At 35.5% G+C, this 144,179-nt stretch overlaps 2 protein-coding genes across 7 annotated transcripts; one reads left to right on the forward strand and one right to left on the reverse strand.

The window, feature by feature from the left end:
* Window positions 1-29,836: 29,836 nt before the first annotated feature.
* Window positions 29,837-120,307, forward strand: LOC145695137 (CWF19-like protein 2). Of its 6 annotated transcripts, none has more exons than XM_081772065.1 (13): window positions 29,837-30,168; window positions 39,062-39,177; window positions 41,730-41,915; window positions 47,466-47,702; window positions 50,248-50,460; window positions 51,544-52,122; window positions 55,301-55,573; window positions 63,226-63,291; window positions 83,266-83,475; window positions 87,446-87,562; window positions 91,298-91,453; window positions 111,699-111,881; window positions 119,688-120,307. In XM_081772065.1, exons 2-13 carry the CDS (start codon window positions 39,091-39,093, stop codon window positions 119,865-119,867), a joined length of 2,487 nt encoding a protein of 828 aa, XP_081628191.1. In that variant the 5' UTR covers window positions 29,837-30,168; window positions 39,062-39,090; the 3' UTR covers window positions 119,868-120,307. The 6 variants fall into 6 exon arrangements, with proteins under 6 accessions (XP_081628191.1, XP_081628192.1, XP_081628195.1 ...); XM_081772066.1 differs by having other exon boundaries at window positions 29,837-30,100; XM_081772069.1 differs by having other exon boundaries at window positions 30,162-30,180.
* On the reverse strand, window positions 64,164-80,901 carry LOC145695136 (uncharacterized). Its single transcript, XM_081772064.1, has 4 exons — window positions 80,887-80,901; window positions 75,840-75,972; window positions 71,700-71,822; window positions 64,164-67,350 (listed from the first exon to the last, which is right to left on the reverse strand). Exons 2-4 carry the CDS (start codon window positions 75,922-75,924, stop codon window positions 64,262-64,264), a joined length of 3,297 nt encoding a protein of 1,098 aa, XP_081628190.1. The 5' UTR covers window positions 75,925-75,972; window positions 80,887-80,901; the 3' UTR covers window positions 64,164-64,261.
* Window positions 120,308-144,179: the final 23,872 nt, after the last annotated feature.

The following is a 144,179-nucleotide window of genomic DNA, read 5'->3' on the forward strand; positions in this document are numbered from 1 at the left end:
TCCATGAACGTTAATATGAATGTCACGAAGCTTGGGACATATTTTAATTTCATTACAGTCATATTTAGAAAGAGCTACTAATTGGAATTTTCAAATTCTCTCTCCTGATGGTGATAGATAGCCTTCATCTAAGAAATGATTCCTTAATAACTTAATCATGTGAGGAATATCGGCAAAAAAGAATATATTTCTTTCGGTGTCGAAAGGATTGCGATATGACGTGTTACTCATTGTTATCCCTAACTCTTTCCAAAGACGCCTATTTGATCCTCCAAGATCTGATACTGCAGCAACCACAGGATACCCTATTTCTTCTAGAGCTTGGACAATTGTGTCAAATAATGTTTTTGTAAACCTAATATCAAAATCAAAATATATTGGTTGTTTCCATTTACCCACTAATTCTCGAACCATCACCACTAACACCTGTTTAGAAGGTTCATATACAGTATCAGTCCGTTTGTCATAACAAGCTTTTTGTAGAATGTTCATTTCATCAAACGAGATCACACACAATATTTCTGAAACAGATAGACCTTCACCTTTGGCCTTCAATATGCATATGACTTGCTTCAGAAGACCTGGTTCACATTTTATTGAACGAAACCAACGGCGAATGGTACTTACACTCGGCAGTGGAAAATGGCACTTTTCGCGCAAGAACATGTATGTTTTCTTTGACAAAGTCCAAAGAGACAAACACATTGTCATATCTTCTTGTTGCCACTTAGTTCTAGTTTTCTGATTGAGTAGGCAATCAATTTGGCTATCAGTGAATAACGTTTGTAAAATTCTTCGAACTTCACTCGCAACGAATCTGCGCTGCCTACTGGGATTTAATTTTTTTACGCAAATTCGAAATTTGAGCTTGATAAGCTCTGTTGCGGCTTTTTTCGGTTTGTTCTTGTTCTTGTTCCTCTCACAAAGTAAGAGGATGGAAGGTGTGGGAATGACCCATTTCACCTGCACAAATAAATAATTCTTCTTCACTTCACTTCACTTGACTTTTCCACTAATTTTAGATTTTCACTTACTAGCGTAGGGATTAAGAGAGGACCCCCTTTTATTATTATTATTTATAATATTTTTTAAATAAAAATAGTGTTAGTCAAAGACTATGTTATTGGTATAAAAGACAACTTTCTAGATGATCTCCTAGATTTTAGATATAAATTATGCATAATCCCTACTTTTTGCTTTTTTCTTAATAGTAGTAAGATTTTTTTTTCTTTATAATTTTATATTATTTTTCTTAAGGTATTTTACGAGAATCTTATATACTTCTAATTTCTTACTTTCTAATATAGATTTGATATTATAAGGACCATAGGGTAAGTATATTGAAAATAGTTTGAACATAGTCTCTCTAAATTCCTTAAAAAGATTACATTCTAAAATAATGTGATCAAGGGAGCCAGTCTCCCGCAAACACTGACATAATGGCGAATCCCATTTTTTCATCATATAAAGTTTTTCTGGAGTTAAGGCAGTACCCAGTCGGAGTCTTGTTATTTGTATGATGTCTATTCTATTCCATTCTTTTAGTTTTGGGATAAATGGCATATCATTAATAGATTTGATGGACCAATAATGTTTACCTGGGCCTAAACGATATGAGGTTTTTCTTCTTAGGTACAAGTTCTCAGCATGATTTTTTACTAAATTGAAGAAGTTATGATATGGTAATTTAATATTGGTAGTTTTTCCATTATAGCAGGAATCCTTAGCAAGTTTATCGACTTCATTATGCAAAATGATGCCTGTATGACCCATTGTCCAAATAAAAGTTACATGACCTTTGTTTTTATTGATTTTAGTAATGAGCGATTTCAAATTTAAGATTATCCAGGTAGTTTGTTTACACCATTTCGTGGATTCAAGACTTTTTAAAACACTCAGTGAGTCTGAACAAATACAAGCATTTTTTAATTTTTCTTTATATACTATTAATAATGTCTGTCTGATTGCGAAAGCCTCACCTTCAAAAATTGATGTATTAGACGGGAGCTTGTACTTTTGAGTAAAATCTTTCTGTGGTAAATATACAGCAGCGCCTACTGGAAGTCCTTTACTTTTGGAAGCATCAGTGAAGATAAATGTATATCCTGGTAGCTTATGTATATAGTTGAGCCATACCGAGTAAAATGCTGAAGGAATTGTAGATTTATATATGGTTGGAGGATATTTTGGAATAATAATTTTTGTTTGTTGAAGATTAGTGAAATAATTTACCGAAAAACATGGAAGTACTGGAAACTTTTGGATCGAAGATGATAAATTATGAAATTTTCTGTATGCCAAGTAAATCCAAGGTAGTTTTTTAAGGAAGTTTTCATTTATTTTATTTTTCTTCGTTTTTTTATTTGTTAACCTTGAGATTGCGGTGTCTAATTGCAATAGGCTGGTATTGATTATAGTTGTGGTGTTCGCTAATCGAGAAAGTATAAATTTTGTTGCCATATTTTCTAAGATCAAATCTATTGGAATAGTTTCAGATTCTTCTAAGAGTGCATTTCGAGGAGTATTTCTGGGCTGTGAAAAAATTATTCGTTGAGAATCATATTGGATTTTTATCATAGACAAAACATTCTTATATGGACGTGGAGACATAAATATGCCTCCATATAATAACTTTGCTTCAACGCATAGTTTATAAATTTTTTGTAAAACTATAGGATTGGTCCCCCAATTTTTATAACTTAGACTTTTAATTACATTAATTACATAATTAATATCAACTTTAATATTATTGATGTGCGACGTCCAATGAAGTCTAGAGTCCAAATTAAGTCCTAAATATTTAATACTAGATTTTTGTTTAATTTCTAAATTAGCTATATTAATACTGATATTTGGGATTTTTCTTTTCCTTGAAAATACAATGAGATTAGTTTTATTCCCATCTATGGTAAAACCATTATTATCGCACCATTCTATAATATCCCTCATGACTAATTCTAATGTTTTCAAGTCTTTTTGAATATTAGATGTAGTTATGTAAAAAATGATGTCGTCTGCATAAGCAAAGACCTTAACATGTTTTTTTATCAGATTAATTAACTCTAATATATAGATATTGAATAGTATAGGGCGAAGTTTACTACCCTGACTTACACCTTTAGATGTCTGTCTAGGAGCATTACAATATCTGCCTAATTTGATAGATATTTCTCTATTTATAAGTAAATTATGTATAATACGTACAAATTTTGAATGAATTTTAATTTTATACATGTAATTAATTAAATTTTCTAATATTACATTATCATATGCTCCCTTAATATCTAAACTTATGGCTATTACTGACTGTTTTTGTTGAAATGCTGTCCATACATCTATGATTAATGATCCTATTGCATCTAAAGTGGAGAAATTTTTACGAAAACCTACTAAGTTTGGAGGAAATATATTATTATATTCTATGTACCACATTAGCCTATTTAATAGTAGTTGTTCAAATAATTTTAATATACAGGAAGTTAAGGCTATAGGCCTGTAACTATCAGCCTGGCCTACGGGTTTTTTCGGTTTTTTTTATTGGCACTATCAATATTTTTTTCCATGGCTTTGGAATATGCGAAGATTCCCAGATTTTGTTAAACATATTCAAAAGGATTTTGATACCTGAAATATGTAGATTTCTAATATGTGAGTATCTCACTCCATCATGCCCAGGAGTTGTATCCCGTTTTTGTTGCTGAAGTGCAAGGAGAAATTCATCCATCGAGAAAGCTGACGTTATATTTATGTTATTCATATCTTGTCTGTTGTTTAAGAGGGCTTGTATTATTGATTTCCTATCAGGGTTTACATAAGATGGAGTTATTTTCCTATGAAACTCATCTATCCATGTATTATTATTTTCGTCAAATGAGATTATCGCTGATTGAACTGGATGAGTTTGTTTCTTAAGATATTTCCAAATATTTGGCCAAGATGTTGATGGTGAAAGTTTATTGCAAAATTCTTCCCAATGTTGTTTCCTGAAATTTAATAAATTTTGTTTCATTTTTGCTTTTATTTTTTGATACTTTGCAAAGTTCTCATTTGTTTTAGCCTTGAAATAATTTCTAAGATATAAATGACACAAATTTACCCATTTTTGACATTCCGAGTTCCACCAAAAAGGTTTTTTGTATATATTCCTTGTTTGTTTGCGTTTACTCTTTTTACTAGCCCAAGATAAAGGATTTTCCCCCGAAGAATCTGCAATATGATTGATTGTGTCTGTAAATTTATTGATACTCTTGTCTATAGATTGATTACTATAAGATGTCTGGTGATTGTTGAATAAAAATTCGGAATTGGAAGAATATAGGGACCAATTTAAAGAATGAGGTATATAATGAATTTTTTTCTTTTTGCAATCTATCAGGCACCAAATTGATATGTGATAATGGATTACTGTTATTACTTGTTAGTTGAGTAATAATAGGGAAATGATCACTACCCATAGGATTATAAAAAACACTCCAATTACAATTTAGATATAAATCTAAGCTGGTAATAGTTACATCAGGAGCACTATTGTTGTTTAATGTAAGCCGAGTGGGTGTACCATCATTTAAGTAAATTGATTTATTTTTGGCTAATGCCGTTTGAAGATTTCGTCCGGCAGAGTTTGTATGAGAACTCCCCCATAAGATTGAGTGAGTATTACAATCTGACGCTATTATGTATGGCTTTTAAACTTGTCTAAAAATATCATTCCAGACCTTGGTTGAAGGAATGACATTAGGAGGAGCGTATATATTAATAATTGAAATGTTTGATATTTTTATACCTATAATTTGTGTTTTTTGTGGTAATACTAACATGTTGAAATTTATATTCGAGTGTGGAATATCTGACTTAATACCAATGGCTACACCCCCATAACCATCATATCTTAAATTTTCATAAATAACATAACCTGGAATTTTTATAGGTGAGTTTGCCTTTGTCCATGATTCTTGGATAAGAATTAAGTGAGGATTATAAATGTTGATGAGTAATTGTAATAAGTGTAATTTCCCCTTTAGACTTTGTGCATTCCATTGTAACAAAGTTAAGACTTTATTTGACTTGATTGCCATTATGTAACCAAGAGAAGGATTTGTTCTATTATATTTCGAATGTGCTCTGGGGACTGGCTGATATTTTGTGCTAATAATGAAGTGTTGAGAATTTTTGATAGACCTTCTTTAATTTTATTTAATTTTTCTGTATTAGGAGTGGAATTACTCGATTGCTTAAAATAATTACTTGCACTGTGATATGAAGATTGATCTTTGCTTTTGTTTGAAAAAGCAAAAGATTGTTCTTTGTATTTTTCATTAGATGACGTGGGTAGCCCTCTTTTCTGAATTTGTGAAGTAATATGCGTCTTTGTTGTAGTTTTAGAAGTCGAAGGGTCTTGTCGACTAAAAACCATCCAAGGTGTGTCAGATTGTATTATCATGGAGTCTCCCTCCCCCTCATCCTCTTCTAATTCTTTACGTTTTTTAAACGATTTAAGTTGGGTATTGTTGTTTTGATTTTCTGAATTAAAAATTACATTATTTGACTGTGTAGAAGGTTGTGTTCCTTGTGTGCGAATTTATTGTTTGTTTTGTTGGTGAATGAATAATTGTGTTTTGTCAGTTGACTACTATTAGAATGATTTATTCCACTTACGGTACTTACAGATCTTTGTACCCCAACCGGTACATTTGAAGTTGTAATACTTTTATATGAAATGGTTGGTACTAACTTACTAGCCTCATTAAATGAGATACGGTTTGTAGCCATTAGGTGGATTATATTGCGTTGACGTTGATGTTCCCTACATTCTTTCGAGTCAGCCTCATGGGTTTCTTTACAGTGAAAACATTTTAATGATGATGTACAGGTCTGAATTTCATGTTTTTCCCCGCATTTTTTGCAACGTGTGTTACTAGATTTACAATTTTTTTTGGATGTGACCAAATAAGAGACATTTGGAGCATTGTCTTACTTGTGGTATATACGGTTCTATGTCTAATTTTTGGTAGTAAAGTTTGCAGTCTCTCGGTAGATATTGAGTATTGAATGTCAATACTACTGTTCCCGTTGGGACTCTCTTTTTGTCTTTATCATTTCTAAATATGCGCCTAACAGATGAAATTTCTATTGAACACTCTATATCTGTTAACAGTTCATCCGTGCTAATATCTGGATCTACATTTCTAATTATTCCCATAGATGACACAGCATGTGTCGGAATGAACGCTGACCCAGGCACGTAGCCAAGGGGGGGGTCCAGGGGGTCCGGACCCCCCCCTTCGAGACCACAAATGAAATAAAAAATAAGGAAGGACGAAACAAAATGAAATGAGAAAAAGAAGGACCAGCGTTAAAAAAAGCTATAGGAAGCTTTTGGTTACTTTTTCTTATGAGGAGATTTGTATTACTTGCAATACGTGGTGGCGAGGTAAGCATAATATCCTGGAAGAGCCAGATAATTTGAAATTTCTAGAAATGTTACTTAATTCTCAGAATTTCTGCTACTAGGCAGGAAGATTTCAAGCTTCCGAAAACATAGTGCCGTTGTGTAACAGCGTGGACATTTTTTATCATAATTTTTCGTCATCGCATCCTTGCAGTGTCAAACATGATATTTCAAAAACAATTTTCTACTGCTCCTTTACCTGTCATTTGGAACAGACACTGGTTGACGGAATAATAAAAACAAAAATTTATATGGAAAGAAAATTCTGTTAACATTTGATTCAACAGAGAAAGGAACGCAGATATTGTAAAATATTTTACAAGACATTATTAAGTATGTACTTTTTATAATAGTTGAGGTCATAATGAAAGGAAAATTGTTATATTTGAATAAACAGAGGAAGAACGTAAATACATTATAAAATCTTTTTCAATAAGTTTTTTATTATTATTATTATTTTAATCGAGATTTCTTCATAGTTTGTTCTTAAAATCCTTACCAACATATCCTCTTTTTATTGTCCTAACAAACCAATATATGTTGATAGTAAAGTAGTTTAGACTGATCGAGCTCCTGGGCCTTCAGAATTTCTTGTCACTTCCTCCCCCCCCCCCCCCCCGGTACGAAATCCTGGCTAAACGAACCAATATATGTTCCAGTAAAATAGTTTTCAATAGTCGAGTCCCTGGTGTGATGACCACAGTATTTCATGATTCGGACCCCCCCCTTCACGAAATCCTGGCTACGTGCCTGGCTGACCAATTATTATTCTTTATAATATCATGTGTTAAGAATGCATTTGCATTCTTGCCTGAATCAAAAGTTACCTTAATTAGATTTTTGCCAATTGTCTGGAAATTCATGATCCCATTAATTTCTGCTAGATATAATTTTCTGCTTATTCCCATTGGGTGCACTTTTCCCAACTCTTTATCATTTGATTTAAGAAATACAAAATATGGGGCAAGATGATGATTTTGGTACATGTTATTTTGTATTTCACCTTTTGTCTTAGTAGTTATTGATTTATTGTTATCATTTTCGTATGACACTTCCATTTTAGTTTCATTACTTGTACTGATATTGTCCTTATTAGAAGGATTACCTGTAGAACTAATTAAATCTATACCATTCACTTGATCATTAATTATCTGAAGACTTTCCGCCATTTGTAAATGAGCCTTAACCCTAATAAGAAATAAGCTAAAATATCTAAACCTAATGCCTTAACGCTATATTATATATACAACCCTACCCTACTTAATATTATTTGCTGGAAAATCTTACTACTATTAACTTATCTTAAAATTAAGACAGCTTGCTCATTTATTTTTCACTTAAAATAAGGGGGTCCATTTTTCCCTACAGATTCCATTTCTTTGTTTCTGGAATAATCCATGTCGTTTTAACTAACGTCACTGAACACTCACTAAAAGTATCACTTTACATTTTAGTTTTTAATTTTTCACTTTTTAGAACCCATATAAATTGACGTTCACTAATAAAAGTATGAAGTATGGCTGCTTATGCACAGTAATTCTATAATTATTTTTCACTAATAACGAAGCACTTCATCCGTTATAGTTGCCGCCATCTTAATCCTCAAACCTTTTTTTCGGTTTCTAATTGATTCTTTAAATTATTTAGCTGTACACGTAATTCTTCGTTTTCTTTTACTAAGTTATTTTGGAGAACATTATCATTATCACCAGGGTGGATTGATTTAAATCAGTCTGATTTAAATCAAGATTTAAATCACTTGATTTTTTAAATAAAAATCGTTGATTTAAATCGAATTCCGAAATAAATTAATTTAAAGTGAAAATAAGTAAAATCCCGTTTCTGTTTTGTTATTTCGATTATGGAAATTAATAATCAAAATACAATGAGACTCAAATGTACAGTATAGTATGAAAACAAATGTCATGCAGAGGATGATTAGGGAAAAATCCCGTTTGGAACAGGTAATGGAGCAACCCTGCTTTCTTCTTTTCGTAACATTGGGTTTGGGTTTTAAGATCGTTAACTATTTCAACGGGGAAATCACTATCGACATTTAAGTAGAAAATTCTTTTTTGTGCGTGTCTGTTTGTTTGTTCCTAGATGATGGGGCGTATTTAGAGGGGGCCTATCCCCCCTTTTTTTTAAGAACTAGCTTGCCGCATGAAATACATAAATTTCGCCTCAAGTTATGAGTTTTTAAAAATAGGCCCCTGCCAAATATAAGTAACTTTTGTGAAAAAAAAAGTATCATTTTGATAAAAGTTGCTGTGCTTTTTCTTTATGCTTAACCTTTTAAATTATATCACCTATTTTTAGGTGATATGGTAGAATCTTCATTATTCGATTAAAAAAGTACCAATAAGGTTTTTTACTTCGTTTTCTTAAAGACTGGAGGCATTCTAGAACACGTTACATATGCTTTCACGCCTTTCTGCGTTGAGGCATGGTGTGTGATGATGTCATAAATTTAAAAAGATGATATTTTTTGTTATGCGTATTATTATTATTATTTGGCGGGTTACATTTTGCATTCAGAAGACTGAAATTTTGCACACTCGTTCAGTGCACCCCTTAATAATTTTCAGATGTTTTCAGATCTCTGTGTGGAAACAGCGGGATGCAGAGGGACAAAAATGTTTAAAAAAGAATATTTTTAACAAAACATAGCTCTTTTCGTGATTTTCCCGCCTCAGATGGAGACATATGAATGGTACCGTTTCAAAGGCTGTTCTATTCTGAAGAAAATGATGTACGTACTATGCTCCTAGGATAAATAGGGATGTCTCAGGAAACTGTTATCTGAGATCCTGTTTTATAGGGAAATCTGGAGTATTTGGGGAATATTATTTTTCGCGGGCTTACTTTTGCACTACAAGATTGAAATTTTGTACATTTACTCAGTGTACCCCTCAGTAGTTTTCAGATTTGTTTCAGATCTCTGCCTTAAAACAGGGGGAGGGGTCCACTGAGGTAAAAATTAATATATATATATATATATATATATATATATATATATATATATTTAACAGAAAATTCCTTTTTTCGTGATTTACCAGCCCCAAATACATGATGGAGACATTTGAAGGGTACCGTTTGAAAATTTGTCTTATTCTGAAGAGAATAATGTACAAATCATGATCCTAGGATAAATAAGGATGTCTGAGGAAATTTTTATATTACATCCGGGTCATCTGGGACATTGTGGAAATGTTCTTAGCTCATTGTTAAATAATTTCCTCACCCTTACTACTCAAGATAGAAGCTTGAAATTGTGTACACACATTTAGTACACCCCTTAGTATTTCCCAGTTGATTTTGAGATCTGTGCGTTAACACAGGGAAATCCAGAGGGGATCAAAATTTAAAAAAAAAAGTTTAAAATATGCCGATTATTCTCAAAATTTCCCGCTTCAGGGACATGATAGAGAAATGCGAATGTTACCGTTTCAAAAGCTGTTCTATTCTTAAGAGAGTGATGTATGTACGAGGGTTGGCTGGTTTAAACCATTTGGCTGGTTTTGGTTTAAACAAACAAAAAAAAAAAAAAAAAAAAAAAAAAAAAAAAACGAAATCGAAAAATGTCCGTAAAAGTGTAACTATTCGTAAAATCTTGATGAACACACACATGTGGGTTATCACGTTTCACTCCCATATATTATTCGTATACTCCCATATTCAGACCTAAATTCCCCATTCTTTATTCAAAGAGATTATATTACAAAAGCAACCTTTTTATGTAACTTTATGAATGTTTCTTTTGTGATTTTTTTATAGTTTATTATTATTGTTATGAACCAAAGGAAAATTGTAAACATTGTTTCGTTTTAATAATGTTTACTATTGATAAAATACATCGAAATGACGTACTTCTTGGGGAAGGAGGGGGTCATACAAACCCACGAGAGGCAATTATTGAAATAACAAGAATCTTTGGTAACTATTTATGTATAAATGGTTCAGAGCCAAAGTGGACTCAAATAATTCGTATCTTTATTTACTTTTCCTACTGATATGCAAAGTAAGTCGTTATATTTCTTTAACTTGGACTAATAAAAGTCGTAATGAACTCTTGGACTAAATTAGTTCTTCTGTACTCTGTAGTACTTTGAAATTGTCCATATCTGTATAATGGATCCACTTGTGCAATTGTTTATCTTTTTCTCCTTCTGTATTAATGACTCTTGATTATATTAACAAATATGTAAAGATCAGTCAACGTATTTTTACCAGGAGTCCTTCGTGAGTGAGTCGGTAGATGTATCGCATTTTTGGCCAATTAGTCCGGTTTCGAGTTCAAATGGAGGACAATTTCTCTTGGATGTAAGCCGAAGCGGTTTGGATTCCGCTTTAAGCTTATGTGACCCCTTCCAGCATAACCCGGTTGTTGCATACTAACACTAAGGCGAAACAAGCTTACTTCTGTCCATATGTGATATAAATACATAGAGCAAATTATTTAAACCAAAAAAAAAAAAAAAAAAACTGGTTTAAACCAAAAAAGCCTGGATTTTGGTTTTTTCAATAAAAACCATGGTTTTTGCCAACCCTGGTATGTACCATGATCCTTGGATAAATAGGATGATACTGTAGCTGCTTGACTGAAAGTCTATAATTTACGTTTAAAAAGAGCCATAATTTAAAAGGGTTAAGAAACACTGTTTGGGATTGATATAGGTTAACGATTGGGGATAATTCAGAATTCAACCTCAATACTTTCATTTAAATAGCATAATTAGCATTTAATACTAATTCCTAATGCTTTTTCTTCAGTTCGCGACTTGCATTATACGAGGAGAAAGATTTGATTTAAATCAAAAAATCAACAAAAATGATTTTTTTTTAAAAAAAAATCATGATTTTTTTCCACCCTAATTATCACATACATTATCACTCAGTACACTTTTACACTTCTTCTTAGGAGATGATGGTGATTCTTGTAGTATGCTCGCTATTTGTCGTTTCCTCTCTCTTACTAACTGTCGATCACCTCGTTCTGATTTTTGGGGAGAAAAATTAGACGGTAAACTTATTTTGGGGACTGCATCTTGTTTAAGACGTTTTCTGGGAGGGAGGCCTAATAATTCATGTTCCAAGTCACGCTCATAATCATCACTACAAAAATGCGTAGAACAAATTCTACTATTTTCGGGCTTAAAACTGTCTTTTCGTTTGCACCTCACTATCCACACCGCAGAGACCGCAGAATCCTTTGGGAAACGATGAAAAAATATGTCTTTATTGCAACTTCTGCTGTTGTTCTTACAAGTTGAAACAGCACACTCAAACCACTGGCGGATCCAAGGGGGGGGCGAAGGGGGCGACCGCCCCCCCAAAGGTCTGGTTTTTATTCCAGCATTTATCGTTGTAAAATACAAATATGGTCTTTTCCCGACAGATTCAATCTGTGTCAAGCCTAGCAGAGTCTAATCAAAATGTGTGGTATTTGAAGTGTGAATAATTTTATCCCAAGTTCCTTGAGGTGGTCACTATAAGCCCCAAAGGAGCGAGAATATGATTCATTCATTGGACGAACAGCTTTAGGAAAGACGGTGACGGCTCACTCTTTGAACTAAAAAGCTATATTTTAAAATTGTGTCCTAGAATAAGGATATGTAAATGGAATTCGGGCCCTGAAACTTCAAGTATCTTTACCTTGAATAAAGAGAAATATAGAATCTTCAGCGCTCCTTACCGAAAAGCTCTCTGAATCTGAGACTTTTCGGTTGGTTGATTTATTGATATGTATTTACGTTGTTTGTCAAATGCGATGCTTTACAGAACGAGAACTAGAGTTTAAAGTTGGATCTTAACCTCTGTAGTACGTTCGATGCTTACTCACCGGGAATCAAACCACACAACCTCATGCATCAAAGATCAAAGATACGTTCGCTAGCTACTAGATCAACAAAGAGAGCCGTGACTTTTGAGGTTCAACACGAAAACATTCGGAAGGAACCAGGGATTCATTGTGACTTTTAATGGCATTTCTTCTTTCCTTGGGAAATAATACAAACTACAAACTGTTATATAAAAGACGAAGTCCTGAATGAATAACTGATCGCACAAGCCAAACCGCTCAAGCTAGAAACTTGGAATTCGGACAGTAGATAAGATTTGTGATGTAGAGTATTACTAAGGAAGGATTTCTTGGAAATTCGAAGAAAGGAAGGGAGTGGCCATCTCTCCGAATCCCTTAAGGATGGAGACTTGAAATTTGGTATTTGGATTTCACAATTTAAATAATTTGACACCCGTTTCAACGTTTTTTAATACTTTAGTAAAATTGGAGAAAAAGAGGTGAAAAGAAAAGGTTACGGGGATTGCAATTATTATAATAATATATCAATATCTAAGAATCTTTAAAAGCTAGAAACATGAAATTAGGTGTATAGACTTCTCACTCAAAATAATCCAATACGTATTTCAGCGTTTTTGATATTTTACCTAGAAGGAAAGAAAAGGGATGAAAATTATTATTATTATTATTATTATTATTATTATTATTATTATTATTATTATTAAATGCCCATATCTCGTGATCCCTTACAGTAGAGACATGAAAGTAGGTAGTTTAATTTTTCATTTAAAATAATTAAACATGTATTTGAGCGTTTTAGCCACTTAACGTAGAAGGGAAGAAAAAGAGGTGCGGGTAATTCACTAAAATGCCTTTCGAGGTGTTTGGATTTCGTAATAGAGTTTTAGCTCAATCCAATTCTACATTATTGAAATGATAGCTGAAATCTATATTTTATATGATAGTTCAATTCTATATTCTAAATGAGACGAAAGGAACAACGCAATATTGTGTCACAATAGCACGCAGGGGCATTTCTTATACATATCGTGCGAGGCCGTATGTAGAGCAAATTATCTGTGAGCGAAGCTCTACCTAGGCGAAGGTTAGTATAATATAATTTTATTGTTGTTGTAAGCATAGATTATATTATACTATGTTTCTAAGAACTGCATTTAAGAAATTACCTAATAGAGCAAATTTCCTAGTCCTAGCCTGGTCTAATGCTTTTTTTCTTTACATACTCAATTATACTACTGCAATAGTGGTGTATTCGGACAAAATACCGTATACAGAGCATCATCCGAAAGAACATTTTCAACACTAAAAAGGCTAAAGACATGGCTACGATCCCGGATGGATGCAGATCGACTTAGCGGCCTGGCACTACTATATACGCACCGAGACAAACGTAGATTACGTTCGTGTCATCGACAGATTTGCCAGGAACAAGAAAGGACGTAGATTTGAGTTTGTGTTGTAACTTTCACAGAGATGGATTGCAAGGTGACTAAGGCTGTGGTTTTGGCCCGTAATTATTTTCAATTCGTGAGTATTTCCCAAAAATCATGAGTATGAATCTATAACGTTGAACTCCTCCTATGTATCTGAATCGCAAACAAAAGCAAGAAAAATGAACGAACTCGAAAAAGTTTTTGAAATTGTATTTTTTTAAATATTTAACTGAAACAAAAGGGCACAACAACAATCGTAAAAAATGTGTACCAGTATATAGACTATATTATATTTTTAATAAACAATACATATGATATTTGTTTGTTTAACGTCCCACGGTTGTGCCAGAACGGCTAATGGAGACGTGGACCTACTGATTATAGTGGAATCCGAACCACTTTTTTCGTTCAACTGTAAACTCACCGGGAATCGAACCCGGGATCACTCGTACCAAAGGCAAGCAAGTTAGCCATTAGATCAAACCTTATTATATCTGAGATTAAAGAAAAACAACAAGTTTGTTTTTGTACTTTATTCTCCATTAATGATTTCGTTTAAAGGTGAGAATTTTTCAAAATTAAATTTGAATTTGATTTTTTCTCAAATATCTGATATTGTCAAATAATATCGCCAGTCGGAATGTTAAAGGAAATATAGTTTGTGTGCAGTAATGAACGAAAACATCACTTTGGTTTTACATTTCAGATCTTGTTTCGTTCACTTTTTTTTTTTTTTTTTTTTTTTTTTTTTTTACTATTTATCATTATAATGGCTTATATTGTGATTCTATATAATTGTAATTCATATTTTAATTCATGTGAAATTTATACACATTTCGTGCTAGATGACCTGACAATTTCTGTTGAGTTTGCGTAAGAGAAAGTTTAGCATTGATATTTTTGTTATTACATTATTTGCAATATTTTATTGAATAAATTGTGCATTTGCCTTCGTAGTGATTTATATGGTTAAGGAGTACCTTCAATATTTTATATTTATATAGGATTATATCCAAAATTCATTTCTTTATATGTTACTGCTGTAGTTTAACTTCAAGCCGTCGCTCTGAGTTACTGTTAGTAGTACAGTACAAGGTTTAAATGCATTGAAGATTAGTATTATGTATTAGGAAGTGTATCCATTTCATTTTCCTGTATTCGATTTGTGCCCTTAAGTATGCAGGCTAGTTCTTTTAAGGCAAAACCCCATAACATTCTTATTTCCGGAGAAAGCCACGAAATTCACGTTTCGGCAATCACTACCATGGGTAATAATCACGGAACCACTAAGCATCCTTGGAGTTCAGTTTGATTTTTTTTTTTTCAATTTTTAATTTGCTGAATTATATCTAACATAAACATAAATGAAAGCAATATGTAAAGATTGCTCCCCTATATTTTTGCCCAGTTGGAACAATGTGTGCCATATACTTTTAAACATCACTTTATAATTAATTATTGTAGTATTTTATACCAAGAAATTTACATAGAAATATCATCATGTCTTTTGTTATTTGTTGACATTTTGTATTATTCTTTATTCATGTATATTTTTGTTATCTATATTTGCGCAGACCGAGTCTCTTTTTTTTTTTCATCTGTTGTCCCACAATTGTTATTCAAAATATAAATGATTAGAGCAAATTGTACACTCTTTCGTTAAAATGAATCCCATCGTCAATACAGTATTTTCTTTTGTGCAAGTACTGTGCAAGACAGCGCATTGATACAGTTCGGTGACTAGTGAATCATGACACCGCCATGCCTCCGAAACGGAAGTGCGTATTTAATTTAAATCTAGAGACAGAATATACTTTCATTTAAGAAAACTTACAAATTCGGGTACCAAAATGGAAACTGGGAATCAGGTTTGCACCCCCCCCCCTCCAGTCCCGCATTCATAAGCATCCGATTCTTGCAAAAGAAAAATTCTGATCACCATGAGGGTACGATCATCTTTCAGGAAGCAAACCGCCCCCCCCAAACGATCCTTCTGGATCCGCTAGTGACTCAAACGGCATTTTCTTTAGATATTAGGCATGCCCTCACTCACTCAGCATTAACACACGAATATGTGATAATAATGGAAAAATACACACAACGAAACACAGCTCACAACACAATCACAAAACAAACTAATTTCTAGCAGAATTGCTTCTCAAATTCTTCTTTTCAGCCACACATGTTTCCCATTATTTTGTATTTGTGTGTGTGTGTGTGTGTTTGTCCCTTTAGTTGTCGCCATGTGACGTCATAGTTTGACCACTGGTTCCACGGAGAAAAAAGAAGCGTGTCTGACCCTAGCCTTATATAGAGTAGTCTTGATGTAAACTGTTGGAGGATTTTTTTTTTTTCATTCGCTCAGCTGCGTTACTGTCAGTCGGTGCCTTGAGCATTCAAAACCGGCGAAGTATCTGTAATGATTTCTGGTAATGATTGGTAATGATTTCTGTTTTGGGTTTATTTATTTCATAATTTTGAAGAAGGAAAGGGAAGGAAAAAAGGACAAGCCAAAACAAGGGACCGGACTAAAAATAAAACATAAAAAAACGCGAACAAAAAAAGAAACAAAAATAACTAAACTTAATATTTGCTTAACTCTACGTACTCTCATTTCTAGTCTTGTGAGATTTTGTGTTTTTGAGTTTGTTGAATGTGTGTTGTTTTGTATGTCGTATGTTTTGTGTTTTGGTGTTTCTTTTGGTCATCATCATCTTTCTTCTTTTCTTCAGGTTTCCACTCTGTATGTTTGATTTCTCTTATTTCTGCCTGCATTTCTCTCCTGTGTGTTCTATTTCACATTTGCACTGTTTAAACTGGCTTTTCACCTGTATATTTTACCTCTTTTCACTATCCTACATCAACACTACACTACACTCACTACAGACATTGACACTGACTGCTTCTGATGAAATCAGTAACCTTCACCAACTAATACTTACACTAAAAAACACACACACTACACTTATTTTTATCTACATTTTCAAAGTTTTAATTTTCTTGTGCTTCTATATAAGCGTTTCCTGATACTTTTGCTTTGATGTTTTAGTGTTCTCAGTTGCGTATCAATGCCAGTTTCCATCCCTTTGTGCTGGCTTAAGGTCCGGGGCCCACTCAGAGCACTTAGTGCAGGCCCTGGTCCGTTTTATCCTTCGGCTGGCACGCCCGGGATGGGCCGTCCTATTGGCGAGAGTTGCTCTATGTTTTCTTTCTGAGACACTATTCTCGCTTCCCCTCTACTCATGCACTCACGCAACATTCACTCTTGCACCGGAGTTCCTTTCCAAACCGAGAGGCTGGAAGTGCAGCACGCATTCTGGTCCTCGGCGAAAGCACGGTAATCCAGTGCTTGGGTTCCAGGAGTCTTTTCTCCGGTCCGAGGACTTCTTCACATTCTTTCACGTGCACTCATCCTTCTATTCTTCTTCTGTAAGTTTTTCTTCTTAGTTCAGAGTATTCATTTGTCAAATTTTCCAATATGTTGCAGTCCTCCTCTACTTCTATTATTTCTTTCAGCGGTTTTTCTCTTATTTGAGTTCTTACTTCTAAAATTTCTTCTAATAATGGACACCACATGACATGGTGCTCAGGAGTTCCTTCTTTTCCGCATTCACACATTGGGCTGCGTTTTAACTTGATTCTGTAGAGGTGTTGTTCGTATGGTCCACGGCTTGATAGGTAATGAACCAATCCATATGTTGGATTTAAGTGATTTATTTTTTGTCTGTCGACGATGCTATGAAAGATTCTATGTAATCGTTGCGCTCCACTGTATTCCTGCCATTATTTATCCTATAGTTGTATTATGTTGTCATTAATTTCTTTCTCATCTTTTAGATCCTTGTTAAAAGTTTCTCTAATTGTCCTTTTCTTTTCTTTTCTTAACCAGTAATTAGTTGCCCTTTGCAATAACACATAGTTCATTGGTTGGATGCCAAGGATTATACAGAGTGCGCTATGCGAAGTAGTGTTAAAAGCTCCAGACATTCTGATTAATAGGTTTCTTTGTGGTCTATTGATTTGGTTTTTGTAGGTCTTATTTCTTAATAGTTTATCAATCCAAACGCTGGATGCGTACGCCATGGTAGCTGGCAAAATAGTTTCTCGGTATAGTATTAGTATTTTTAATGGTAGCCTGTATCTGTTTCTTGCAATAGTGGTCAATTTATTCGCTACACTGTTTAACCTTTTTACTATATATTTCAGATGTTCATCAAATTTTAGTCGATCGTCTAGCATTATGCCAAGGTATTTTATGCTTTGCACTCGTTCTACTCCTACTCCATTTAATTTTATGGTCGGATTTCTTTGTAGTTTTGTGCCAAAAGTTAGATGTTTGGTTTTCTTTGATGATATCCTTAATTTACTCTCCATACGCCATTCTTCAAGTGTTTCTGTTTTTAACTTCTTCTTCTAATTCCCTTCGGCTGTTTCCTGATGTTATTATTACGACGTAATCGGCGAATGCCACTATTTTATCGACTTCTTGCTTTTTGTTTATTTTTTCCAAGCATGGTTGTAATTCTATGTCCCATAGTAGGGGTCCTAATATTGATCCTTGCGGGCATCCTTTCTCTGTTTTAATTACTATGTCGCCCTCTTTATTGTGTATTATTATTTTTCTGTTTTCTAGATAGTTTCTTATTAAATTCAGTAAATATTCTGACATCTAGAAGAGTATTTATGGCATCTTCTGGTGATTTTCCTACTCTGAATCCAAATTGTAGTTTGTCTTCAGTTACGTTTCTGTATTTTTGAATTCTGTTTAATATAACTCTCTCAAAAATTTTTGATATTTTTTTAATAAGCATATAGGTCTATATGAGTTTACTTCGGATGGATCTCTTTCTGGTCCTTTTGAGAGAATAATTAATTTTGATGCTTTCCACGGCTCTGGAATTCCTTGTTTCTTTATGTAGGTTGAAAAGCTTCGTTAAGTAGGGGACCCATAAATCTTTAGTCTTCTTGTATATTTCATTTTTGATGCCATCTATACTCGGAGATTTCTTGTTTTTAAGTTTTCTAAAGATCTTTTCTATTTCTTCGTTAGTGACTTTGTCCGATTATGGTACAGTTCCTGTATGTTGTTCACCCATTTTGTTTCTTAGTACTGTGTTTCTGTGTCGTTATTGTTTTCATCTCTGGGAAAAAAATTTGTTCGCTAAAACTTTTAGTTTCTTCTCTGTTTGAGGTGTATGATCCGTCTAATTTCTTGACTGTATTTAATACTAATGGGTTTATTTTTTGTGTTATGAGTTTGTGTGGTACACCCCATGGATCTATTTCAATATTTTTCTTGAGGTAAAGATCCCACTTCTTTTCTTAGCCTCTAATTTTGCTTCCTTATATTTATTCTTTGCGTTTCTATATTTTTCTAATCTTCTTTCCTTTAGTATTGGGTTATAAGTTGCTTGATAACTTTTCCGGGCTGACGTTGCAAGTCTTTTTAATCTTTGTAGTTTAGGTGTCCAAAAGTCTTCATATACTCTTCTTTCTTGACTTTCCGGAGTAGCCTCTTTTAAAGCTTTTTTTGTTGCTTGTTTAATTTCGTTGATTATTTTCGTCAAGTTTTTATCTTCATTTATTTGGGGTAGATTTAATTTGTTCTTGAAGGTAATCCAATTTGTCTTAGCTATATTGAACATTTTTTGTTCTTTTCTATTTTCTTTTTTTTTTTTTTTTCAATTTTCATATCAAATAGTATTATTTCGTGGTCGCTGAGAGTGAGTTTATCTCCAATTTGCCAATTTCAATCCTAATTGTTATTTCAAATGTTTCGCATGTCACATCAATATGAGAGCTGCCTCTATTCCCTACAAAAGTTGGTCTGTTTCCGGGGCACCCCATAAGATTGATTTTGCATTTGTATCGGCAAGGATTAATATTTCCATGTTATTCCTCTGCCATATTATCTCTCGAATTTTGTCTATGAAGTCACGTGTTTCTAAGCTGTATTGGAAATACGCATTTACTAGCCAGAATTTCATGTTTCCACACAACTTCAGCGTTGTTATCCAATTGTTACTATATTGGGTTAGTTTAAGTACTTCAATTTCTCTATTCATGAAAGCTATAACTTTTAGATTCCTGTCCTCCGTACATTATTTTTGAGCTTGCTGGAAAGGTTGTTAATTTCCCTTTTAGTAAGTATGGTTCTTGTATTGCTACGATATCAATCTTTTGGATTTCTGTTAGTCTTCTCAGTTCCATTGTGGCTATTTTACTTCCTTGTGCGTTATTCTGCATAATTTTCAAATACTTCTGATTTTTATCCATATCTCGCAAAATAGCGTTGGAGTCGAAACCATACACGCGTCATACAAATTCAACATTATGCTTTAAAATCCTGAATGAATTGTAATAAAGAATACCATAGCAACTACATGACAAATTCTTAAATTATTACGTCTCCCCTGTAAATTTTGCTAATTTTCATTACTCACACTAACCGCCACGCTCGTAAAGTCTAGCTTCAACAACCACCGCAGTACGACATCCGTTTGTTTTCAAAACTGGATCTGAAGTTCAAATACTTGCCCATTGACCCCGGATACTACAAGTAATCAGGGATTTATTTGTAGCCAGGGAAGCCTGGGAAGATATTTTCCACATTTCTTAGGCTATACAATCTGTTTTAAAGTACAATAATTCAACTCCATATTTTAGTAACAATTCTTTCCCTTTTTAGTATGTTTATTGTCGCAAGCTATGTTGGTCTTGTTTATAGAATTGTTTAACGAAGAAAAATCTTGCAGCTGATACCACTGATTTCTGAGTAGCACAGTAATAATAATAATAATAATAATAATAATAATAATAATAATAATAATAATAATAATAATAAACATTTTCAGTTATCAGTGAGCAGTCACTGCGGTTGTGAATTGGTAGTTTCTTCGTTGACAAGCACCTTAAAAAGAACATAAGGAAGTGGATATTAGACTATATTTCAATTGAAGGGTAAGAGGAAAAAAGAAGGAATATCACAAAACTACATTTTCGAGAAAACTGCGATTTAATATTGAATACCGCGTAAGAAGAATAGGGTTATGGACATTTTTACATCTACGTATGAATGGCATATGCAGTCAAATAGTACCAAGAGTCACCAACAGATAGGATAAAGCACCCGAAAAAGCACATACATGAACATTCCTTGTTTTTTCCCCTTACCCTTCAATTGAAAAACTGTAAATGTTCTAGAAGCGTTGAAAGACAAAGGCGGCATGTCCATGAAACATTACGTTAGTTTGAAGAAACTGGTCAGTTTTTTGGAGTCTCACTGGCAAAACTCTTAGACAATTCTCTTGAAAAGTACCAGAAAATAAGACTGCAAGGGTCTATCACAGCGCTGTCCAAATGGCGGCCCGCCAAACCATTTTCTGCGGCCCACAAAGCTTTCACGATTCACAATTTTTATTACTGATAATATTTTCATTTATATTTATTCATTCGTTTAACGTGTCCACTATTCTAACGAAATAACGCATCCATTTAGCGTTTCTGTACAACAAATAGGGCGCGGGAATCCACGGCAACAGCTTTCCCTAAAAACTGAGAGTTTGTTCGGAAAAGAGTGTCGATGTTTGATAGTACTTATTTGTGTAAAAGTGCATTTACGACCATGAAAATTGTGAAAAATCGTTTCAGAAACTGCCTTGGAGATTCTCTTTTACACCTCCTGCGGCTCGCAACATTAGGAAGGAATGTAGATATCCCAGCCCTTGTAAACGCTGCTAGTCATCCTCATTTGTCACAGATTGAATAGGTAATATTTCAAATATCTTTTTAATATTTTTCTTTTGTAGTGTAATAATAATAATAATAATAATAATAATAATAATAATAATAATAATAATAATAATACTAATAATAATAATAATAATAATAATAATAATAATAATTATTATTATTATTATTATTATTATTATTATTATTATTATTATTATTATTATTATTATTATTAGCTGCGGCCCTGCACTTTACTAGTAAAGACGGTTATGGCCCTTAGGCTCATTATAATTGGACACCACTGGTCTAGCAGATAACATACGCTCGAAACGTTCAGTGGGGCCGAGGTTTTGCCACAATCCAATTGGCGAGAAGAATTGTCTGCAACAATGTTAAACGGCGACAAAGAAGTAGTGCAAATTTCAAAAATAAAATAAAAAATAAAAATAATAAAATTTAAAATAAAAGAATTAAAATTTTCCTCTGATGATTCAGACAAAATTCTGCAGGAATTTCTAGAGCATAAGCTGAAACCTAATATTGGCCCAAATCTACAAAATCTTAACATGGAAGTCAGTGTTCTTCCAGTTTCTTCTGCAGAGTGTGAGAGAGGCTTTTCCAGCTTAAACTTCTAGCATACTGATACTAGAAACCATTTATCTGTAAAAACCCTCGAATTTATTATTTTCATAAACGTTAATGGACCAGATATTACCTCGTTCAATGCAGAAAAGTATGCCATCAGCTGGATAAAAAATGGACATCATGACATCATGCTACTACCAACAAACCAACTTGGAAAAAGACGGGATCCGATATAAAACAACCTCATATTGCTACACTATTCTACGTATTGCTAAAGTGAGGTACGGTGTGAAAGTATTGTTAATTTCTAAAGACAGTGTTAGATAACATGCCGTAAGTCATGGTTCAGCTTAACCCTTTCTTCGTACGATTCTGGATTCATTTTAATGCCAGTATGTTTTGTTGGCCAAAAGTTTACTTTCAGCAGAACATTGATAGGTGCACATATCCCTGAATCTAATTTTATTAAGTACAAGAGCAAAATGGTACTAAAACTTATTTATGATAATGAGCAATGACATTTAGTAGCGTCTTTCCCCTTCTATTTAATAAAATTAGGCTCAAGTATATGTGCACCTATCACTGTTCTGCCCAAAGTAAACTCTTACCTTTTGTTGTATTTATTGTTCGGGCGGGGAATTTGGTCTTTAAGGACTAAATTAGAACAGACTAAAGAATTACTTGTCATAGCAAAACCGTTTTGCGTAGGAGTGTGACACTTGTTATGACAAGGTGTGGAGATCACAATGCAACTATAGGGCTTTTACTGGATGCTCCACACTTGTCCTCAGCAGTACGACAAAAAGTAGTGCGGTAACTAACGCATTCAATCTAATCTACCTAACCAAGTCTTATCTAACGTACCTATCCGTATTTACCATAAAATTGGTTTTAAAAAACTTTAAAAGATGATGAACTTGGGGTCTCCTGTCAAACTATTACCATAATTTCAAAGTAGGTAGGTTTAAAAATAAATTTGTCCCAACCCCACTTAAAAGTTGTTCTGTTATATGGAATACAATCTTGCATAAATATTCCCCCTTTCTACAAAATCCACAAATAAATCACTGCAAGTAATAGGATGACGTATAAAAGACGTCCATATGTATCTTAAACAATGTCATATTTGTTACCTTATTTAACGCACCTAATTATGTCATATTGTAACGCTTCCCCATAATGCTGTGAAAATTTTGTTCCTGTAAGAGTCGTATGTGTGGTCCTATGTATGTCCGGCGTGGGATTTTCTTGGGATCTCCTTTTCCACCCGGGACATCCGTGGGAATCTTTTAAGACGTCCAATGCAGGACGCTCATGGGATAGCTTATTGTCTCTATATTCCCGGGAACTATATGGAATAATTGGGATTAAAATGGGACGTCGTGTGCTATATGGATTTATACCTCGTATTGGTTTGACACTAGTAACATTAAATTTGTAAACATAAAATACTGGTTTCTTGCACTGTGCAGAAACGCTCTGACAGTGAAAATTAATATTCCAGATAATACTCTCGTATGTACAAATTCATTTTGACCATAAAATTATCACTTTTATGCCGGGATATTCTTAACGAGTCCCGAAGATCGGCTAGGTTTCTGAAGAAAATCTGCTGTAAATATGGGCGGTAAATCAAGTAGCTAGGGGGAAAGCAGTATATTGTCATTGCTTCGATTAATATCCAGTGTTTTCAGTTTCTTCTTTAAAATAGTTTTTGATAGCATAAATAACACCAAAAGACACTCATTGTGATTCTGTTCTCCGTACGCCATATGAAGAATATTTTTCAAAAACTTCGTTCAGAAAACAGATTTATATCTAAGCAACATTGTACTCTCTTAAAGCTAGCCTAAACTACACTTGGTGTAAAAAGGGTAAAAATATTTAGTGAAAAATTTGATGGTGGAGCTACAAAATCAACTAGCATGTTTTCTAAATGGTTTAATATAATCTATTAAATTCCAAATGCCCGCAGAAAGTTAAGAAAGAAACGCTGTTAATATAGGTATTCATGCACAAGTCTGAAATGAATCAGTACGCAGTTTCGCTTCACATATTTTCATAGTTTCGGTCACTAGTTTCTGACTGCCACCTATCAACAAGTATATAAAACACGATTCAATACCTCTATAATCCTGTAAAACTTGTTTCAAATTCATTCGAGACTCTTGTTTAAGTATTTTGAACAATATTCTTTTGAACGCGAAAATTTTAACTGTCGAATGGTCTTGTTCAAGTTCTTTTTTTGACTGCGTATAAAAACATAACAAAAACGAAATTTCTTTGACTGTGTATGAAAAGAACTATCACGTTCTTTATTATCTATTACAATATTATATACTAAAAACTACAATTTGTAATGTGGTCAAAGTGTACAACAGTGGAGTACTCTTTTTATTCCAGAAGCATGTGGTATATAGTGCCTCCGTTATATTGCATTTTCCGCCTAAAGAGATTGGTTCTATTGTACGTTCTCACTTCGTTCCCGGTTTCATCCAGGAAGATACTTCTTTATATGTATCGATTCACAGTTCGGTTTCGCGCGTGGTACTGTGTACTTGAGTGATTACATAATCGCGAGTGAAGTGCTGAGTGTTATTAATTGACGTGTTTCCTTAATCTGTTCTACTTGTGACAGTGATTCATATAATTCATATTACGCTTTATATGGTATAGGGAAGTGTTAATCATGGCTGCACAATCAGGAAAAGACCCTCCTCCTGCACATTCCATGGTCACGTACCCTCCCACAGACAATACATTTGCTGATTCTGCAATCCCTATAGCGTCAGAGGTTACCGTTTAAATTATACCACCGGTGAATCTTTTCCAAAACCATCACTTTCCTGATTTCGTAGTGCACGTGACATCTGATCCTTCTTCTAATACCAATCCAAATATTGGGCGCAAACACCCCTTAAATCTTGGTAGACTACTATTTCACGATAAGGTTCCAGGAATAAAATCTTTTCAACCTACGGGACGAAATCTTATTAAAGTGCTTTTTTATACCGGAGAGCAAGCTAATGACTTTCTGACTCACCCGATTCTACGAGAAAATGGATGGAAAGCATACATACCAACATACGCCACTCATTCCGTTGGCGTGATCACAGGGGTGGACACTGACATAACGGATGCTGAACTTAAAACAGATATAAAAAGCAGAGCAGAAATAACGCATATCCGCCGCATTCATCGCCGGCAAAATAATGAGTTCATCCTCACTACCACAGTGGTACTTTTGCCTCTCAAAATTTGTCAGAGGAATGCTCGCTCTACTATGCGAAATTCCGAATAGCAACGTATATCCCCCCAGCCAGTGCTGGGGGGGGGGTTGTTTCCGTCTGGGACATCGAAAAGTTGGGTGTCGCTCCAAACAATCAATATGCGCTAAATGTGGAGATTTACATGATACTGACACTTGCATCAAGCTACTTTGCTGCATCAATTGTCACGGACCACACGCAGCCACTGAACGCAATTGCCCGGCCCGGAAACGACATGAGCGAATTAATCAACTCATGGTATTGGAAAAATTATCTTATAATGAAGCGCAAAAACGAGTGCCTCCTTTGCAGCGCTTATCTCCTAACCCTTACTAGGCTGTACCTACCTCTAATTTCTACTCCCCATTCCTTGCACTACCTCAGCCGCTCACGCCAGAGCGCCACCCAATTACTTCCTCTTCCACGAAAGTGAACACCCTTTCTTACCACTATTCTCCCAAACCCCAACGACCTCCCTCGTAAAGAACAAGAGCTCCATGATGAACATCGCCAAGTTCTTCCTCCAAAACGACGACGCCCAACCGGACATGATTCTATCCAATCGGCTCCACAGAAACCATCGTTTATTCCAACCTCGACTAATTACTCTTCCTCAGAAGAACGTGCATTAATAGGTTCTCCAGGATCCTCTCCGGTTAGACGGACGCGTACGTTCAGAGGATATAACTTGTACACCGGCTCTTCGAAGACAGTCTGGAATCAAGAACTTGATACTAGTCATGTCAAGAAACAGGAACTACTACAGGAATTGCATCAGTTAACTCCCAAACTTCAGTCCGACTCCCAGCCACTTACCGCATTAGATTTACAGGCGCTAATACTACTATTATTCGCTTTCTGGAACATATACAAGAATGACTCAGTTGCAGCAGTTAAGAATACTCCAATGGAATATCCAACAATTTCGTGGCAAGGAGGTGTTTTTATCGCAACTATGCCGCTTCTTTACTCCGGCTATCATACTGTTACAACAAACCTGGACTCGCCTTGAAGACAACTTAAGAATTCCTGGATACCGAGTTTATCACCGTCCTCGGGATGACAGCTACGGTGGGATCGCCTTGGGTATCCGCACCTCTTTACCGGCTCGTGTTATCTCAACACTTCCACCAACCGGCTCAACAAAAATATAAGTTCTCGGAGTGCTGGACTCCTTTTATCAACATCTACTCCCCACCAGACAGCCCTCCTACAACTAATTACTGGCAACAATTAGTTACTTCAATCCAAGGTCCCTGTGCTATTGGGGGTGATCCGAACTGTAAAAGTGTAAAATGGGGCAATCGTTACACCAACGTAGCTGCCCGGAACTTTCTCCCTGCAATGGACCATACAACTCACCTCATTGCAAATGATGGGACTGCTATTTGCCTCCCGAACCTCAATGGTTATCCCAGTGCGTCTGACATCACCATCCTCAGTTCTGCTCTGTATGCAAACCATAGTTGGAGTGTCTATGTATATACAGGTGGCAGCGATCACATTCCTATCATAACTACACTTGAAGGAGTTACTTTTCCGAGAACGCTCAAGACTCACCTCTCGTCATCTGCCCCAACCGTTTTTCGCATTCCTCAATCATACAATCGTACAACATACCAGAGTGCGACCGACGAACTTTTCCGGTATTTTTCTGCACAAGTCACTCCTATCAATTTCATACATATTATAGAAACAGCATCCTCAGAAGCCTCCACATCTACTTCTCAAATTCCTGGCCAGACTCGACTTCAAGCATCCCGTTCCCATTTTCCTTGGTGGAACAGGCGTTGCCAACAACTAAATGATAGTAAACAGAAGCAAGAGGCGTTTTTTACAGAGAAGAGTCAACAAACATATGTACTCTATCGCCAGTCCCAGGCAATGTATAAACGATGCATCCAGCAATGTCGCAAACAACATTGGCAACAATTTTGTGCCACGTTCCACCCACAGGCTACTTCGTCTTCTATCTGAACATTTATACGGAATCAAATTACAGGATCTCTTCCACGAGCAGTTCCCACTGAAAGTCTCCCGCCTTGGATTGACGAATTTCATCGCCTTCTCACACTTCCAGAACCACTGAATGACAGAAGAACTATACAACCTCTTCTCGATCCGGAGTGTGTTTTACCAATCTACAAGAATATCACCATCCAAGAACTGAATCTGGTGTTAACTGCTCGGCGATCCACAGCTCCTGGGAGAGATCAGATTAGATATCAACACTTGTACGACCTATCTCCATATGGTCGATCCCTACTTCTTCAAATCTACTCTCAGATATGGAGGACAGGACACATTCCATCTTCATGGAAAGACTTAGTGGCAGTCCCTATACTTAAACTACACAAACCTATCGGGTTGGCTCAGAGCTATGGTCCGATTACTCTTATTTCATGCGTCGTGAAAGTTTTTGAGAAGATCATCCTCTCTAAATTGAACTGGCACTTGGAATACTTTTTAATCTTCCCACCCACATTAACTGGTTACCGAAAAGGCATGTCATCTTTGGACTCGGTTGCTGCTCTTCTTCTCGATATCTGGAACACATTTCAACATCGACAGTATTTGATAACTGTTAAACTGGATCTGGAACATACATATGACTCCATCATTCTCGATCGCCTCATCACTCATATGGCACAACTCCAACTTCCGAAACCTTTTCTCCGTTATACTCATAATTGGTTGGTACAGCGTCGCATCTGCATCAAATACCATAACAAATATTCTTCTTACCGTTCAACATCCTTGGGTAATCCTCAAGGCTCTAGTCTCTGTCCAACTCTATTTAACATATACACACTATCTCTCCATCAACGACTTAGAAAACTGGTTCGTATTCAACAATAAAATGATGACATGTTGTTATATGTTAGAACTTGTAACATAGTGGACGAGCTACGCATTTTGCACGACGCTCTCCTAGAACTTCATTCCTGGACCTCTGAAACGGCATGTCAGTCAACTGGGCGAAATCTTCTTGCACTCTCTTCACCCGAAAATGTTTTCAACCTCTAATCCATCTCACGATAAATAACACTCCTTTACCAGTTACACCTACTTTACAATATCTTGGTTTCCATCTCGGTTCTAAACTAAATTGGAAGCATCATCTCAAAACAATAGCACTTAAAACCCAACCTTATTTTAAGTTGCTGTCTTGCATCAGCCAGAAGGGGTGGGGAACAGATATCCCCTGCAACAAGTCAGTACTTAATATGTGGACGCAAAACTTCACTGTGGCGGAATATTACTCTCTCCACTCCACAAACGGATCAGCGAACATCACATCCGTCATCAAGCCACAACAAAGCGAATTATATTCCGACAACCAAAGACGGCACCTTCCTCAGCACTTTTAGAAGCTGGAATAATTCCTTTCCCAGTGAAAGCATATTTTGTGGCTAAAAAATTCCTCCTTCAACGCACATGCTGCACCTCCTCCCTTTGATTACCGAAATTACAATTCCTATACAATAACAACCTCCATACCCGACTTCCTTATTATAAACAGCCACCTTGGATTTATCGAGCATTCGTTAGTATTCATAACTGGCTCAATCAATTGCATCGAGGACCAAAACCACCACATTCAATCTCATCACTCAAATACCATTTTAATTTACACGGATGCTTCTAAACAGCATACCGAACATGGATCTGTAGTTGGAGCAGGAATTTATATACCAGCGCTTAATTACGCAGAGACTCACAGACTTCCACCGAATACATCAATCTATTTAGCAGAAAGCTGGGCAATTCGCACGGCATTGAAAGTCGCCCTACAACGAAAACTACCTATCGTGGGCATTTGTAATGATAGCCTTAGTGCGTTACAAGGAATATGTAGAACCCCATGGACATCTGCCAATACATGGTTGCACATCAATATTCGTCAACAGCTTCGAATATTACATAACAATCATCAAGTGGTTACGTTAATTCATACGCCATCTCACTGTGACATCCCCGGGAAAGAAGTGAGCAATATCCTGAGCAGATATGCAACCCAACATGGCACACCGATTGATCTCCGGCTTCCAGCATCTTCTTTCGCCGAGATGCTGCTCCAGAAACGGCAAACCGAATGGCGAACCTACCAACAACAACAACGATCAAGACCAGGGATTTATTATTGGCAGCTAGAACCGATTCCCACCACAAGAAAATGAAGGCCCCTCATAATTGGACAAGAAAACATCATTGTTTATATTCTCGCCTTCGTCTTCATACAGCTCAGACTCCCATCCAGCAATATAAACAGCAGCAGCGCAACTCACGTTTGTGTTATTGTGGAAAAATGAAGGTTCTATTGACCACCTGACCTTTCAGTGCTCTCTAACGCCTGGTTACCGTCCGATACTCAACACAGTCATTCATTCTGTTTATTTCACTAGCCCTGTTACAGTGTCTTTCTTACTAGCTAACAAAAACCACCTCGTTCTTTATCATCTGCTACAATATTACATAGTGAACAACTATGACAATAGATCAAAGTGATCAACAGTGCAGTGCTCTTGTTATTCATAGCAGCTTGTAATATATAGTATCTTCGACATAGTTAGTGTTCCACATGAAGTGATTGTTTCGATTGTGTTTACTTATCTTGTTCCCGAATTCATCCTGGACCATTCATCTCTACAAGTATAGATCCCCATTTTACCGTCTGTATTGCTCAGGAGATGAGTTCCTGGAGCATCAAAACATTGAGAGAGAGAGGGAGAGAGAAAGAGATGTATCGATTCCTTTCACGATTGAGTTGCTCATTAGTCACATGCCTGGAGGATCAAAACCATGAGAGAATGTAAGAAAAACAAACAATATCGTAGCGGATTGCGTTTCTGTATATTATTTTTGAATTAAGAAAATTTCGTACGTTTATTAGTAAATATCATATTATTATACTTGGTTCTGGTGTACATTTGAATTATAAGATAATAATTTTGCTCTATATGTTTCATTATATGATTAATTGTAATATAGTCTGTTCCTAATACGCACGAAATTGAGCTAGAGAATACGTTTATCATGTGTGGCAGTGTATGTTTCCAGGCTAGATTTTACTTCAGGCAACCCTGTCAGAGATTAGACATCTTATAAAGTCATCCAGTTGTAATTTAGTTGCTAGTAGACAATTAAATGTAAAGTATGTTCTCGCTGGTCAAGTTTCGACACACCACATTTTGCAATATTTGCAGGTAAAATTCAATACTTGGGTAAATTGTAATTGCGGGGGGGGGGGGGATGACAAACCATGAAGGTAAATACCAACGATGTTATGAAATTTCTGTTATATATATTTTAGGTCAATGTCCCGTTAAAGGGTTCCAGTAATTTCTAGCACACGAAATTTGCAATTTCTCCACTTCTCTCTTTTGATTTTCGTTTGATTACATAATATAACGTTATATTAGGTTAGGTTAGTTTTGGACACCCTAAACGGAACATTTGGTAAATACGAGCTCCATAACAGAGTACCATGTTTTTGTCTAAATTGTAATGAAGTTGAGAACAAGAAGTCAATTAGAATTTATCCCAATACTCTACATTTAAAGATATGTTTGTAAGGAACTAATTGTGCATGCGAAGGATTAACTTGTAATAAGCCATATCTTATATTTGCAAAGGAACAGTTACTAAGTGTAAAATCATTACCAATATTTTATGTTGTTTAAAATGAATACGTTTAGTTTTGGCGCGTCAGCGATGGTAGGTGTGCGCACAAGCTGGGGTAGTGGAAAGAAGTGGGTGCTGGCAATGACATGAGTTTCAATAGCAATGGCCATGGTTTCATACCAGTAACGCTCCGCTTAGGATCATAAAAACAACTTCTGTACACTGTGCACAAATATGCTGTTGGTGGATAATAGCATCAGATAGAATTATCTTCCTTATGCACTCTCTTATTTTATCCGTCAGAAAGCACTTGTAATGATTTTACAATAGTAACCGTACAATTGTAAACCTAAATTACAGCTATTCTGTCGCCTGCAGAAATTGTTCCTTATAAACATGCCTATTCACGCAAAGTATTGAATTTTACCTGTAAATCTTCCGAAATATGGTGTCCCAAAATTACACCTGTACCGATTAAAATAAGTGATTGTATATAAAAGGTGACTGTAGTAGATATTAGTTTACACCGATGGTGTATCTGTGGAGTATCTCGGGTTAACTGCCGCAGATGTCGGCCCCGAAATGCAAAATTTACGGCGAAATGAAAAGAATCAGACGAAATGGTCATGACGGTAACAATAAAAGGTAATGAAGGTCTTTAGTACACGGAAGAAGTTGTGTATTTGATTTTGCAATAGGATTGTAAAAGTAATTAAAAGAATATCGGGACGTTACACATGACAGGTATAATAGGGTAGAAGTACGAATTGGAGAGTGTTTTGTACCACATAATACTCGATAACAAAGACCTGATTGAGGGAAGTGCTATGTCAAGGCAGTGTGCAAAGTGATAATGCATGCTTTGCGACACATAATGAATATGTTTTGTATTGTTTGAAGTGTTTAACCATTATCCTCATTTATGTGTATACCCACTGTCGTGATCCCTACGGAAGCACCTTACTGCTACGTTTCTGCCGTGAGTCGATTAGTTAGCATTTATGCCTTTTAGTGGTCGCGTAGCACAAGTTGGTTCGATCTTAATACACTGTATTTCTCATGCCATATATCCAAACACTGTATTCATACAAAGCCCTAATGAAGACAATCTGCACCTATTAATGCAGCTCCTCTGTTGGGAAACATTTTCTAAGACAGTAAGAGTACACGTGATGCTGAAATAAATTTATATTTCATGAATGTAAGTGTTCCCCCTCTGAATTTCTTGTATGCAGAAATGAAGTACTTTCTTATGCGCTTCGTTAATAGGGAGCAATGCCCCTGAAGCACTGAAACACACAACAAGGAAAAATGGTATCATTCACGAATTTTTAATAGCAGTTTCAATTCTGCATCCTCCATTGCAGTGAGAAGGTTAGAATTCGTTGTTTTAGTAATTTCTTAGTAGTGTGTAGTTTCCAACACTTACCTGTTCGAACATAATTTTTGCGCAGTAATATTGTATAGATTCATACGGATGAAGAGAAGAGCAAAGGAAATAACACTGATCCACCGGCTTCGTTCTGCCTTGACTTAAATAGAAGGTGCAGATAAAGAATAGTTCATCAAATTCAAATAAATTATTTTTACACTTTTCCGCGCAGGTCAAGTTTAGGCATATCATTCGCAGTAATTACTGGATAATTATAATTATTTCAGTAATTTTCTTCTTACTGTCATTCAAAAAAATTTGCACTGGGCGACGTAACGATATCTCACTTAGCATAGATAAATTTCAACGGTTTCACCAGCAAAAATTACCATTTTTTCACGATTTGCGTATAAATACGGCACTATAACATATACCATAAAAGCTATAGTGCGAAAACCACAAACCAATCTGTGCTTGGTGTCCACTGCACAAATACTATATAAAGCGAGTAATGGTAGGGCGAAGCTGGAGGCCCTGCGCTACGTTGCGTCCAAAGAACCGGGAGCGTCAGCGACGGCATATATACGCGTGTAAGCAAAAGTAGTGAAGAACGTGTGGGTTTTCGCCGTGATACAAGTTGCTGTAACACGCAATGATTTAACACTAGTAACGCTCTACAGAAATACTGTACCGCTAGGAAATAGTATCTTTCACATACGTTCACTAATTTTATCTATGGGAATGATTTTGCACTAGTAACTGTATACTTGTGAACATAAAATACAGGTGTATTATTTAATTCTGCCAGCTGCGGCATTTTGTTCCCTATAAGTAAGTTTTTCATACAGAGTATTGATTTAATCTGTTATTTTGCAAAATGTAATGAATTATACCTGACCATCACCCACTTTTCGCACTTTAAATGATTCCCTAAGGTGTGCTCGACTGTTATTATCGTTGCACATGTTCAGATAATTGTGTGTAGATTGATAATGTGCATGCAAACTGATGTGCCCTGGAAATGATGTGATTACGTGTTACACTATTACCTGCTTTCCTATTACTTGCCGTTATAAGTGTTTTAACATAATATTTACTCATAATACCTTCGAAATTGTTAGCGTTGGAGTTGCATTCATAAATACAGATTCACATTACAAAAGTTTTCCGTTACGGGTATAAGTACACGAGCGTACGTATGCCATAAGAACAGCAATACATAAAATACGATCACCTTTTGCAAGGTGGCCACTAAAAGTGAGAATGCTGTCTGAGTTAGGGCAGAAGGCTAACAGAGGGTCCCGCACGCTAGCGCAGGAGTGCGTCCGCATGAGTAAGCCCGGGAGCGATGGAGACTATGCGCGTAATCAAATATGGTAATATATATATATATCGCATGAGTTAGAGCACTTCTAATTGTTTTAAACTTGTAAACATAAAATGCAGGTTTCGTACATTGTGCAGAAATACTTCACCGGCGGAAATTAATACGTTACAGAATCCTTTTTGATATGCACTCATTTATTTTAAACCTATTCTAGCCGTTGTAATTGTTTAACACTTGTAACATTACAGTTCTAAACATTAAATACTGATTTCCTACATTGTGAAAAGTTCCTCTGACAGTGGAATCTAACATCTTACAGAATCCTCTTTCATATGCACTCACTCATTTTAACCGTAAAATTACTATTTTTGTGACGGACTATTCTTAATCAGTACTAGATAGAATTCGCTGTTTTAGTAGCTACCTAGCACAAGTTGGTTTGTTTTTCCAGTGTAGTTTTTGTGATATACAAGGTGGCCCGAAAGTAGGTATACAGTACCGTCCTGATCAGCTCATTGCATTTTAAATCATTTCTTATTGTTATTCATCAGGTAGATTTAGTTTCTTTATTATTTGTTCTTAGTGTGTTTTTACTTAACATCTTAAGTTCGGAAGAGCCGAAGCAAATAAACCCATAAACTAGAATGTTATACTTGATCAATGCAGGGGTGTCACTCTGTATATTAGGGCGTTATATTTATACACAAATTGTGAGAGTTTTGTTTTTTCAACACTTACTTGTGGTGGCCTCGTTGAACTTTTTTTTACGCGAAGTGAAGTATTGTTATGTCACGCAGCGCAAATCTTTAGAGGATAATAAGAAGGAAGTGAGTGCAACAATTATTCGAGTCGTGTGCCCTCCTAAGATGGAATCACCGGGCCCCGATGGAGTAATACACTGTGGGGTACTATCGAGTGTTGCAAGAATCAATCGGCACCTTTCTCTTCCCTATTACATAACATACATCCTAGGAGTCACTAAATCTGTCGGTTTGAAAGACAGACACATTATGTTCTATTATCAGTTTACCTAATATTGCCTCAGTGCACACCTTCGTATAGTTTAAGATTAAAATTCGTTTATCTCCGTAATTTGTTACAGTACAGTGATTACCTTTATCTTTTCCGTTTGTCTGATGCTTTAATTTCTGTAGTAAATTTCTCCTGCAGAACTTAACTCGTAAATTATTGCCGGATAGGAACAGTAGAAACATGTATACATTCTTAGCTCATTTGAACATCAACAGGGTCAAGATTTAGATAATATTAGCCAAAAGCCAGGTTTGATACCACTTCTGGTCCAGACTCACCTTTTACTTATCTATGACTATATTTTCATTGAATTCTCGGTGTAGATTGAAAATAGGTTTATTACTCATACCGTGCCTTTTTGTCAAAATCGACTCGTAGTACTTTCAACAATTGCATTTTATAAATTACGTTGCCTTCATTAGTGCAGGATTACTTTTGAAGCGCTTATGTGTTCTGGGAATAAACACAGTATTTTCTCGGCTTAATTATATTCAAACCGCCTGAATCATCTGTTATTTCTTTCACTAGGGTGCTTTCCGAGGGTATCTGTATCTTTAATCACTGGTAAGAGGTTGCGCTGAGCGTGGGCTAGGACAATATGCGCCGAAGGTTCTGGGCATAACCACTAAAAGTTGTGGTGCAACGTTGAAGACGTTACTAGTTCACATTGCGCTATTGTGTCTTTATTGCGGATTCATTTTTGGTGACTGATTTCTTCACTATGAGCTTACACGTATATCTTTTTGCACCAATTAACTACTTAGGAATAATCTTTCTTGGTGATATAACAGATTGTAAATTTTCTAACTATTGGCGAACCTACTCTTCGTCATTACCAAATTCTCTAGTACAGGGGATATAGGATTAAGTAAAGTATGTTGATTCCCTCATTTCTGATTATCTAATCCAAGCGTCATATGTGTTCATTAATACCGTACAGAAAAATCGGTTGTAGGTACTTACGGAATCTTTTAACACTAACCTCCATGTTCCCTAAACGCAGATATTTGCAATATTTCAAGGAAAACTCGTTCCTCTTTATCGGACAGCGAGGTTGCATATTTTACATGATCGTAAGAAACAATATGTAAATAATATATAGAAACATGTAAAATACACAATAATCAATGTCCGATGAACAGGAATAAGTTTTGAACTCATAGAACCTAATAGTTAAAAGGAACAAGTTTTTCTTGAAATATTGCAACTGGTTAATATCTTTCCTCACAGAACATGAAGGTGAGTGTTAAAAATAAATAAAATAAATAATGAAAATCGGTTAATTTTTGTGATGTTTCCGATCATGTCTCATATGATGCATATGTAATCCAACCGTAATTTTATATATTAGCAGTTTGTGCCTCCTGAATGCTTGGGCACGGAGCTCAAAAGTGACAGTGTGTACCTAATTTGGAAACGGGCATGATAGCGCACCGATTTAGACTTTGGATCCAGTTGAATTTTCTTCAATTCACACCTATAATTGATATCATGTAAAGTCGACTGAATCACCTACTTCTCATATGAATTAATTTAACTATCATTGCTGTTGATTAATAGACATTGGAAAGTCCATGTGGTCAGATTGAGCAGCAATCTAAACAGTATAAGTGTGCGTCTGGTCAGGAAGAGGACTGGATAATGGTTACCGCACGGACAGTATAAACACTAGTTCGATTGCGGTCCTTTCTATAATTTGTCTGTTTTCTCAGTACATTGTGTCGTCCACACACGGCCAAATATCATAGCTAGACGTGCAATTTTTTATATTGCCAGTGTGAGACGTATTTACCAATTCATTTCTACACGTACACTCTGCAAAATATTACATCACACTTGTAAAATGTTCCATACACTTGCTTTTGCATTTCACATTGACAAAACATTGCATTATTAAACTTTGCACCTACAGATAATACAACACAATTTTCTTGTGGACCTGTAGTAAAACCAATGTAGGTGTACTTTTCAAATTCGTTAGCTGTTTTGAATTAACACAGAAGGCTGTTTCGCGTATGTTTAACTAAACACGATTCTTTCCCCCGTTTGCAGAAAGAATTCACCCGATTCTGGTCAGGCGCGTCTGTTAGGGTCGTGTGTAAACGTTTATGTTTTTTCGCTGGGCCGAAAATCAGCTTAAACTAAGCCACTTTCGGTGTTGATGGGTTTTCGCTAGCCCAAAAAATGCTGCCAAAACTTAGTCATTTTAGGCGATTGTGTTGTAGCCTGTATGACGCAACGTTTAATCTTTCAATGATCAGGAAGTAGTGTAAGAGCAAGGGTTGTGGCATTAGCTTGACTTTAATCAAGAAATGTAATTGGCAAGTTTAAAGTAGGCCTATGATATTAATGTACTGCACACGTTTTCCCAAAAAGCAAAAGAATTCTTTTATAACTTCTGAAAAGTGAGATTATGTACTTTTTTTTTTCTCAGGAGAGTTCCACAGGAAGAGAGTAACCTTAGGAATGTGCCCAATTTTTAGATATCACTGAAGAAAATTTCAAAAAACACCCAGTTATACGAATGAATCACAATAATTCATACAAAGTCAGACTGTTCTTATTTGAATCATGTATTCTATAGCATTTATTGGGGGCACGGTGGCTCAGTGGTAGAGCGTTCACCTCCGGTGCTTGTTGTCTCTGGTTCGATCCCAGCTCGCGCCGTGTGGGCTTTGTGGTGGACAAACACAGTGCTCGTGGGTTTTCTAGGGGGGTCTTCCGTTTCCCCCTTCTTTCTTCATTCCACCATTTCATTCATTTCTCATCTTCACCGTCTCCCTTAGCCTAACCGGCATAACCGTGGGACGTAAAACTCAAGATTTCATTTCATTTTCTATAGCATTTATCAGCAAATATTACATTGTACCACGTTTAGAAGGGGACACAGTGAATCAATTGACACTTTTTCTTGCTCTCTGGGGTTGCAGTTATGATACGAAATTATGATGGACAGACTATTTCCTTGCAGACTGAAGCGCAGCAAAGCCAGTTAAAGATGAAAGTAAAATAAGATAATTCTTACGTATATTGCTTGCCAAAAGCAAGAAATCACAATATATTTCAAACGCTTATCTGTACTCATCATCAAGACAAAAGTAAATAAGCGTTAAAAAGAAAAGGTAAAAATATACTGACGGACTACATAATGTGTCCATTAGGAAAATTAAAAGAGGTAACTTAATAATGAAGTTTCGTTTAACTAGTTTGCCATGTTGTGATGGTTAGTACTTTTTTTCATTTCAGAACAAAACCAATTTCACAAGGTCCATTCATTCGGAACATATAATGACGATTGAACAACTCTATGAACCAGTGTATACCATCTGAAACGTAAATCACCGGTATCGTTGTTAAGATTTTCTTAAAGAAGAATTATTCAAATACCGTCTTCCTTATATGCGAGACTTTGTAACATGATCTATGGGTGTTAAATGGTTAGGGGATCGGAAACGAATAAAAAAAACTCTTGGCTCTTTGTATATATTCTCTAATCTAGGATGTCCGTTGTATATTTTGCTTTCGAAAAATGGTTGGCGTGAGAGCTATCATATTTTCACTTTAGAAATATTCTTAGATTTGTTTCTTTCGGAGCATCTCTTCCATGTAATATTATTTTACGAATTATTTCATTAACAGCTACTTCAGTTCAAGATACCGATTCACTCCAAACAGTTATGTTTCTTGAGCATTCCCAAATGATATTTAATGAGTCTTTATATTATTGAATAATTTTAATGAATAAATTAAATTCATTACTAAAGAAGTAAACATTGTAATTATTAACTTAAATTCTGGAATAGGTCTAAATATTCATTAATGTCGAAAGTTTCAGCGGATACTTCCATCTTCGTCAGCGGCTTATTATTTATTTGTTTATTTTATGTTATTTTATTTTCTTTTGCGTAAACACATAGTGCTGGTGTAGTTACATTTATGGGTTCCATTTGTAAAATTAAATAGTAAAAAAACATTACGTCAGTGAATAGCTTTTATATTAAATACACAAATGATATGTTACTCACTTATAGTTCAATATAACAGGTGTATTCTACTTGAAACTATTCAATGTGAGATTTCTTAAACCGTGGTCCTCTTGATGCGATAATCTATTCGATAAGTTGGATTCAGTTGAATCCATTTATAATTTTGTCAAGAATATACAAGTGTACTGCGTCTTCTTTAATAGAATTGTAAGAAACAATACTAAGCTAAACCGCTGACGATAGGAATTTCCAATGAAAGTTCCAGCATTAATAAATATTTTGACGCATCCTGAGTTGATGTTAACAGTTCAAGTTAATTTAGTTGAAATTTTACATTGGTCCTCTCTTTTCACGGAAAAGGCTGGGAAATTTCAGAATTAAGATTTTCTACACAATCTCTAGATTATTGTTTTATATTTATTTTTTTTACAGTTAGTCCAAAGCCTCTATTAGTGTAAAGAATGTCGTATATCAACTTCGAAAGTGCGTGGATGAAGGATGCTGAAAGAAAAGCAATCCGAGAAGAAAGAAACAAGATACTAGAAAAGGTAAGCAATAGTATGGTGGTTCCTTGTGTATTTTTTTCTTTTCTGATACAGTGAAATATTAATGTTAGGCTGTCATGGGGTAATTACGATCATGGCCTATAAGTTCTGTGTATTTCAGTTGTATAGCTCAATTCGTATAACATGTTGTCTAGAATAACACTTACACAAGGCAAGCATTTTTTTTTTTTTTTTAATAATTATTTTAGTAGTTAATATAAGCAATATAAAACTGCTTCCATCCACCGCTCGAGAATTTCATAACACTTTGCCTGGAGTTAATTTTTAAGCTAACTATTTTTTTAAAGTGTTTTTAGTAATATATGTGGTTCTACCATGTTCCAAATCACTATAAAAAAATAATTACTTTAGTTATCACAGTAAATGATACGGTTTACCAGGAGTACTATAATTGCTCTATTTTGCTATGCTGTGGAGCAATTCTGGCAGGACTCTCTTTTAACGAGAATATAAAATTTGAAAAACATGCATCGAAACAATGCTTATTAGAACTCTGTTTAAGGTCTGTTGAATATAGACAACTTTGTAAACATCTGTGACGTGGATACCTACATTACAGCTCAAGAAAAAGATAGTTACTTTTGTGTATATGTGATATTTTCAAGCATTTTTGTTATTATATAATTAAAGTTCTTATCTTTCGTGAGGGAGATTGGATTTAATCTCCGGTGAAAATGCATGTGCTCAAATTCCATGGTAAATTGTAGATCTGCTCTTACACAACCTGTATACTTACCAAGAAAGAAAACAAGTTTGGGATAGTTTCACAAGAATAAAATTCAGTACTGGAGTATCGTGTTTGACACAACCAGAAATGTTATATCAGAATTTCGGTATGAAGCATTATGACTGAGATCTATGTGTCACTCTGAAATAATAGGGAAAGAAAGAAATTAAACCTCTTTCTGTGTTAACCTCATGTCCGCATCAGATAACGAATAACCAGAAAAGGATAATTAGTGCTTCAGTATGGGACTAATGTGGAACGAGAACGATCTGAATGGTTTTCATGATCAAGACTTCTTTTAGGACTACGAGGCTAATATCTAGGATAGTGACTTAAATATCCAAGTTGCTTCGTTGCTGGTTATCTTTGGATGGACAGACTAGAACAAGTTAGTTTTACAATGAGATTTTGTTGATTCAAATTGAAGTTTTATCCTCTATCTTGGTAGAATTGGAAATTAGTAAAACCTTGCTTTTTTTTAACTCCTTAACGGCTCATTGGGGACCAGGGCCTTTAGGCTGATGTGTAGTAAGCACACCGACTCCTCTTGCTGTAAATGCAGGCTGTCTACATCTGAGTTGACTATTTCTTTCAGTTAGCTCCCCAATCGTCCTCATGACGCTGGATGGACACCGCAATTCCAACACCATTTGATAAGTACGAACAGTCACCCATCTTTTCTGTGACCATACCCGGGTCTACTTGACTTCGGTAATCTTACGAGAATCGGTATTCCAGTGCAGCAAGGGCTTTGACATTTTGTTGTTGAGAAATTATAATCATGATAGTAAATGAAGAAGGCTTTTGATGAGTATTAATTTTCTTTTCGTAATGTTGGTGACGTTGAACCACTAATGATTGAGTGCCATGTGTTTCCTAAATCTCCATTAGACCACCTTGATTGCCTGGTTAAGTTTAACTTAAAGACCCAATGTTTCTCCTATATAACTTAATTCTGTTACCATACTTCACAAGTAATCGATTATTTTCTTTATTCAGCAATATCTCTTATACTTTTACTTACATTTACGATTCTTGTCTCTGTGAATATACAAATACAATATTTCTTAAGACTCCCACCTGAAACTTGCTCCATAACTCCAGCAGCACTGTTTTATGTACATCAACTGAACAGCATTGTTTTTCTTCATTGAGATGTATCCACTTCAATATTGTCTTGCTAAATCAATATTGTTTCCACTACTTCTAAACACCTCACCAAATACATTAACATCCCACCGAACCCTTGTAATGTAATTTTAGAATTTGCAGGATGATATAAAAATGACTTCGGCGAATGAAAAAATACAAGAAATGTTATATATATATATATATATATATATATAATGTTGGATCTATTAATTTTGTAACCGAGTATCCGCAACGATTTACGGATAAAGCAATCTTAAAACAATGCCTCCAGTCCCTTTTAAGAATCATTACACAGACTACAAACTTTGTTTTTCAAATTCATTACAACTTGTGTGTATCAAGCAAAATATGGTTGTATGTACATGGAATGGCATAGGAATAACAAAAAGAAAAGTGTATGCTAAAATACGAGCACACATAGACATAAGAGAGTCAAATCACAGTTATACCTATATGTCAGTAGTTCTATTTTTTTCAATTCATTGTAAGTTCATTTACGTGAAGACTATATTAGACTTTATGGTTAAAATACACTTATCTTCTTTGCCTGAAAGGTACTTAATACATTTTTACCAGCTAAAATTTCTCATGCTTTATTAATACCAAAACACTGAAAATTCATGAAATTTAGTGTAATTAATTGTGTCTTCTGTAGGCCAAGGAAAGCTTCGAACGAAGACAGAAACGAGAAGAGGCGGCAAAACTTCGAGGAGATGACAAGTGGATGCTACCATCAGTAGAAGCTCGAATAGAAGGATCTCATAAAAAAAAGAAGAAGGATAAGAAAAAGAAAAAGAAACACAAAAAGAAAAAGAAATCATCGTCATCATCATCGAGTTCTGTAAGTTGAAGAATAATGTAGGTTTGTAATTTGTAATTGTATGTTAATTTTATTATATCCTGTGTGTAGTTGTGAATTGTGTTGTATGTTATGTACAAAATCAAACCACAGATCAAAATAAGAAAGTGAAAAAAACAAACAATCGGTCGAGAAACTTTTCTTTTGAGCGTTATGGGTTGCCCTGAACGGAAGAAAAATAATTTTGAAACACTCGAGCTCAAAAAATTAAATTTAGATAATATAATTCAGGAAATTGTAGTATATTACTTCAAAATGAAAATGATCTGTCATTTTGCTATTGAAAAATCATTTTGTAGTTGTCCAAAGCATGGGTCGTGTTCACAGCAAATGAAGGAAAGGATGTGGAAGGCCGATATGGTAAGTTATCTTCATTTTGATTCTTCCTAAGTAATTTAGTGTAAGCTGTTTTAGAATCTTACCGTACCTTCGGAACGAATTTAAGTTGGATTTCCAGCACTGACTCACTACAAAAAATCGTTATGTAGGATCCCCATGATTCTAAGGTATGAGTGTTTATTTCAGTTTGCGTATAATTCCGTAAATCGGTTTATCTAGATCTCATAGTTTCTGAAAAATACTTTTCCCTCGTTTTGGCAATTCATTAAGTTTTTTCTTCCTTCAGTTTATTTATTTATTTATTTATTTATTTATTTATTATTATTATTATTATTATTATTATTATTATTATTATTATTATTATTATTATTATTATTATTATTATTATTATTATTTTCATCTTGCTTGTTTTGATAAGTTGTCTATAGTTTCATTTTGAATCTGACTTTTGAAAAACAGGCTGAAAATATGGTTTCGGGGTGCGAATAAGAACAATGATTTTGGAGTTCAGTTCTGTGAAACTGAAAAAAATTTCGGATAAGTCGGCCTATTGAACAAGACAGTATCATGGTGTTTTATTGTTTCACATATTGAAAAACATCGTATGTTATTTCGATTGAATTATGACAAGTAGAGTAAATCTTTTTCTTCTCGTTTCGTTATTATAATATGACGAGAATTCTCATATTATACAATTCTTATGAACAGTATATACTTGTAATTTTGTTGGAATACTTTGATTGAAAATAAAAAAATAAAAAAAAACTAATAAAAGAATACGCACTTGTAGTATGAATTACTTCTGGGCTAAATAACAACATACAAATTGTCTTCTAACGGAATACTCCACACTTCTTTTTTAATACAGTATTCTATAGAAAATAGTTATCTTTGATATACATGGATCATATCATTAATAAACACGGTTAAAATTAAATGGACTTCTCTCAAATGTGCTTCGGTTTCAATTTCAGGATAAATATTGCAAACAGAACAAAATGGGAAATCGTGCATCATCTATCATTGGCTAATGGATTGATAAATCAGTTTGAGAAACGCATTTTTATCTTTCTTCGTTGTGATGTCAATGTGTTGATTTGCAAAACAAAAATAATTAATTTTTTTTATTCCATGCATTGAACTCAATATATATCCAAATTTTAAAATTACCAAAGAAGAGGAAATAGACAATAACAATAATTTTCATGATTTGCACTCCTACAGAGAAGATGATAAAATCTACACTCAGGTTTCAGGAAGGATTCTTCAAACATCCAATACACCCATTCTTCATCGGCTTATTGGAAAAACCAAGGCAAACATTTAGACTTTTTATCTTTATTTATTTATTTCTTCATTATTATTTTTTTTTCGTAAGGAAGGGTTTAAAAGGAGATTATTATAAAAGTGACTTGAACGAATGAATATATATATATATATATTAGGGTGGTCCGAAAAAATCAACTTACGAATTTTAATCTCGGTCATTCTTTCCTTTATTCCTATGACATCAACAAACAAAACTGCAAAATATTAAGGCTCTACCATATGTTTAAGTACTCGCTCAAAGTTGATAGTTTTTAATGTACCTAGGTAATATTCGTTACAACGTAATAAAATTATATCATATTCCATATTCACTTTCATACTGCATCTGTTCGTTATTAAATCACATCTAAAAATGTTTTTGTTCATAATTTAATATTTTTTTAGTGTAGCCTTCTTAAAGTCTTTGATTTTCTTACGGTGTAGAGCAACAACACGAACCAAATATTGTTTCTGGGCCTCATCTTTCGTTATAGAACTGTTGTAAGCTTGAATAAGGGCAACAGCTCTTTCAGCACAATCATTTACAAGAGCCAGGTTTCCAACACTTGTATTCATTTTTTGGTATACTTCATTTGTTATCTAAGACAAAGGATCTTTTTGAAGGAAAGATTTTGCCTGTTCTTCACCATCGTTCAGAAGTACATTGAAGAATATGGTGGAGCGCCTTGTAGCATAGGATTCCAGCTAAGCTGCCGTCGTGAAATTGTTCCCATCTGCTCTTCTCATATCTTTCTTCTTTTCAGGTTTGACTACCATATTGTTGGCTATCGCTTGCTTTGTTGAATCTGACACGCGGGGATCAAAAAGTGAAAGGGGAATTAGGTATTCAGACAGATACCATAAATGCCTTTTCATCGCCGCAAATGCTGCATTCATAAATTTTTCGTTATGATCAGGCACGTAGCCACGAGACCAGAAATTTACATTATAAGTAAATATTCCATTCAATCAATTGCGAATTATTGTATTCTTTTTTGCAAAAATACCATTATTTCACAGAGAAAAAGCATCACTTTGTTAATAAGTAATGGCCTCCAACACAAAATACTAGCCAAAACTAGCTAAATGAACGTTACCCACACCTAGCGGACACCCATGTATTCAGATGCATAGAGCGCAACGTAAGGAATCGTCGTTTCAATTTATAATCCATTCAGATCTTTTTCCCTTGCACGAATATATTCGTGGTTTTAAGTTAAGCGGTTAAATATTGTGCAAGATTGAGCGACCTCTAAATATAGTCCTACATTGGTGATTTTTTCCTCATGAATGCATGTGACTGGTAGAAATAAAATAACAAGTGACCCATTAGTGAATTCAAAACTTTAGTTTTTTCATATGTTTTTGGACCACCCTAATATATATATATATATATATATATATATATATATATATATATATATATATATATATATATATATACACTACCGGCCAAAAGTATTGCATCACCCACGGAAATGCTGTAAATACGTACAAGGTGTACCGATTTTCATGAAAATATGTTGGAATGTTATACATAAATTATCGTTAAGTCATTCTGAAACGTTTCTAGATTTGTCACCAGTAAAATAACTTCTCGCGATCAAAAATTAGTTCAAAATGTGGCGAGACCTCACTCTCACAGCAAAAATAAAAGTTCTTGACAAGTAGGAAGATAATATGCTTTTAGCTGGTATAATTGTTAACATGAATATTTGTTTACATACAACATTAAATGTCATTGTAAGTACGAAACCAGCTGCAATTGTGCCTAGTTTTCTTTTCTGTTGGCCTTTCAGGGACCAGTGGTCATCAAGAGTTGTCAGCTAAAATATACTAAATAAGTGATTGTTTGTCCGACTCATATGAACAGTATGGCTCAAGTTCGTGAACTTAGTAAATAACAAGGTGCTGTTATTGTGGAATTGTACACGTTAAAGTTTTCTACGTGACAGATCGCTAGAAGAGTGAACATACATCAATCTACAGTTGTTCACACTATTCAACGTTTCAACGAAACTCTGTCAAATGTTAATCGTCGATGACCTGAAAGACCACGAATAACGTCAAAGAAGGAAGATCAGTTTATTGTGGTCACAAGCAAACGTCAACGAACACTAACTGGCCCAGAAATTCGAGAAAAACTTAATGCTACCCGAGAAACAGTCGTATCTGTTAAAACACTGAAACTCCGACTTCGAAAATAGGTTCATCAAGGGGATGCATTGCAACAACAACAAAAAACTTACTTTTGAGTAAACAAAACAAACGTAAACGATTGCAATGGGCTAAAGAATATAAGAATTGGTCAGTACAACAGTAGTATAAAGTGCTCTTTAGTGACGAAAGTAAATTCGACATTTTTGGAACTAAACGCAGAATGTTTGTTCGTCCACTTCGTGGAGAACGCATGCTCGAACAATGCATTAATCCAAGTGTCAAACATGGTGGTGGGTCTGTCATGGTATGGGTTATATCGCGGGTGAAAATGTTGGTGATTTAGTGACAATTGAGAGAACAATGAAAAAAGATTATCATCACATTATGGAGAGACAGTGGCAAAAGGCTTGTCGGTCAGGGATTTTTTTTCAACAAAACAATGATCCCAAACACACATTTCATTTGTGTAAGTCGTACTTAGAAAATAAAGAAAGAAAGACGAAAAGAATTGATAAACATGCGATGGCCACCGGAAAGCCCAGACTTAAATCTGATAGAGTTATTGTGGGATGAGTTAGACAGAAACGTTCGAAAACGTCGACCAGTTAATAAAACACAGTTGTGGGTACATTTACAAACGTGTTGGAATGGACTTAAAGCCCAAACATCACGGAGATTACTCGCGAGGATGCCTAGGTTGTGTGCTGCTGTATTAAGAGCTATTGGTGGATATTTTGATAAATCACAAATTTGAATGATTTCGTTTCACATTCTGACTCTTTTGTTTTGGTTTTGTGTTACCCTTTGTTGTTTTGTTTTGCAAATATAAAATTGTTCTATTTGTGTTTATAATTATGTGCATTCATTTCGTTTTCTACTGATATCGGTGGTGATGCAATACTTTTGGCCGGTAGTGTATATAAAAGAAAAAATGTACGATGTTCGATCTATTATTTTTGTGACCGAGTATTTATTAGTTTTTGTCTCCGAAACCTTTTAAATTGTGCAGAAATTTGAGTGTCCGAGATTGGTGTGGGCATAATCTGCACAGTCAGATTTTTGGCCTGTAATAAAAGGCATGAAAAAAGTTATTCATTTGAGTAGCGTTCAATAGGTACTATCTGATCAGTTTCTGAATCTGTGTTATTTTTTAAACTATTCGCTAATCGAATGTATGGAAGACTCTTAATACTTACTAGTTTTAATAATTCTTAAGGTAATATATACTAACAAATATCTTCTCTGAATGAAAATGACTATATTTATTTGCTTAGAGCAGTCATTTCCAGCTATCCGATGTATGATGTAGACAAGGTTTTACGACCCGGGGGAGAGAAAGAGAGAGAGAGAACAAGTGGAGCATATGACGGGAAGTGACGGTGTAGGGGAATGGAATAGTACAAGTGTTGACAGTGTACGATTAGTCATGGATCCACAAGTTCATAGATCCAAATCAGCGACTGCGACTCGATGTTCTTGTTTGCCCGTCGCCACTGGCGTTTATTAACACCAGACTTCCTGTCTGCTCCTTGTTATCTCGGTGTGGTTTGCTGAGAATCGGAGGAGAAAACGGTGCCATCACAGAGCATCCAGCTGGAAATGATTGGTTTAGAACAAACATGAAGTTATTTGCAAAATTTATTGTAAATTAATATTTTTGTTAAAGGATGATGGTAAATTCTAAATTACTGGAATAAACTCAATCTGATATAATTGTTCCCATAGGAAAGTGATGAACAGAACGAGTGGGTAGAAAAGGAGGTACCTGTATCCTCTCCCAAGCGACCAGAAGTTAAAACTGAAGAGAAGGAAAAGTCAAAGGAAGAATCGAAAGCAACCAGAGACGAATGGATGTCGCTTCCTGGACTTTTCCCATGTGTTACTTCTCAGGATCTCAGGAAAAGTCGAAAGACAGCTGAAGAAAGAGAAGCAGAGGAAAAGAAGAAGTTCATGTTAGACAACGTATGTGCATTGAGTCAGTTTTTTGTCCCTGTAGTTTTCCGATCTTAGGTAGTGTACCTACTGGTATAATTAGTTAAGAAATTTCAAGGTAGTTAGAGATACTTATCTACTAATGAATGCTATAGAATATATATTGAATATAATATTACTTTGTGTATACAGTCTGGTGAAATATATACATAATTTCAGCGTGTTCTGCCGCTGTCATCAATAACTTGTAGGATAGTTCCACATGAAGGAAAATCCTAACAATGACTGTAATTCAGCAGATTTCAAAGAAGTTGCTAATTATATCTAATTCATAGGATATCAATGGATTCCATTTTAGACTGTTTTAACTACCTTTAAGAGAAATAGCAAGCATTCACCTCTGGATTCTGATAAAATTTGAAGTTTATATGATTTTCATGTGCTCTGCAACCTTAATAATACTTCTAGTAGTATTTTCTTCCTTATATAATAATCTGAGAGAGATTCTTAAAAATTTGAAGGAAACAGGATCATCCGAAAAACAATTTAAGTCTTAGTATCACTTCTTAACTATACTTATTCACTCGTAAATTTCCTTTCTTAAATACTAAAATTTCAACTGTGAGCATCACTGTTCATATTTAGAAATATTCCTTTATCTATGATATAGACGATGTATCCCCCTTGCTGACAATTTGTGAATTTTATTTATCAAAAAGAAACCACAATAATTACTCACCACCTAACTTGTTGACACAAAACGTGAAAGTATTTACTACGTTAAAGTTTTCGTATTGTTTACGCAATACGAAATATGTATAATAAGATATTTTTCCTTTGGTAAATAAAACTACATTTGCGCAAGGTACGTGAAGAAAAATATTCTTATTGTGAAAGAGCGTACTTTTTCATGTAGATCTTTACTTTATAGTAAATATAAACTGTTAATCTTAATATTTACGTATAGAGACTCTAAATCTTGTATTGTGCATCCATTTTGAATTACATTCGTAATCCCTCTCAAATTTCATCAGGATACAGAAGTAAGTGCTTGCTGTTTTTCATGTGATATGTGTCTTATAATGTCCGTTAGCAAATGTATCTGTAAGAGAGAAAAATATTTATGTTTTTCTAAAGTTGTTACCACCTCAATTTGATTACTCATATGCAGAAACTTGTAGATATAGAACAAATTAACTATTATTTCTCTTTGAGTTGGTCACTTGTATAAGACGGGAAAAAAATACGAATAGTGAAATACTGCAGACTCTTTTTAAGAATGTTGCACTAATGTATTTCTAAGAACATTGCACTCATGTGAGTTCATAAATGACGTCAATATAATTATTTCATAGCATTGGCCCAGAAATATTCTTTTGCTACGTCTTCTTTTGTTCAATTGAAATGGCGAAAGAAAGATTGTGTTCAGTTACAACTTCTATAAAAATGAGAAACAAACTGGATCCGGGGAACATTATATATGTTAGGAAATCAACACTTGTGTGAAATTAAGTTATTCAGTTCACGTGGGAGTGGTTTTTGACGGCGTTACATGTTCAGCACCAGCACCATATGGAAGCTTTCAAAACTAGTACCATCTTAAGCAATTTGTAGAATGAAAAAAGGTAGTACTTTTTTGTTGTTACATTCAAAAATAGTTTACTTCTATCATTTCATGTCTGTGTAAGTAAAATAAGTAAATAATATTTTCCATTTACGTTGCCCCGAAAATTCGATGCAGAAATTATAAATTACATTTCAAATTTTAATTTGTTTCGAAAATTGGGCTACGCAAAAAATAAAACCGTAAATAAAAAAAAAGGATGATTCATAAGGAACAGCTTCATATCAAAAAGTTAAAAGTCTGTTCTTCCTGTTATGACATGTAGATCAGAATCAAGGACACTAACAAAATCAGATATTCACCGTCTGCAGACTACATAATGAGGCATGGAGAGATGTATAATAGGGATCACCTGCAAAAGTAGGCAAAGAATCACTTGAATCAGGAAGATGATAAGAGTGACGGATATTATCATGAAAGTAAAGCCACTAGATTGATAGTAGGTTGAACATACTGCAAGAAGAAATGATTATTGATGGACAAATGCAATTATTGTCTTGATACAAAAATACAAGAAATGACCTAGGAAACGTCCTTACACAAGGTAGTGTGACGAAATCAATAAGCACTGCAGAGTAACCTTGAAAGAGAATTGCCTAACATAGATAATTGTACAGAATATTTGGAGAGAGTTTCACCCAATAGTAGATTGAGAGTTGTTGACTGATGATAAGCGGGTAATATGAGTAAATGTATTAGGTAGTAGTAGGATCAGTGGTGCCTACCCCGCCATTATCTCATAGAGGAGATTAAATTATCAGAATAAAGTGACCATTTCTAAGGTAAATGAAATAAAATCGTCCCCTATATTTTTCTTTCACATTGCACACATAATCTTTGAAAAAAAGTATTATTAATCAGTAAAGCATCTTTTGTTAGTATGTGTGAGTTGTAATATTTCGTCTATATGATAAAATTTTTAATGTTTTATGAATATATATTCATTAACAGCCAGGTCAAACTGACCGAGAACTGAATCCGTATTGGAAAGATGGTGGAACTGGCTTACCAGAAGAGAACCATGAAGAAAAAGAATTATCCTTGCCAACGAGAGCTGTTGGTGATAAAGGTGCGGATTGGTTACGGAGGGCTCTTCGTCGAGCCAAAGAACAAGCAGAAGAAGAAGGACGAAGTTTAGAGGCAGTAGCAGCTGAACGATGGGGTGTAAGTTCATCTTCTAATCTCTTGAATTTAGAAAATAAAAATGAAATCTGTGTCATCGTTTATTTTCCTGTAATCAATTCTGTGTGGAATAGCTTAAGTCCAAAGGTATTGAGTTAAACACTTCTACAATAAACAAATATTGGTTAGTACATATATTATACAGATAATTATTTAAATATCCTGTATTACGGCTAATCACAACAATCAGATAATCTTTGTTGAGTTCGAGCTTTTTTCTAGTTTTTATTAGCTGCCAACCTTTTACTGTCCACCAGATTGAATTATAGCTGAGAAACGGCAGGGAACTTTGTGTACCCCATAAGTATAAAAAGAAATAATAAGAATATGCCTTCCTGTTTGTGAAATTTGTGTTTTGTAGCAAACTGTTTTTATGTTATACAAAGAATGAAAAATTGCCCGACTGAAACGGGATTCAAACCCTATCCAATTATTTTGACTACGTTAACTATTGTACTACCCAGTCCACTTCTTGAACAACCATACATTCTTAATGTCGGTGCTCAGCCACTCCGACCACATGGACTGTACTACAACTCCTGTTGTGTTTAAATAACCCAGTAATTTCGCATCTGTAGATGAACTGGATTTTTATAAATTACATATTTCCTTAATTTATTAAATTTATTTTATTTTATTTAGTTTTTACTTTTCAACAATGAAAGTACGTGTATAGTATTTTATTAAATTTTCTTATGCACTTTAAACTCCAAAGTTATTGTGGAATAAGTTGCGTAATAGTCAAGAAGGGTACAAAAGTACACCGAGAAAATTTACGCACGCAGTATCCTTCCGCTCACGTATTGTATGGTGCAATCAGAATTTTAGCTCACGACTTAATGTTTGCACTTATAATCTAGTTATTGAATACATATATTTTTTTTATTTTTCTTAGTGCCAAACTCGAATAAAACAGTGATATATATGCAGTATATGTATTATATTTTGGATATTTTTTAGATATAAATAATTGAACATTTCCGGGACCTGTTTTAAGGTAATTATAGTGGGTTATTTTAATTTTATGTAGAAATTGAAATGTACTGTTTGACACTTTTTTTTCAGTCTCTTGATAAACTTCAGAGTTTGATTGAAGAAGCTGAGGGGCGAAGTAAGAACAGAAGTGATGAAAGGTACAGATCAAGGAACTACGATAGATTTCAAAAACCTGGGAGTTCTCGCAACAGAAGTGACGAGCAGAAGCCGTATGATAAATGGAGCGAGCGCAGAAGTGACGACTCCCGAAGTAGTAGTAAGGATGAAAGAGATAGAAGTAGACAATTTCATAGCTCGAGATATAGTGATCGTGATAGTTATAATGATCATAAACATTCATCATCTTCATCGTCGAAGTTTCAGAGACCTGTTGATGATGATGATAGAAGAGAGACTTCAAGTCGTTACATAAGAAGTGGTGAGCAGAAAAATTGGAGGAAGAAGGAGTTCGTTAGTTCTACTAGTAAAAGCGAAACCGTGAATACAGATAAACAAGTAACAGAAACACGTAAAAGAAGAAGTAGTAGTAGTAGCAGCAGTAGTAGCGATAGTGTCGAACATGGAAAACAAGAAGTGACGCTTCTTTCTGATAAAGAGATGAATGAGTTAGGTGCAAAACTCGTTAAAGCGGAAATTCTTGGCAATGAGGTAAGTTACGTTTTGTTACTAATGATTGTTGATTTTAAGTTTTGATCACTCTTATCATAGTTTTGCCCTATATATATATATATATTGTTTATGAGAGTTTAGTCTCTTGAAGTCAGGTTGTTTATAATTTCACTGGGTTGTACACATGATAATACTGAAGTTCTGCTATGCAAATAAAATACATATTTGGTCTATACATATCGATGAAAGAGAAAACAACCTATTTTTAACACATACCAAATCCTCCGAAGATGTGAATTCTATAACGTACAAAGAGTGAAAAAGTGACTTACTGAACCGTGACTCGAACCCGGGATCTCCAGCATATCGTGCCGATGCGTTAACCAGTATGCTTCCCAGAACGGCCACTCACTCTCCCACTCTCGAGGTTGGTGCTTTCCACTCGGACACGTGGGTTGTACCACAGACCACTGCTGTGCTTGGACAATCCCTGTATCCATATATTGAGCGCCTATGATGGTTGTAATTTCATTTATATATATATCAATGAAAGAAAAAACAACTGATTTTTAACCGGAACGCGAACCCAAGACCCGGTCCAGTCAGTCACTTTTTCACTCTTTGTAAATTATATTTGGTCTAATTACTTAGATTAGCGGATTAAGTTCTGGTTTATAGCTTTCACCATTTAAACTCCAGACATACCATTCATCAGTGACGGCTCCTATCCTAAAACTGAAGGCGTTACCAAAGGCCATTCCCAGCAAAAGAGGGAGACCTTGCAAAGAACTATGTGTTAACTCGCATGTCTCTTGTTTTTCAGAACAAATACTTCAAATTTTTCCGAGACTTGATGTATTAATTTATAAGTATTCTATTTAATATTCTGTTTTCCTTCACTGTCGATTTTTGGGAAACTATTTATAACCCGGGCCACTGAGGACACGAGACCTTACAGCTGGTTTCTTCTTTATATTACTGAAGAAGAAAAGTACTTGATCACAATTTGGTAAAAAGTGTTTTGTAGGGTTCAAAAACACTTTTTTAATGTCCTTTCAGTTCTATTATCGAATTATGATCAAGAATACTTTTTCGTCAAATATGCAAAAAAGAAATCAGCTTTAAGTCACCTATCCACTGGCTCGGATGATGAAAACCGTAATTTTTGAAATACCAACAGTAACAACTTTTTTTTTTTTTTGAGCATTCCAGTATCAAGATATTATTTTTAAATGTCTTATGTGCTTTCGATTACTAATCAAGTCAAAATGTTCGCTTCACAGCAGTCAGTAGGATAGTTTAAGCGGTAATACTAACAAGTTACAGATTGATTGAAATTCATGTCAATTTCAAATTTATTATAGAGTGTATAACATTTTTATCACGACATGTAGAATTCTATTGTTTTATACGAATTTAGTACTGGATTTTGAATTGTTTGATTTGATTTTGAGTTCGAATGGTAGGCGAGGCCCAAACATCAATGAAGCCAAAAGTGTCTGAGGCTAAGGGAGACGTGATGATGAGATGGACAATAATGATGGATTGAAGAAAGTGTGAGGAAACAGGAGGACCCCGACGAAACCTACGCACACGATGTTTGTCTCACGCCAGGGATTCGAACTTTTAAAACGAAATAAGAACTCCCTCCCTTCTCTTTAATGATATAGTAAAGTGCATTTTTTTAAAAAAAGAAAAAGAAAACAACAATAAATACATGTTCTACTTGGAAAGTTATTATTAATTAAAATTGAGAATAAAGTTACAGTGTATTCGTTATTGATATGAACGGTTTAAATATTATGGAAAGGGCGTCAAAATCTAATTGCGGAAAATACAAAATATAACATTTCTGTTTCCTACCCAACAAACATTTTTACCCGTCACAATACGTTACGGGTTAAAATTCGTTATTAGTTTTGAACATTTCGTTCACATTACTTTGGTTTTACAATTTCAAACTATCAAAATTATTCATTACTGTATATCATAAAAATGCATAGACTTTACCAAAAAACATGAAAAAGGAATATTTATTTTCACGTTGTTTTAGTGATTTTATTATTATTATTATTATTAACAATGAGTACATACTACATGACATGATAATTAGCTACTACAAGATTTTGATGTAGTAAATACGTGTTGTAGAAAACAATTTACTAAAGATTAATGGCAAGAAAACAACATTTTTGACATGCACAAACAAAACGCAGTATTGTGTCAGTAAATGCGTGGTCACTGGTGTACAGATAGAGAAAATAAATATTATTAAAAATCTAGATATTACATTTGATAGTGAAAGTTTTGTTACCACATAAATTCTATTGTACAAGAATACCAGTAGGTTTTATTTGTAAACAGTGACCTGTATTTCAAAAAGAGAAAACATATGTATATTTATATAAATTATTTGTAAGACCAAAACTAGAATTTGCGTTGGTAATTTGAAACAGTGTTTCTAAAACTTTGACAAAGAAGATAGAATCTGTCCAAAAATGTTTTATTTGACTGCTATGTTTTAAATGGAAATGAGCTACTATTCAGATAGCTATTAATATTGGAATGATTACTGGAGTTTGGAGTGTCTTACGAGTAGAAGAAAAGGTTTTGCAAAATATACATGCAGAAGATACTAGATAATGTATAAATCAATGAATACTGTTTACGAAACGTAGGTTTTTAAGTACTAAATCATATCATAAGGAATAGCACGATTTTAGTTCCTTTATATTGAATATATGAAATCTTAAAAACATTGACAGATGCTTTAAGTGTATAAATTTAAACTTAGTGTATAAGCAAGTGAACATTTGTGAGATCTAAGTAATTGTTTTTAACCAATAACTTTAGCTACATTAAGCTAAAATGTAATTTTAAGACTGTTCCCAGCTTCTTTTTGATTTGTTTTAAATAGAGAGAGAGCTTGACAGTTTTAACAGCGTTGACAAAGTCTACTTAATTGACTTTTATCTACATTAGGTTATATTACTTTTTTCCGTTTTATTATTATTATTAATTATTCATTGTATGTCATACAGTTATACCGTGTAAGCTTATGGAAAATGGGCCTCCACTGGGAATCTAACTCGATATCACGGACACGAAAGTCATATTCTTTAAGTCGGGAACCTGTATTAGCTTTTTATAAACTAAACTGGAGAACTTTTGTATGTACATCTGTTAAATTTTAGAAGTAAAGAAAAATTATTTTCAGAGTTTGGCTAAAGAATTGAAGCAGAAGCTCGAGAATGCGCGCAAAGCGAGAGAAGAACACAATGCCAAGAAACAGAAAGAGAATGAAGGGAAGACGGAAGAGGTTGTTCTTCTTACCCACACTGATAGCAGAGGAATGACAAGACCAGTGGAATCATTTAATCAGGGACAGTCGTCAGGTGGAAAGAGGAGAAAAGAGAAAGTTCAGACTCACGAAGGTGGCAAAAGGGTGCGGTACTTTCCTGACGATGACAAGTATTCCCTTTCAGAAATGGTAGGTGCACATTATTTTATAATCGTGTGTTTTTATAAGCAGCAAAAATCTATTTGTGTCGAACAACAATAGAATCCAATTTAAACGGCAAGGTCTTAGTGCATGATAAATTATCCTTAACAAGTGTTGACACATTTCTCAGAAAATGCTAAGTCTCAATTTGAAGTAAGTTTAATTACAGACTTAATGAAGTTGTGTTCACAATGTAAGTGTTTTTGTGTTTATAATTATCTCTAGTTCGAAAACCAGATATACTAACAGATAGAGTGGTTGGTCAGGGGTCATCTCCTTCCTCCAATTTTATCCAGCTGTGTCTTTTATCATCATAAGCAGAACTATAAATCAGAACACAATGAAATATGTACAGTACTGTAGATATGTGGATAATGTATTTGTCCTGTTTAATGAAGACACATAGCTACAGTTTCTTTAATTCAGTGCATTCTAGGATCAGGATGGGAGTAGAAGAAGAATGAAGTAACACTTTAGATTGTTAATTTACTCAGAGAACAAAGTAAATCATCAAGGTACACAGTACATTCTTTGTTGGTAGATAAAGATAAAGGCTTGATTCTTTTTCTTTTTCGTCGAGCTCGTATGTGTTTTTGATGGGTTGTATTTAAAGGACGAGATTTCTTACTTACTTAAGATCGAGTTGAGTTGAGTTGAGTTTAGTTTAGCGTCCCTTTCAGCAGCAAGGTTATATGAGACGTGGATCTACTGATTAACGTGGAACCCAAACCTCATGAACTTCCGCCGGGATTCGAACCCGGGTTTCCCATGCCAAAGAACCGTACGCTAACAGCTCGAGATGGATAAAATGGGTGCTTATAGTAAGAGAATGAGAGGACACTGACGTCATTTTTGAACAATAAATATCTTAATCTGTAAGAAAAATTAAAAAAAAAAAAGTTTTAAAAACATTTAGGATAGATATGTTTAACTTCCCGAGAATTACACATTGAAGGAGTTTTTAATTATTACAACGTAAATGTAAGAAATACTAAATAGCATTTAACGAAATGTGAAAGCTGTGAAATCGTTGAAAAGCGAAAAATGTAAAATCGTTGAATCAATATAAGTGATGAAGTATATAAAGGAATTATACCCATGTTAATTCGTTCATGGATAATAGAAAAAGGAAAAAAACATTTCCAGACCCAAACTGAAAATTAAGAAGAAAGGGGAAAAAAAGAAGAAGAAAAAACCTCATTAGCCCCAGGACCTGCCAAAAGGCAGAATAATAATAATAATAATAATAATAATAATAATAATAATAATAATAATATAAAAATGATTTTTCTGGTTAGATTGAAGGAACATACAATAGATATAATAAATAGATAAAAGTCTTGTGTAAGGCTTATCAAAACATTTGAACATTAAGGATGCAAAAATTTATAGAAGACGTGTTTGGAACGACAAATAGAGAAGCTTTGTAATCAGAGCAGTAAACCTCTGTCAGTTAAATTTGGAATGTGGACTGTATATGGATAGGAAGAAGAAAGCAATGGTTGTTGGCTAGTAACGATATTAACAGGTTAGTTTAAATTGCTAACTCCAATCATTGATTTTATATTGATACCACGAAATGCTTACAGAGGTTGTAACAATTTCCTGTATTTTATATCCAGTACTCTAATTTTTATGTTTTAAATTCTGTTTAACCTCTGTATGCATTATTTTAATCACTTTCTCATCTCTAATGAAAAAATAGAAATTTGTCCAAAGTACAATGGCTTAACATGGTCGATAAGAATAAGAACTACAAATGGACATGCTATTCTAATCTTTTTGGATTTTACTATTCTATAATCTTGAGAACATCACCAAAAGCTATGCGGGGATTCATTCCGTGAGGATAAAATGACAAGTTCGTTTTCCTTCCGTCATTGTTAACTTCATAGTCGGCTTCAATATTTTGAATATGCCATAAAACTGTCTTACAACTTATCCATTGTACTTGTGATATTTCGCTGTCTGTTTGCGTAAGGCTAATAGAAGCATGCAATGATTTGCTGCTAAAACTTGTCCCAATTAGAAATAGAAGATTAATTACTATTTATAAAATTAATTATAAGGATAGTCCCTAAATGAGCCTTGCCATTGGTGCAGATGATGTAACTACAACATAATAAGAAATGTTTTGCAGCCCCGAATCAACCAGTTTTATTGTTAAATATTTTGGTTTTTATTTATTTATTGATTTTCTTGAATCTGGAACTAAACATTATTTTCGTCTCTCCCAAACTATTACGTCTATTAGTAATTATTATTTACAGTTCAGTTTACACGAATCATATAGATAACGTTATATATTTTATTTATTTATTTATTTAAATGTAACACTTCGAGCAAGAAACCCAGAAATAATGTCTGACAGTCGATGCGTTAATAATGTACACCATACAAGTCTTTGTGGGATGTAGAATCCAGGGATTTTAATGTAATTTACTATTTGCCTATAATCTCTAAGGTGTTATTTAGTTAATGAAGAGTGAGATGCAGTATATTCATTTTCACAAAAAAATATTTAACAGATACGGTAAAGTTGAGTCCTAGAATTCATCATGGCGCCAGCTCTAACGTTATTTAGAAACTCTTGCTTTTTAATATTTCTTGCTGTTTACTTCTTTCCTTCTTCCAGTGAAGTATCAGCAAAAGCATTCTTAACAAAACATTCTTTTACTTATGTTGGTAATTCATTGTTGTTGCCTAATTTCTGGTAGGTAATTTGTTTTTCCATGTAGGTTTCGGAATTCCTTTATTTCTAACGACATGTAAATACTATGTACATAAATTAATTACCAGAATTCGGATATAACACAAACACAAATAAAAGTCAACTACGAGCTCTGTTGCTTATTTTCTCTGTCATCAGATAACGAGAGAAAGAAGTATAATTGGAAGAAGAAATTATTAAAGGACATAATGGTAACGGATGAATGTCAGGTCGAGCTCCATATTTATATATGAATATCAAGCAATAGAATGCTAAGAAAATTATCGAATACTGGTACACAAATTTTACTTGTAACGAATTGAGCACTTCATGTATGAGGGACACGTGGAACACTTTGACAGAGAAAATAATATTTCACACGTATGAATATCAACAAATGATTAATCCTATGGTTGCAGAAAAACGTCAAAGATGCCAGCCTATGCAACCGGTATTAGTATCTTTACTTTTCGGTGGATTAGTATCGTTAAAAATCACTGTTCAGTGAAAATAGGATCTTACTAGGGAGACACTACAACTCGCGCAGGTTGCTACTGATTGTGAGTCCAGTTCACTTGTTTCGTTAATGTTGATCTATATTCTATACAACTTTCCTTCGTGTAATTGTCTGCAAACTTTACTTGTTGATAAAAATATTTTAAGGCAGCGACAACGATATAGTGCAGTATGCTAAAAGATATGTTGAGACAGCACTATGACAGCTGCTAGCTTTGAAATGCATTCATCTCTTATCCTTTCCTAATAGGTACAAGCTTAGTCATAGTAATTTCCTATATTTTGCGCCTCGTGCAACTTTCTGAATATATGACGTCCGATATATATATATATATATATATATATATATATATATATATATATGGTGTCCCATAAGTCCGTTTACATAGGCCATCTCGGTAACTATTGAAGATACGAAAAAATGATAAGAGAGTAATGTTGTCAGGGTGTTTCAGATAAAACGTCCAGTGCTTATAAATCCGAAACGACTGAGAATAAAAAGATGAAACAAAAACTGAGATAGGAAAATGTCATAGGGCGCATCACATGGTGTTGTTGTGGTGACCCCCAGGGCCCTCCTTCAAGGGGGGCCAGGGGCCAACTTCAAATTTTCAAATAGGAACATGTATTGAATCATACCTCATTCAATAGTACTTGAAAAACGAAACAACTTTTGTAGGAAACAATTTTCGATTTGGGCCACCGTTTTTAAATGGCCGCAAAAAGTGGGTCCTATATCAGACAAAACGTCCAGTGCTTATAAATCCGAAATGGCTGAGAATAAAGAGATGAAACAAAAACTGAGATAGGAAAATGTCATAGGGCGAATCACATGGTGTTGTCGTGGTGACCCACAGGGCCCTCCTTCAAGGGGGCCCAGGGGCCAACTTCAAATTTTCAAATGGGAACATGTATTGAATCATACCTCATTCAATAGTCCCTGAAATACGAAACAACTTTTGTAGGAAACAATTTTCGATTTGGGGCACCGTTTTCAAAATTGCCGCAAAAAGTCCTGTATCAGTTTGAAGTTGGCACCTGGGCCCCCTTCACTGAGTTTCCTGAGGGTCACCACAACAACACCACTTGATATGCTTTATCATCGCTTCTATCTCAGTTTTTGTTTCATCTCTCTATTCTCAGTCGTTTCTGATTTAGGCCTATAATCACTGGACGTTTTATCTGATACAGGACCCACTTTTTGCGGCCATTTTGAAAACGGTGGCCCAAATCGAAAATTGTTTCCTACAAAAGTTGTTTCGTATTTCAGGGACTATTGAATGAGGTATGATTCAATACATGTTCCCATTTGAAAATTTGAAGTTGGCCCCTGGGCCCCCTTGAAGGAGGGCCCTGGGGGTCTCCACAACAACAGCATGTGATGTGCCCTATGACATTTTCCTATCTCAGTTTTTGTTTCATCTTTTTATTCTCAGCCGTTTCGGATTTATAAGCACTGGACGTTTTATCTGAAACACCCTGTATATATATATATATATATGGTGTCAAGGGGGGCGCGGTGGCTCAGTGGTAGAGCGTTCACCTCTGGTCCTTGGGGTCCCGGGTTCGATCCCAGCCCCCGCCAAGTGAACTTTGTGGTGGACAAACACCGTGCTCGTGGGTTTTCTCGGGGTTCTCCCGTTTCCTCCCACTTTCTTCATTCCACCATTTAACTCATCTCTCATCATCACCGTCTCCTTTAGCCTAACCGGCATAACCGTGGGACGTAAAACTCAAAGATTTCATTTCATTTTCATATATATGGTGTCCTATAAGTCCGTTTACATAGGCCATCTCGGTAACTATTGAAGGTACGAAAAAATGATAAGAGAGTAATGTTGTCAGAAAATATGTGTTTTCAATCTAAAAGGTTGGAATTTTCCGAATCGGACCAACCGTTTGGGTTCTACACTGGTATAGCGCCCAATGGTAAAGAAAAATGCAACGTTGTCATATCTTTGTTGAACAACAATGAAGGAAAGAGTGTGTACTTTGAAGTATCGTGGACCAGAGAAAATAGAAGGGACGACCACAATGAAGGATATGAAGAAGGATCAGACGCGACTTCAACACAAGGCAGTGGCGTCACCATCAGAAGGGAGGGGCAGGTACGAAAAAAAAAAAAGTTGAATTTATTCACGGCAAACTGATACTAATGACTAAGTGATGTCAACGATACAAGACAAGAGTGCAATTGAATAAAATTAGAAAAAAACTAAATTCAATTCACTTTCTTTTTCGTACCTGCCCCCCCCCCCCCCCCCTCTGATGGTAACGTCACTGCCTTGGATTGACATCGCGTGTGATCCTTCTTCATATCCTAAATTGCGGTCGCCTCTTCTATTCTCCTTGGTTCAGAATACTTCAAAGTACACACTCTTTTCTTCATTGTTGTCCAACAAAGATATGGCAACGTAGCATTTTTCTTTACCATTGGGCGCTATACCAGTGAAGAGCCCAAAGGGTTGGTCCAATTCGGAAAATTCCAACATTTTAGATTGAAAACACATACTTTCCAATAATATTTCTCTCATCATTTTTTCGTATCTTCAATAGTTACCGAGATGACCTATGTAAACGGACTTATGGGACACCCTGTATATATATATATATATATATATATATATATATATATATATATATATATATAAAAGAGCCATTTAGTTGTTGCAAAGAAAATAGGAAAAAAATTATTATTGATTCTAAAAAATACATACCTTGACTATTTTCCAGCATAATCATCATGGAGCTTCAAGTGGCAAGCTTTCGTAGACGCTCTGTGTAGAAATCTGCTGCTTGAGACTTCAGCCAGTCAAGAACTGATGTCTTGAAAACTTCATTGTTATTAAAAATTGCGAAGCAAGACATCATTTTAGGTGAAGAAACAAATAAGAAAGAAAAAAAACCCACTAGAGACAAAATTAAGATATATGAGGGATGATTAAAAAGTTTCTATCGGAATTTTTGAATTGTCTCAACAGTGTTTGTCATGAATCAAAATAATTCCAGATCCTAACATTCCTCTTTGCCAGTTTTGGGTGGACATCACAGATAACACAGCAATACACATTTGCTGTGATATCAGCTGCATTCTACTTTAGAAATCAAATCACAGACCTCACCTCCCATTTGGCGGGATTTTCTATGATGACAGTCATTTCAGCTTACTGCTACTCGCAACCCCATACTGATAATTAATCTCTGTGTTGTAGGCATAGAATACTAGAGCATTAGAGCATGCTCTCCCGTACGCATAGCTTCGCCAGTGTTGCATTTTCCATGTTGAAACAAAACGGCCCTTTTTTGACAGAGAGAGATGTGTAATGTACGCAATAATAAGTAGAGTACAGTTCATATAATGTTAATATGTTTTGATCAAAAAGTTATCATATATATATATATATATATATATATATATATATATATATATATATATATATATATATATAGAGAGAGAGAGAGAGAGAGAGAGAGAGAGAGAGTCTAAGGCAGGTGATAACAAATTGCCAAACAACTTCAGTTTGAACAACATTGACCATCTTATTAATGATACTGTGGAATAGGCATAATGGGTTAAACGTTCATATTCAAAAGTTAGTAACTCAAACTTGGTCTTATCGTTCACTAGCGTTTCTCCTTCACAAAAGTTACTACATTAATCAAATGTCGTTTTGGAAGACTTCTTCACAAAACTGAAATGTCATTTTTTTAAAAACACCTACAGTTAAATTGAGATAAAATGTAAACAACTGAAGAATTCATAGCAAGAAGGGACATGTCGAAAGTGAGTATTTTGCAGGAAATGAAAATAACATCTCTGTCCTCTGACATTGATGTTGTACAATATTGTGTTGGTGAGATTTCTGGAAATCAAGGTAGAAATGAATGTTTGTTGTAAATTTTGAACATGTCATGTTTTTGTTATCAGTCTTTTAGTTTTGGTGCCATTATTCATAATAATCTCTTAATCAAGTTGATTCGAAATGTTCAAAAAATATTTTCATGCATTAAATTTTGAGTAGCTGATACTAGTAACTATAATATACATATGTAGTGTCAAGTACAGATGCTTAAAAAAAAAAATCCCTTTTAATAGGTTGTATTCACACTCATAGGTAGTGTGTTTTTTGTATAAACCTTAGATTTTAAAGTGACGAAGTATTACGCCCGTATTTAGTACAGTGGTATCAGAGGACAAGGATAGAAAGCGTTTGATCTTTTCATATATATATATAATGTGATTTTACATTCGAAATAAGTACATTTTGAGAAAGGAGCCTTCAACTTAATCACTCGAGATTGTAGCACTTTATAATGTAGTGTACATTAAGTATTATACATTACTTCTGTGTATTCTTATGTCGTACGTGTTGGTCATTGATGTTTTGCTAAATATGTTTTTCTTGTTTCACAGTTCCAACGTGAGAAATTAAGTACTGCTGAGGACCAGAACGAAATGTTTGCTCGGTTGGTAGGAAAGGTAAGAACATAATCTGTAGTGTTTTTTCATTAGTAATTAAATTATTTGAAAAAATAATATTCTTGATTCTTCCTCTTATCGATTATACTATCTATGAAGCACTATATGCAATGTAAATTTCTGAATGTGAACTTTGAGGCTGTTGATTGTACTTATGGAATTCATTATCAAATTATTGTATATTTTGCAACAGTTAAACAGCCTGAAAATGTGAATTATAATACTTTATCGTTTACATTCTTGTATAAATCGTTTTAGAATTTTGGTAGCACTTTAAACTGTACTGTTTGACATGGTGTGTTTCCAAATTTTGAAATGAAGAAGAAGAATGTCACGCACAATATTACAGATAAAATCATTGTAGAACGTTTGAACCGTGAGATGAAAATCTTTACTGCTCCGACAAACCTTATGGTGCGTATAAGATAGTTTCGCGCCTCAAAACGAAATGTGGAGAGTTTTATTTCTCTTTTTTTTCTTTTTTTCTTTTTTTAAATTGAAGTAATCATACTTAGCGTGAATTATGGTGATATGTAAAAACAACATTAAATCTAAAGAAAGTATAGTGATTCCCAGTAATGATTTCAGAACATTTCTCTGGGGAAGACTTTCAATACACTAGGAGTTTAAAGTAGCCCTGCGTCAATACCATTAACCAACGTTGAGCACGATCGGAAATGTGCACAAGGGAGCGGGGGATTTTTTCCGAGGTCGTCCCTGAAATTATCACTGGTGATACTAACTGACAAAAGGAACCAAAAAATGTTACAAACATAACTCCAAAATTTTAAATAGTTGTTACTTAAAATACAATATTAACGAAAACTATGTTTTCGTTATTTAGAGACGTAATCTACATATTTTGAAACAATTTATTGATTCAAAGCTATAATTATATACAGAGAAACTATGCACACAAACATTATAATTTAAATAACTACTTTTTGTCACTACTACTCGAATTTTTATGTCAAATTTGTTTTCTGCTAACTTCTGGAGTGTTAGTAGATGTACAACAAGAACAAAAAATACTTCGAAAAGATTTTCGTTGATTTCTTGAATCTCTACTAGCTGTTGACGTATTCGTTTCATCGGTGGTTGTGTCTTGTTCTAGATGCAAATGTTCATTTTTATTCATTTCTTCCGTTTTTCGTAGGTCGAAAGGAATTTCTGTTCTGTCAATGTTGTGTCCAGTGGCATCAGACACTTTGCCACGGGATATCGTTTTCTGCTTGTTTGATAACTTCTCTATAGCAGGTAATTTATTAGGCGTGTAGCAATATCCTTCTCCACCGCCACTGTGGCTATAGGTGGAATAAGGTTCTCTTTGTGATCGAAGCAATTTAGATTGATCTGCTTCTTTGTACACATTATGTATTTCAACCGAATCTAATGAGCAACTTTTTATTGCTGGTGAAGAGCGTAAAGTACGTTGAGTGTTACTAGTGTGGGGCATATTTTTGCCCAATTCGTTCTTAATTGCTGGTGAAGAGCGTAAAGTACGTTGAGTGTTACTAGTGTGGGGCATGTTTTTGCCCAATTCGTTCTTAATTGCTGGTGAAGAGCGTAAAGTACGTTGAGTGTTACTAGTGTGAGACATATTTTTGCCCAATTCGTTCTTGATAACGTCTCGACTGCATGTATCCTGGAGAGCAGGCAGACTTTGAGCCACAGATGTATCTTTATCAGAGAATTTTGATATCTCTTTCCTTTCTCGATACTTCTGTTGAGAATCTTGATCTACCAAGGGTAAAAACGTAGCAGAATTCTTGACTGTAGACAAAGGTCGTTTGACATCAGAAGAACACATTATTTTAGTTGAATTTTTGGGCAGTATGGGTGGCAATGTTGTTTCAGTGTCCTGATGCAAATCTGTTGGATCCGTACAAGCCTGCCTTGTGGATTTGGAGAAGTCGGTCTGTTTTTTGTTCCTGTTTTGCAAATTAGTCCGTTGTGAAGACATAGATAACGCTCCAGAACTATTAATAGTAGTCTGTGTATGTCTTTTACTGCATGATTTCACTGATGTTAATATCTCTTCTAGAGGTTCGATTGTCGTTTTCGTAACATTTATATTGTTATAACGTTCACTCAAAACTGGATAGTCGCGATATAATTGTTGTCTTGAATTATCAATATAGTTTGTCCATTTTCTCAACTGACATAATCTTTCTTTTGCGTTGAGTGGTGTAGTGAAGTTTCTTATACCCAGTGTAGTACTTGCTGCTGTAATAGAAGAATTTGAGTTTTCAGGAATATTAAGTTTCTTTGTATTTTCGTTTTCTTGAAACGCTTCAGTAGAGTTTCGTACTATTTTTCGAGATTTCTGTGGCTGAAAGCACACTTTATTCTCAGGCAGGGAAAATCGTGATATTTTGTCATATGCTTTGTCTTTAACCTTCCTCTCTTTCTGAATAATATCCTCAGAAGATGACTGCAACAACGTACTCCCACTGTCTTCTGTAGAATTATAAATAGTGTCACTAGAAGAGCTCGATTTTCCTGAAGGATCATTTCTTGAGTTAGTGTTCGTCAACTCGTCTTGCGTAACCCTATGTAACATGGATGTCTGTGTTGTAATTCTGCCTGGTAATAAGTGAGCGAAACGACTTGATCGTAAAATCATATTAACATTTATTCTCTGGTCGTCTGTTGTACTTGAAGAATGCATGTCAAGACATAATTTTCTTCGTGGCAGGTTGTTGGCTCTTTTTTCTTCCATATTTGTATGTTCAACAATATGATCACTGGAGCTTGAGTTGTAAGAGTTATCTGTGGTACTTCTGATAAAGTGAATAATAGTTTCTTGCGATGAAGCAGCCTTACTTGTGTTATTACTATTATCCTTAGCAGAATGTCTAAGATTTATTTTCTCGTCTTGTTCGGACGAGTACTCATTGTTACTTTTCTCTGTCTGTTGATGATGTACGTCTTCAGCTGAAATTTGTGTTTTGTTACCATTGTTTTGCATTAGGAATGTGTTGATGTACTTTGCATGTTGATCAAGAGGTAACCATTCAATTGTTTCTGGTTCATACTGATTGCTCTCAGCGTTTACTGTAGTTTTCGTGCTAACACTTTGATTTCTTCCGAGACGTTTAGTATACTCATCCACATCAGATAACGTTTTCGGTTTGCAAATCTTCGTTCCTTTACTAAGGGAAGATTTTGTTTGATCTATTTCTATTGAAGTCAAAGATTGAGGTCTTTTGTTCGAAGTAGTACTTGATTTTTTCTTTAACTTTGTGACTTCGCTACATTCCGAAACAGTTGATCCTTTCGGACTGAAGCTATTTCTGGAGAAAGAAGCGTTCATTGTTTCACAAGAACTCCCTGCTAAAGAAGCCAAGTTTTCCTTATCATTCTTAAAGTCACTGATATTTGGTAAAAAATCAGAAGATTCAGTGAGCTTTACCTTGCTGCCATTATGAAATGATGTAGAGATGGAAGCACTCGGTTCTCTAAACATATTTGAATTCCCTCGTGTATGATTACCTTCTTTTTCAGATTTACTTTCAGACGGAGTACTACAATTTGCTAATAATTTTGTCAAATCAGTAAGTTCATCCGTTCTATGAATAGGTGTTCCATTTGGTTCCTCAGTCTTGTGGGACTTCTTACGTTTCGTGTCAGAGCCCACACAACTTTCAGAATGTGATCTTCCTGGCAATCCACATGCCTTGGCGAAAGAATCAAGTCCGGACAACAGATCTATTTTACCAGATGTTAATGGCCCAATTGAACGCTTTGGAACAAACCAGGGACTGTTTGTTTCGTTTCCGCTTTCATCAGATACCATTCTGCTTCTGTAGCTTTTAGTAGCTGAGGTAACAATTGGTAATGTCTTTGGATTTTCATTATTGTCTAATGAATGTTGTTGTGTAGTAGGTTTGGAGTCCGCTGTGTCTTTTGTTGGTAGATTTTGAATTGCAGATGATGATGCTTGTAAGATTGCGTCTTTACTAGATGATATTAGCGTTGTAGAAACACCTGACGGACTCCAACCGGCCATTTCTTTCTCCAGCAGGTCAATGATAATTGCACCATCTTTAGCAATATCTGCAAAGAGCAATACAGAAATTGTGATATAGAGTTCACTCAAACCATGCCATGAGAAGTATCGTTATTAAGATAAAACTGAGCACTCATTTAACCGAGAACATCAGGTACTACAACGTATTAAATACATATCGGGTGTTCTAAAAATGGCGCCCACGGACTACAGAGCGCTACTCTACAAGTCAAAATAAAGCAAAAAATATGTTTAATTGTATACTTTTCGAGTCCTCGTCTATAGACACGAATTACGTTATGTGGCAACATCGCAAATAAAGAACCATAGAGTTCAGCTATCAATCTATGAAATAGTTACATCGATTGTTTTTCAGATAGCAGTTGAAGTCAATACATATTGACACCTATTAGCGTAACAATCGATGGATTCGTAGACCAATGCTAATGGTTCTAAGTTAATATGCGACGTTGCCACATAGTGAAACTTTGTTAGTGGGCACCATTTTTAGAGCACCCGATATATATATTCGTATAATCTTATTAAGGAAATTGAATATAAAAAAGGGAGCACGGTAGTTCAGTTGTTGAGAACTCTCTTCTTGTACAAGAGATCTTTGGTTCAAACCTAGGTCATGTAATTGTGTGGTAAACAGCATCGTTTCCGTGCTCTTCCTCGGGTTTTCCCGTTCCCTCCCTCATTCTCATCCACTACTCCTTTCATAACATCCATTTCATTAATTATCCGTCTCCTTGAGCCTAAAGGGCATAACCATGGGATCAGGTTTTCTACTGACGTAGGAAACGTGGAATTAGCCTCAAATTTACTTTTACCTAGAAAACCTGAAATTTAACCAGAAACCTTGATTTTTCTTGAAGTTACCATTTGCACTTCATATGTCCAACTGCGAAGCGATATTTCGAAAAAGTATGAATTTTAAAACACTTCTTAAATTTGAAGCCGAAGATTTGTATTTTTTATTTTCTTTATGTTTGAGCATAAATGGCTTAAATCTGTTATGCCTAATTTTGCCCATAATTTTTCACCACCAAACAATAGATACGGAAAGCAAAATTGTATTCTTTACTTCACAGCCACACAATCGTTATATATATATATATATATATATATATATATATAACCCTCTTGAATTAACTTTTGCCTGTTTTGATGCTCTGCACAATGTCTGTTTGGCAGTGGCCTTCCAAATTCCTTAATTGGAAGTTTTTCCTCAGCGGAAAGCTGGGAAAATTACTTTTTTTAAAATTATTTACGGAATTCATGACGTAGAATTCATTCAGAACTTGCAGGTCACGGAATTAGAACACACACAACGCAAGTAAATCTAATAACTGAAAACCCAAACCCGTGATTCGAAACACACTCGAGAGGTACATGAATCAGGACTGCCATATTATATATATATATATATATACGAGTGTGCGAAAGGAAAACTACAGTCCATCCACATGAGGCTAAACAATGTTTATCGATGTCATACGTTCTGGAAAGTAAACTTTGGAACCCGCTAAATGTGGGTTCAGCATGTAATAGGAACCAAAAGTCAAAGAACGTCAATACAAACAGCATTGCTAAGTACTCCCAAATGCATTGTGGCCAATTCATTACAGTTTCATATAGAAAGTTAAATCTTTCAGTTTAACGTCACACGATTATGCCCGTGATGCTAAGGGAGACGGATGCTTTAGGCAAGTGAATGGTGATGTACCAATCGGAAAACGACCATTAGGAAGACCTAGGCGCAGATGGGAGGACAATATTAAGATGGATCTCGCAGAGATTGGAATAGAAAGTAGAAACTGGATATGCAGTTAGCTAAGGATAGAAGTCAGTGGAGAGCTTTTGTGAACGCGGCATTGAACCTCCGGGTTCCATAGGCCATAGAGTGAGTTAAGTTAGTTAGAATGGTGATGGAATAATTGATGGAATGAGAATGTGGCAGGAAATGGGAGTATTCTGAGAAAACTCACGGACACGATGTTGTCCACTACAAACTTACTTGGCCGGGCATCGAAATAGTGATCCCACGCGCCAAAGGTAAGCACTACCATTGAGCCACCATGTTCCCATATGGAAAGCTATCAAAAGTATATGATACATTTATTTTGTGGAAGATATACATATATACCAAAATACTATCTACAGATGGGGAGATGTTTTACAATTTTTAGCATAAACTACTGGTGTCGTTAGCTTTTTAAATCTGGGGGGTCGGATGAATCAAAATAAAAATCCTCTTTCGACAAAAGTTATATATACAAAGTTGTCTTAGCTTAGCTTCTCTAAATACATTTGACTAAAATCTGGGAGAACGCGTCCCCACGACCCCCTCGCTAACGATGCCCGTACACGTCTGTTTGGATAATATTTTGGAAAGCAGAAATGCGATTTTTCTTTACATCAACTCAGGTTCTAAGGATTACTAGAATTTCTGCAATTCTTGTCAGAAGCAAAAGCACCCAGGTTTGTTGTTCAGTGAATTTCGATGTTTTCAGAAATGAAGGAATCATATTAATAATTCTTCAAACATGATACTATATATTGACTTATTATTATTATTAAATGGTTCTCAAATAACTGTACAAGAAGTCTTTATTATCTATATAAACTAATAATTAAATCGTAAATGCGTGTTTACTTTCATTTGTTTTCTGCACTACTACATATTTTCTTTCTTATTTTGTAATTCTACGATCACTTTTTTTTTTTAAATTGTATTATTATATTGGTTTGCTTCAGCACAATTCCATAATTTAAATATAATTATGAATAAATAAAAATGAATGCCACTTGTTAATTGGTAGTGAAATAATATTCAGAAATCTTATTTAGCGCGAAAAATCTTTCGTTCACTGAAAACCGTCCCGCGTTGCACGAGCACTGCAACGACCAGGTTCTTTAACTCCTCAGATAGGGAAAAAGCGACTTACCATTCGTTCCGATGTCCGTGTTGAAGAAATCTGGTCACTGTATGCTGGCTGCAACGCAACATAAATTAGAGATTCTCTGATAGGTTGTTTTCTGCTTTTTAAAACGGATTAATGGATTTTACAGTTATAGAAGTAATATATATATATATATATATATAAGGTATGTAAAGGAGTAATAGAAAGTAAAATTCTTCACTTCTTTACTACTACTGCTAATATTTATTTTCTTCAAAATCTTTGGTCGTTGTGCAACGCTGCAACACTAACATTAGCCGCCACTGCCATAAATTCTTGTCTGGAAAGTCATGTTGAAGTATTGTAGATCTTGCAATGGTTATAACAATAAATGAGTTCTTGAGAATAGTCAAATTGTAATAGTCAACTCTCAAGAACTCATTTATTGTTATAACCACTGCAAGATCTACAATACTTCAACATGACTTTCCAGACAAGAATTTATGGCAGTGGCGGCTAATGTCAGTGTTGCAGCGTTGCGCAACGACCAAAGATTTTGAAGAAAATAAATATTAGCAGTAGTAGTAATTGACTACTCTGTGTATAACAAAATTTCACTGTAACAAACTGAATTCGAAGGTCCCCCAAATTTCGATATACTGGTGTTTTACTGTAGACAGGAAGGAATGCTTGGTATACACAGAATACAGATATCTAATGTTACGGATTTCGGAAATTACATCCCGAAAGGGTGCAATCGAATTTAGTATGGCAAACCCAAAGGAGGGTGTTTTTTAACAACTGTTGAACACAAAGATTCAAAATAATGGAGGGTAGATTTCTCATAACACGAAATACGAATATTTTACTCATTTGCCTGAATTTGGGAAATATATACTGAAAGGATGGAGAAGAGGAAATTTACTTTTGAATATAGTGTTCCTACGTTCTGGAAAGTCAGGGTAAATCAGGGGAAAGAATATATTCAGAAATAATTAGGGAAAAGGAGTTGAAATTCAATAATGGTTGGAGAAACAGGATAAAATTTTCACAGAGGTCAAAACTTCCAAAGATGAAATCTGTAAGAGTGCTAAAGAGTGCGGGAATCGATCCATAATCGCAGAAACTAACTAAATATATACTAGGTATTTTCATGTTATGCCTATAGTCAAATTGCGATTAACTATAGGCAATACTTACACAAATTAACTCTTAACAGATTACCATGTTACCTTTTATATACTATTTTTTTCTCAAGATGCTTTTATGCAGAAGGAGCATTAGTACTGATGTCACCTAATGCAGTAATTTAATATGTTCACTTTATTTCTCTTGGATCTTCTCTTGTACAGCAAGCTTTAGAAGTCATAACCTGTTTAAAAGCTTTCTAAAAAAAACAATGTGCTGTATATGCGTCACATTTTAACGTTTCTTTAGTTTTTATATGTTAAGCAAAATTTTTCCGAATTGAGGAGCAGAAAGGAACTTACCATTGCCTCCTGTGTAAGATTCTTCTGTTGAGGATGATGATCGCATATGTGATGGCCGGCGAGATGATTTCCTTTTGGTTTTTCTTTTCGTCTGAGTGACCCTTTTCGGTTTGGTGTTGGAATCTACAAAAGAAAACAGAACACTTGTTCTGATTTATTTTAACTTTTATCGTATCTAGAAGGGGGGGGGGGGATTAACATTATTGTGTCAGCAATAGCTATCAGTGCTAACACTCACTTTGGTGAACAAAGTTGTGGATTCGATCGCAAACAATGTAATGTTTTAATGAAAAGTTATACAAATGGACTTCCCACACTTCTTACATTTTCTCTCATTTTATTATTCTATTAATTATTTCATCTTCCTTACACTTAATTTTAACAAGGATGGAACGTTAATCTAAATATCTATTTCCGTACACCATAGTTAAGAAATCATAATAATGAAAAAGTAGTTATTGAATGGAAAAATGCGAGCTTGTATCAAAAAAGAAATGGTTTTTGTTATTTTATTTCATTGAAATCTACAGAAACAAGTGAGAATATACGAGGGGTAATCAGAAAGTAAGGTTATAAAGCCTGCAGTGAAAGGTATATGCATTATTTCATACAACCAATACAGCCAACAGGTAGTACATGCAGTAGGTTATTTTTCGACATAGTCTCCGTATCGGTTGAGGCACTTGACGCGTCGTAAGATACGTTTGAAGATTCTCTCCTTGTAAAAATCTTGTCCTTGCGTATTCAGCCACTTGTCACGAAGTGTTTGATCTTCTAGTCTGAAGCGAAGCGACGACTTCCGAATGACAATCCCCATTCTGCCATCAGATGCCGTAGCATGATTCTCCTGTTGTCTTGAATAAACTCCTCCACACGAGCTGTGTTCAAATCTGTTGATGCCGTGCTGGGCCGGCCACTGCGCTCTTCGTCAGTGACGTTTTCTCTACCAGCCACAAACTTCGACACCATTCGCAACGTGTTGACAAGATATTACAGTCTCTCCGTAAATCTCTGCCACTGCCGGTGAATTTCAGCCGCAGTTACATGTTTGCCATAGAAATCGAATAACTATGCGAACTTCTTCGAGAGACCAGGTTTCCAAACGAGTCGCCGTTTGTGTTTACCTACAACTAGCGCCGTAAGTAACGGGTGGCTGAAACTTTGCACAGTTGCCAACTCTGTGTATTAAAATTACTGCACACACCTTATTCCTTTATAACAGACGAAACTCCAGAAATATCGACCTTGTAACGTTAGTTTCTGATTCTCCCTAGTACTATAGTTATTGAGGAACAGGAAAGTAAAGTCGGAGCATAAAAATGTGACATGAAAAATGGTATGGATAGGAATAACAGTTGTCGAAGGCTAGAAATGAAGAATGTTTCTACTGAACGACAGTTTTCAGGAGATTAGTGAAATACAAATATGCAAGGTGGAAGCCTATGTTCCTTAACTTGCAGGACATAAAAGTGAGATATGAAAGTTACACAAATTAACTCTTAACAGATTACCATGTTACCTTTTATATACTATTTTTTTCTCAGATATGCTTTTATGCAGAAGGAACTGATTTAGTACTGATGTCACCTAATGCAGTAATTTAATATGTACACTTTATTTCTCTTGGATCTTCTCTTGTACAGCATTCTGTTGATTTATTTAATTTTTTCTAACGTTAACTCATATGACTAAAACAGAACTTCCCTTTGCATCTCGATTAAATTGAAAGATACATACAACCATACTTATTAAAAAGCATCCACTCAATCTTGGATTTAAAAAAAAAAAAAAAAAAGTTCCTTATATGGCAGATAATACTTGCAAAGAAGGAGGTACTGTCGACGCTTAAGCGGCTACAACCTCAAATATAAGAGGCTGCATATAAAGCTGAAAATACGAATTTTTTTATCACAATATTGCGAGCGGTGATAATATTCAATAAGAAAAAGCAGAAAGGCTATTACTCACCGCAAAAAATATGTAGCAGAATTTTCTTCTACATGCAACAGGTAGCGCTTTCGGAAACTGCAACTTCCTTCTTCAGCCTGTGTTAGACTTCAAAAAGGATAAAAAAAAACATGAAGGAAGGTTAAAAAATGGTTAAATGGTAAAAAACAAATCATCTGTCAAACATTAAAACAAACGGGAATAAAAACTCACTGACATTGTACACTGCTGTTCACTGTTTTCTGTTCTTGCTTTCCAAATGGTGAAAGTATGTAGTGAAAAACAGCAAGAACAGAAAACAGGAACAGCAGTGTACAATGTCAGTGAGTTTTTATTCCCGTTTGTTTTAATGTTTGACAGATGATTTGTTTTTTACCATTTAACCATTTTTTAACCTTCCTTCATGTTTTTTTTATCCTTTTTGAAGTCTACCACAGGCTGAAGAAGGAAGTTGCAGTTTCCGAACGCGTTACCTGTTGCATGTAGAAGAAAATTCTGCTACATATTTTTGCAGTGAGTAATAGCCTTTCAGCTTTTTCTTACGATTTTTTTTTCTTCCTGATACTAGAAATATTATTTTTTCTGACTTTTACCAATTTCGAGATTTATGTGCTGTGTGTTTATCAGATTGCTTTTAGGTGGCTTTGGATATGAAATGAACATCACTCAGGTACAAGTGTGTGATTTAAACACAAACTCTTCACAAAGCACACCTGTTAGAGGACAATTTTAAAAGTCTTTATCAACATGTATATTATGTGGTACTTCGTCGTATAATTTAGCGTAGTATGTGAATCACATCGCCCAGTAGAATCGAACTGTAACCATTAACGAAAAATTTATTGTGCTGACCAGTTAATTATTCGGTAAATACGGAGCTCAATTATATACTTTAAAAACATTTAGAATAACAGACTTTGTAAGTTTTCTTCATTATTATTACTAGACAACATTGATCAATGCAAAGAAATGTTAGAGGTTGCTGTCACCTCATTTCAGACCTATTCTTAAATACAATTTTAAAATTTGTAGTAGCATTATAATAAATATTAACTTGAATTACATATAGTGTATACAAGCAGTAGATTTATAGGAAGTAAATGTTTCAACACATAGAATATTTATATCGCGCTAGTGCATACCTCTTTTACCAATAATGGTTTGTCTCTACTTTTTTATAAATGGTACAATGGTAACATACTTCTTTGATTTAAGGTTATGAGGCTTTCTTTGCCAACATGCATTGCTTCTTTGTAACCATATATCCTATTTTGTTTATGTTGAAACCCAATTTGTTTTCTTAATATTTTAACGAAGTGACTATTTAGACTATGTAATTGGTTTGAGTGCAGTTCTTACGCTGGTGGTTACTGTCCATTTCTTCGATGTAGAATTAACTTTTTTATTATTATTATTTTTTACTTTCCTTACACAGTAATTAATGCCTGTAGTGCACGTTCGAATCTCACTATAATACCTGGTTACACATCAAACTATCCTGGACAGTTCTGAGATGAACTTGGATGATAACAAATTAGACAATGAACGCAAAAGACACAACATATTAATGTTGCTACTAACTTTTATTATTTTTAAAATTAAGTTCTCACTAGTGACGTGGGTGCGAACTTATCCATTTGTTGCATCTTTCAGAGAATTCCTGAACGATTCAGCAACTTATTTTGTAGACTTTTTCGACAATACAAATTACTCACATGAAAAGTTCCAAAATTGAAAAATTGAAACTTTCCTCTTGATAAACCGGTTTTTCTTGTGCGAAAAAGTCTGCAGAGATTTCTTGAAAATACTGGCGATTTAGCGAATCTTCGTGGACATGAACTAAGTTTAGGAAATTTCTTAAAGATGCAAGGTGCCACTTTTAAATGGTATCACAGAGGCGCCAATTACTTTCTTGTTCCCATTAATGACTTGTAAGTCAGTAATTATAAAGGGATTTTGTTTCTGTTTCTTTTTGTAAGTAGCAAAAACTATTAACAAGGTAGCTTTTTACTCTTGATTTTACTTCTTTATATTGAAGAACTTTTGAAAGAAAACATTTTAAGAGACACTTTGTATTGTTAACTTTATGGTTTATTTTTGAAATCAGAACTAAAATCTATACTTTAACGAAATCCCCATTGGAATATTAGTTGATGATAAAATTACAGTAAAATATGTTTTGCTATATCTTACCAGAAGAAATAATGTACGTCTCAGACGACGACGACTTTCTCGTAGTGGATGAAAGTAGCTCGTAAGTTTTCTCACTCGTTTCCATTTTGAACAGCGTCTGTCTCTTTCGAAGCAGCCTGCACTGTTTAAGAACCTGTATTGTAATTGATGATAAGCGAAATTAGTATTGTTTACCTTCTGAACCAGGAGTGATCAACTCGCAGTAACCACGTTCAACCTTTTATATGTGGAGAGTTTTTAATGTGTTGTTCCAACTTAACTAGCTCTCCATATTTAATTAGATAAAGAAGTAATTTTACCAGTTAATATTGAGTAATTCTGCTTAGCAATATTCGACGTGATTCTTAAAACTAAACTAATGTGGCAACTGGGAGACGGTGGCTCACTGGTAGAGCGTTCATGCCTGGTGCGTGGGGTTCCTAGTTCGATCCCAGCTCACGCCAATTGGGCTTTGTGGTGAACAAACACCGTGTTCGTGGGGTTTTCTCAGGGTTCTCTCGTTTACTTCCACTTTATTCATTCCACCATTGCATTCACTTTTCATCATCGCATCGCCGTCTAGTTGATTAGTTTAGCCAGCATTACCGTGGAACGTAAAACTGAAAGATTTCATTTTGAAAGCTAATATGCCAACATTGCACGTTCCACGTATGAATTGTTCGCGTCACACTCATGCTTTGAGTTGGCCACTCCTGCTTTGAACTGAAGCGTAGTCCATAGTACAAAGTACATTTGTGTGTATAACCAACATATTTTTATTATAGCCTTAAATAAACCATTTGTGTATGTCGTATTTGGCACATAGATTGCGATATGAAACTTATTAGAATTATTGCCATTGTAAAATTGTTGTTTCTGGTTTAAAATATTGAATATTCATATTTAAAGATGTTTATACATAAAATAATTTCACAATTTTTTATTTAGGATTTGTGTTCTTCGCGACTAAAATTGAGTTTAATTCATATAAAAGTAAATAAATAAAGTTAGAAATTATTCTTAGAATTCAGTTCCTGTTATACAGTTGTCATTGAAAATGCTCATTCAATCCATTTTCTCTGTATACAGTTTTCAGGTGACACAGAGAGGACTTTTTCTGTAAAGTAAACTCTACTCTAAAGTTATTGATAAAAGAACATGCAGGCATGAGTGTTTATTCACGTTTGATGGCAGTTGTGTTAGCATTATTTACAAGAGTGAAAAAGAAAACGAAAGAAAAAAGAAAGAAAGAAAGTTCCGCACAATTTTACAGATGAAAAGTATTGACAATGCTTTTGGATGAAACAACTTTCGTTACCGATTGAATTTATGATGGAAGAAAGGAAGAAAAAAACATGGGAAAAGAAACTTGATATACACTTCTTTTTAAATCTGTCCTCACAAGAGTAGTAGGATGTTTTAATACTTTGACTTGAATAATCAGCGAAGTTACTCTTTAATTTGCTTCCGCTTATTTATAAGAATACAGGACTTTCGAGATAGCTGACGTGCCAGATTGTTTAAATACGACTATGTATCTACTTTGACAATGCCAATGGCATTCTTAACATCATTGGCGTGAAAATGTACTTGCATACGTAAAATATAGAAGACTTTGCAAAGAGAAAATCAATGAAGTAGAATGTAATTATTTCCTTGTTCGTCGTGATGCTTGTAGAGATTAGTTTTTCTCAGCTTAATAATGAGAGTAATGTAATTGGTCTAAGAAGGAAATTGTTTCGCAGAAATAGAAGCATGTATGTTAGCCTATGAAATCAAGTAATAAATGCCAAACATCATAAGATATTTATCGTAAAGGATGAAACAGTCAGAGGAGATAAATGTTGACTGCCATCTACAAACTGAAACCGTACATCATATCATCACTGGTTGCCCTATGGTAGCTCAAACAGAATGCGAAGAAGACATGATTAAGTTGGAAAAGTAAAACTCAACATCTAGCAAAGAAATTTAGTCTAAGAAGAGAAATAAAACAGTACTTGTATATACAAATTAGTAATGATACTAAAGAGCAAAAGACACAATCTACTGTTTTAGATCGTGTACTGACAGATCAAACTGCCAATCGTAATAGACCAGATATAATGGCAATCAGAAGGACCAGAAGAGAAGTTTAGCTTATAGGTATAACTGTATCGAACACAATGAATATGGATAAAGTCCGCAGGGAAAAATTGGAAAAATAAAATCGATTGGCACACATCATAAAAGAACAACTGAGATATGATCAATTATTAATAATGCCGATAGTTATCTACAGGAACTATCCACAAAATACTGCTAGGAATACCATTCCGTGTGTGAGGTCCAACACCAAAGAAGGAAAGAGTTCGTTCCTTAGGATGAATAAGAAAATACTATTTTAATCCGTGCTTGGGATCCAAACTATTTAGAGGTGATGAACCATCATTTCGTAAGGCATTTTTATGAATTTATATTAATATTAATACTTAAGTGCACTCATAGTGGGATATCACAGCCACTGATATGAAAAAGTCAAAGTTGGCGCAAAATAAATTTATCCTTGCTGTATATGATATTCTAATCTACATCGTTGAACCTGGAATTTACTTCCGCCCCAAACCTTGTAAATTGACGAAATTGTTCTAACTGTAAGCAACTTAAGAAAACCAAAACTTAACAGAAACATATGGAAACAAAATCACACTCCTAATAAACAAGCATAAGTTACGTGAAGAATAGTAAGATTTCTCTCCAGAATCCGTCGTGAGAGGCGATACCCGACCAAGTAAGTTTTTGATTGATAACATCGTGTCCACGGGTTTTTTCGGGGTACTCCCGTTTCCTCTCGCGTTCTCATTCCATCAATTATTCACTTGCCTTAATCATCCGTCTCTGTTGGCCTAACGGGCATAATCGTGGGACATTAAACTTAAAAAATTCATTTCATTTCCGACATGAGAGCCTAGAAATTGGCTTTAGGTCGCGTGGAGCCAAATGAACGGGAATAAACAAAGCCAGGAGAAGGATTTTGTAGGGACCTCTGACAAATTCGGTGAGAATTTCAACCTTTAAAAGAAATCACAATTGGTTTAGGAAAACTTCAAAAATAAATTTTCCGCGACCTCCCCTTTCCCCGTCGAGAGCAACCCTGCCAGAAGAAGAAGAAATAATATTAATTATGTCATTTGCAAAACTACTTCAATGATTATTTTGTAATCAAATATCAGTGTATAAGTCCAATGATATCGTTCTTAGCATATGATCTTAAAATGTCGTGAAGCAATGTAATGAAAACTCCACTCCACTACAGTCATCTTTCACATGTTTGTTCCCATATTTTCTGCACATCCACGTGTTTCACTAATTCAGTATTGATTTTCGAATTTACTTTTGGAATTTTAAAATAGAAATATTCTTGGAAAAGATTCGTGAAAATACTAAGAGATTCGTCATTGAAGAAGCATGAGGACCATTATTTAGTTCATTATTGTGGTTAACATATGACATACTATTCAAAATCTTTCTAATATAAATCATGTGGAATGAAAATGTTGTCACTATGAAAGTAATTGGTTCACAAGTGTGTGAGATCCTCCAATACACATAGGAAATACAATTTGATATTGTTTTCTCTCTCTTCAGTAACAGGGAGAAATAGAATATCAGTATACTTAAAGTTATTTAGTTAGACTTTTCATTTTATTAAGTGTAGAAGACAAATCGTAAGGTTGCAAAAGCTTAACAATAGTACCATTCAAACTTGGACCGTAGGAGCACCAGTTTGACTACAGATCGTGTCGTGGGATGATAACATCAAATGTATAAATTTTCGTGCAGTTTTACTATACGGATCCATAGTATAAGTAGTAGTAGTAGTAGTAGTAGTAGTAGTAGTAGTAGTAGGAACGGGTTAGAAGCCCCGCAGGGATTGGTTGGGTTCTGTTCTTGACGTGAAATGGGCAAATTAAAAGGTTTTTTTTTTTTTTTTTTTTTTTTTTGTACATTTTACAATCTATGGATCCGTATAGTAAAACCGCACCATAATTTTTTAGGCTACTTACATTTCAACCCAGGCCAAGTAAGTTTGTTGTAGGCAATATCGTGCTCGTGGGTTTTCACGGAGTTTTCCCGTTTCTTCCCACATTCTTAATAAACCTAATCACCCGTCTCCTTTAGCCTAAAGGACATAAGCTTGTGACGCTAAATTAAGATTACATTTCTTTCATTTAATTTTTGTATTCCAACCCATTCTATCGTTCTCAGTTTGATTTCTTTATTGATTTGTGATTGATACGTTCGTTGTCAGCAACAAGGGTATTTAAGGCAAGATCTACAGTTTTGAAGTATTATCTAAACCATAGTAGTGAGTTCTAGGTTCTTCCTCCAGAAATCAAACTCGGTACCATGTATCAAAGACCTCTAGACTAGAGAGAGTAGCTTGATTTCTTCATTGTTTATTTTAGTTTACCATCTATATTTTGTTCGTTGCTAGAAATATGAAATGCTAATCAGAAATATTCGTTTATTCATTAATTCGTTGGTAGTGAAATTGTAAGTAGCCTTATAATCTGAAAATATACATGGCAGCAATGATATCTAACGCATTATTATTATTATTATTATTATTATTATTATTATTATTATTATTATTATTATTATTATTATTATTTCAATTAGAGTTGATGGATTTTCACAGTAAACTAAAGGGAGCGGGGAAGAAAGATTGAGAGAGAGATTCTGTTGTAGTAACCAACAATGGGTCCCAATGGACAAAGGTTATATCAAGATTTTCTTTCCTAAAAATTTGCATATTGCTTTCTTATAAAATATACAAATAAAGAAAGGACAAGTAATTAACAAACAAACTACAGACATATAAGTCTGTGATAACCAACCATACTAGTGGTAGAGCCAACTTATTTCTTTTGCCGAAAATTATTTTTTAGAAATCATTTTAAATAGTTTGTATTTAAAAAATATATCGAGCTCTAAATATTAAAAATTATTGATGAAAATAATGGTGTATTATTCGCTTTATAATTAAAAATATTAATTTTTTTCACTGAGCAAAATTTTAACTTACCACACTTTTCAATTGTCGCCGTGGTTCTGAAGTTTTGAGAAACAATGACATTCGACAATGAAATTACAAAAATAAATTCCTTGTTATATACATTCCGTTTTGTGTAAAATCAAAAACATTGCTTTGCATTTCTTTGCAATAATTCAGAAGTAATAATTTTATTTAAGAGAAAACTATATTTATAAAAATAAAGAAATAAAATAAATGAAGTGTTTCTACAATTCATGTTGAGAACCTGTCCATGGTTAATTACTATTGAACTCTAGATTTATTTTCTGGCGTGCTTTTATCTATTACTATTTAATTTTTTTCACTTGTGGTATCTTATGTTTTACTGTTTCGTAACTTCATCTGAAACAAAGATTCCAGTGGGAGCTCGTGTATTTTGAATCCCGCATTAAACTGTAGGTCCATGTCACATGTAGCCTCGGTGCTGAAAGAATCACTAAACTCTAATGTAACAACAACAGTAAAAAAAAAAAAAAAACTAAAAGATAATCATGTGACGTAATCTGACAAATTTTCAAATAAACAATATTTTCCTCAACATTTTCCTGTCAGTTGAGATAAAAGAAATGATGTGTATTATATTATATGATACTTTTGTCATGAATGTGTATCTTATAATAATACTGATAAAAGAAAACAGCAAAGAGTTCCTTGAAATGATACATCTTCTGCCGATATGACTTAACTGTGTTGAATACGCCATCTTCGTTTTATTATTCCATAGATTTATATAAAGAATTATTTATGACTTAACAGTGTTGAATATATACGTCATCTTCGTTTTTTTATCCCATAGATTTATATAAAGAATTATTTATGACTTAACAGTATTGAATATGTACGCCATCTTCGTTTTTTTATCCCATAGTTTTATATAAAGAATTATTTATGACTTAACAATGTTTAATATGTACGCCATCTTCGTTTTTTCCATAGATTTATATAAAAAATTATTTATGACTTAACAGTGTTGAATATATACGCCATCTTCGTTTTTTTATCCCATAGATGTATATAAAGAATTATTTATGACTTAACAGTGTTGAATATGTACGCCCTCTTCTTCGTTTTTTCCATAGATTTATATAAAGAATTATTTATGACTTAACAGTGTTGAATATATACGCCATCTTCGTTCTTTTATCTCATGGATTTATATAAAGCATTATATATTTATCGGGTTCGTGTCCTGGCCCAGTCGGTCACTTTTTTCACTCTTTGAATGTTATATAATTCGCACCTGGTGAGGATCTAGTGTGTTCAAAAAAAATTAAGTTGTTTCCTCCTTTCGTTAGTATATATGAAATTACAACCGTCATAAAGTGCTCGCTATATGGACACGGGAATTGTCGAATCGCAGCAGGGGTCTGTGCTACAACCCACATGGTCCGAGATGAGAGTACAGATCTCGAGAGTGAGAAAGTGAGTAGCTGTTCTTGGAACCGAACTGAGTAGCGTAGTGCTTAACGCATCGGCACGGTATACCGGAGGTCCCGGCCCAATCGGTCACTTTTTCACTCTTTGAGTGTTACATAATTCCTGAGAATCTGGTGTGTAAAAAAAATCTGTTGTTTCCTCCTTTCATTAGTATATATGAAATTATTTTTCTGTTTTACGCCACTTTCGCTTTTTATCATTGCTTTACATAAAGAAATACTTTTCTGTATTTGTTGAAATGAATTGGGATGTTAGTGGCTTAATTTTACTGATTTCTTCTTCAAATTTATTTCAATCCATCTTACTTCATGATAATTAAATGTTGTAGTATACAGTTTTAATGTTTAACAACTTAATTTAAGCAATATTAAATTCATATATATTGCAAATTCATTTTGCAAAAGCAACATACATTTAGTTAGACTTGAAGAAAAAAATCTAAAAAATCACATCATTAAAATTTCAGTTTATTTCAAAGAAAACAGAAAAATAATGAGTTCCTGTGGAAATTTTCGGGCTAAAAAACACAGATGGCAGAAGTACTCAACATCGTTAACAATATTAAACTTATTTGAACAAGAAAGAGAAAATTGGCTGTCTAAATGGTAAAATTCTAAATTTAATCTAAAGTGGCTCTAACACACCTCTAAGAGAAAAGGTATGATCAGGAAAATATAGTATACTGAGACTATGTACCCTCCAAAATTAAATCAAAGTTCGAGGTTGAAGGCATTCCTATATTCAAAAACCGAAACTATATGTATTTAACTCATTTGTAAATTTTGTAACACCTCTTAGCTGAATCTGAAAGAAAGATGGGATCATTTTCTGGTCACTCCTATTGTAATAGTCCAAATTCGAGTGTGGAAGAGAATGAAATGATGAGTTACAAAAGAGATAATACTATATCATGTATGTTCTTTCCTTTTTTAGGGAATGAGCCAGGCAAACAGAGACTACGATATGGATGATTTCTTCGAGGAAAGAGCTCGATTAAAAGATTCCGGGCGCAAAGAGGAAGAGCGACAAAGGGAGAAAGCTATAAGGGAAGGGAAGAAGATGAACAGAGCTTTGGAGGACTGTCGTTGGTGTTTTGACAGTAAATTAATGCAGAAACATTTGATAGTGGCAATAGGAACTAAGGTATAATAACTCACGATTAAGTTTATAGAACTATTCATAAGTTTATAAATATACTAATGCGCTCAGCTGTGTAACAGTTATTTTACTTACGTGAAATTCTGATTCCTGAAAATTTCTCGCACTTTTCCAAATGTCTTGGCTCCTTGTTCACGGAGAATAAAAATGGGAGTAAAAGGGTTTTACTCAGTTGACTCCCTGTTTTTATCCTCCTTGAACAAGGCTCCAGGGGAGATTGAAAGCTTGGAAAGTCAAGAAATTTTCAGGAATCAGAATTTCAAGTAAGAGAAATGATTTATAAAACTAATTTTAAGTCAGCTTAGCATACTTGTGGAGTAAATTCATTGTTACAGTTCATAAGAAAATACAAGTGATAGAGGAATGGATATGTTTTTATATCTGTACGTGTAAATGTGCTGAAATCTCCATTCAGACCAAGCAAATTCCAAAGAAGCTGAATAAAGGGAACTATTTCATTTTAACCAAAATCCACAAAAGTTTATACTGTTAATGTTTAATCTTATTTTCATTTGTAATGTGTCGGGAACATATCGTGATAGTTAGATGACTCCCGAAAACCAAATTAAATACATGACACTTCGCTTATGTTCGCGTGATCCAAAGTACATAAAAACAGCAAATGTTTTTTTACAACCAAACATCTCAGAACAAAAATATTTCCGTAATTTTCTTGGTAAGTAGTATACTTTCTCAGATACGAATATTTATAGGAATGTGCTTATCATCATCAAGATTTCCAGGAAGTCCTCTTTATGTGCCCAGTATATACATTTCAAATTTGACAATTCGTTTTGAATTAAATCCAACGTCTAAAGTAATTTCTTTTAAAGGTCGTAAAAATTATTCTCTTTGCACTCACTCTTACAACCAGAAGTGAAATACCTTCCTTAAACTGGTCACATTTACAAAAATGGTTTGGTGTTTCGGAGAATGAGAGAGAGAAATAATCAGAACTTATCCATAATGGAATTAAACGCAATAATGGCTCTTTATTATCTAATTTAAAAAAAAAAAATGTCAGACTTGTCATTCAGATACGTCAGTTAGATTTTTACGAAGTTTCAGAGACAATTGGGCTGTATCATCAGATGAACAAAATATTGATAGGAAAGTTAAAGTTAAAATATTGATCAAAACATATATTGACAATAGGATACATAGCCCACTAATTTAAAATATTCTATAGACGAAACTGTCAGAAAAGTGGGGAAAAAAGTCTTTATTTTTGAGGACAATAAACCATAACCTTGCACCAGTCAGTGTTTAATACGTTAAAGAAAATAATACTAAAGGACAGTGTTCAAATCAATTTGTATATAAATAATGCCAACTTTGAAAGAGAAAATGACATGGTGTGACTGGTAGACAGGTCATCTCTGGTGCGACATGTCCCTGAATCAATCTCACGCCATGTATGTGAATTGTAGTGAACAACCTCGTGTGTGTGTTTTCTGAGGGTTCGCTCGTTTCTTCCGATACTTACATTCCAATCCTTCCACAGTCATCCACTTCCATTAATCTTTGGTAGTATAAAGGGCATAACCATGGAACGTTAAAAAGCCAGATTACAAATATGTGAGTCTTCTTTTTTCTCCATCCTTACGGTATAGCTCTCATTGTCAATACCACTTCACAAATTATATCTTTTCCCCTTTCGTTCAAAAGTCCTACTCAAATTATATGAAGCTTAAATGTTCCAATGTATCAATCCTCATTTAGTTGACTTCCTAAATTATTCTTTGCTATCGACGATTTATACAAAAGTAAACGCAATTGTTGGTTAACATGAAATGTCTACCAGTCATATTCGTTTATCGTGGAGTTTTATATACACTATTTATCTGATCTAGATCATGAACAGTAGCTCTCTTTTTCACCTCACTTCTGACACACTATATAACCTCATTTATACTTTATAAATAAGTCGAATTAAGTCATAATACTGAAATAATCATAATTTCTAGAAACACAGAATATATAAGATTGATTTTTATGAAAAGACATGTTTATTTACATAATTTTCAGCTACTGGGTTAAGGAATAATTCATGAGCGTTGTTTTTCTTCTTTTCAAATTTAGTTGAAATAAGCAAACTACAACAAATTAATCAATAATTACTCTCCGATGTTGTTTACGGCTTCCTCCATCGTTTAATAAGTTTTTTGATGCTCACATCTCCCGGTCTTGACTCAAACAATTCGTCCAACTAAGTTCTCAGTTCCACGTCATTATTGAACAATACACAGCGCAAAACGTTCGCAAAAGATGAAAATCTGACGGCACCAAGCCTGGAGAATATGGAGGATGAGGTAGACTTCCCATATGAGTTCTTGAATCAGGCTTTGGTCATATTGGCAATGTGATAATGGCCGTTGTCGTGTTGCAGAAGAACATCATTTTTTCTATTTGGTCTTTTGTGCTGAATTGTTTCGTTGAGTCGGAGCAGTTGTTAAACATATAGTTCCGCATTGAGTGCTGGTTTCTGCGTGCATTAAAATAAAAAGCAAAAATAAATAAATAAATAAACTCGAGTCCCTCTCAACCACATCTCATACGTTCATTCGGTTAACATCGGGATTGCTGGGGCCACATGTTGAGAGTGACATAGCCATGAAAATGTCGACCAGCCTTTCTTAAGTGGTATGGATTGTATGTATGGGATGGTGCGAAATCCAGCTGAAAGGTATACAGTTTTTCACGCAACACAGCAGTGTCCCAGGGCTTCAGAACTCGTTCAACACCTCAGTGCTAGCAACGGCTTTGACTCCTGCACCTTGACGAAAGAAATTTGGTGGGATCACGTTGCCTTCACCGCTTACGATCTCCAGAACCATCAGTGAAGCTGGAAATTTCGTGTACAAGGCGGTCTCGACCTCCTCATGGCTTTTACACAGCAAGTGACCATTTTTGCTGTTTATTCTCTGATCCTAGACAAAGTTTTTCTCATCGGAGAAAAATCAGAGTATTCCGGACTCCTCCGGATGTTTTAACTTGTTCAGGAGGCGCTTGCTCTGGTCAATCAGTTCACCCTGGTTCTGGTTCTCTCGAACAAGAACTATCTTCCGGGCATCACGTAGGACTTGTAACGAAGGTTCTCATGAACGATGCGTTGGATAGTGCCTCGTCAACCTGAAGCCCTCTGACGTGTGCCCTCATAGACTTCCCAGGATCTTCATTGATGGCAGCCTGGACAAAACGGATGAATTCCTGATAATACCCGAGCGCCGACAATGTCATTTCATGTGGGAAACAGTAGCCAGATCAGCCCAGACAGCCCCGAATGACCGGGGAAATTTAGGAATGCATCTCTGAATCGGTGTGGTCCCAAGATGATGATGACAACATGCCGTTTCATTTCCTGAGGAGGCTAGAAATCAAAAGCAGAAATATGTAACTATGACATACGGAATGTGTGACTATGACCTATGTTACTTATAATAATATGTGTTCTCAAGTACCTGCTACAGCCTTATATATATATATATATGTATATATATGTATATATATATATATTAAACATATTTTAGTCCGTCATCACTATGAAGGTATCGTGGATTGAAATAAACTAGTAAAGCAAATTGTTTCCAAGGTAAGGATATTTTAATGTTTGAAAAGACTTTGCTGAGCCATTTAGAACTGATATGAAAGCTAGATCAAATTTCACTCCTCAGTTATGCCGAGTTGTGCTAATTTGTGAGCCCATTTTCTATCTACAGTTTAAATTTCTTCGTCATATATATTTTTTATTCCAGAGAAAGTGAGATGGGAATGGTTATAAACATTAATTTCAGGTGTATTTCCTATCTGAAATTAGTCATGAATAAATCAGGATATAAGGTAGGAATATTGTTTTGCAATATATTTCATGGATCTTAAAGACTCAGTATGCCAATACGCAGTAAACTGAAATGTATTATAATGTACAAGGACTTACTTTTATTGTTTATTATAGAGTTACCTTTGCCTTCCACCTCATAAATCGTTGACAGATGGTCATTGCCTTATTATTCCCATGTATCATGTTCCATGTGGCACACAGTTGGATGAAGATGTTTGGAACGAAATTCAGGTAATTAAATCTTTTTCTCCCTTGATTTTTTGTGATGTTGGCAATTATGACTATTATGTACGAGGATATTTCCAAACTTTTTCGGTGTGACCGGATACTGAAATAACGCTCCACTAGTATTAGCCGTTCATGGAAGAAATAATATATCAGTTTCAACTATCTAACTGCGTCAATTCTTTAGAGGCAGTGGTATGAATCAACTGCTTAGCGTTGAGTTCGCACACTGCATAATAATACTCTGTTGTTGACACGGGTGCAGTGCCAGATCTGGGCTGTAGGGCGAGTACTGAATCTTCTCAAAGCCACAGTCTTTCACTGCAATCTTGGTAACAGCAGCCGTGTGAACTGGAGTATTGTCATGCAGTAAGCGAGCTTAACGCACAGCAACTGATCTGAATGACTACCTCAACGAACTGACGCAGCTAGATAGTTGAAATTAATATGTTATTTCTTCCATAGATGGCACTATATGCCATGAACGGCTTATTAGCAGTGACGCGGTATTTCAGTGTCAAGTCGGTAGGATTTTGAAATACCCTCGTAATTTTCGGAATAAAGAAAGCTACAGAATGCTGCTATATAGTGTATATTTTGCATACCAGTCATTTCCAGTTCTCTGGTGTATGAGTAGTTCATACACTTTTTGATTAAAGAATCGACAAAGGTAACAAGTAGAGCAAAGGAACAGTGAGGACGAAAGTAAGGGAGTGGAATGAACACGTATTGGCAGTGTATGAGTAGTTATGGATCCACAAGTATTGTATATGTAAAACTATCAATGTTGTTTGCTTGTCACAATAACTTGGTAACTGTCAACTGCCACTTTATCAACGCCAGGTTTTCTCTCTGCTACTTGTTCTCGTCGTGTAGTTGACCGAGAATAGGAGCAACAATTTGTGACTTTACAAGACATCCACTTGGAAATGACTGGTGTTGACATGTAGTCATTCCGTAATACAGAAGTATCGTGCAGTAATTCCATTAACCTCATAAACCTGGAAAAATTTTTAAAAAAGCCTACGTCGAAGTGAATGCATTTATTTGCTTTTAAGATTTGGGCTCCATTTTATATAACATTTAACAATATTGTATACTTCAAACTTGTGTTTCTATTCCTTCAGAAAAAAGTAGAAAAAATTGGAAATTTTATTGAAAGATTCTTTCAACAACAAATGCAGTACTTCAAGTCAAGATTGGACTTGATTGATTGCCCAACATATATCTACATCTCTCTCTCTCTCTCTCTCTCTCTCTCTCTATATATATATATATATATATAATATATCCAAAATAGAAATTAAAGTAGGAACAAAGCATTGAAAGAATACAATAAAGAAGCTTTACTTTTAAACAGCTGCAAAGAATTCTTGCAGGTCATGATAGAAAAATTAATTGCAGTTTCTTCTGCATTAAAACCTCATTAAGTCTTCATCTTCCCTAGAGCCACAACTTACAGTTGCGAGAATTTAAAAAAAAAAAAAAAAAAAAATGCAGGTGATAATATCAGTTAATACAAAGAACTTAGACAGTACGATAAAAGAATGATCAGCTAATAACTGATGACGTCTAGTTGATGTATAATAGCATACTCAAAGAGCATTGCCTTACACTGCAGTGTGTTTATTTGAAGAGACACATAGGTTGAAAGATATTTCTTTCCTTCCTGAAACCAGAAGTTAGTTACTGATTGAGAGCCGGAAATAAGAGACCATTGTTTTCTCAAACAGGTACAAGATATAGTTTAATTGCAAACAGAATGGACCAAGTTAAAGAAAGTAACAAAACTGTGAATCAGGAAATTAAAAGAGAGGAAGAATTCTAATAAATGTTAAACGGTATAGGAAAGGATAGAAATTACTTCGATAAGTTAAAAAAAAAAAAAAAAAAAAGCAAGGTAGGGTTGGAGAAGAACGGACGCTGCTTTCCAAGAGAATGAAAGCACTTGAAGGTGGTATCAGACGGTGACAGTAGTATTATGAAAGAAACTTAAAAAAAATAAAATAAAAAAAATATCTGCACTATCCCCATGATTCCTTTTATATCGTGCATACTTCCTTCTGCTCTCGGATGTCGAAACACTATACTATTGTGGTAACGGAGTGAGAATTTGATCTTAATTTTTCCAGTTTCTTCTATTGCAGAAAGAGTATGGCCACTCTACTACCAGTGAAGAGTAGACGACAGTAATCCAATTCCTATTGTCTGAAGGTGTGTCAGAGGTTGAAGTTTATTGGAGAGTTTCAACACAATACGAGATAGTGCACTACCGCTAGAAATAGGTACAAGTGAATAAAGAAGTTTCTAAGTGGCCGATCTAGCGTGAGGCGCGAAGAAGGAACTGAATGTTCGTCAAATTCTACCACTTACTCTATCGCTACATCAATCAAGGCGATGAAGTTTTTAACACAATAGTCACAGGAGATGAAACATGGACCGTCATTATGAGGGAAAATGCAAAAGACAAAGTAAGGAGTGGATCACCAAGGATTACAAAGCTGTTGTTAACCGTGTTGAAAAAGAAAGAAAAAAAAAGCCTACATTTGAAAACTATCTGAAAAAAAGGCATAAAGTTATCACTGCAACATACAGTGAGTGATTTGCTTGCCATCAATCTGAAGAATCTTTCCAGCAGTTCAATTTTCAATTTTCAAAGAAAGTATTATTGTATGATCATTGTCGTCTGTACTTCCTTGGTGCATTCTGCTAGTGGAGCGCTGGCCATGTTCTATCTTACCAATGAGGTTAGAAGACTGAAGCAAATGCTGCAGCATTACCATAGAAGTGATTGACTTGCCTTCGTAGATCTGTGTAAGATAGTTCTCACATGTTAACTTGTGATTCTTATTTTCTTCAATATTATGTATTATTATTGTCATCTCGTCTCCCTTGTTTTAGAACTTTGCATTTTATAAGCCAAGAATTGTTATAGAAGGAACAGAGTGAGACAAGGCTTGGCTGCTAAAGGAAATATGGAAGGCCAAACACACACACACACACAAAGTATTAATATTGAATGTGATACGAGTTTGAATGCATGTCTTTTGCTTTCGTTCTTTTCCCTTTTTTATTTTTCCCCCTCTAATATTGCACTGTGTAGTTAATCAATTAGATCTGCGAATTCTACGTTTTGAAATAGTGATTTATTCTGGGAAAAAATGGAAATTGTGTATTTTAGGGCATTTCATAGATTTGTTTAAAAAAATTAAAAAAAAAAAAAAAAGACGTCAATACCTATTTCATGTAGAGAATTTAGAAAGAACATATTAAGCTAACTGAAATGTGTTGGAACATATAAATTTAAGAATTGTGACGGATTAAATGTGGTAAAAGGAAAGTGTTAGAAACTTCAATGTTAATGGTAGTTATCGTAAGAAATTACGCACTTCATCCAGTTTGATTAGTTATTCAAAGTTGAAATTTTAGTACTGAATTTCTATCTTCGGAAGTATTCTAATTCCTTTCTTATTGTTTTAGGAGATTACTTAAATCATCTAAATTTTTCTCTTATGAACTGGTAAACATCTCGGTACAAATTTTTCAGTCATGTAAGAACTGAACTTTCGTTATTAGTATAATAAAACGAAAATAATAAGGAAGATAAAAAAAATCCTCAGAATTAGTTGTATAACTTGTATACAAATGTTTTGATTGGTGTTGATTATTACATTTAAAACTTGTTTGTCAGCTACAAGTTTCTAATTAGTATTACTGAATTTACCTAATAAATATTTCCAGCTTTTCAGGAAGACACTCACAAAAATGTTCAGTGATATGGATCAAGATGTGGTGTATTTTGAAACAGCAATGCATTTGAAGAGGTTTCCGCATATGGTTCTTGAATGTGTTCCCATGCCAAAGGAGACAGGAGATCTAGCACCAATTTATTTCAAGGTTCGGGGAATATTTATTTATTTATTTTCATCTGTAACAGAGCTATTACTTCAATTCAATATTTTTTTTTTAAGCGTAATTTTTCTTTTAAAAGTGTAAAAATAATGGAACTAGAGATAGTGCACGAAGCAACGGAAACACTTCTGGAAATGTTCTAATACTTTGTTAGGCCACCTATAACATCCAGTACAGTTTGAATTCTGGTAGGAGTAGACTTATACAAGTTCTGAATTGTGACTAATAGAATTTGAAGCAATTCTTTAAGCAGCATTCCTCCAGTTCAGGTAAAGACAATGGCAGTGAAAATCAATATCGACTCCGCTTTCTCATAAAGGCCTACAGCTATTCAACGATGTTGAGGTGTAGGAACTGAACGGGCCAAGGGAAGTGCTGCAGCTCATAGGCATTTTCTGCAAACAGCACTTGAACAAGTCAGTTGAATGGATGTGAACATTATGACTGTGGAATATGGGATCGCGTTCTGAAAAAAAGTTTGTGTCATTGGACGATGAACATGGTTACGCAAGATCGCTTGATACATTTGTGCTGTTGTTCGACCGTGCAATGCGACAAGAGGGTATGCGGAATATCATGATATGCCGCCCCAGAGCATAATAGAGCATAATAGACAGTCGAGTGGAGACAATCTAATCGTATGCTTGACGCAAAGTTTGCCAATATGCGTCAAACAGTGAAAGAAAGGATAGAGGTTGACTCCTTCGACCAAGTGACACGTTTCCAGTCCCCTAGTTTCAAGTTTTATGGTCATTGCACAACGTACGTTGCCCTTTAGCTTTTTGTAGAAACTCGGCAATAAATGTTCATTTTACGAAGTTTCCGCTTCACAGTTTTGTAACATTAGGGGTGTTTACGTGCTCGTTGACTTCTTCAGTCACTGTGCTGGCTTCTTTTTTTGTACTTCTGCGACATCATTATCTGCTTCAGTATCCGGCAGTTCCTATTCTGCAGCGTAGTTATATATACCATTATTGTATTTTACAGAGTCTGTTCTACCGAGTACTCACTGCATATGTTGTTCTGATTTTCGATACCGTGCCTCAAGTTACACCGATTATATCGCTGTTGTGAACCCAGCTGACCAGCACCAACAATTAGATCTGTTTGAAACTCAGTAAGACCTGGCATTCTGTTCACTCATCACTTCAGTTAAATGTCCATGATCATACTGCCCCTTGCTACAAATAGTCCATAGTTCCATTAACTGCAACAGACAAAAGAAAATTGAATGGTGCATTGTTTCAGTGATAGAAGCTGAGCACATTAAAAATATTATTTAATTTTGCCAGATATTTCCACTGTTTTATTCGTTATCTGTGAATATACAAACTGTTTGAGCAAAATAACCATGAAATGCCATGATCTATGACGTAGGGTACCACTAAAGCAGGATTTTTGGAAATCGATGTGAAGTGGGTTATAATAAGGTGTCCATACTTCTGAATCTCTTAGGATTAGAGATACGAAATTTGGTATTTAGAATTTTCATTTGAAATAAACAAAAACGTGTTTCATTGTTTTCTTTATGTTTGATGTAGAATGGAAAACAAAAAGGGTGAGGGTGGTTTATTAAGGTGCCATACGAAGTTTTCGAATTTCGTGCGGGATTTCAAGTTCAGTCGAATTCTATATGAAAAATGCAGAAGGAAGAACGCAAAATATTGCCCATACGTAGGAACATTTGCTAGTAATGAAATAAACCCTGGTCGTTCTTCAAACTATTTTATGTGCTTATTACTATCCATTTCATCTGTTATTTCTTATACCGTATGCATTTGTGATGGATAAAAACAAAGCGTTATTCTTTAGTAAATACGTAATTTGTATTACTAACTTAATCAAATGAAGTAATACTTCAGGTATTGCCGCTGCTAATAATATAATTCTACCAATAGCCTTTAAACATTTATACCACGTCTAAATATATTAATTCTTTCAAACAATATGGTTGTTTGTACCTTAGTTTTAAAGTTGTTAATGAGCGCACACGTTTTCAGCCGTGAGTTTTATCATGAGGTAGCTCACTTTCAAAAACCTGAGCATGAATTGAGTTTAGCTCGATATATACGTGAATTTTGGCGCAAAACCACGCTCAAATTTATGCTCAGTTCAAGGTTTAGCTATTTTCAAGTCAAACGTTATTCATTCATTACTTGTCTATTGCTGTTCCCTGACCGCTAGAAAGATACTAGTAGAAATCTGCTCGCAGTGACAATAACATACGATTTTAGGAATGGCATTTTAGGCTAATAGATCAAAACAGCAAGAAATTTCCTTCCCATTCACGGTGAATTGTCCTGTCGCACTTTTTTACCATGTTAAACTTAGGTGGACATTGTTTGAAACAGTAATGTAAAGGAAAGACCGTATTACTGCTTGGTATTGTATTTATAATTTAAATTAAAATGAACTCAAGTTCCAGAAAAAAAACACGGTAAGTAAGTAGTTTTTTCTAGGAGGTCAGAGATGATTCTATTAATAAAAAAGAAACGAAAAGAACACATACATAAGAAAACTTCCAGAAATAGTCTCCTGAACTACTTAAAATATAACTTAGCTTGCCAATTATTGAAACTTTAAAAATTTCAAACTATTATATTAGAACAAGAACAATTTATTGATGATATATTCTTATTCGAAATACATTAAACGATAACATTCAGGATATTTATTTCTGAACAGATCCATTTTAAACTGTCTCATTCAGAATCACGAGATTAAAACAGTATCCTGTTCTGTTGCAATAGAGCTATATTCATAGCCTAGTGAATCCTTCCCGTATTAGGGCTTGTAATTTTGGATCAGCAATTGATATAATAATTTATAATGACACTTCGTGGAAATGGAAAGGAATCTTAGAGTGGAGAGTGACATTTTCATAATCTCACCTCGCTTAGTGTCTTTGGTACTGAGATATTGCATTCGATTTCCAATGCGGGAGCACCGAACGCACTACAATGATTCATATTTCATTTGAAACTGTTTTTCTTCTATATAGAATCGTTGCTCACAAAGGACGTAAATACTGATCAATCAACAAATGGAGCAATCAAAATAACTATCGTTCTTAATAGAAAAATGAGGAGAACAATCAGGAGCTTGAAAGTAAAACAATTGAGTGATAGTAAAGGCAGAACGAAGAAATAAAATATGTTTTAATTATGGATATCAGCTTCATTCTACAAAGTTGAAAAGATAGAAGAAGTGTACGAACAAGGGAAGGATAATTTAAAGCAGGGCACGAAATTTCATCGAGTCCAATAGCCAGGTCAGGGAGTTTGGTTGCATTTTTTTTTTTCACAGATCTAATTTACGAGGGAAAAAAATATATACCAAAAGCTTAGTTGTCAAATAGCCAATTAAGGTAATACATTAAAAGAAAACAAGCAAAAATAAGTAACTACTGGAAGTAAAGACTATCGCCAGACTAAAATAATGCCAATGGCGACCTGGCGATCAGAAATTTTGATTTAAGGTACCTGAAAAGGATCAGGGAAAACGGAATGAAGTCATGAGTGAAAGTTATGAAATGAAATAAAATCTTTAAGTTTTACATCCCACGATTATGTCGGCTGGGCTAAAGGAGACGGTGATGATGACAAAAAAAGGAAATGGTGAAATGAAGAAAGTGGGAGGAAACGGGAGAACCCCGAGAAAACCTACGCACATGGTGTTTGTCTGCCACTGGTGCGAATTGGGATCGAACCAATGACCCCATAAACCAGAGGTGAGCGCTCTACGACTGAACCACCGCGGCCCCTCCTCGGTAAAAGAAATCAAGACAACTACTTTCATTTAGAACTAAGTAGGAGGAATACGAAAGACGAATTCTGTAGAGTTGAAAATATTGTGAAAAGGAATAACTGTTTTCAACGTCCAGAAATAAATCAGTACTGCAGTTAGAAAACGGGCCTGATCAGTAAAACATGAATAACAAGTGAAATCAAATTACCTCGGTGTAATCAAAATAGAACCTCCATTGTCTACACGTAGCTTTGTAGGATTCATTAAGTCGTGGAATTGCTTCCGGAAACCCTGGACTGTAATGGTGTCCAAACTCATCGTGACTGCTTTCTGGGTGGTAGAAACATCGTCAAAAAACAATCTTTATTATCGCTTCCTTTTATTTAATTATTGAAAAAGTCATCACATGGAGATAGACCTGGCGCGCATGGGGGATGTGATAACACGCGATTACTTCTTGACACAAAAGCTCACGAACAATTGCTGTGTTGTATGCTGGAGCATTGTCACCCAACAGATTCCAGATTATTTTGTTGTCATCAGGTTTGTCTTAATTTTTTTATTGTGATCTTTTAGGGGAAATGTTCATTGGGGTATCAGGAATCTTTTACTGAGCATTTTGCGACTTTGTTTCCAGATCGTCTTGAAAAAAATTGTTCTCTACAATGGTGTACTCTTTCCAGTTTCTGCTTTTCCGTTAAAGAATAAGTTAAGAAACGTGCCAACAGCTTCCATTTTTAAAAAATCTTCCGTTATTATTTGGTAAACAACCTCGTTATTGTTGAGACTTGCATTTCCGTCATTCATATTGATATCTCATTTCAATTGTTAATCATTTGAATTAATCTGACAGATCTACTTGAACCTGGACATTAGTTATCTTACATAAGACTCCCTGCAGCATTGAACCTCGTATGCTATTCAGAAATACTGCAACGAGAAAGGCAATTACCCCAGCAATAGAATTAGAAAGACAACGAACTTTTTGTATATGTATTTATTTTAATGGCAGAAGATTGACATTATTGAGACACATAAATGCAAAGTACTTGTGAATGAGAGAAAATTACCCAAGAAGGTGTACAGTTATTTTACAGAGCAAACAAACTTACTTGCGTCGATCTAAGATAGACTAAGGTGCTCATCCCATAATGATTTACAAGGTCAATACAATGGTACTAAGGTGCTCATTCCATAATGATTTACAAGGTCAACACAACGGTAAATTTTTATTTTAGGTTGTGATAATAATAGCAATTATAATTGTTTTTTGCGTTGCATTGTGATCAGCAAATTTTGCGGATACGGTTACGGAATGAGAAGTTCTAAATTTTACAGTGTGAATTACACTGTAAAACATTACAAAGGATGAACCAAAGAGAAGCTGAAACAATAGATACAATACCAGTTGCTAAATTTCACAGTGTGAATTACACTGTAAAACATTACAAAGGATGAACCAAAGAGAAGCTGAAACAATAGATACTATACCAGTTGAACTATCAAAAGGATTAGAAACAAGTACGATAGAACTGTGTACATTACTAAACTTTACGTGACAGAAAAAGTGCCAACATATTTTTAAGAACATATCAAATCCAAAGATAGGACTCTCAAAAAGTGTTATGCTTAGTATTATATGCGTTAACAAAATCGTAGACATATTGGTTATAAAGGAATAGAAGGAAAAATAAACAAGGTCTGTTGGAGAATTCAACTGAATTCAGAATGAGACGAACACGAGAGGCAATTCTGGGTCTACCAATGCTTTATGAAATTTACATTAATGATGATATTAATAGCTTTTATAGGTATTGAAAGAGAGTCAATATACAGAAAGATAATACACACGAGTCTGACAAGTCGATAACAGAGACAAAAGAATTATATACGAACTACACAAAAACCAAGCAAACGAAAGGTATCGAACATAGGAAGAGGCGTTAGACAAGGAAATGGGATTTCCTAGCTATGTTCTTGAAGATTGAAACATAAAGAAATACACGTTTAAGTGGAATGAAGTTTGTACAACAGATTTGATACATAACTGTACAGAAATCAATACAATTTTAGAGCTGTACAACGCATCTAACTTTGATAAATCAGTATCCCTTCAAGCCTCTACATACTACAATCAGTCTCTATACGTCGAGACATCGAATCAAACACAGAAACTAGTTTCTGGGTATGTTCCTAACGAATCGGTTGCTGCGCTACTTGTACGCAAATTCACAAAATATTGATATTGTCTGTTAAAGGCTATGACGAGCAAGGTGCCGACTAGCCATCCAACACAATTGTGATGGGTGATTCGATAAGTGACCATGCAGGTTAGGGAAGCAGTGATACCGGACATTCAGCGAACGAGGCATGTAATTCTTGTATAAATGTAGCCGGTCATTGTACTGCTGAAGTATGGCGTCCTGAGTCCTCTTGGCCTGGTATGACCTCTGCCTTTAGAGGTGACTTAATGTAGTGATTACTAAAGAGGTTATCTTCGCTACGTAGGGAGGAAGATCGCGCGTTATATCTAAATGCTCCCAACACTATTTCACCTGACGTTCACAGTACACACTGGCAGATTGTGTTCACTATGATAACATCTAACACATATACGACCATTACTGTACGAAAAGTTAAAGGGACATTCGTCCAGAAACACGAAAGTTTGCCGCCCATCACAGTAGCAAAGGCGTTCAGCACCCATTAAATCGTGATACGTTTGTGGTTCTGAGCAATGTAAGTCGATGTAAAGTCATGTAAAGTCATATACCACTAGTCCTGTCTTCAGCGGATGCCATCGAATCTTGTTCTCGCGTTCTTGTTCGCTACGCATCCATAAATAAGTCCACATCTATTATCATGGTCCAGGGTCACACTTACATTGTCAGCGTTGTTGTACACGAGGTCAAGTGGATGCGGACAAGATATATGTTATCACATGATGTGGTCACATTGCGTAGCGCACTGTTGATCGTTGGTTTGTAGGTCCTCTTCTGTCCATCACTTCCGCATGGGCATTACCATCATCTCTCACTCTCTTATGGCAGCACATATGGTAGTCATGTTTATATTATCTATGTTATTTCTATCTTATTACTATAATTATAGATTTGTCGCTTGTATCAATGAATTCCTTGGCTATTATTCTTTTTGCCCTCAAACTTTCATTTGTATGCTGAACTGTTCTCAATCTGCACTACGTATGCTAATATATGAAAGAGCGTGTGTGTTTGTCTGCCATTAAATTCAGTCATAGAAAGAACATCTCGAGTCACCAAATTTTGTACACAGATAGAACTTCACCTGATTTCCGTACGAAGCCGTTTTTTTTTCGATTTTCGACTCGGGGTGGGATTGGAGGTCGCACACTGTAGGATCAAAAAATATAGAGTATCTCAGAAATCCCTCAAACTAGAAGGCCCAGAAGAGGACCTACAAACCAACGATCAACAGTGCGCTACGCAATGTGACCACATCATGTGATAACATATATCTTGTCCGCATCCACTTGACCTCGTGTACAACAACGCTGACAATGTAAGTGTGACCCTGGACCTAGGGGTGTTCGATAAGGCTGAGGACCTATCGAACTTCGGGACTGAAAATTTATCGAGTTGTCATCGGTTACTCGAAACCTTTCGAGTATTTGAAATTATCGAAGTTTCGGGTATTATCGAAATTTCGAGTATTATCGAAGTTTCGGGTATTATCGAAATTTCGAGTATTATCGAAGTTTCGGGTATTATCGAAATTTCGAGTATTATCGAAGTTTCGGGTATTATCGAAATTTCGAGTATTATCGAAGTTTCGGGAATTATCGAAATTTCGAGTATTATCGAAGTTTCGGGTATTATCGGAATTTCGAGTATTATCGAAGTTTCGGCTATTATCGGCATTTCGAGTATTATCGAAGCTTCGGGTATTATCGACATTTCGAATATTATCGAAGTTTCTGGTATTATCAAAAGTAGTGATGGACAGTTCGGTTCGCAGCCAAACTAGTCAAACAACTTTTTTTTTATCTGATAAGTTATTGCAAAGGAAAGCGAGTAGAAAGGAAAGCGTGCACAAAGGGATTGCTTTTTCGTCCCCTTCCCCCCCACAGAAAGCGTTCATTTTTCCCTGAATTTTATCTCTTGTTTGTTATTTGCTAACAGCTAGTGTATTAGTGTTGCCAGAGATACGGTCTTAAACGTACAAATATGGTAATTTGCTCTTCATACGATATAGTATACGCCCAATACCTCAACCATATTAATCACGCACGGTTTTGCTAAAATGTTATAGCAAAATTTTATTTTTAAGCCAAATGTATTATCTTCTGTCGTGTTTGCTTTCTCTTAATGGCCACTAGTTCACACATTGCCGCAATCAGATATGATGATGCTTTGGGCGCAAACTCCCCCTTTAGTCTTTCAGTAAAATAAATGTTAGTCAAATCAGTGGTGGTTTCTGGGGTTGTTTAGGAGGAATATTTCCCCACAAACATATCTCTGATCATGTTCACCGTGGTTTACCAGTATTTTTGCTACTTTCACCCTCCGTGTATTCAAAATCTCCCGGGGTAGGATTACCATAATTTCTGGATATTTTTAAGAATGGTGTGTCTGTTTATTGAGAAGTTAAGAAAAGTCTGATCTTAACTTCCTAAAATGCTTATGCTCATTTTCTATACTTAAAATATATTTTTTATATTATTGTCTTAATTATTTTCCTGAGTAAAGTATTCTTGCGAACAACACCTTATCGTTATTGATTTTTTCATAAATATCAGCACAAGACAGAATTGCAAGCCAAGCACTTGACCAAACACAGCGAAATTTCCCAGTCTTCCATTTTCCCTAAAATTTCGGGCATTAGTTAATCCCAGACAATTTTCCGGATCGGGCTTGGATCTAGGACGTATGATAAGACTACGCGGGGGGAACCTTGAAATCATCACTAAGTTTAATGAAGGTGAAAAACGGAAATAAATCTATTTCACTCGACAGTGAATATTCAGTGTACCATATGTTCTATACAGTTGGTTTGTACATTATGATGAATCCACACACTAGCGGATCCAGAAGCGTCGTTTGGCGTCGTTAGATTGCTTCCTGGACGAATAATGTAGGTTTTAAAAACGTAAAAGTTTTGCATCAATTTAGAATAACGTGGTGCATTATTTTATATAGAGTGTTTCAAAACAACACCGCCAACGTTTGGGTTGCCACATCACCTAATTTTAGCGGATACCACCAGATTTTCAGGTCTTATATTCGTCCCCCGCTTAATCATCTCTTAATCATGAAAAACCACCCGCTTTTTCGGATTGGAGAAAAATCTAAGACGACTTTGTTGATAAAGTGTTGTTATATTCAACGTAAACCGCTACATTTCTGTGTCAATCTCAATCGCGAATGGACAGATGACAGAAACAAGATGAACGCAAAACTGTCAAATTATTACTACTGGTTTTGTACAATATAAAAGACGTATCATGCGTAGAATTTTATGATAAGATTTTATGCCATCGAGATTTTTTAAAGGAAGTTAAAGGGAAAGAAAAATGTAAAAAAAATTGGCATAATCATACACATTTTGGTTCAACCCATGAATACTAATGTATGATCTCATGGGTGCATATTTCTTTGATAACATTCTGTCCAGTTCAACTGAACACGTCTATGTTGTTACGTAATCTATATGTTCAACTAGTCTTTATATATTCAGAAATGATTGCAAATTGAACCTACGGATCCTTAGCATATTGTTTAGATTAGATTCATTATAGTATTTTTTTCTTTTAAAATGTTTATACTGTATTTCATATATTGTGAAACTGTGGTATTTTCGTATGTTAGTATGATTTCAAGTAGAAATCTTTGAAAATGATCAGAAATTTTATAAGCGATGGACCAAGACTCCTAAATATGTTTTAGCTTTCTTACGATAAAAGTTTAGAAATTATTTTGTATTCCTTAGAGAGAAAACCGTATGAACAACATCTGCCATATATCGCTTGCTTTTTTTTTTTTTTTTTTTTTTTTTTTTTTTTTTTTTTTGAAAACTTGTCTTAGAGAAATCCTTATTAGAGATATTTTACTGTAATAATTATTTAATACTTACTTTACAATTCGAGACTCACATTTGTTGAACTTAATAAAACATTAAAGGCAAAAACTAAATTTTCTTTACTTTAGTTTTGTTAGAAAAGTACATTGAAAGTGTCACTTAACAAAGAAATCACTAAAAAAAAAAAAAAAAAAAAAAAAGATCGTCAGTATTTTTAATACACAAATTCACATCAGTACTTACGGTTTAGAATCCCCCGCTTTTCTACTTTCAGAATATGGCAGCCCTATCCTGAGACCAAGATAAAACAAAAAGTATAGACCAACCTGGGTGCACAAATGCTTCCTTTTGGAGTTATAGGATGCCGAAAACATGAATAAATGAACTTTATAGGTCCATAGCTCCAATACTATAGGATCTACCGTAGTCCGGTCAAGATTTTATTTAGGAACTAGTATGTGCCCTATCCAAATATCCAAGTTTCAGAATGATCCAAATATCCCATATGATCTTTTCGCTGACATTTTCACTTCAGTAACTTGAACACACTTTCCAGTACTGTTTCAGCTTGAATTAGCAGTATAACCTTGTTTCCCATAGAGAAATCTGATTACAACCGAAGTGCAATGTAATCGTAATCGGTTTTAAAGACATTGGCTTCTTGTTTCTTAAAAGAAAGAAACAATGATAAGTAGTCTATTGTATGCAGGACACAACAGGAGAGATAGGGTCTAATATTTCTTTCAACAACTGCAAAGCAAGTAACTGCACGACCATCTTTCTTTGAAAGGCTGTTTGCAACATTATACGAAGCAGCTAAAAGAACTCTTGAGGAAATAATGTTTTCTATTTTTCCTTAAGAAGTGATCTGAAGTTATTTTAATTTGATATGGAAATTGAATCAGAGCCATTGAAATGTGAGTCAGAGGATGTGTTTTTCTCTCCCTTTCCCCTTCATCCCTTTTGTCCCTCCCTGGTTCGATCCCCGACCAAGTAAGTTTGTGGTGGACAACATCGTGTCCGTGGGTTTTCTCGGCGTACTCCCTTTCCTTCCACATTCCCATTCCACCAATTATTCCATCATCATTCACTTGCCTTAATCATACTTCTCCCTTAGCCTAACAGACATAATAGTAGGTCATTAAACTGGAAGATTTCACTTCATTTCATTTTCCTTTAGTCTTCGTTCTGTCATATATAAAGTTCTCCCTTGTGCATAGCATCATGCCATGAGGGCATGTAGGGAGTGTGCCCTCAGTCGTAGATGAATGTGGTGTTGTCGGCACCACGCTTCGGCCGCATCCCCCCCTCCCAGGTACGCATTGAATCTGAGGTTGGTAATACCCAGAGCCGCACGGCATCCTATGCACAAAATCAAATATCGTAAAGTAACCAAGAGCAACAGATACCTGACATATGCATTTAGACCAATCCTCTTTAAAATCGGATAATTCATTCGAAAGTTATCGTAGCTTTCACACGCCTACGCCCAAAGTAAGTAAGAACAAATACTTCAATTCGGAAAAAAAAAACCCTTGTGGTATGGCAACCAAAACAATAGGTGTCTGGTGAAAGCAAAAGAGAGCATTTTAAAATGAGTTCCATCAAAATCGGACAATCCATTCGAAAGTTATCGTCGGATGCCACATGCAAACAGACAGACAGGACGGCCTGTAATAGGGAGCTTCACACCCAAAATTCTCAAGGTTTGTTTCACGACAATCTCAAATACTCGAAGGCATTCGAGCGTCGGAGAGTAAATTTTCGAAACGGAAGTTTGATAAGTCTTCAGGCTTATCTACTTTCCTTACCTCTACCTATATCAGTACCTATCTCTATACAGAACTTTAAATTAAACCCTCGAAATCATATTAAAATTATTTTTCTGCCTGCCCCGTTATTGGCGCAATCGGCAAAGTGACTATTAGTAGACTAATGGTGTCTTGGATTCCAATTCCATTCAGGTGATGCATGTTTTCTCTTTCTCTTTCTCTCTTCTGACAGACTGCTTAAACCTTATACAGATCTGTGGGGAAAAAACTTTTCCTTCACTTCATTGCTAAGGAGAGTAGTTTTAAAATAAACACTCTGCATATATGTAATACATATTATATACAACTATGATAACCTCGAATTCATTGTTTCTTCCGAACACTCCGATAATCCCGAACTTTTCAAAATATTCAAGCGACTCGACAAATGCGATCATATTGACATATTTCTGTATTCGCTGCTTTCAAACAATTCGAGACTCTCGAAGAGTTCGAGTGTCTCGAAGTTGTCTAATGTTTCTTACATTTCGAGTGCCTCGAAGAGTTCGGGTGTCTCGAAGTTGTCTAATGTTTCTTACATTTCGAGTGCCTCGAACACTTCGAGAGTCTCGAACATTTTGGGAGTCTCGAACATTTCAGGAGTCTCGAATATTTTAAGTCTCGAACATTTCGAGTGTCTCGAACATTTCGGGAGTCTCGATCATTTCGGGAGTCTTGAACATTTCGGGAGTCTCGAACATTTCGGGAGTCTCGATCATTTCGAGAGTCTCGAACATTTCGGGAGTCTTGAAAGTTCGATAATTCGATAAAATTAAAATTCTTTATCGATGAAACGGTTTTGAAATTTTATCGAATTGTTATCGATTACTCGATTATCGGAACAGCCCTAGGCCCAAACTACTATACTATGTTGCAGGTTGCATAATGTCCAATTCATACGAAGGCCGGGCACTTCTAGTAGTAAATAACTTCAGTTAGTAAATTATTAGACACATTTATTTGTAATTTTCCTGATGATAAGTATAGCGCAACTAATAATTGAACGTGAGTTGACGCGCTCCTTTTAAACATCTTAAGTTTGAGCGTGAGTTAACTCACTTTTTACCAGGGGCGGATCCAGGACGAACTTCTGGGGGAAGGGGCGGTGGGTTGTAATACTGCAACTTAGAGCTACTTTTAAGAGCTCCAAACTCTGGGTTGGGTTTTATTTATATATAAAATAAAAAAGTTTCCTCTTCTTCGGGGGGCGATTGCCCCCTGGAACCGCTCCAGCACTGAGTTCGAGCTGAGATAAGCTTGTTTCAAAAATGAGTACTTAATTTGTTGATCTGGCAACATTATCGTATTACTTATTAAATAACTTATTATAGTCAGTATATGTATACAGGGCCGGCGCGAGGGGGGTCGAGCCGTGGCATTGCCCAGGGCGGCAAGTCTAATGGGCGGCAAAATTTGAAAAAGAAAAGTATATTATCAAAATATAATGCTTTGTAATAGGCCCACATGGAGAAATAAAATTGTATTCACCTGAGAATGTAATTGAACTTACTTCACTCACATTCGAGATAATACTCACTCAGGAAATTCGGAGCATTCTCCTTCATTTTCAATTATCAAACTACCTTCGAGCCACAGGTATCTCGTTCAATATTTCTCTTGCAATAGCGTAGATAAGATTTTCAGCTAGGGTGGATAAAACTATCAAGTTTTCTTTTATATTTTTTCTATTCAGCTATGTTCTAACGCTCCACTCCAAGTATGCAAAAGGTACACTTCCACTTGAGGCAGGCCGTTCTAGCCCACAGCTTCTAGAGACATTTAGGTTCTAGCAGCGAGTTGTTAACAAATTTACTGAGCAAATAACCAATTTTCGTTTTGTACAAATTTACATACAGTAATGGAGAATGCCTTGTAAAGATTTGCGAACATTTTCATGGTTTCGTACTGGCAACAGACATCACTAGTCTAGGACTCATAGAAGTAAATGTTATAGCAAACAGCTAAAGGAAATGAACATTCCTATCGAAGACATGAGAGACCAAGCGTACGACAATGATTCCAATATGAAAAGCAAACATTCAGGTATTCAGAAGAGAATTTAAGAAATAAATTCCCAAGTCTTCTATGCACCTTGTGGTAGTCATTCACTAAATCTTGTCTCAACGATGCAATTACAGCATCTCAGTACGCCGTTTTATTTTTTCTACAGCTAAAAAAGTTTATGACTTTTTTCTGCGTCAGTTCAACGTTGGGCCATACTAAAGGAACATATTAGCAGTCTCACTTTAAAACTGTTAAGCACCATAAGGTGGGAGAGCCGAGTTGATGCTTTGACTCAACTTATGGGTTAGATATCAAATAGGGGAGGTTTATGATGCCTTACTTCAAATAAGTAACGACGATAGAACAGATAGAATGGTCACCCACGGTGCTCTGTGTATAGCAAACCAGCTGCGTGGCTATTTTGCTCACTCGTTATCTGGTATGACTTTTTACTCCACATAAACATAGTAAGCAAAAGTGTCCAAAGCATTGATTCTCATGTGTTGATGCAGTCGGGTTTCTTGAAAATGTATTTGAGTACTTTGAGAAGAGAAGAAATTATGCAAAATTTCAATCTTACTTAGTTGATGCGATGAAGTTGGTATCGGCATTAGATATGGATGATCCACGGATAGGTAATACAGTGCATGCTCGAAGTCGAAAGAAGAAGAGACAGTTTCAGTACAAGGCAGAGCTATTGAAGATACACAAACAAGATACAAGATCGATTTTATTACAAAGTTCTAGAAGTGATTGTGTTAGTTTTAAGAGAAAGGTTTGAGCAACTTAAACATCGCAGCGAATATTTCGATTTTCTTTACGATATAAGTAATCTTAAAGATATGCCACCTGAACTTTTATCTGAAAAGTGTACTAAACTTGTCAGCATTTTAACACACGAATAATCTAAAGATATTAACCCCAGTGATCTGAAAGACGAACTGAAAGAAGTGTTACCCGCTATAATTAAGCCTAAATGTTCACCAAAAGAGGCTTTAAAATTAATTAAGGAACATGAGTGCTCCCAAGTCAGTGTTGCACTTAGGATTTTGTTAACCTTACCGGTAACAGTGGCAAGTGAAGAAAGAAGTTTTTCGAAACTTAAGCTTATTAAAAACTATATACGTTCTTTCTTGTCTGAAACACACTTGAGTAGTCTAGAAATGATATCAACAGTACACGAATTGGCTGGAACATTAGACTATGCGAATGTGATAAAAGAATTTGCTCATAACAAAGCAAGAAAAGTTTCTCTCAATTAAGGTGTGTTAAATTTATGTCTGTCTATTGTGTTTTAGTACATTATAGGATTTAGGCTAATCACTTAGCTTTACCGTAATATCTGATTCACTATATTATCTTCATGTTCCATACTCTATTGGAAATATCTTTTGATATAAAATAAACTTAAAATTCTTAGTCGTGACTAAAGCATACCTCTTTTATTTTATTTTCTGTATGCGCTGCTGTACATCACAGATATACAGCGAAATCGAGCATACTGAATATTGTGTCATGTATGGAGTCGTTTAAATATTATGCAAGCATTCGAAAGAAGTAGTTCATTTTTTTGTTTACTTTTCCATTTCGTACATGTTTTTAAATGGGGCATATTACTTTTTGGTGACACTTGAACGTCTTCTGTTCAAATAAAGTTTGCGGATTAAAGGGGCGGCGAAACTACTAGCGCCGGCGCTGTATGTATACCTTCAGTAGATTTTTCTTATTGTTTCTTCAGTGTCCCATCAAATCATCCTCCGATGATTAAGATTACATTTAATTTTAATATCATTATTCAAACAAAATAATAATTCTATTTCTTCCATGTTTCTAAATATAATAAATACCATAACTCATTTATTTACACAGAACAACATGTCTATATTAATTATCATCCTCTCTTCTCATTTTGGTGCCTCATTACGTCTTCCATGCCAATTTAATAAATCAGTTCTCTACAACCTGGAATGCAAGAAGGTGCCTAAGTGTTAATAGAATGATTTTCGGACTAAGTAATCACACTGTGACTTCCGCAGCAGCTCATTTTCGATTTCTCGATACAAACTTCGAGAAATATATATATATATATATATATATATATATATATATATATTAATTATACGTTCGTTATATAGCACATACATTAGTTCTTCTTCTTTATATCTTTTCACCATATGACTACATCGTAACTAATTAAAAACTGACTCAATGGCCTATGGAATCCGGAGGTTCAATGCTGCGTTCAGAGAAGCTTTCCACTGACTTCTATCCTTAGCTAACTGGATCCAGTTTATACTTTGTATTCCTATCTCTGCGAGATCCGTCTTAATGTTGTCCTCCCATCTGCGCCTAGGTCTTCCTAATGTTTGTTTTCCGATTAGTCTTCCAGTTAAGACTTTGAAAGCGTTCCTACTTTCTTCTATCCTGGCTACATGACCTGCCCACTTGGCCTCCTAGACTTGATGACCCTAATAATGTTTGGTAAACCATATAAATTACGTAGTTCCTCGTTATGAAGTTTCCGCCATTCCACATTCTCGTTCCTTTTGGGTCCGAATATTCGTCTCAGGATCTTGTTCTCAAATACTTTCAGTCTACGTTCTTCCCTCAGAGTATGTTTCGCAACCATACAGAACAACAGGCATGATTATCGTTTTATATATTTAAGCTTCAAATTCCTCGACAAAATTCGCGACGAAAAGAGATTTTGAACTGAATAATAACACGAATTCCCTGCTTTTAGTCGACATTTAATTTCTTCGAGAATATGATATTCGTGTGTTAATATTGATCCTGGGTATTTGAAAGTATACACTTTGTCGAAAGTATTATTTGATATTTTGACGAATCCATAATTTGCTGTATTACCATCCCGACCAAATTCCATGTATTTAGTTCTCTCTGCATGTGCTTCTAAACCCACGTCCCTGCAAGCGTTTAATAAGACCTCGGCATTTCTTTCTATTGTTTTCCTATCATCCCCTATTAAATTTACATCATCAGCATACGCCAAACTTGATGAATACCACTCAACTCTAGGCCCTGCTATCTTTGATTTTCCTTATACAAAGTTGAATAGTAATGGCAACAACGCATCTCATTGTTTCAGGCCATTCTCGACGTGAAAGTTCGTGGATAGAAATTTTCCTACTCAGACTTTACTTTGGGATTCATTTAAACATATCTTAATTAATGTAATTAGCTTTGTCGGCTATTTCAAATTCTGTAAGAATGTTGTACAATGTTTCTCTCCTAACCGAGTCGTAAGCCTTAGGGAAAAGTACCCAAATTTCGTCCCCCATTTGTTTTATTACTCCTGTTGGAACAATAATAGGTTTAGACACATAGAAATAATACACTATTGTAGTTTGGACACTTAGCTAAGACATACCGTATTGGATTTTGGAAAGTAATAATTAAATAAAAGAACTGCTGAAAAATATTAAAAAGTGCGAATTTTTTATTTTCAAAAAAGTATTCCTAATTTCGTACCCCAGTATTTTGAGAGAAAAGAACGTGTAAGTTTCATTTCTATGTGTACAAATTGCTTTATTTATAAAGGTACTACACAAAAACGCCAATACCTAAGAAATACTCCGAAACTGGAATATAATTCGTATAAAAATGAAAATTAGGCCAATTTCTTCAAAAGTAACGTCCACTATTGTAATACCTTGCTGCATGCAACGTCGCTTACAAAAACCCGTTAATACTTAAGAAATTATCGGAAAATGAAATATTACGCCTATAAAAATGGCAATTAGACCACTAGTTTCTTTGAAAATAATGTCCACTTCGTAATAGCCTGCTACTTGCAAAGTCACTTACAAAAAATAAATAAATAAAAGACTACATAAGAAATACTCAGAGAACGAAATATTATGCTTCACTAAACTGCATTGAGGTTTCTTTTTAAGAATTTATACTAGGCATACATCACACGTAAGTGATTTACTAGGAGAGGAAGAACACAATTCGTGACACCATTGAAAGCACCGTGTACACCGTATCCACTTTTCCTCTTTCTTGTCTGTGAAGAAGGATTTCCCAAAAATGTTACAGTTAACATCCTCGTTCTCGCTCTCTTCATTGTCAGTCGATACGTATGGGGTATCTTCGTCGTCTTCTTCCTCACTTGATGACGGAACATTTAGTCATGTTCTCGGTTTCTTGTTCTTCACAGAAACAGTATTTGCTCGTTTCCTAGATCTAAATGATTCCTGCTGAGACTCAAGGCAGAACGTAGAGGTACTTGGCTTAGTAGGCTAGATACTTTACGGCTACTTTCTGCAGACATTTCCAGAAGTCTTCTTTTCGTGCCCCTTTCTAAAGGTTTATTTATATCAGTAGATAAACAACTAAAAATATTTTTCTTCTTATCCATCTTCTAACGTTTGTCATGTTAGGAGATCTGGTGACAAGGGCATCTGAAATAAGATGGGAAACGAATCATCAGATTCCATTATTTTAACATCTAAACCGAGACGAAAGAGAAACATTTGTTTCAAATTTCGTCTCGACGATGAAAATGAGGTATATCTAAGAGGACGAAATTAGGAACTCATCCATTCTCCAATATGACGACAAGTGCGCATTGCACTCGTGCTTCAAACAATTACAACTTTCCAATCTTAAAATAGACATTATAATATATTTGTAGACAGAAAATTGTCTTGCGTACACTTACCTTTGGTTCTAAGAGTGTCGCAACTAGGAAAACAAAACATTCTTGCTTCTGATAATTATTAAACAAGAGAATAATCACTACAAAACAAAACAACTTCTCGCACCAATTCATCCGGCTCACAATTTCCTCCTTTACGGAAATTTCAGTTAGGTGCCACCAAGTTGCGGCACTTATCAACATAGATAAACCGGGGGACGAAATATGGTATTTTTCCCCTACTAAAATCAATAAATAATTGATCAGGGCTGTAGTCGAGGGTACACGGCGGTACACGCCGTATACCCTCTGCTTAATCTTAGTCATTAGAGTGTACCTTCTGCTTCAAAGCGTATAACACTTTGTACTTTTGTTTCGTTTATATTTATTTAATCAGGCCATGATTCCAATGATAAAGTGACTATATCACAAGACAAAAACACAAAATTGTTAGATTTAGGATATGGAGATAGATCGATTCAAAGTGGCGTAGTTTTATTCTGAGACGACATCCTAGCGTTTTGAAGGTCGATGGCTCTGATATTTCAGTTGCTTAACCTCTGCTGAAGAGAACCAAACCTGCTCGATATTTTTAAACTAAAGTATGAATATTTTCAATATCATGCTAATAGGGACGGATCCAGGACGGACTTCTCGGGGGGCAATGGGTTGTAATACCGCTACTTAGAGCTACTTTTAAGAGCTCTAAACTCTGGGATAGGTTTTATTTATATATAAAATTAAAAAATACTCCTCTTCTAGGGGGGGGGGGGGTGCGGATCACCCCCTATATCCGCCACTGAATGTTAATATATAACTTTGAGCTATACAGAAATTATTAATTGAAAAATTGGACATAATTTTCTTACTTTGACACGTCGAGCACAATTTTCTGTTCCTTCTCGGAGTGAGTTGGTTCCTTCTCCACACGTACACCCATTTATGTTATTAATAGTGTGATTTAAGAAAGGAATGTCATCAAGAAAATAGCATGAAATGCTTTTAGACTATAAAATGGTAATATATCCTTTATATTTAAATTCAATTAATAAATAGATGCTTTGTACATTTTTCATTAAAAATGCCTTCTATGTCTTTTATGACAATCATAGATGATCACAAAACAGTATACCCTCTGAAAATTTTAGGACTACAGCACTGTAATTGATGTAACGGGGTATTGTATTCCCAATTCGTTTCGAGTATTTGTCGAATGGTAAATATTTGGTTGATAGTTGATCGATTTCGTCTAAATCCGCACTGATAATCTCCAATAATTTCATCTGCGTATGCGGTCAATCTTGCTAATAGAATGTTTGAAAGGATTTTATAGGATGTTGACAGAACAGAAATGCCTCGATAATTATTACAATCAGTTTTGTCGCCTTTCTTGTGAATTGGAGCAATGATTCTTTTCACTCTTGTGGCAATTCCTCCTTGTTCCAGATAAAGAGAATAAGTTTGTGTATCTTATTCCACAATTTTCCGCCTCCAGCTAAAATTGTTTCTGCCGGAATTTCGTCTATACCCAGAGATTTATGTTTCTTTAATTTCTTTATAGCGATTTCTACTTCCATGTAGTTAGGTTCTGGAATATACGTTTCTGCGGTATGCATTTCCCTTTCTCCATGCACATTAGCTTTTGGCTGCATGATAAGTAAATCGTCAAAGAATTGTACGATATGACGGAGATACAAAATGATAGAAAGAAATTGACGGTGGTAAGCGTCAGTAGTATTTCCACCGTTACTTATTTGATATAAACATGAATAATATGTGCTATATTATATATGTATATACAAAATGAACAATATCAGTACTCTTGTGTGAAATAGGTTGCAGTATTGTACTTAATATTATTCATGTCGTACACTTGATGTATGCATATTTGCACATTCACAAAGATATTTATTGATGTATCAAAATGATTGTTTCGTGGCCTTTGCAGAAAGCAATATTGGAATGTGAAAAAGAATGGGCAAACAATGTAAAGCTCGTGGACCTGAGTCAGAAGGATGTGAGAAGAGCTATACCTAAGGGACTACCATACTTTGCAGTTGATTTTGGCTTACAAGGAGGATTTGGTCACGTTATTGAAGACGAAAAAGACTTCCCACAAAATTTTGCTCAGGTGAGTATGGTAAATGTGTATATTTTGCCTCAGTGTGTGAAACATGTTCATTGTAGAAATTGTCTGATAGTGCAGGGATTTGTAGGTATAATGATATGCATATGCAACCCACTAGCTCCACCTGCGTAAGATACAAGAAACGAAAAATGCGTATATTGAGAAAAGATCTTTTTCTAAGGCGTCAATTGAGGACACTGATTAACAGTATGAACTCGCTCCTACCTGCACTCACCTGTATTCACTTATACACTGATTGAGATTGAGAATATTGTTCAAGTTTCTGCTCTTGATTGTAAAGAGCTCGAAACTCATTCATCACTTCCCTTAGAACTTAAAAGATGAGCACATTTATTAACATTCGTAATACAGTGCACTGTTGAATTCAGTTACATTTTCTTCATTCTTATCATTTGTATTTATATTGTAACTACTTCAGATTCTAGTGGCTAGCGCACACGCTTTGTTGCGTGCTATTTCGTTCGATTCCCGGTGGGAAGATATTGATATTTGTACGCATCGTGGTAGTTCTGATTTCATCTTAAACGACAAGTCCACGTCTCATATAGCCTTAGTACTGGAAAAAAACGTTAAACTTCAATAAGAAACAAAAAATGTTCTCATAATATCATAAAATCAGCAAAATACCTAATAGAATCGATATCTTAGGCAACTGGAACATTTTTAAAATCATAAAATTTGAATAAGATGTTATGGTATAGTGATAGTGAACGAGAAAAACTTTATCATATACGAAAAGATAGCGCTAGTTTGTGTGTTATGGGACATGATAATATATGGATAGTTAGTTAATAGCTTAGATAACTTAATTTTATTGTTCCCAGACGCAGGAGAAATGTGACATTAGTAAACATGTAGATTGTGGTGACTGACTTGTTCTATTCTAACAGTGTAACTGTTCTGCAGAGAACAGTTTTAAAACTCAAGTTTTAAAATTATTTATTCGTCTCATTACGAGAAAAAAATCAACGTAAGAAATATTCGATGAATTAGTCTTTCTTCTTTAGTTGTACTATGTAGAGGTGAGGGGGGGTGGGGTGGAAACATCTTTTGAGAAGTTCCTTTAATTACAGTAATTCAATACTTATCATAAATGACGCAAAAACAATATTTTTACAGATTTTCCTTATAAGATAGTCCACGCTGTCGTAAGTCAGTGTTGGTAGATCCTATTGATTTTTCTGCATTCTTTTAGTTCTTAAAGTAACCTGGATAGTTGATCAATTTTGTCCTGAAATAAGGATGATTTCGTACAGATTATTTATATATTTTACGGAGGGGGTCGCGATCGCGTATCATTTGTACTTAATATCAGGTAATCTAGAAAGTATTGAACCTTTGGAGGTCAAAATTGAGAACGCGTTTATTGCGGTTTGAAAATAACATTATGAAACCACATATGCACCATTTTGTTCGGTGACCTTTTGTCATTTTTCCGATAACATTATAATCTCGTCGCTATGGGACTTCTATAGTTCATGGTTAAAAAAGTGACACGTGGCTCTCAAAGCCTCTGTTGAAACTAAGTTAACACCATTCTAGGAGTTCGACAGAAACCGAACAAATTGTAGACTGACGGTACCAAGTCCAGGCTATACAGTGAATGCATTAAAATCTTTCTCAATTTCCGTCGGATCGTTAAAAATAATTCTGCAGTCTGGTGTTATCAGCATGCAATACAGCACCCTTTCTGTTTACTAGTTCCAGCCGTTTCTTTTTGAATTTCTAGGTACACTCGCGCTAGTTGTCGACAGCACAGGTCTGAGTGTATCTTCTGCCCGGCAGCAACAGCTCGTGATGCACGGTGCCCTTCCAGTGCCACCAAACGAACATCATAACCTTCCTAAACGCCAGTGTGGACTTTGCCGGAGATTGTTGACCTTCTTCTCGCTTCGACTACAGATCTTTTTCACATTGTTGTTATATGTTATCAACTTCTAATCACATGTGATCAACCGCTTGAGAAATGGCTCGAGTTCGTTACGTATCTGTAGAGATTCGCAACTAGAAATTCAATCGAGTAAATGTTTTTGAGTTAGTTCATGTGAAACCCAAAAATCGAGCTTCTTTTTGTAGCCAGCTTTCTCCAAATGGTTTAACACTGTTTGGCAATGGATGTCATGACTGCTTACCCCCCGGTCTTGCTTCACTTTTACCAGAATATCCTCCACTTTGCTATGATTGGTCGCCCACTGCGAGGAGCATCTTGGACATCGAAATTGCCAGGACAAAGGCAACTAAACCATTTTTTGACTGCTGCTTTTGATAACGTATTTTTCCATAAGCGGCACAAATTTCTTAAGTGGCCTGCGCAGCATTTGCGCTTTTATCGAAATAGCATTAAGAAATGTACTGTCGTTTAGCGGAAAGTTCACTTGTCTGCATGGTGCAATATCTTACGTCTGATTGTAAAAAATCCAACACTGTTTGCAAATCAGATTCAACTGTCAGCTGTCGAGTGACGTTAGGCTTGACCCGCTGCGACTCATATTTTGAGATTTGGGACAGTAACATCATTTTGTGCACTATCTTTAAGACTACTTGATATGTTCACATTTTGTGATCACTATTAAACATTAGTGAGTAAGTAAATTATGTCTACATTTATTGCACTGTTGTTTCGCATCTATCAATTTGCTGTCTTAAATGTCTTTGAGGATGTAACAGATCGAAATATAAATTTGAAAAAGACAGTGGTGAAAGATAAAAAGTGGGATTTGAAACCACTTTGCATTGGATCTACTTGGCCGATGTTCGAAACAGTTTAAAATAAAGACACCTGCCCTCTGCAATACATGACAGATTTTGTTTTAGACGTAATTGTATACGCGCATGTACTCGTAACCTGCCTCTGTAAGCCTTATTTCGAAGATTTCAACTCATCTGTTCTCTCAGTGATATGTCCTATCCGTTTCTAATTTGTTTTCTGCTCGGGTTAGTAAGCATTTTGTAACAAGATCTACAGTTTTCATCGCAATACGGTACGTTGTGATAAATTTCCGAAAGAACATCTGCAGTGTAATATCATTCACTTTATAGAGTCACATTTGTACACTAAACTCTTAATTCATTTTGTTTTAAGTTAGGATAATTACAACATGTGGACCACTCGCCGCGTTATCAACATTCTTCGCTACGGATATAACAGAAGGTTTTCTGTCCTGTATTATACAGGGTGATTGCTCATCGTTGACGGAAACTTCGGGAAATGAATCTACAGGTAAAAGCAACAAACAAATATCATATGAACATTGGTTGAATGTGGCTTTGTTTGGATACTAGAGGCATCTGAAATGTCACCTTCCGAGGCGGCATTTTACCGTATCGCAAGAACGGAAAGAGGAATGTCGGGTCAAAAGATATCCAAGGAAACCCCATCCGAAGAATACAATTATGCACAAGTGATGACAACAGTAGCAGTGCAAGGGAGCTTCAAAGAAAATTTGGGTTGCCCTTGGTAAAGAAAAGTGCATAGCAGACAATACTATTATGGAAAATGAGACAGACAACATGACAATCGCAGTTGAGGGGCGACGCAAGGTTGGACATGTTGAATACCTTTGCTTTGATAACACACAAAAGAAGGTATTGTCGGACAATGCTGAATGACAAGACAGGGACATTTGCTTGGGAGGACAAATTAGGCCAATGGATCCAACAAAGCAGCACAAAATACACGGGAGAAGGCCTTGTGCGTTTCTAGCTATCCAATATGAAAAAAATGCGTAGTGTACGTACCGTAGTAGCCAAAATGTCGTCCTACAGCAACTATTCAACATGTTCTCCTTGTTGTTCGATACATACATCGACACAATGGCGTAAGGACTTCGTAACAGCCGGCAATACACCTGGAGTTTGACGTAATATGTCAAATGCAGCACATACACGATGTCAAAGTTCTGCAACATCATACACGGAGCGTGCATAGGCGAGAGACTTCACGTGACCCCACAGGAAAATGTCCAAGGGATTGAGATCTGGTGAACGTGGGGGACTATGCCTGTCTTCCACCATTTGAAAATGTTAGGTCCAGATATTCACGAATGGTGTGACTTGAGTTGGCAAGGGTGCCATCATGCATAAACCATATTGGACTGGCGTCTTGCGAGTGGCACGTCTTCCAGAAGAATAGGTAGGTCGTGCATCATGAAGTGGATATAAGATCTAGCGTTTAATCGACGTGGTAAGAAGTGTTGTCGCCAATGAAACCTGCCCACACATTAAATTGGAAACGCTGTTGATATTACGTCTCTACAATTTCTACAATTGTATGCGGGTTATTTTCTGTCCCTCGATGGTCGTTGTGAATATTTGTTATACTATCTCGGGTGAATAATGCCTCATCCGAGAAGAACACCTTTGATAGAAATGATGGAGATGCACGGTATCAGCAGTTAACCACCGACAGAACCATTATCGAGCTTCGTAATCGACATGGTACAATGCATGCGTTCGTTGTACGTGATACGCCCGTAGATTATGACTATGCAAAATGTTTAACACTGCAGACTGCGACACGTTTTCTCGAGTTGCTATTCTTAGGGTACTAATACTAGGATTCTGGGTAACATTTCGGAGAACCGTGTTCCAGTGCGCGTGTTCGAATGCCCTGTTGTCTCGGATTGTCTCTGTTGGAACGGAATGATCCAGTGTCACGCAATCGCTGATGAAGGCGAATAACCATACCAGGTCCTGAAATGTTCCTAGGTGGGTATCGTTCCGCGTATAATCAGCATGCTTCTTCAGCATTACCTTCCGTCAAGCCGTACATCAGATGCATATCAGCCATATCGGCGTTGCTGTATACCAACCTATTCATAGTGGTTCGTTAGAAACAGCACTCGTCCTACTGTAGTTGCTAACACAAATACTGTTTCACACGCAATGGAGTACACCACGGTCATACACACAGTAATTACTGCATCAGAAGAGTTTATCACAGAAACGCTTGTGATGTTATGTTGATTGTACCATTCACTACGAATCTACTGGCCGTTGTACTTTGCACCATCAATGCGAGTGCTAGATTCGTGATGATGCTTCTACTACTTCCTGTAGATAGCTCTACAACCTATCACTCGTGACCTCCCTTGTTCCACTTACTGTTGCTGTATACCCTTTGTCCATGTAATAACAAACGTAATTATGTCAAACATTGCGTTCGTAATAAACAGGGTGCTGAAAGATTTCTGGCTTTTAACTGGATTTTCTCGTAGCCCTAGTTTTGCTTCCGTGAGCTGCGTTCGGTTAAATACATATGAATGCTTTACAAAATACAAGTCGGAAAGCGAGATGTGTACGACAATCATTTCACTTTCATTAAAATTACTGGTTGGGATATGTATTCTATTATCCCCAGGTAATCTTCAGTGAAGGGGAGTTTATAGTAAGTCGGGGCGCAAAACGTAATATTTTGAAGTAAAAACAGACATTAAAATGTTTGTTACAAACAGTGAGAGGATTTACCCACTGCTCCCCACTCTTCGCTGTCCACGCTTCGGATCATTTTTTTTCATTTTATTTTATTTTATTTTATTTTATTTATTTTTTTATTATTCTTTTTCAGTCGTACACCTCGCTACCTATGCTCCAGGAGTTTCTCAGAGGGATAATCGGAATGTGTATCCATTCCACATGTAGGGTTCCACCTTTCTTTGTGGCTCACCCTTTTGCCGCTATTATTGTGTCATCACTTGTGCATAATTGTCTTCTTCAGATGGGGTTTTCTTTGATATCTTTTGTACCAACATTGTTACTTTTCTCCGTTACGAAGATATTACTACATACCGCCTCCCATAGGACCTCTAGGGCTTCAACGCAGCTATTTTCGTCTTTGTTCATTGCCATTTGTTGCTGGGTGTTACATGTAGCAACACATCCTACAGTTTCTCAGTGTAATTTGTTTACTTTTCTCCGCAGTTCATTCACTTTCTTTGTGGCTCACCCTTTCGCCGCTACTGTTCCCTGAGCACTTGTGGATAATTGTATTCTTTGGGTGAGGTTTTCTATGATATCGTTTGATCCGACATTCCTCTTTCTCTCCCTTCTTGCGGTATTGTGATTTCAGATGCTTGTAGCGTCCAAACAAAGCCGCATTCACCCAGTGTTCATATGACTTTTTTTAAACCTGTAGATTCATATCCCAAAGTTTCCGTCAACGCAAACACCCTGTATATATCATCACACCGAGCTCCATAAATGAAAACTGGTACTGAATAACCTAAACACTGAACAACTGCCCATCATCTCCATCTCATAAATTCAGTTTTTATGTTGAATAATATATATATATATAAATTCTCGTATCATCATTGTACGTGTTAGTCTGTTGGAAGTTAAAATGCAGCTTTTCATTGAGTATCAAGTAGTGCTTAAAATTGATAAGATATTTTGAATTGTACTAGAATTTGTATTTCAGAAGTTACAAGTATTTTTTAATAAATAAATCAATGAATGAATGAAAATTCATTTAATTCTTAGGTGTTATATAATCCATTTCAGATCTTTTTTCAGTATCTTTGTCACTAAAGTAGTTAATTCTATTTTGAAACAGTTGTTCTCCCCGTTAATTATTTAGACTCATCTCAACAAATTTTGGGATAGCAGCCATGTGCCTGACTAGTAGAACTGTAATTAAGTATAAAGAAGCTACTTTAATTAAATTCTGCATCTTCGAATCATTACAGTACTCTCCTACATTTTATACTATACAGCTAAAGTGCCTACTCTTTGCTTAGTGAGAGATAAGATTAATGGAAGGAAAACAAACTTATTACTTCCCCCCTCCCCCGAAAGTTTCCTGTGTTGAGACGAAATCAGAAACACGAAAACTAATAGAGTTTCATACAAATTACTCGCTTGAAATTATTTTTTTTCCAAATTCTTTCTAAGCCTTAGAACCTGAGCGTGACGCTAGATAGTCCATAATATCCTGAGACTACGGTGAAGATATTATTGCAAATTTAATTGAACCTATTATATTTTTAGGTACCTGATTACACAAACAACCTGTTAGTTTTACATATTAGTATAGATTTGCAATTAGTGCCTGGTATGATCGCATTACCGTAATAAAATATGCACTTTTGTATGAATAAAATTTGACATTGTTTTGTTGTCTTGTACACAAAACAATATATATTGGAAAATTATGTTCCTTATACAAAGTCTAATCACATTAATAAGTTTGTTAATATAATTTCGTGGGGCGACATTGAGAAACAATGTCCAGTAATTATAAGCCAGGTACACTCGGATAAACTTTCGATTTATTGATGGATTGAATGTGCCTTATGTCTTGATGTAACAGCGAGGCCATGAAAAGCAGGACTTTCTATCAGAGCGGTATCCAAACTGGTAACGGGTTTGTATGTACTCCCAGGAAAATCTGAACACCCTCCAAATTTTCGAGAACAAACGTTAGTTTCATTCTTAGAGCATCTAAATCGATACCACGTAGGTGTATGTAGAAATTCGGCTGTGAATTCTTCTATTCTAGTAGAGTAGTAGATCCAGTCACTTATTGGCTCTATAAAAATGTTATAATAGGCTCGGAAACACTTTTCCAAATATTATTATTTGCAGCCCACAAGCAGGACTGATGGCTGAGGAACAGATATTTAGAAGATACTTTTCTTAATGTAAAATTCGATATAAAGTTGTTTATATCCTTACCTTTCTTATTTTGACACTAATTTGTTATGATAGTAGTAGTTACACTTTATAGAGTAATTATAAATGTGTAGTTGTATTATGAATTAGCATCATGTGTATTGTTTTTATTTGCAGGAAATAATTGGTGGAATGCTTGATTTGGATCATCATCTGTGGCGAAAACATGCAAAAGAGAACTTTGATGCACAGAGAAAGAAAGTACTGGAATTTTCAAAATGGTGGAAGCCTCATGATTGGACTCAGAAGCTAAAAAGGAAAAATGATTCCAGCGAATCCGATTCAGATTCTGATTAGAATGGATTTTTTAAAGTAAATATCAATGTGCAGTGAATGTAAAATTATGAATATAAACTCATCATACGAGTGATTTTGTACAAAGAAAGAAAAAAAGTTTGTAATATGTTTTTTATGGAATTTTACCATAGAATGTATTAGTATATGTAAATATATGTAAATGAGAATATTAGTGGTGTATAGAATGTACATTGTGTACAATCGTGTTCAAAACTGAACATCCACCACACGTTTCAAAACCCTCTTTTCACAGTTATTTAGATAAAGACTTAAAAAGACACAAATAAGTTAGGTTTGTATTTCATGTGTTCTGTCTGCAAATGAGAAAGGTGAATGTTCGATCTTTTTAACATTACTTTACATTAAAGTATTTTAATGTATTATATGGTTTGTACAGTATAGTACAAATAATTTGATAAATTAATTTTTGAATTTGTAGACATACTGAAGTATATTTTTCTCTATCATCCCATTATTTGACGAAATATTTCTGAGATCACTTTGATTTAACTACTGTTGTAATTTTTTTTTTTTGGGGGGGGGGGGATTATTTTTACACCAAACTTAACTGTATTACTTTACTGCTGTTATTACCTTAGATTATAGAAAAATCAACAGATATTCCGGCGCGTGTTGAAGTTGTTCGAGCGTCCTTCCCCGAATTGAATATTTTAGATACTAATAAGTGCGTATATACATTATTGAAAACATATTTTTTTAAATATTATTTTATAGTAACAGTTGGTTTTGTCCCCTCTGAAATAAAATTGTGGACTTGCTACTGGATAGAGTATATTCGACATCATGTGAAACTAAAATTTAGGTACAGAAGGATATATATCTATGTAAGTGTTCTTATTCTACCTTCTTTTGCATTGTGGTTATGAAGGACAGGACAAAGATTGCAACTAGGGAGTACTAGAGGAAGATTTTCCTATATTTTCCATGTCGGTTATGCAGGATATATATATACAGGGTGTCTACTGACCTGGAAAACCTTGAAAACCTGGAATTAGCCTGGAATTTACTTTTGGACCTGGAAAACCTGGAAATAGCCTGGAATTGGACAAGGAACCTGGAATTTTTAAAAATGTTTTTGAAATATTGTCTTTGGGATTGGTATGGAATAAGTATATTTTTGTAAAATGCAAGAAAGTTATACACTGCAGCATAAGTTAAAAGCCAATAATAACTTATTCAGTGGAAACGTAGTTGAGAAAGATAGACAGACGTGAGCAGAGTGCAGGCGGTGAATGTTTTTGGAAAGTATGTTGAGGGTACAAGAAGTGAATGAATAAGATTTTATTTGTTTGGCATGGTCGTTGTGACTAATAGTGACTACAAAAAGAGCTAAATTAGTCCCCGATGATGAGAGTAAGGTAATTAAAAAAGAAATTTCATGATCTATTAAGTTTGTGTCTTACACAGGGGATACTGACATACAAGCCAGAAGCTTTCTCTGTAGTTGCTGCTTATTTGCATAGTATGAATCAAGCTTATTTGCTGCTTTGTGAAGACATTGCTTTACATGTTTCTGTAGCAAGAGTAGTAGACAAGTCTGGAACAACGTTCCGCTTATACTCCTGTGCCGAAGCTTTTTAACAGGAGTCCAAGCCCGCGTATGTCGCAGTGAACACCATTCCCGGTGGCCGAAAGGTGTATCACCGGAAAAAAGTAAAATTGCCCACATCTTAACGGAGTTACTTTTTGTATTTACTAGTCTTGCAATGCAGTCTAGAAGTAAATGCAGAGAAAACTAAATACATGGAGGTGCTTCTGGAGCGGAATACAGCAAATTGTGGATGCGTTAAAATATTAAATAATACTTTTGATAAAGTGGATAGTTTCAAATATCTAGGGTCAATATTAACAGAGGAAAATCATATTCACGGAGAAATTAAATGTCGACTAAAAGCAGGGAATTCGTGTTACTATTCGGTTCAAAATCTCTTGTCGTCACGAATTCTGTCGAGGAATTTGAAGCTTAAAATATACAAAACTATAATCATGCCTGTTGTTTTGTATGGCTGCGAAACATGGTCACTTACTCTGAGGGAAGAACATAGACTGAAAGTATTTGAGAACAAGATCCTGAGACGAATATTCGGATCCAAGAGGAACGGAAATGGGGAATGGCGGAAACTTCATACCGAGGAACTACATAATTTATATGGTTTACCCAACATTGTTAGGGTCGTCAAGTCTAGAGGCTTAGGTGGGCGGGTCATGTAGCTAGAATGGAAGAAAGTAGAAACGCTTTCAAAGTCTTGACTGGAAGACCAATCGGAAAACGACCATTAGGAAGACTAAGCGCAGGCAGCGTCTTCCAGTTCAGTGACTGGCACAGCAAAAACTAGTGGTGTAATAAAGAGTTATCTTATCAAAGATCAAGTGACGAAAGCAGAAATAATCTGGACATTACACAAAGGTACAAGTTATGCATCGGCCAGAAGGCAAGTGAGTGCAACGGATTTGTTTCGTTTAATGTTTCCTGAGTGTGAAGTCGCTAAAAAATATGCAGTTATACAAAGACAAAATAGGTTATGTCATCACCTTTGGATTGGGTCCATACTTCCCACAGAAGTTACTTCGTGAACTACAACATTGTGAATTTTTTGCAGTATCGTTCGACGAAAGCCTAAACACTACCTTACAGAAAAATCAAATGGACTTAGTAGTTCATTTCTGGCACAGTGACGAAAATAAAGTTTTTAACACGTTATTTAACATCAGTATTCCTCGGACATGTTACTGCCCAGGATTTGTTAAATGCATTTATAAATACTTTCAAGGACAAGGGTCTCGATTTTTGTAAGTTACTCCAGGTTTCTCCTGATGGCCCCAACGTAAATTTGAAATTTCTGAGTGATTTGAAGGCCTGTCTGAGTGAAGAAAATGGCGAAGGTCCACAGCGTTTGGAGATAGGAACGTGCTCTTTACATATTGTTCATGGGGCTTTTAAGACTGCGCATACCAAAGCTGGTTGGAATGTGACAGAGTTTTTGAGAGCGTTGTACTATTTATTCAAGGACTTCCCTTCAAGAAGAGCAGGTTTCATGGCAGCATCTGGAACAGCAGTTTTCCCTCTTAAATTTTGTTCTATTAGGTGGGTGGAGAATTCTAAAGTTATCAACCGTGCCATAACTATGATTCCTGCCTTAAAAGTTTATGTTGATGCAGTAAAAACAAAACCTCCTGAACATCAAACTTCTCTAAAGTAAAAGCCCACATCTCTGATGTACTGTTGCCTGCTAGATTAGGGTTCCTTCAGTCCGTATCTGTAGAACTAGAAGAATTCCTCACTAAGTACCAGACAGACAGTCCATTACTACCGTTTCTACGGAATGACGTAAACACGTTGCTTCGTAGTTTAAGCCGCTTCGTGAAAGATGATGTCTTAAAAGTAGCTAAAACTTCAAAAAAAGTGACTTCAATAGGTATTTTTGATAAGGACATCTTAAAACCACTTAATCTAGTTGATGATGGATTTTCTGCAGTTACATCGCTTAAAGGAGTGAAGGATGTTGATATATTGAACTTTAAGAAAGAATGCAGAAAATTCTTGCAAGAACTGTGTAAAAAACTTATGCTAAAATGTCCTTTAAAATACAGTGTAACAAGAGCCGCAAATTGCTTGTCTCCAGAAACTATGACCAACGAAACTGTTCGTGACTCACGTATCACATTGGCCCTAGAGGCATTTGTCGAGAAGGAACAAATAACACCTGTAAATGCTGATATGGTGAAACGGGAATATATAGAAGTTTGTTCAGACCAAGACACAGCACGAAAACTGTCAAATTTCAGTTAAAAGTGACAGATTAGACGTTTTTCTCCATCTGTTAAGTAAAGAAGGTGTCTCCGATGCGTTTAAAACATTCATGCATAAGATATGTATACTTTTCCATAGCAACGCAGCAGTGGAAAGGAGTTTCTCCATTAACAAAGAGTGCATTGTTGAAAATCTCCAAGAGGAGTACTTGATTGCCCAGAGAAGTGTGTTGGATGCTGTGCGTGTTGCTGGTGACATACGTAAATGAATATCACAGAGTATGATCCAGTATGTGAGGAATGCATCAAGCAGAAGAAATGAATATCTGAAAGACCGCGGTGAAAAAGAAGACAGAGCAGCTTGAGAAAAGAAAGATATTAAGAAGAAAATAAAAGAGTAGGAATTAAAGAAGAAAAGAATACTAACTGACGCCGAAGCAGAAGTAGATGCGTGGAAGAACGGGCGAAAAAGTTAAAAAAAAAAAAAAAAAAATGTAGAAGTTAAATGTCAAAAACTGTTCACTGTGAAAGTTATTTTCTATATTTGTTCATATAATGTGCTTGGTTCCATAACATTTTCAGTTTTTTAAACTTCCATGTTACAATACATTTTTAAATAAAATATAACTGATGGCCAGTACCCATCCAAGAAGAATGTGCAGTAACAATATGGACTACTTTGTGTTAAGAATTTGTATTATATATGATCATTTTCTTTTTACTTCTAAACTAATACTAGTTTGACAAAAATGGCGGGAAAATAGCTTACTCACCGCTAAGTCCTACCAGTACTTAGTATAAAATACCACAAGAGTACTTTAAAGGGGAATGCTTGTAGTAAAATACTCTTGTCGTATTTTATCCCATAACTTAGCGGTGAGTAAGATTTTTCGCGCCATTTTGTCATTATTCAACAACACTCACGTGCTACTACTATAATATTAGTTTATTTGAAGTAATGCTTTTGACAAAAATTTACTATTATACAGGGTGAACCTTAACTAAACCGATAAACTTCGGGAGATGATTTCCGAGCCCGAAACAAGAAAAAAAATCCTCTAACTTTTCTCTACGGTACATAGTTTTGGAGCTACAGGGTGCCGAAAGTGTGGAAAAAATGAACTTCCGAGGCCTATATTTCCAAACCTATCCAATGTAGAGAGTACAGCTTAATATCTCTTTAAGGAAATCTTATCTGTTCTGAACATATGATTTCCTTTGTGAGATTTTAAGCAGCACTCTCTACTTTAGATAATTTTGGAAATATAGGTGTCGGAAGTTCATTTTTCCACACTTTCGGCACCTTTTAGCTCGGAAACTATGCGCTCTGGAGAAGAGTTAAAGAGGATTTTTTTTTTCTTGTTTGGGTGCCGAGAATCATTTCCCGAAGTTTGTCGGTTTAATTAAGGTTCACCCCTGTATAGTATTTCTACATTAGGATATTTAAAGCTACTGCACATTTCTCTTAACCGGTCTTCTGGTAGGGGATATTTTAATTAAACATTTTCTTGTGTAAAATGTTTTGAGAACCTACATTTCAGTCATTTTTTTCTTTTCATCTTGTCACTTAAAGAAACTGTCACTTGCCATATATGCATTCTCTAATTGTCACTTAAAGAAACTATCACTTGCCATATGCATTCTCTAATTATAACCAGTTTTTGTTAAGAACCATATAAAATTGCATTAACTTATACGTGTTACAATAAATGTCACTTTACTGAATAGACCTGGAAAAAAAGGAAAAATAAACCTTGAAAACCTTGATAAAACCTGGAATTTGAAAATGAACATTTAGTAGACACCCTGATATAAAATGTATGTGTGGGTAGTAGTTAGATAAATAAAGAGTGACCAGGGAGGATCAGTTCCCACTGAAACTTTCAATTGTTTATTTAGATAAATATATGTTTAAAAAAGAAGCAACGCACCGTGCACCGATACTAAAGGAGGAGGTGATCAGAATGAATGAAAAAAATTATAGAACCCCCCCCCCCAAAAAAAAAAAAAACATACACACGCTATTTGTCTACCACAAAACCTACTGAGCGCGTTCTTAATATAAGTAAAAAAGTTTGTAAACAGAACGCTGCAGCCTAGCTGTTGCGCACCTAATCCTACATTTTCCCACTCCCTTCTCCGCGACGATGATGTTTTGCAGTGTTGCAATCTGCAGGGAGCGGAATGGTCTGAGGATTTTCTACGACATTTGAGTGTAAAAGCTGTATATTGACTGTGCCAGTTCGTACCAATGAAAAAATAATAACGAAAAGAGAAATTTTCCTTTCAGAAGGCGTGAAGGGATCGCCCCGTCGGAAAGCGTCACTGCTTACAGTGTATCCATGAGGTAGTCTGCACAGGCCCGGCCCATGAATTAATAATATGACGCCCGACCCGAGTTAGAAATATGTTTTAGCATTTAGGCCAGACCCCATGTGATAATCAAATGAGCCCGAAATAAGCCTGAATTACAAAAACTTAACAATTAAGGCAAAATTGCATTTTTTATTTGCAACAATTAAATGTTTAATTTTGCAGTTTAAAAGCTTTTATGATTCAGAGACAACAAGGAAATAAAGGTTATCCTGTACATTTAGTTAACTATGAATTCTCTTTTTAAAAAAGTCATTATATAAATGCTCATATAATATAAACTGAAGAAAAAACAATGCATTGTCTTGAAGAAAAAAACAAGACACGTTGTTCCCAATGCTCTTGTTCCTTTAATTCAGTGTAAGAAGCAGTATTTTCACTCAGACAAGCTAGCATATTTATTTCTGTTACTTTTAGTTTTTTTCTTCTCTATTACACAGCTTTTCTCTCAATTGCACAGTGATTTTAAGTGTGGGCGTCTCAAGTTACAAATTTAGGTGTGCGTTAAAAGTTCTCCAGAAAATGTTGTATTATGCCCGAAAAGGTCCAGAGAAATATTATTGTTTATTTAAAAAATTACGGCCCGGGCCCGGCCCTAGGCCCGAGCTCATGCAGACCTCTACCACGAGGTTGCTTACCTACTTTAAAAAAAAAGTAAGATTCGGACTTTAAACATTTTAGCAGGTGATATTTGTTGTAACATAAGTTTGCTGAGTTAGTATCACTGGAATTTTCAAAGCCAGACCAATGGATGGAAGAGTAGTGGGGAGGAAGGCGGAATACGAAGTGCTCCGCAGCGATCTGCGCATCTTGGTTTGAAACTTGTCGAGTTATACCAGAGGTGAGCATTCTACCAGTGAGCCGCCGCAGTCGCTCAATAAGGGGTCAAGAATGGAATGTGATCTCAAGTTAAATTGTGTCGGACCCGTCTGTCTTAGTGTTTTGTCTACGGGCCTGTATGTGGTGCTCCCTTAATGTTTGCTGCTGGATGCAACTTGTTGGGATCTACTATTAAAGTGAAGAACTAATCACTATTTTTTTTCTGTTAAATCCAAAATGATTTGATCTTGAGCACACGCGCATCGAATCGGAATGCACCATAATTATAATACAATTGAACGTCTACATACAGGCAGATAAAATGAGCAGTTTAGTTACCCAGATTAGAATCAAATAATAAATAAAGTTAATTGATACTGTTAATTATAGCGGCATCTTACGATTTGAAATAATATCCAAAGTTGTGAACAAATAAGATGATAATGTCTGTTACTTGAAGCGATATTTTGTTGTGTGCAAAATATGTATTTGATGATGGTTTGCTTCACATTATATGAAAGTTTGTCTCATGTTTCAGTCATCTTCCCTATCTTTTAAGTTACTGATAATCGATTTGTATAAATATGATGTTGAACTAATTTCAGATTTTTATAGGGATCAGTTTCTTGTTGCAGAGAATGTTTACAATCTATTCTGCGTGCGTTTCTAGCGTACAGGGTTAATGTCTTTAAGTCATATAAAATAGATATATTTCATATTGTTTACAAAACAATATTTTTCCCTATATATTCAACATAATTTTCATGGAGATATTATTTTATTTTAATCCAGCGTGTGATCTCTTGAATCATACAAGACCCACATATGGTGTTCTAATGTGAGTGCAATAAGTAGATCGCACCTCTCGCCTCTGGTCGCCATTTAAGGGACTATGTCTGATGCGTCGTAGATTTGTAATGTTAATCCTGTTCTCCGACCTTATTTCGATACTTTGTAGAACCGATTTTTCAGTACAATAACATGCTTCTCCCACATCGCAAGGGCAACCCATCATACTCTGCTTGGTATACGCTTTGACCTGCTAAGTACCCGCATCTAAGCCGTATCGAGGACTACTAGAACACGATGGAACAACGCCTAATATCCAGTTGGAATACCACCGCTCATCTGTATTAAGATTTACAGGAAGCGTGGGATAGCATACTACAGATAGGCATTTAGCATCTGTACGACCGGCTACCTAATCGAATATTTGCTTATGTGGCCACTTAATGTGAATTCTGTTTGGTTTAGAACACACAATATGATATTATCGACGTGTTCTAAGGGCTCCTTGTTGGAATCACTGTTATATTTTTAATAGTGATATAGTGGCTTAACGAACTCTAAAAATCGGTTCATCGTCATAGAAACAAAACTTCTGTATCGTATTTCATCCTATGCCAATGCCAAGTCACTATGAGTTGTTATTACCATCTCTCTAAGATCCTGCTTTATACACCTGCCCCCTCCTTGGTCTACCCAAAAGTCTCTCCCAAAGATACCAAGCATTCCGCACCTATTACCCATCCAAGTGACATGTCCCGCAAATCTTAAAGGCCTCAGCTTTATTTTATCTGTTTTATAGTCGGGGACTCGCAGTTACTATGAAGTTCAGTGTTCTATTTACCCGTTTATTCATTCCTTTCCGCCAACATTTTTCTCGAAACTTAGCTTTTGAAAACGCTCAATCTCTGCTTTTCTTTGAAGTGACTAACTTTCTCATCCATACAGTGCAACAGGCAGAATTGTACTTTAAAAAAAAATCTTGGATACAAGTCGTGACGACAGAAAGTTATTCAGAGTACTAAGATGCATTTATCACTATTAATCCACTTTTTACTTCCTTCGTATTTGGTAGCATTACTTATAAGCAGTGATGCTATTCTATTTTTTTTTAACAACCGGTTCTACATATATATATATATATATATATATATATATATATATATATATATATATATATATATATATATATATATATATATATATATATATACAGATGGTGATCAGAAAAATGGAAACACCTGAACGAAATTGCAACTTACCAGATTAATATGGTGTCGGACCACCTTTCGCCTTCAGAACAGCCTTGATGCGACGTCGGATGGAGGCATAGAGGTCGTGAATGGTAGCAAGTGGAATTTTACACCATTCTTCGTGCAGGTCATCGGCCAGTTCTGTGAGAGAGAATGGAGATGGAAATCCTCGCCGGAGTCGTATTTCCAAGACGGACCACAGATATTCAATTATGTTGAGATCTGGGGATTGGGCGGGCCAGGGGAGGTGTTGAACTTCATCCCGATGTTCCTCGAACCACGCTGCAATAACGCCAGCTGTGTGAATGGGTGCATTATCATCCTGGAAGGTGGCGTCATTGTCCGGGAACAACATCCAAAACATAGAATGCAAGTGGTCTCCTAAAATTGCGACATAATCGTTGGCAGTGATTCGTCCGCTAAGTGTGACCACAGAACCCAATGAAAGCCATGATATGGCGGCCCACAGCATCACCGAGCTGCCGCCATGTTTCACAGTTGGGCGGAGACACTGCAGATCATAAGCTTCTTTGGGCGTTCTCCACACATACAACACACAACACGGCCCGTGGTTGGGAATAGGGTGAAGGATGACTCTTCCGACCATATCACACGTTTCCAGTCCTCAACGGTCCAAGTTGCATGGTCGCGGCACCATTTGCGGCGTGCGAAAGCGTTATGGTCCCTGATGAGCGGTTTGGCCCGTGCAACATGACCCCGTAAGTTCATGTCATGTAATTCGCGGCGGACTGTGATTGTCGAAACAGGGTGGGGAGGTGCTGATTGAGTTCCTCCGTCACTTGCTCCGCAGTAGCACGACGGTTCTGCGTGACATTGCGCTTTAATACCCGGCGTGACCTGTCACTCATGATTTTCTTCCGCCCACTGTTCCGCTTCCCCGATGTGGTTTTCCCGTGTGTTGTGTAGGCCGTCATCACCTTCGACACGGTCCCACGCGACACACCTAACACAGTAACCACTGCCGTCACACTCACTCGACATAACCGCGCACCAACAATTTGCCCTCTTTGAAAATCTGAGAGGTCTCCCATTTTAAACTACCTCCGTCTGCTGCAGCCACTGGACACTGCTGTTCCACTGCGCCTGACGTAGTATGGAGACCGACCTAACACACCACCACCAGCGGTCCGGCGCTGCGGGCGCCACGACACCACTGCCAACCCATACATCTGACGTGTTGCCAACTACAGGTGTTTCCATTTTTCTGATCACCATCTGTATATAGTGTGTGTGTGTGTGTGTGTGTGTGTGTGTGTGTGTGTGTGTGTGTGTGTGTGTGTGTGTGAGGGAGAGAGAGAGAGAGGAAATGGCTAGGTAGATAAATAGATATAACTCTTTTAGGAAACCAACCGTACCAGGTAGACAAAAGCAAATTTTTTTACTGGATACCACAAGTAACCAGTAGGGACCTACATAGCATCCTAATACAGTAGTGCAATGAAATTAGGTAGCACTGCGAATATATTGGAAAGGAATTATCTAAGAAATATGGTTGTCAAAAAATATTGGAAAGACCTTAATCCAGCAATGGATCGACTATTGTTAATAATGGTATGTATGCGATTCAAATACAAATAACCTTCAGTCATGTGGTCCCAGTTCTCATTCTTGATATCTGAGCATTTGAGATTAAGAAATAAACGCTTATACCATGTTCTGCGAGAACTTCTGGTTAAGACTGTAGCTGTAAGAATTTCTAAAAACAAAGATAGTTAAATTAAAATTTACTGTTTCTGGGTATAACTGGGTAAAATATCTGTTTTGTTTGGGTATAATAAACGGTTCTGCGAACTCGAAATATTTTAACAACCGGTGCGAACCGGCTGAATAGCATCAATGCTTATAAGTATTGATTCTACTCCTTCACTTCATTATTGGGACCAAGGTACTTCAGGTACTTCAGTGGTAGGGTGTCACTACTGGCATGTGGTTCCCCTGTTCGATCCCAACTCTCGCCAGATGGTCTTTATGATGAGTAAACATCGTGTTGGTGATTTTCTCGGAGTTCCTCCGTTTTTATTTTATTTATTTATTTTTTTTTCGTCATTGCACGATTTAATTATCATCACCATCTTCCTTAGCCTTTGTGCATAAACATAGAACATTAAATTGAGAAAACGTTATTGTCAGGTTGTAATAATAATAATAATAATAATAATAATAATAATAATAATAATAATAATAATAATAATAATAATAATAGAGCCTTAGGAGATCAACGTTAAGAATACATTCATTGTGATTTGAAAATAACATTATGAAACCAAATATGCACCATTTTGTCCAATGATCTGCCATTTTTTCAGCAACGTCATCATTCTATCGCTATAGAACTTCTGGTCAAAAAATTGACACATAGTTTTCACAGGCCTCTTTTGAAACTAACTTAACACCATTCAAGGAATTCTGCAGAGACTGAAACAAGTGATAGTCTAACGGTGCCAGGCCTGTTCTATACGATGGATGCATTAAACATCCCAGCTAAATTATGTCAATTTCTGACGAGTCATTAAAGGTATATGCGTTCTAGCGTTGTCAGCGTGGTACACAATATTTCTAGTGAGCAGTTCCAGCCGTTTCCTTTGAATTGCTAGACGCACTCACGCTAATTGTTGACATTATAGATCTGAACAGCTCGTGATTCGTGATGGTCTTCCAGTGCGACCAAACGCACAACATAATTCTCTTGAGCATCAGTGTGGGCTTTGCTACAGGCTGTTGCTTCGACCATGAACTTTTTCGCACATTGTTGTCGGAGATTATCTGCTTTTCATCACTTGTAATCAACCACTTCAGAAATGGATCGAGTTCGTTACGTTTCCATAGAGATTCGCAGATAGAAATTCGATCAAGAAATGTTTTTGAGTCAGGTATGTCTGTCGTACTCAAACATCGTGCTTCTTTTCATAGACAAGACAAATGGTTTAACTTTTCGTAAGCAAAATTAGTTTCTTTAATATGATTTTTTAAAAAGTTTATTTCTTGTTATATGGTCAAAAATATATTTAAGAGAGAAGAAAATATATGTGAAATTTTATAAATATGCTGTAGCCCACTTCTAAAAGGTCTTGTTTATTTGCTCAGTCAACTTTTTAAAGTTTCTTATCTAATTTAAGTTCTTACTTAGAAGAGGATACGAAGGAAATCTTTAAGTTTAACGTCCCACGATTGTGTCTGTTAGGCTAAGGGAGACGATGATTAAAGCAAATGAATGATGATGGAAAAATTGGTGCGATGAGAAAGTGGGAGGAAACAGGAGTACCCCGAGAAAACCCACGAGCACGATGTCAACCACAAGCTTACTTGGCCGAGGATTGAACCAGGAATCCCATGCACTAGAGGTAAGTGCTCTACCACTGAGCCACCGTGCCCCCAAGAGGGTACGAAGGATAGGATCAACTGTTAACGTAGTCTCCAAACCATAACCGCGGCTTCGATCCGGTGCATTGGTGGGTGGTCACGCAAAACTGAACTTGAACTACAAACCGTTTCCCACCAAATTATCTCCGAGAGAGATGCATTAGAGGATCACGCCACTCGTCTTGTCCTCCACAGTTAACTGTTAATGGTCGTTTGATTACGTGGTATTCCCTGAGGTCACATAGGCATATAGGTATATCGAAAATTATGAAAAATATCACCCTCTAGTGGAATGAGCATGCGATACTCGAATTAACTCTAGACAGTACGTGAGGCCAAAAAACAAAACAGTAGACAAGGGGTTTGGGAGACCCCTACTTATTTCTATAATTTCCAATAGTTTCTGAATTCAAATTAGTTTATTTTCTTCAGGGTTTTTTTTTTTTTTTTTTTTTTTTTTTACATTTATAACATTTATTTTGAACATTTTCTAATGCTTATAACAAGAATATATAAAACAACATTCGACGCACATCGCCTTTTGATCTACGAGCGCTTCATTTTCTGGCCGCAAGCAGTGGCTTGTGGTTAAACGGAGAGAGGGTTATAAAACAGCACGCCTGCTAACAGCAACACAGAGAGAAATGAAAAGGTACGAGTGCATACGTCTTATCTTCACGGTAGCCATGTGCCGTGTGCCTAAATCTTTGCTTGAGTCTTATGGACCTTACATATACTGTCTACGTTTAGCAATTGCGCATATATTCGTCATTCGCTCAGAAAGTGTTCATGTCTGGTGATGAAGATGTGTAGATCCTTGGCGATATTTTGACAGCTAAATGCCGATCTTGCTTCATTTTTCCAAAATATCTTCCACTTTGGCTATGATTGGTGGCCTACTACGAGGAGTATCTTGGATATCGAAATTTTCCAGAACCTGACCTGGTGCGACTCATATATTCTGAGATTTAGACTTTAACATTATCTCGTTCGCAAAAGGCTCAGTACTTTCTAAACTACCTGATATTATTATTATTAGTAGTAGTTGCGCCCTCTCTATACTATAGTTTAAAATAGTGCTTAATTAAAATTTCGAGAGTTCCCACGTAGCTATATGGTTAGTATAGTAGTAGAAGTATATGCATCTTCAGCGCAGAAAACCGGGGTTCGATTCACGGCGGGAGCTCATATAGCTTGGATCCCAACTTAAGCTGTAGGTACGCGCCTCATACCCCCTCGCAGCTGAAGCCTAACTCAACTATTAAAAACTCTAATTCTGTACGCAATAATAAATAGCAAAGGGTGTTCATATTCAATAATATCATCAATTTTGAAACAATCCAGTTTTAATGTTAAATTGTCACCAGGGCCGGATTAAGGGAGGGTCTTAGGGGTGCTATAGCTCCAGGTCTCCAGGTGGACAGGCGCCTCGACTCTGATCAAAATCTTAACTGGCTATCTAAAAAGAATCATGAAGATACAATCATCATTATACAATAAAACGTGACCAAAAATAGGAAACATATTCCCTTAATTTTCCTGCTGTACTGTCACAGAAATGTATTAGATGAAGTCCCAGGTAAACCATACTTTTTTTAGCCCCGGGTCTCCAGATGGGTTAATCCACTCTGATTGTCACAATAGTGTTAAATCTACAAATTGCCTGCATACTAGCGGCATCTGTTGGCTTCAAGCAACCAGGTAGTGACACCTATTAGCTTGACTGTACTACCCAGCGATTGGTGTTACTCACAGACTGACTTATTTTTGTATTATAAATTATTTTCGTGAATAGTGTCGACCTGTTACCATGTGTGTACTTATCAAAATTCGCTTTGAGATCGGTTTCTTTACACGCCACCAGAAGTTTCTGTTTTGTTTCACTGCCCATATCGTGTATTCTTAAGTCTACATTGTTCGCGAATGCAAGAAATTTATTTAGTGATTTTTCATTGCACTTTTTATGTTGCCAAAGCGAAGTTCAAATGTAACGGGAATCTGGCATTTCAAGTGTACTTCAGATCGTTATAAATCCCGATACAATCAAACATCTTCCTTCCTACTAGCACTTTATTCCTTGTTATACTAAAGTACGCCTTCACCAGCTTTACAATCGTGAAAATTTCGAATACTTCCAAGATACTTTACAGACTTTTAACCTAATCATGCACTTTCTTCAAGTCTACAAGTACGTATTTCGGTGAACTATATCACCATTAGAGTTAAGATGTTTACTTGCACACATTTTTCCTTTCAGAACAAAAACAAGCTTTCCGAAGGTACCTAACGTGTCAAGTGTTGCTTCCAGTTTCGAACATAGATAATTTTCTAGCACCTTTTTCCTCCTATTTGGACCCTTTATTCCTCCAAATCCCCCTTTTCTTCCATTTCCTTTTCTTTTACTGTTATTATTTTAAAAATTTACTTTAAATTCCTGTCATCGTGAATTGGAAGCAGGGTTGTTTTAACAAATGATTAAAACTTGTTTTAAACAATTGATTTTGTTTAAAATAAATTTTGTATATGTTTTAAACACGTGTATTTTTTTAAGACTTGTTTTAAATATATTTTTATTTTTATTTTATTTTATTTTTATAAAAGAAATCTGCCAGAGAAAGAAAATTGTCAAAAGTGCTCTCCATTCAGAAGACTATTTTCTTCCCATGTGAATGTTTTGATTTCTCGTGGTTACTGCAGGTCAATGTGGTCTACCACTTATTTTGTCTCTATTTCTCCCTTATTTTTAACGTGTATTGTTTAAGTGCTTCTTAGTTAACTTGCAAGAAAGTGTCGTGGTCGAAGTCTACTTGTAGAACTGATATTAAAAATAAATAAAATAATTATCATGGAAACAATTTTTTGTGTTCAGAAAATAAATAAAAGATTATTTGCTAAATTGCGGTTCTGAAATTAAAATATCGCAGACATTCGTTGATACAGTATATATTGGTTCTCAGTTTCCGTACAACTTGGAATCGTTTAACATGAATTTTACGGGAAGAAAAAAGGACATAATTTGGAGCCAATTTATTAAAGTAACTCAAACTCCATCAGATAAGAAAACGACCATGAGAGCTCGTTGCAAAACGTGTAAGAAAGATTTTTTTTTTTTAGTTCAATCATTATGAAAAATGCAATGCTGTGAAAAAACTGGAAACCCAAACAAATGGTAAACGTGTTGATCCGAAAATTGCTTCTGATGATTCTAACGTCAGTGCTGTGGTTCAGATGCAACTGGACACTTACAAGAATTAATTATACATTATATTAGGAAAATTTTATTTCGTCCTCTTCCCCACCTCAGTTCTAAATTTTCTTAAAACCTTTACACTTTGGCATAGCTTGTATGAAGGGACCAGGCAATCGCCCGCGCAAGGTATGGCAGTCGCCCACGAGTGCCGAACGTCAGCATCTGGGACAATTTGATCTACATTTGTTCGCCTGTATGTATGTATGCACCACACTACAGGGCGCAATTTTAGGTCTTTTAACATTAAATTTTGAGGGTAGAGGCACGAGACGTCTAAATTTGCTGTATAGATTTTGACTGCAATCCGACGTAAAATTTCAAAATTAGTGGTTCTGATCCTACTTTAAACAAAACGCCCTGTCTCTATAGGCTTGCTACTGACGCAAGACTGTAATCAATCAAACTAAACAAACTAATTTTATGGGTTTCGAACAAACTTGGGTTGCAGGATAAATTTTTCTCCAACTCAATTTTTGTAAAATATTTTTTAGATATGGGACGTTCAGAGCACAAGGGATCCAAGTCCATTTTCAGAAAGGTTAACTTTTGCTCAGCAAACGTAGTTTGTTCGTAGCCAAGGGTACAAAATAAACAAAAATCCATGAAAGGGTGGACTAGAGTTTCATAGGACAATCGTTAGACAATGGCGTTGACGGAATCGGAGAGGAGGGCTAATTTTCCCCTCCTTGCTCATAAATTAACATTATATTGTGTATGCTGCAGCGTGGGGATGATTAACAAGTCAAGCTCCGAATGCCACAGTCAATGATGCATAATTATGTTATATAAATGCAGAGTGTGCCCAAAAGAATACACCGAGGAAAAACGTCATATTTTCACAACCACGAACACGAAATGAAAGAAAGAAAAACTACATGAGAAGATACAATCTAGAATTTTATGTAATTGCCACTACAGAGGGAAGATCGTTTTGAAGTCATCCCTGAATTTCAGATTTTGGGGCAATAATGCAGATTTAGAAACCTTTTGCTGAGCAAAATCGAACATAAAGAATTTGAAGTCCTTATACCGAATAAATACGGATTTTGATCAATTATAATCCATTTCCATTGGCCGTAAGAAGCTATAGGCCTATATTGCTCTCTTGTATATTTTTTGGCTCAAGGATTTCAAAGGTGGCTCTACTTTCGAGTTTCGGGCCTGATTAAAATTCTGGAAATTAGACCTAAGCAACTTTCCAGTTTTAATCATCTGTATGTTCTCCGTATTTATTCGGTGTAGAGAACTCAAGCTTGTTTTGTTGGACTTTGCTTATCAAAAGATTTCTAAAACTGCCTTACTGCCCTCAAAATCTGAAATCCAGACCGTGGATAGGGGTGGTTGCCCTCCTGTCCCACTGACGCCCCAGTCTAGTGGCTGTCGTATGAAACTCCCACGCCCTTTTGCATGGTTTTAGTTACATTTGTTTTGGACTCTCGACTGCGAAGATATTACGTTTTGAAATAGAATTCATTTCCTGAGCAAAACTGAACTTTATTGAAAATGGATTTGAATCCATTGTGCTCTGAACGCCCAAAATATTACCTTCAGTAAATTATTGACTCAAAAAAAAAACTAATTACATAGACTTACAGAAAATATTCTAAAGTTAGCACAACACAAAGTGTACTCCATACATTACTTTTCGAAAATTTATTATTTTAAAATAATTTTATTAGCATCAGTGTTCTGAAATAGTAATCAAATTTTGCAACAAAAATCTTACCCCCTCCACGAAACGCGAGCTTAGCCCGTAAAGGCATAACTAGAAAACTTTCAGAAACAGCAACTCCGAAATGACTTGTTTTAGGTCTAAAATAACCGCACAACCGTATTTCTGGTAAAATTCTAGCCTTAAAACATGTAATATGAGTCCCTTTGGATTTTAAATTTCAAATACCAATTAAAGATGTCCGCCATGATGCTTGATAGCACCATCTGATGTGTCAGGCCACTTCCAAGTTTAATCATTCTCCCTCAACCCGTTCTCAATATACAAGGATGGTGAGGACTTTTGTTTTGCCATGTATACTGGCAGATTGCGCGAAATCTCTATAGTATGTAAATTTTAAAATCTACCAAAAAGCTTATTACAACCAAGAAAGTACTTACGAGCGTCACTGGCAAGAAGGTGTAATAAAAGGGGGTCGTGATATGAAATAAGTTGAGAATTATAATCTATACTGAACTATTCTGTACCCAACACAGTAGTCTTAACGAGAATAAAATACATGAAAAGATCGGTTGCAAAAGCAATAGTCTTAATAAATACGTTATTACACGATTTTAAAATATGTTTAAAATCATTTCTTAAACTGATCAAAATGTTTAAAACAGGTTTTGTGTGTGTGTTTTAAAACATGTTTAAACATCTTGAACACCTTTTTTATGTTTTAAATACATGTTTTGTTCTTTTTTTTAAAAAAAAAAATATTTTTTTTTCCAAGCCTGATTGGAAGTGTTGTTCTTGTGCGGGAATTTTGACACGATCAAGTAGTGTGTGCTTTTTCTGGATCCAAACGATGCAGATGCCATGTTATAAGTTGCAGACAGAACTATTTTGTATCTGTAGTTACAAATATGTGCCGGCTGTCACTAAAACTTGGAACAACAAGAGACTTCCATGATGCAACAATTTAATGGTTGATTTCTACTACCGTGGGTTTGAAAATCGCCTCCACCAATGAAGAATTGAACTCAATTCTTAACTTTTCGCCCTCACATTCTGGCCAAAATTCATAATGACTTAACAAGTAGTTCATATTTTTTGTCTCCCAGACAGATGGACAGACATGCGGTCTTGTCTTCCGGACGGACAGAAATTTTGGTAAACCAAACTGATTAAAAACGAACTTTGCTTGTAAACTGACATTTCCAAAAGTTACACCCAGTGCTGTAGCTTGAAATTAGCACTTTTGACACTACTACGATTAGAAATGGCTACATTACACAATAATCACTACGCCCTTGGGAAAGTTTACCTTGCTTTCTGAGTTCTGCGTTTAAATCACCGTTATACTTAAGGAATCACTTGACAATTGTTCCGATATAATTCGTGTGACTTGACAGCAAATTTCCTTCTTCATAATAAATACTCATAGTACCACTGCAGTTTGCCTAACTGTCTGAAATGTGACAAGGAAAGTTTTTTTTTTGTGTCTAATGCGATTTCTTTCCAAGATCTAAACATTGTCATTTTGTATAATTATAGCGATTTTTACACGTAGCCTTTCTTGTTAAGTGGATTTTCTGAAGTGTTTTAAGTGCTGGTTATAGCGGATCGTTGGTTAGTCTGTGTGTTAATGTCTTAATTGTAACCTAAAATAATCCTTTTTGATATACCAGAATATTGCTTTTAAAGTAGAGGATGCATTGATGTGTCCACGAAATAATTCAATTTGTTTCATTCTCGTAGTGAATGGCCGTAGTGTTTTTTGAACCGAAATAACTTTCTCCCTACTAAGATTTAAAAAAAGGGCATTTAATCAGATGTTCAAGTGAGTAATAATTTACATAATAGAAAAATGTAAGTTTTTAAATAGGGATTGGCACGAGTCGAGCTAAAACTCGACTCGAGTCAAGTTCCGAGCCGAGTCACTGTTCTTGAGCTCGAGTTTCGAGTCGAGTCGAGTTTGATAAATGGCTCGCTCGTTCAGCTCATTTTGAAATCATGGCCTGATTAAAATGGAAAAGCGAAATCATGTAAAATGTAGGCAGTAATATGGAATATTTTTAGTATTGCTCACAAGAGGGGGCATTGCTCGCATCTCACCTCGTCTCAATAATGAGACGAGAATAGATATTTACAACGACACAGCCTCAAATGTCATGAGTACCAATACAAGTTTACATTGTAGTTCTTACGATCAAGGCTGAGACCTGTTTGGTCGAATTTTTAAGCAGAAGCAGAAGCCCAATCCTGGTAGTGATGTCAACCGACTCGGCTCGGTTCAGCTGAGCGAACAGCACGAGCTGGTTTGGTTGGGATGAGCCACCGATTCGGCTCAGGTGAGCCATCGTCATGAGCCGGCTCGGTTGTGGCGAGCCATCAGCTCGGTTCGTTTCGGCTCAGGTGACCCATCGCCTCGAGCCTGCTCGGTTGAGGTGAACTATTAGCTCGATCCGGCTGCAATGGATGAGCTGTTGGACCAGTTCACTTCTTGGTTCGGTTCGATAGTGAATAAGCTGTGAGCCGAGCCGTTGACAATCCTAAATCCGGGCCGAGCAGTTTTGAACATGTTTACCCGGCGCCCTATAACTTTTAGTAATTTTTGGGACGAGCCCGAGTACTTGCTCCCCTGTAATTCAAACCCAGAACCTTGAACGATGCCCTTGCCTCCTGAAGACTTCTCGACGACCGAGATTAACAGTCATCTAGTTTTTAGTATTCAGATACAAACCGCTTATCTTTCATGTTTATACACGGTGTTGTAATAGTAGATAATAATAATAATAAGCTGTAGTACTAGTAGTAGTATCATTGATAAAAATTATATTGTCTATGTAGGATACTTGAACAGAGTACTTGAAATTACACACAGGATATGGCTCGACTCGACCCGAATTCGAGTCGAGTTGGAGGAAATTTTTCGAGCCAAGTTCCGAGTCGAGCTCAAAGATGTCTTTCCAGTCGAGTCGAGTTGAGTTTCAAAGAAAACTCGCTTGTACCTATCCCTAGCTGTAAAAATATTTCTTTCCGTGTAATACAGTTGTTCGGTCGTTATGTAGGTATTTTTAAAACTAATATAAGGGACCTGAACAGAATAAAATCATCTCTCTTTCTACACCACTGAGAAAAGATAAACCAAATAAAATGTAAAAGTTATGTTTTTTTAGTTAAAATTTTACGTTGGAATAGTAGTCGTGTCAGAGGAAAATCTTTCCGAAAATTAAAACGATCATTATTAGTGCTATTCTCCTACTTTAAAAAAGAAGAAAAAAAGAAAGAAAAGTATTTCAGTGACTTACGTTCTACTTAAATGCTTAAACGCTTTCGTATCCTATAATGCAACCTTATTAGCACATATTTTTTTCGCTTATTCTAGAGTCAAGAAATGAAAGTCTAAGGTTCATCACTGCAGAAACAAATTAAAATTAGTAATTAGTTATCCTATACAAAGTAATTTTCGTGTCGTTATGTAACACCAAAGACGGAGCCTACTATTAACGTAGTAGGCTTTAATCTGATGAAGTTGACAGGACACACACTAGACGCTTCCCACCTCCAAGAAAGCTGGATCACAAGACCACACCACAATCCAGGGTAAATTTTATCTGAAGTTAGTATTATATTATAGAGCCAAGATATAAATGTAAGAGTCATAGTGGCGTGATGGATATTACTGTGGGCCTTCATTTTCAGATTGCTACTGCTGCGTTTTGATTTGGTTGTGAGTCAACATTAATGTTTATCGAGTCGAGATCCGATATGATAAAGTTGCCCTTTTAACAGCCAGAATAAAAACATTTTTTTAAACAAGTAGTAGTGTCACAAAGACGTTTGTATGACATGGTGTTTTCTTAATATTGAAACTGGAAGTCGATGATTCCAGCCACTTCTTGTCTCAGTAGAGATATTACAGTGGAGATGGAATATGTTCGTGGGATGCTTAATCAATGGCAGGAAACTTCTCCTCCCTATCTTACTTTTTTTTTTACCTACGACTGCCAACGTTAAAACCGGAAGTGGTTTATTTCTGTCACTTCTGGTTTAAATAGATAGTTAAGAGAGAAAATAGTACACATCCTTAAAACGCTAAATCTCGTTTTTGTTCTCACCGGATTGATATTGAAACCAGAAATTGTGGTGGATTTCTGTTACTTCCGGTTTTAGTAGAGTGTTATAAGGATGGAGATATAATGCATTCTGGGACGCTTAATCGATTGCAGAAAACCGCTTCTCGCTCTCTATCACCGTTTTTGCTCCATAGTGATCATCGTAAAAACCGGAAATTGTTTATTTCTACCATTTCCGGCTTAAATATCAACGAACTCGATACTTAACTTGTGACCCTCTACATTCTGACTAAAATCGGTGTTGATCCATGAAGTACGTAGTTCTTCAAAATTCTTTTTGTTTACCGGACGGACAGACACACGGAGAGGATAAATATATAAAGGAATTTTGATAAACCAAACTTCTTTTTTTAAAAAAATATCTAACGTTCTTATTGGTGTAAAGTAATATCTTGTGTGTTCAACTAATACATTTACAGACATTATATGTATTATTTTATCTGTGCTTTGTTTTACAGTACAATACGACAAATTGAAAATAACGTCTCGCGTTTATTAGAACTAAAGTTACAAACTAACTCAACAGTGCTTGCTTGCTTTTCTCTGCAACGCTTACAAAACTCTCGCGGAATTTATTTATTTAAAAAGAGAAAAAAAGAATGAGACAGAGAGAGAGAGAGAGAGAGAAATTAAAGCGTAACAACGATCTGTGCTAACACCATAGAACAAGAGATTAGGTGTGAGAAGGTAAACAAGACAACTTTCTGCGTGTTTTTTCCACCCATTCGTTGTAAATGAAACAACTGCGTTGAATATGCTTGTAATAGAAGAAAAAAGCCCATCCGCGTTTAAAATGCAATTTTTTTAAGTCCGGAATGTTTTTTGTGGAGTTGCCTCTTCTACCGCAGATAATGAGCTTGGAGGTCGTCTGTTGCATGAAGTCTAAAAATTCCGTCAGTGAATTAGAGGAGAGCAGAAGTTACGCCGAAAAGCATTAATTATAATCTCTTCAACGAGAAGGAAGGTAGAACGAGATGAAAAGTATATACTAATTTCATTTTTACAAAGCCCACAGGATAACACATGGTTTTGTAGGTAAGAAAGCAAGCTGAATAAATAAAAAAAAAAGTTTGCTTTTCATTTCCTTACCAGACGAGAATCAACATAAAAGGCATGTAATATTAGCTTAAAAACAAATAATCATATATTTGAGATTCATGGTGACAGTGGTCCTGAATCTACTAAACATTGGTTTCCATCATATTGTAACACATGCCTGATAGGTTTGGGTAGAAAACCCACGGCCGAAATACTTAAACTTATAAAAATATTGGTGTGGTATACTTGCGGTATGAGGCGATATTAAGTCTACAACAGTCTACCTCGTCAATTCGTGGTCCGCGGATTCCTAGTGGTTCGTAGCATTATTTACATACCGGTATCAAAATTTATAACAGATATAAATAATGCTATGGACCCCACCTGGTATGTATCCTCGTCGCCAAAAGTGCCTTTACATCGCCGTGACGGGTATGTGACCGCGCAGTACTTCAAGGAAGGGATGGTTGCATAAGAAATTGTGAATAATTTTGAAGGGTTTTTATTTTGACTAGGGAAATCACGTATGTATAAGGAGTAAAGGAACAGATTTAAAGCATCAGTACACTTTCATCTCTGAAAAGATTCGTATTTTCAGTTTTTCAGTTTATTATCTTCTATGTTCAGTTAATAACTGCTAACAATTGCTACTAGCGCATGTCACTCTTCAGGAATTTACTACGACATGTTCGCAGGACACTTTTCTAAGTCCTAAATGTATGCGTCAATAATTTCTTTCGTCACACTGTCCTTATTTCAGAATGGAAACTGATTACGCTGAACGTGAATATGTTTCGCTGTCGTCAAGCAAGGTCCGTAACAAATGTAAATAAGGTTCTTCTTATTAAAAAAAAACACAGATGTATTTATTGTTTGTATAGCACAATATAATACAGTAACTAAGCAACATGATAATCCTTAACACCAGCAAGATTTTTCGAACAGGAGGGGGGAGCAAAAGGCCGATATAGAGTTTTTCGATTTATTGCGCTATATATATTAAGTTAAAATTCATAACATTTGTAATTGATAGCATATATCGTCTTACTTTTTAAAATCGCCACTGTAGCCTATTAGTCAGAACATTCATCTCCAGACATGATGTAGAGAGAAGAGAAAGAAAGAGATATGATCAGTAGCGTAACTAATTTTCTTGCGCCAGGGATCGATTAATAATCGATTTACTCATACCCGCCGCCTGCCCCACGCATTTCAGCTGATGCGTTATATATATGGTTCTATGTCAGAAGGGCCAGACGAAAGGGCGAGGACAGAAAGGCCGGAGTCAAAACAGGAACGATCAAAAGAACCCGCGACATATGAGCTCAAGGCAAAATGGACCCGCATCAAATGGGACTTGTCAAAAGGACCCTACGTCAAATGGACCGGTGTCAAAACGGGCCCCGCTACAAAAGGGCCCCAGTCAAAAGAAACCTGCTCAAAAGGTCTTCGAAACAAAAGTGCCCGAGTCAAAACGGCCCCGCGTCAAAATGGCTCTGAGTTAAAAGAGCCCGAGTTAAAAGGGCCCTGGTAACTGCCTCCGCGACAAAACGCCCCGAGTAAAACCGGCCCCGGGTCATAAGCTCTCTGCGACAAAGGGGCCCTGTGCCAAAAGGGCCCGAGTCAATACAGCCACGCATCAAAGGAGCCGGGTCAAAAGGCACGGGTCGAAACAACGCGTAACAAAAGGGCCCGAGTCAAAACGGACCCGAGTCTAAAGGGACTGGGTCAAAAGGTCTCCGCGACAAAAGGCGGGAGTCGAATCTACCCCACATCAGAAGTGTTCGGTTCAAAAGTGCCCTGCGTCAAAAGAACCCGGGTCAAAAGGACCCCGACTCAAAAGGT

This window comes from Thermobia domestica, chromosome 9, assembly GCF_964235325.1.
Source record: "Thermobia domestica chromosome 9, izTheDome1.hap1.1, whole genome shotgun sequence".
NCBI lineage: Eukaryota > Metazoa > Arthropoda > Insecta > Zygentoma > Lepismatidae > Thermobia > Thermobia domestica.

Excerpts from the sequence above, each read along its gene's own strand:
- LOC145695137 (XM_081772065.1), top strand. The coding sequence starts at position 39,091 with ATGTCGTATATCAACTTCGAAAGTGCGTGGATGAAGGATGCTGAAAGA. Across the intron at positions 83,476-87,445 it reads TAGTGGCAATAGGAACTAAG|AGTTACCTTTGCCTTCCACC; the intron begins GTATAATAACTC and ends TGTTTATTATAG. Across the intron at positions 87,563-91,297 it reads ATGTTTGGAACGAAATTCAG|CTTTTCAGGAAGACACTCAC; the intron begins GTAATTAAATCT and ends AAATATTTCCAG.
- LOC145695136 (XM_081772064.1), bottom strand. The coding sequence starts at position 75,924 with ATGGAAACGAGTGAGAAAACTTACGAGCTACTTTCATCCACTACGAGA. Across the intron at positions 71,823-75,839 it reads GACGTACATTATTTCTTCTG|ATTCCAACACCAAACCGAAA; the intron begins GTAAGATATAGC and ends TTTCTTTTGTAG. Across the intron at positions 67,351-71,699 it reads ATCTTACACAGGAGGCAATG|ATATTGCTAAAGATGGTGCA; the intron begins GTAAGTTCCTTT and ends TGCTCTTTGCAG.